Below are 144,179 nucleotides of genomic sequence, written 5' to 3'. Positions count from 1 at the left end.
TTTGCTTAATATAATGGATTGAATCATTTTTTGGCCCATGGTTGCTATTAAAATTCAACTCTAAAAATCAGAGCTTAGTAATAAATTCTAAAAGGAAATAAAACACATTCCCCTCCATGTCTCTGAATATTATATATTGATAAAAACAAAACAACCAAAACAATAATAGTATTTATTATTTTATGAACTGACACGGTGCCCCAAGAGCAGTGTTAGTTTTTTATCTATTTACTGCTATAATGCTAATCTTCACTAACATAAGGAAAGACTTCAAAAAGTAGCAAGATCTAAGCTGAGACACATGATTTAGTAGGAAAGAGTTTAAAAAGTGATTTGGGCTTTGGATAGGCAGGAATGAGTAACAGACACATAAGTAATAGCAATCAAAGGCCTAGTGGTCAGAGAGAATATAGCAAATAATGCAGATTATCCACATGGAATTAATGCATGTAGTTATCCAGGCCTGTAGGTGCAAGAATGTGTTGGATTGAGTATGGAAAAATGGCCAGAAGAGAAGTTTGAGCTTAATCAAGAGGTAAACCACTAAGAGGTCTGTAAGCCACAGATAACGATTTTGGATTTTTGTTTAGAACAAAAGGTAATTACTGCTCACTTTCTCTTCTTTTTTGCTCTACACCACTTTTTCCTTCTTTTCTCTGTTTTTTCCCCTCCTTTCTTTCCCCTTATGTCTTCCTTCCACCACTCTCTATATTTTATTTAAGCACAAGAAGTATCATTTATTCATTCAAGACACCTCTATTGAACATTTAGTACATATAAGACATCTGCTAGATCCTGAGACAATTTCTTCAGCAAGACAGACCTAAATCCATCTCTCATGAAACTTAAAGTCTGGTGAACAAGCTTGACATGTTCAGGGAACTGAAATAAACCCAGTGTCACAAAGTTAGAAGTAGGAAAATATCACGAGATAAGGTTAGGGAAGAAAGCAGGAACACATCACAGGGGGTGTTGTAAATTAGATAAGGAATTTTAGTCTTTATGTTAAGACCAATGGAAAGCCATCAAAGTGTTTTAAGCTTTAAGATGATAAGATCTGTATTTATGAAAGATTGTTGGCTTTGTATGGAGAATCAGCTGGTAGAGGAGAGGAATGAATAAGGAAATATCAGTAAATTGCTATTGCTATATTCTTTGTAAAAAAGATGGTAACTTGGAACAAGAAATTAGTGGTGGTGGTAGGAGAGGGTAGTATTGCTGGTGGTGGTAGAGATGGATCAGAAGAGGAGATGGAGACCTGGTATTATTTGAAAGAAATTTAAGCAATAAACACATCAGAAACTGTGGTCTACCTGTACCCATAAAATAAATAAATAAATAAATAAGCTTCTTCCTCCAGCTTTCAAAAGAGTAGCTGATATGTTTTTTTATTTTTAAATTTCCTCTCCTTTTATTCACCCTCTTTAGTGTGGTTTCCATTCCTCTACGCCTCTAAAATAATTCTTAATATGGACTCAACTTCAATAACATTCAAACTACTGTTCATTTTCCAATCTTGACTGCTGAGAACATCATTAAATTGCCTTTTTCCAATGCATTCTATTCTGCTGACTTCCATGATAATAGTATCTCCTTTTACCTCTGTGGCCACTTTTTTCCCTATCTCTCAGTTATCTCCTGGTCTTTGAATATTGAAGCTAGTCATTGTTCAGTCCTAGGCCCTCTTCTATTCTCACTCTATAGTCTATTCCCATGCCATCTTATTTAAGGCCATGCTTCTAAAGTTTATACCTCCATTCCATACAACTTTTCTGAACTCCAGATTCAAATCAAACATATATAGATCTCCATTTTAATTCTTCACTAATACCTCAACACGCGCATTCACAGACAGGGAAAAATGCAGAAGAACAAGGTTGGGGGCCACACAGATAGGTGTGATTGAAGGTGTCAGTGACTTAGATATATTGAAGGAGAAAGTCTTTGGAAATAAGGTCAAGAGATTGGGAAGCCAGGAAATTGGATATGTTTTCCATGAGAACACTGAAGATACCTAGAAGAATAGCAAAAATCCTTAACAAAATACTTGAAAACTAAATTCAACAGCTTAAAGGATTATGAACCATGACCATATGGGATTTATTACTGGAATGCAAGGAATGCTCAACATATGAAAATTGATCAATGTAATATTATACATCACATTACCAGGATGAAGGAAAAAAAACACATGATCATCTCATTTGATACAGAAAGAAGCATTTGACACAATTCAACAACTTTTCAAGATATAAAGACAATATAGAAATAGAAGAAAACTACCCCAACATAATAAAAGCTATTCATGAAAAATCCACAATGAACTCTGGATATTTCACTATCTTACTCAATAGTGAAATACTGAAAGCTATTCTTCTAAGATCAGGAACAAGGCAAGGATGCTTACTTTCACCAGTTCTATTTAACATAGTAATGGATGTCCTAAACAGCAATTGGGCAAGAAAAAAATAAATAAAAGGCATCCAAATTAAAAAAGAAAGAAGTAAAATAATCTCTGTTCACAGATCATATGATCTTATGTACAAGAAACCCTAAAGACTCAAAAAATTTTGTTTGAGCTAATGAAACAAATTTAGCAAAGTTACAGAATACAAAGTCAACACACAAAAATCAGCTGCATTTCTGTACACTATGAACAATCTGAAAGAGAAATAAAGAAAACATTTCTATTTGTAATAGTATCAAAAAAAAATAAAAATTTAGGAATTAGCCAAGGAGGTGAAAGACATACAATGAACACTATAAAGCATTAATGAAAGAAATGAAAGATAAATAAATGGAAAGACAACCCATGTTCATAGATTGGAAAAGTTAATACTGTTAATATGTCAATACTTATCAAAATGATCTACGGATTCAGTGCAATCCCAATCAAAATTTTAAGGATATTTTTTGCAGAAATAGAAAAATCCATTGAAAATTCATATGGAATTTCAAGGGACCCCAAACAGCCAAAACAGTTTTGGAAAAGAACAAAGTTGGAGGAGTCATACTTTCAGATTTCAAAACTTACTACAAAGCTAATCAAAATAGTGTGGTGCTGACCTAAGTATAAATGTATAGACCAATGGAATAGAACAGAGTGCCCAGAAATAAACCCTTACTTATATGATCAAGTTATTTTCAATGAGGCTTCTAAGATCATTGAAAAGTGGATATCCACAGGAAAAAGAATGAATTTGGACCCTTACCTAACACATATGCAAAAGTTGACCCAAAAATGGATCAAATACCTATATGAAAGATCCAAAACAATAAAACTCTTAGAAGACAACATAGGGCAAAAACTCCACAACGTTGGATTTCGCAGTGATTTTTTTGATATGACACGAAAGGCAAGGCAATAAAAGCAAAATTAAACAAATTGAATTTCATAAAATCTACAAACACTTGTACATCAAAGAATGCTATCAACAGAGTAAAAAGGTGACCTATTGAAATGGGAAAAATTATTTGCAAATCATTTATCTGATTAGAGATTAATATGCAATATATAGAGAACTCCTAAAATGCAACAACAAAAACAAACAACCTTATTCAAAAATGAGCAAAAGACTTGAGTTGATATTCGTCCAAAGAAGACATGCATTGTCAATAAACACACAAAAAAATGTTCAACACCACTAATCATAAATCACAATAACTAAGTATGTAATAATCACAAACTGAAAACAATCTTTATGTCCATTAACAATAGAATGGATATACAGGACAGTGAAAATAAAGTATCTAGGTATACATACTATGAATCTGAAATACATATTGCTGTCCCCACGTAGTCAGACACAAAAGAATAGACATTGTATTATTCTTCGTGTATATGATTCAATAAAAAAATACACAAAAAGCAAAAGTATACAGTATTTGAAGTTAAGAAAAGGGTGACCTTTGGGAGAAGGGAGGAAGAACAGTTTGAAGGGGGCACAGTAGGGAACATTTTGGGTGCTAGTGATAGCCTACGTTCTGATCTAAAAGTGCTAAAAATGGTTACTTAGATGTGTGCTTGGTATTGATTCACTGAAGTGTACAATTATATTTTCTTTCACTTTTCTATAGATGTGCTCTACTTCTTAATTAAAAAGACAAAAAAAATTCTAAATACAACAAAACACCAAATGCCTAGTGACAAAATTAGAAACAGATAAGTTGCCTATAAGAAATAAACTATAAAGTAAAAGCTGAATAAATTAGATGACCTAAGTTCCAGAATATATAAAGGCAACCTACAAATTGATATAGAACAACTAAAAAGGAAAGAGTCAATTGGTAAAATAGATGGACAGGCAACTCACAGGAGAGACAATTCAAACACTGAAAAACTTTATTTCAAAGATGTCACCCAGAGCGCAAAGGAAAACTCTGGAAAATGCAAGTTAAAACAATAATAAAATACTTGTAACATTCAGGGCTGATAATGTGAGAAAACTGAAACTTTCTTAGCCATATTGCTAGTGGGAGGGTGTTAACTGAAACTTTTCTTCAAAATAGTCTGGCAATATCTATTATAATTAAAATTTTATAAGCCCTTTGTTTGGCTCTACCAAAATGATAGTATCACATATAAAAATATAGGTACAATGTTTTTGTTTGTTTGTTTGCACCACTACTTATGATGGCAACATTGGGAACGAGTGTTTATCATGGATGGAAAAAAATATTTGCCTTCTTTGCTAAAGGGCTGCCATAATCCATTGCAAAATGAAAAAAAACAGTTGCAGAAAAATGTGGTTATAACTTGGTTGTGTAAAAACATTGCCACACAAACCCATTTTTTTTTTTTGCTGGGTTTTCTATTTATGCGACCATTTTAATATTTTCTGGGGTTGATTCCTAAAGGAATAAATGGACTAATTACTTTATGTATTGACAATTATTGCTGAATATGGATTAGAGCATACCCTGCATTTAGAAGATAAATAACATTTTGTTTTAAACAGTTTAATCTGAACAAAACTCTAACTTCTTATTTGAAGATTTGCTTGTTTGTAAAAGATATTGTTAATCTATTACCCCCAAAGTATGGAAGTGAGGAGCTGGAGGTCAGCTGGAGATATTTTTATCTTATTTTTATTCCTCTCTTATTGTTTCATTTGTTATAATGAGCATGTATTTGTATTTTTTTAAATCAGAATATAAAGAAAAACATTTTCTTCACTGATCAAACATGGCAGTTTTCTTTGTTTTCCATGTAACCTCATACTTTCAGCTTCACCAATTGAGAGCTCCCAATACCAGTTGTTTCTTGCCCATTTTCATTTATTTCCCTTGAAATTGGCTTAGCTATGCCAGCTTTTCTTTTATTATAATAGTTATTTACATTCTACAAGTATTTATAGCTTGTTAAGATGGCTCTGTGGCCTAGTTTAAAAGGGGATTCTGGTAAATCCCTTCCACTTACAACACTTTTATCTATTAATTTGCTGTAGTTCATTGCTCTACTTTTGTTTACTTAAAGATTCCATCTAGGTTCTTCACGCTTTGCCAGCACCCAAAGGCACACTTTTCTCTTCATGCATTCCAGTTTCCATAGTACTATTTGCTGGCTTGATTCTCTAAGAGACAATCCTTTTATTGAATTTCAAAGACTCTAGATCTAACCCAAGATAAATGTTGAATATTGCTTAGGGTCCTGGAAAGCATTAGACGCTCTGTGAAAGAGTGGCCCTACTTCTAAGTTAAAAGAAGTTCCAAATGCACATTCCGCATCAGTGTACACTGTCACCATAAGATTTCTGTACACTGGGCTCACCTTGACAACCCAAATCCTATTCTTACTGCATCAGTTTCTTTCCTCTGGGAATTCATGTAGAACACAGACTCCAAGATCACTCAGTTTTCCCACTCTGAAAGCATTATTCTTATTTTAAATTCCAGGCTTTCAAAGTCACAATGGCCCAAACATCCTCATGGTCAAGCACAAACTCTTTTTATGACTCTCCAGATGCTACCAAAAGAGCTTAAGCTATAAAATCCCACCTAAAAAGCCCAAATCAACCAGTTGTCTAAACAAATCTGCCTCATACCACTCCCTCCTCAACATTCAATGGTTCAAGAGTCTGATAGAAAATATCCAATCTAAACCCTGCTCTCCTCCCCCTTCTCAATGACCACTAGCTTGCTTTGATTTTGTTCATCTATCTCCTGATAATACAGTAGCCTACGCTCTGAGCTTCTTACCTCTAGTCTTCCTCATCATATTAATCCTTCCATCATATGTCTGTCAAAGTTATTTTTTCAAAAAGAAGAACCCAAGCTTCTCAATTCCCTCCCTAAAGAAATTTGATGTTTCCCTAATACCTAAAAGAAAAAGACCTTAAGATGTTAAGAAGGTCTCTCTGAGCTCATTTCTGCTTATCTTTCTGATCTTGACACCAATATTCTGCCAGCGTTGCTCTCCTGCAAAGATGACAGGCTTTATCATGCCTTCTTACATTAGCATATACTGTTTCCTTTATAGGAATGCCTTTCTGACTGTGTTCTGCTTGGTGGAGGCTAACTCATCCTTACAGACTCTACTCAAGTGTCACAAGCTCAGAAGCCTTCCAAACTCCTTTGGGCAAATAGCTGTTCTTCATTTCTGTCTCCATAGTACTGTTCAGAATTCTATTTTAGCATGTAGCAAATTGTACTGTAACCATCTGACTCCATACCTTACCTGACTCCCTCCTTAAATCATGAGTTCCTCAGGGGCAGGGATGATAACCTTATACCCACAATGTCATGTTCAGTTCCTAACATGGAGACAGAGTCCAGTGTGTGTCTATTTGAGGATTGCAGGAATGACAGAATAGATGGAGTTCTTTCACAGAAATCAGGAGTCTCCACATTCCACAGAGACTCTTGTTAAAGCTTAAGTAAAATCAGGAAATGAATCAGGGAGACATCTCTGTTATTTTGTTTAGAGAACATCCTCCTATAAACTTCTGTTAAGAGTCCGTGGAAAATGACATCAATTTCCCTCATTTCAATTGTGGGCTAAATAATATTACCAAAACATTCTACTCTTAAAAACTGAAAATTTGGTTTCCAGATTGCAAAATGTCTCAAACCCTTGTCTCCTTTCACTATTACTAAATCAAGTTTGCATTTTGTTTGCCACTCAAAATTTGATTTTACTCTAAGAGTTCTTAGAGAAAACTCTCATATTTATGAATTTCTGTTTAAAGTTCAAATTCTGCTGATCAATTTGTGATATTTTTCTCCTCCATTATAACTATGACTTATCTATTACAATCATGGTATATAATCTGCTACGGAGTAAATTTTTATAGGCACTGTGGTAGAATATATGTATATATGAAGAGAGGAAAAAAAGACTTAAATCTCATCTCATATGTATACATTTCAGGTAAAGGATCTGATACTTAGAGAGCCTGAGTCACTTATTAGCGTGAACAACCATCCTAGTTTGTCTGAGATAAAGAAGGTTCCTTGGACGCTGGGCTTTCGATTTTAAAATGAGGGAAGCCCCAAGCAAATCAGGAGTAGTTCACTCTGTTACTTAACCAAGGTCATACAGAAAGTTGCAGATACAAAGTTCAAGTTCAGTCCTTCATATGCTCCCAAATTTTATATTCATTTCACATGCTGCCTCTTTGATTTGGATTTCATCCATAATATTTATTTCCACATTGTAAATCATATGATGTCAATAATTAAGGTTTTCAAGAACAATAGAGAAATGAAAAAATTCTAGCGAGGTATTTTAACAGAATTTTAAATAATGTAACAGCAGCATACTTTGATTTCAGCTACAGATGTTCATCTTCTAATTACATGCCAAAATTATTAGCTAATGGATTTATTTTCCATACTGCTACATTATGAAATTTATCTAATTATTTATGGACTAGTTGTTAAAACTCTCAAATTAGACTATCACTCTACTTTCACTGTGAAAACAGTAGTTCTTAATTTTTTGCGAATGTTCATAAAGCTTTCTTTTTTTTTTAAATAAATTTATTTATTTATTGGCTGCATTGGGTCTTTGTCGCTACACACGGGCTTTCTCTAATTGCAACAAGTTGGGGCTACTCTTCATTGTGGTGTGGCGGGCTCCTCATTGCAGTGGCTTCTCTTGTTGTGGAGCATCGGCTCTAGAGCACAGGCTCGATAATTGTGGTGCACAGGCTTAGTTGATCTGTGGCATGTGGGATCTTCCTGGAGCAGGGATTGCACCTGTGTCCCCTGCATTGGCAGGCAGATTCTTAACCACTGTGCCACCTAGGAAGCCTTCATAAAGCTTTTAATGTCCCTCAATATGCCTCCATTTCTTCCCTTAAACCATGCTTCTCCAATATCAATTTTAGATATAAGAGAGATTTACAATATATGAGGAAGAGACAAAATAACATTTGCATTGTTTTGAAGAGAAAGGGAACAAGCTAGGTGTGGGGATGGGGAAGTGTGTCAAGACAAACTGGATTAGTGGAGCGTAAAGGTTTAAAGAGCATGACACATACCATGGAATAGTTCTAGCACTTTTCTCCAAAAGATACGTGAGCTTAATATATTTTTCCTTATGAAATTTCATCACCAACCTCTGTGCATTTCTAAGGAAATACTGAACCTTTTCTTGCATATAATTTCTAAAGCTTCAATTATTTTTCATTACTTTCTCTCAAGGTATACTAAAATAGAATGTTACAGATGTGACAGTATTTCCAAATGTGTCTTTAACGATAATCTAAAACTTGTATATTAATATTAAAAACATTGAGATAAATGGGAAAAAATAACATTTATAGCATTTTATATCCACTCAACAAACAACAGCATGTTAATGGTACAAATTTTAGACCAAGGGTTAAGGATTTGGAGTGTTTTCATTCTACTTGTGATTAGCTGGGTAACCTTGAGAAAACCAGGTAATTTCTCTTTGCAGTTTTCTATTAGTAATATGGGGAATAAAATAACAGTCTTACCCTGCCCATGGGCATGGAAAGAAGTTCATCTAGGTTACTATGATGCATGCTGGGAAGGAGGGTGTTTGGTAAATTTGAATAAGGAGAAAGAGTAATAGTAACTACAATAGCTATATGTAAACCCAAAGAGAAACTAGGAGGCTTTGAGGCAATATGATTTGGGTACATATCACAAGATACCTGAGCTCACTCAGTTAATTCTTATGCACTCTCAAATTTGTGAATATTGTAGCACACTGACATTTCTTAAATGTCAGTGTGAGTACATTTACCTAGAGAATCTTGTTAAAATGCAGAGTATACTTCAGAAGGTTAAGCTTGAGCATTTGCATTTCCAACAAGCTCCCAGGTGATGTTAATAGTACCTGGACTAGGTACCACATTTGAGCAGCAAGGTAGAAGGATATTTGTTTTCCCAAGTCCTTAGAGAGATGATGAAGATAAGTGGCACTGCGGTAGATAAGCAAGAGTCACGCTGATGTTCTAGACGTTACAACATGAACATGATTTGGAATTTGGATAAAAGGATATGAATTTGAAGTAGAAATATGACAGGAGAGGACCCCCCCCCCAAAAAAAGGGTAAAGGATACACAAGAACAGATTGAAAAAAGCTTCCAGAAATCTGTGGTTGAGAAAAGTTTGGGTATCTAGACTACAGAGGCAACTTGCTTAAAAGCAAAACAAACTCAAACAAAACAACAAGGCAGAGTATAGGATGTCAAAAGTTTGTGCAAAGAACAAATTTGAACAAACTTCTTAATAAATCAAAATAAATGGAGACAGATGCAGCTGGGTCAGCTTCACGGTTTCAGAATGAAAGAGGAATTTAAAAAACTGAGTGGTCACATCTGCACAATGTAGGGAAGACCTAAAAGCCACTAAGAGAAAGGGATAGAGGATGAAGAGGCTTTTGAAGAGAAAAGAAAAATTAAGATGCTTTTCAGGTGGTGGCGAGACAAAAAAGGCAAAGGAAAACAGCATCATGATGGATGTTGCAAGTCATCATCTTGAGGAATGTAGCCCTCATTGTGAAGAGTGGACATAAGAGGGAAGTCCACCCAAATCCACTGGGAAGGAAAGAAGAAATGAGAGAAGTTATCTAGAGAAGCAATTAGGGAGAGAGGGTATAGCAAATGGGATGATGCCTGCTGTGTTTCGAGCTAAGGTGACCAAAGAAGTCAGTGTAGGAGCTGAGAAGGAATCCTGAATCAAGGGAGAAATGCTGAATGAAAAGTCACAAGAGAAAGAAAAAAAAAATAAATACATTCAAATTGTGTTTTTCACAAATTAAAATCACAAAATGGATTATTTTTATGATTCACTATCAAGAAGGGAAAAGATAACATCAGTTCAAGGTTTGACAAATTCTAACTAACCAAATTAAAGACTGATGGAAATGGATTGTGTCACAAGAATTGAAATTATTTTTAAAAGCTGGAAAGAGTGCCATGATTAAAGCACATGGTGAAATAAAGTGGCAGGGCAAATAGTAAAGGACCAATGTCCAACTGGTTGGAAAGCATGATACAGAGAACAGAGTAATGGAAAAGAATCTGCAGATGTAAAAATAAGAATTCTATTCATCTGGAGGAAGTTGGGAAGTTTCTGCTCACCCATGACACAGACACACTGGAGTGTATTTGAGCCTTGGTGACCCCCAACAGAACTTCCTCTCTCTGGTTCTTCTCCCACCTTCTCAACCTTACTCGTTTATTAGCTATATATTATCCCACCTTCTTTCCAAAGATCTTTGAGACTGTTAAAGAAAACCAGAGCCAGATAGCAGTTAAAGTGGTAAAAACGGATTTTATTTAGGAACTATTGCAATAGAGGGAAAGAGACCTCAGTATAGAACTGGGATCAATTCCAAATACAGCAAAGACCAATGGAAATCTGCAGGCAAGAAGCAGGTTGTGGGGAGGTGGGGTGGATAGAAGCTACTTAGAGGAGACGTCAAGGCTAGGGGAATTCTTGCTGAATAGACCTAACAGGATTCTTGCTGAAGGCAGCCCAGGAAAACAGCTACCTCCTGGATGGGTAGGGGAATGAGGGTTTTGATCAGATATCAAGAATGATTAGATACTGAGGGTGAGGGTTGGGGATTCTCACTAAATTGACCAGCAGGATTCTTGCTAAACCTGGGTTATGCAGGTCTGAGGACAAAGCCCAAGGATGAGGCCTAGTGAGAAAAGGGTTTAGAGGAGGCTGACTAAAGTTTGGTCAAAAAGAGTCTTTGTTGGGAATTCCCTGGTGGTCCGGTTGTTAAGACGTGGGCTTTCACTGCCCTGTGCCAAGGTTCAATCCTTGATTGGGGAACTAGACCCCGCAAGCCGTGAGGTGTGGCCAAAAAAATGGGGGAGGGGGGAAGGGCTTCACCATTTCTTGAAGACTTTTGCTTTTTCATCACTGCTAACAAAATACCGAGGCTTTTCTCTTTTCCCTTTTTCCTTCAGGTCCTGGTAGATAACTGACTGGGCATTTTATACATGAATATGAGTTATGAAAGTAACGCTCAATAGTAGCTTCTATCCCATTGCTTCCAGATATGTTGGTAGGACTAAGTAAGTGATGTCAACACAGGGATTATAGGCCCAGAAAGCAGATAACTTCATTTTGAGGGTCATTTTAGCTGCATGTACTCCCTAGAAAGAAGATCGATCCTCTGTGATAGACAGAGCACTATAATTTTTAAACATCTAATTGGACTTGGTCCACCTCCAATCTGCCATTAATCAATGTTCTCAAGTGTATTTTAGAATTTATCAGAGGAAAGGGAGGGCAGATTATCCAAAAACAAATAACCACATGAATCATTACTGACTATGATGTGTCTCATTAAAGAAAACTTTGAGATGTGCAGAAAAGTAGGCCAAAGGTACAATCAATGGCTATCATGTTAAGGACAAAAGGGACAATGATCAAGCATTGAAAGTAATTTAAAAAAATAATAATTTTAGCATAATACACTCATAGAAATAGCTGGTGTCTTTCATAATAATCATCATAAGAGATATCATATGATGATGTTCCTATTGCTCAAGACATTTTTGAAACACTTCCTGGGAATTTTCAGCAGGACCATTTTATAAGTTATACAAGAAAATTATATACATTAAGTTATGGTCATTGCCTGTATATTCACCATAGCATCTGGATCTTTATTTTTAAAAGAAAACAAATAAAAATACTTATTGTTGAAAGTTATCTGAGCAAATGTAAGTGAAAGAATCACTGTGACATGTTGGAATAAAAATGTAAGAAACATTGAACAGAGTTTTCAATTTGAATTGCTTTGAGGACCAAATTTTCTTACTTTTTATTGGCAGTGCTTTCTATTGGCATTTGTTTTCCAAGGGAAGAAAGAAAATAAAGATTGATTCATAATTTCTTTCAAATAAACAGGATGACGTATTCCCTTTGTGATTTCTTTAGGCATGAAAAAGAAATAGTTCTGCAAAAGATTAACTTGGAACAATATATTGATATTAATATACTCTCCGTTGTCAAAGCAACAAGTTGTATAGTAAACTAAATTTTTGGCAATTTTAAAGAGTCATTTTCAAAATGGAAATTACAATGTGTTTCTCTCCCAGCATGAACAAGATGGAATCCCTATAAAGGCATATCACTGTGGTGTCCAGTTTAGTAGAATTTGGAGATCACATTGCATGTCTATGGTTGTGTTACATATTAACATAATATTTTTGTGTTTTTTCCTCCCAGTGTGAATCAAAACCATTTGATATGAAAATATTTCCTTTATAAGAGGAGGATTGATCATTACCACATGTGTAAATGTTTCCTTTTCTTTGGTATGGATTTTTTTTTATTAAAATTTCCCTGTTTAGAAATTATGTATAACAAGGTCAAATTCAGAGATGACAATAAAAAGTTTATTTCTTTAAAAACATTCACAATAAATGTCCTCCTTCATTGCATTTTACAGTTAAGTGCCGTTCCGTAATTGTATTGGGACAAGCCAAGGAGAAATAGAATAGTTACTAGGTATTGAACAAGACTGCTGTCTTTGCCTTCCATCTACAAACACAGAGTTTATAATAACATTAAGTCCTGGCATGTTTAAGGTAGTTTATATTCTTTGAAAGAGAAAAAATGTGTGTGTGTATATAATTGGTAGGAATAATAAAATGTATACACCATCTTTTCAAGAAGGTAGAAAAGTCACATGGTTAGAGCTGTGGGCTTTGGAATACAGAACTGGTATTAGATCAACCTTTTCTCACTAACCAGCACTGTGACTTTGAGTAAATTACTTAATGTCTCTGAGCTTTGCTTCTCACATATCAAATGCAGATGATAGCACCTTCTTAAGACTCTCATTATAAAAATTATTAAAATAATACACAAAAAGTGCCCACCAAAGTATTGTGTCTAATGCAGTGTAAGTAATTCAGAAAATATTGGCTGCTTATTACATATTACATTAGTCAAGTTCACTTAAAAACTTATTTCAAGGCCTCCTGAGGGAGGGGAGAATATAATGTTATTCTCTGCCTCCACTTCTACTTTAATAAAAAATGAATAGATTAATAGCCACCTGGAAGAGCTATTGTAAAGCCCTAATGTGTCTAGTATAGGATTCATTCATTCAACAGAGACCAGCTTAGGTAAGGTTTTTATCCTATGCAAAGGAAAGTTGGATTGCATTTTGCTTGGAAACCAATAAAGGCTTTTAAGCGGTAAAGTGCCATGATATGTTTAAAATAACTATTTGGCTGCCATATGTAGAAATCCTTGAAGGAGAGCAAGACTGGAAATAGCAAGATCAGTTAGGAAGTTATCACGACTGAGGCCAAACATCACGGTAGTGAACGGGGAGGGACTTGGATCTCTAACTGTGGAGCAGACAGAATGTGTTGATAATTAGATACAGGAGAAGGAAAGCATGAGCACTCTAGGATAATTCCTCAAATTTTAGCTTGATTAACTGCAATAGATAATAGTGCTATTTCATAAAATGGAGATGACAGGGAGAGAAGCAGGTTGAAGAAGAAATGAATCATTCTCAGTTGTCCGTGTTAAGTCTGAGATGCTTACTACGTACCCAAAGGGAGATGTCCAGGAGGCAGTTGAACATACAGGTATGACATTAAGGAGAGAGGACAAGTTAGAAATAAAAATATGAGTCATCTGTGGATCATTGGCTTAAGCCACTTAATTAGATGAGTTAAGGAAGAATAGAAGCATGAAACGTTCCCACATTTAAAGGCTGGATAGACAAGAACAAGCAAAGGAAAATGAGAGGAAAACCAGAGCAGCATGTGGTGTCAAAGAAACCTAGAAAGGAAAGTGCTTCTTAAAATAGAGAATGAATGACAGTGTCAAGTGCTTCTGAAAGGGAGATAAATGAGATAGCGCATGTGAAAGTATCTAGTGCACTTCCTGGCACAGAGTAGGTACTTGATAAACACTATTCCCTTCACGTCCTATTTCCTTTCCAAGAGGTAGTAGTGCTTAGTAGTTAAAAGCATAGGCTTAAGAACCAGTCTGCCTCAGTTCAAATCCTTCCTCTGCCATCCCACAGCTGTGTGACCTTACACAAGTCATTTCACCTTTCAAGAGGTTGGTTCTTATATTTTAAAATGGGGGCAATGCAAATGCCTACTTCATAGAGATGCAATTAACACATTGATTGCTATCAATTAGTAAGATTAATTACTATTTTCTTTCCTATTTACTTTTTTCCATGTTATGTATTTTTAAAACTTATCCAGTAATAAATATCAATTACATTCTGATTTCCATAATGAATACTTGGCTGAGTGACAATAATTAATTCTATTTTCATAGCCAGTGAGACCATGAACAAATCCCACCCTTCCTTCTCACACTGTGCACATATCTGCCCTTAAAGAATAAAGTTATTTTTATTAATTGGAGTTCTGACTATGTGTGGGCACAGTAAAGGGAGCAAACAAGGGCTGGCGGGGCACCCAGAGACCAGCAACAGTGGAAAGTCATTTCCACCCACGGTACCAAAGGGACAAGAGGAAGTAATGGTATTACCAGATTTCACAGAGAATTGGAATTGCAAAGGAATGGTTTCCCGGCGGGAAAGAGGAATCTGGTTGTCACCAGGGACAGGGTCCTGATGAAAGGAGGGAAAGGGGACGAAATGCATAACTTTTGTATCTCAGTCCACTGGGACCAATGGATGATTCTAAGCAGAAGCCAGCTGGCAAGGGAGCCCAGGTGAGGCAGTCTTCAGAAATTGCCTTCTAAGGCCCAGAAGAAGGAGGGGAGCATGGGGCTTAGACTAAGAAGACAAAGAGAGAACAACCAAGCACACGTTGCTATTCTCCAGTGTTATGTCCTTAGCCAAGTCCCAGTAAATGATGCCCAAATAAGGGTGATTCCTCCCCATCGCAATACCCTCCTCCCACACTGGCAGCCAAAACACCATCAGCTTCTAAGTTGCATTTAATGTCAACCAGGTTTTCACAGCTATCAAACAATATGGAATCTCCTTAGTTTTTTGCTTCTAATTTTAAGCACTACACACACACACACATCAGTTGAAAGAATGTAAGTTATAAAAATGAAAAGCTTATCTAAACTGTTCAGAAACACAAGCCAAATATTTTGTTTGTTTTGAAGATTTGGACAGAATTCCTTGACTTGATGACATCCCACAAGAATGCCTTCATTCCTGGTCTTTATTGGAAACTTCTAAACTGTTGACACCATAGATTTTAAAAAATAAACAGATATGGGCTTGTCTCCATGACTTCATTTTATGTTGAGAATATAAATATTCAGAGAGATAAAAGACAATGTCCCTATTTTTTAATGTTTGTAAATAAAAGAATTTGCTAATGTCATTTTATCCATCCATCCATTGCCTGCTTGTTGATGCTTGTCTACGGCTGTGGTGGGAAATTTTTCAATTATCATTCTAGGTAATTTAGAGTGTTTTTTTAAAAATACAAAAGAAAGAAAACTAAAAAAAAAAACAACAGACTCAGAGGTCAAGATACATAAAAATGTGAGATTAGTGAAATTTGTTATAATCCTGACAAGATGAATGAAAAATCCTTTTCAATGAAAATAACTTTTCTTTATAAAGAACCCCTTTTTTTCATTTTACAGCCAAAAAAAAAAGAAGAAGAAGAAGAAGGTATTTGGCATAGAGTAGTACTGGACTTTAGCCAGAGGAAAGTTTGTTCAGAACTTTGTCCCTCCTTTAATCTGGGCAAGTTCAAGCTACAGCAAAATTATAGTTTCCGGTATCCCTTGAATTTCCAATGAGTTCTGTTGAGACAGAACCTCAGAAGATAGTGACTCAACACTATTAAATTTGAGACAGGGCAGCATAAAAATCTTTGCTGTTTAAATAATATCAGAAAAGCAGTTTGCTACCTCTCTCGGTATCACATTTGCAATTAACAGACCTTAACCCATAGATGCAAAAATTCACCATCTTCCTAGTTAAAGACACTTTGTAAAATAAGGGAAACTATTTACTTTCACTTAATAAGCTGGTATACACTACCTTGTCATTTTCAAACAAGATCAATTGTTATATAGTCCTTTTGTTTGAGTGGATGCACTACTATCACATAATGGATGGTAACTGTAAGTAGCATTTTGCCAAACAGAATCAGAGAGAAGCAAATGTCCTTCATGACGAATCAATAAGTACACTTTCATGTACTCAACCAGCTGAGTACAAAGGCATGTAGGCAAAATTAATAAAAGCAAATAGTTTATAATATGTTCCTTTTCTCTATTTATTTCTCAGTATTTTCCTTTTTGTTCAAGACTTGTTTGTCCAAATTATTTTTTCTGCAACGTAATTTGATTAAATGTATACATTGGGGAGAAGTATCACGATGTCTGGTTGGACCTTTGCTCATGTCAAAGATGCGTAACAAATAGATCATGCATTTCAGGATCTAACATTTTCTCTGTCAAGAGTAGAGCCATATTAAAGAGAAAAGTAATGAGGGAAAAGACAGTATGATAACAGCCAACAGGTGCTTTAAGTATTCATAGAGTAATGGGAGCCCAAATCTTCAGCAAGTTTTGATCTAATATCACAGCAAGATTGAGTGTACAGCTCACATAAGTAACCTTTATTTGGAAGTAAAGCATACAAAATGTGGATCTGGCTGTTTTGGTTTCTAAAATATTTTATTTTATTTTGTTTTTATTTTTATTTTTAAAGAACTTTTATTGAGATATAATTGACATACAATAAACTGCATGTATTTAAAGTGTAAAATTTGATTATTTTTTCTTCTTAGTAATGTATATATGGCAATCCCATCTAAAATATTTTAAAAGTAACAACTCAGATTTAGAATTTGTCTGTTGTACACAAAATTTTTCTTTTAATTCAAGAGCCACATATCTCAATGTGATTAAGGTACATACTTTTTTAAAAATGCCAAGTTGGCTAATTAAAATGTGTTGTGGCTGTGAGAGAGGCAGGCATATTAGAGTCTTGACTAGGAGAAAGTCGGCTCTGTGCTCCTTACTTGCTGGAAAGTTTCCTAAGCCACAGAACAAATACAAATGATTCCAGCTGACACAGACACAAATGCCATTTTACGTATGCATCCAATTTCCAGGTGTGGGATTATTAAAGAATATTGTGGCATTTTCTAATGCTATGTAATATAAATTGGAATATATTTTAATGGTACAAATTCGCTCTCCAGCTAAACTTATACAGATTTCTTCCTATTTTTGTAGCTAGTATCAGAGTATATTTATTTTGCAAAATATCCAGCTCTAGTCTTCTAGCTGAGTCATACAAATCCTCAAGAAAATAACAAATTTTATTTGACCAACAGTTTTTGTTTTCCAAAATTACTTTCTCTAGTGATAACATATTCTAGAAAATAATTTTTTGAATTATACTATCACACAATGTATAGGAAAAAAATGTTCTAGCCACTATATTTTTTTACTAGAATCTTTTAAAAGAAAACAGAAAAATAGAATATGAGCAATAAGATTTCCTTTTTGTTATGTTTTCTTCAATTAATCTTTTCAGATGAGAACATTGGAGTCCAAAATGATAAAGTCATTTGCTCAAAGCCACATAGGTAGGGAGAGTCTGCTCTGAAAAAGTTATTGTGTTTCATTACGCTGGGCAGCATAAATACTATTCAATGCATGAATACACTTTTGTTATGCAAGAAGAGTGTCTTGAAAATGCATGAACGGTATTGCTGGTTATGAGAACCTTTAATTTCTAAGATACTAGAGGAAAACCCTAAAAGAGAGGGACAAATGAATTGTAGATAGGAGGGGGATGATTCTTTGAATTGATGGGTTGGGAAGAAAAGAGTATGAGCCACTAAAACGTATAAAAGTCATTCTGAAGAGTATTTTTGCTGGTTTGTTTGTTTTGGTAGGAGAGTATGACAAAGTGAGAAGGATGATGGAATCAGGGAAGTACTCTATGAAGGACTGGGGAAAAGTTTCAGTCAATTAAATCCTGTATAGCAAATTTGATGAATAGGATAAGAAAACATGCCAGGTTTACTGACGGTTTCTATTTGATGACGATAAAGACATCTCTAGCTAGGTTTCTTTTATATAAAGGTAGTACCATCTGACTATCATACAATTTGTGATTAAAATAATTGCAAGTAATACAGGGTATCCTGAGACCCATCAAAACATAAAAATTAACATTTGACCAATAACTTGAATGTGTGGGGGAAAGTCTTATTATACTAATCTTCATACTGAGTGGCATGTAGAGCACTTCCAAATACTGTGCTGCAGAAATGGTTAGTAATGGGTTTTCGCAGCCCATTACCAAGCCACTTCAATGATAGGATGCTGGTGTCACATTTCCAAGCAAGGACTGCTGGAAAGAGAAAATCTATATAAGACCCAGATTTTGGATAACATCTGGATTTAGGCCTAAATGAATCATTCTTTTAAGCAGAAAGGCATGGGAAGTGCCAAATCTCAAATGTTGTATGCTACTGATACTGCCCTAATTGCCTGCAAATGGTGTGCTTTTATTCATCTGCCAATTAATAAGTATTATATCTACTCTATTTTTCTTAATGGAAAGAACATTTGTTTAATTTACACTGAAGCTCTGTCAATCCATACAAGTTCTAAGTATTAATAGAACATCAAGCATAGGTCAGTTCAACACAAGGGTCTTTTACGAGCACTTAGCTGAGGGTTCCAAAGAGAAGCCCATATAAAAACACAAATATAATTCTGTCTTTATTCAAAGAAAATCTGAAAATTGGACTCAAAAAAAGAGAATGTTGATGGAAGGTACAATTTATTTGATGATTCATTGACAGATGTTAGAAAAAATTAGGAAGTTGGCATAAACCACTCTACTCTGAGTTGGTAATAGATTAGAAAAAACACTGGACTTGGCATAAAAAGACATGAATTCCAGCCTTAGGATACCTTTTATGCCACCTGTATTATTTTGGGCAAGTCACTAAACCCCTCATAATAAGCTTCCATCTTTTAATCTGCATAATTATTCTAATCACGCTTGCTTTTACTAATTGAAATAGTTAGAAGAGCTCATTCCATATCATGAATAAATTCTGGAAACATGTGTTTTCCTCCTGCCTGATTCATTATCACAGAGCATCTAATTTTTCCTTTTTAGTTATCTAGTGCAATGTTTGTCACACAGTAGGTAGTCAATAAACATTGTGAAATGTAATCGAATAATGCACAGAAGTGGGAATAAATGAGGTACTCACAAAGATTTATTGAACACTCAAAAGTGAAGAATACTAGAGAAGGCAAAAAATACAGTGAAAAAGGGAGGGACAGAAGGCCTAAAAAGACATAAACCTGCTAATTTTCCATAGTTGGTTGTAAATTTGCTTATAACCCACGTGACAAATGCCTTTAGCCATAATATTCTGGGTTACCCCATGACACTATGTGCCTGACTTTGTGCTGTACTCTTCCCATGCTCTACAGTTGATGGTCTGTACAGTGCTGTCCAAGAGAACTTTCAGCAAGGATGGAAATTCTATGTGTACCCTGCCCAGTATAGTAGCCACTTGCCACACTTGAAATATGGCTAGTGTAACTAAGGAGCTAAATTTAAAATTTTATTTAATTTTCATTAATTTAAAATTCAATTATTTACATATGACTATTGGCCACTGTATTGGACAACACAGATCTAATAACTTAAGTGGTTAATGAATGACCATATTCCTATTTGGAGCAAAAGAAGGCTTCTAAGACAGCATAGTGGCTCAAAATAATCTGTGCCTGAAGAAAAGGATCATGGTTAAACAGACTCTAATTTTCAAAACTGAGATTTTGTTTTCTATAGCTTGTGACTTATATCTCTTTGATAGATCATTGCATTCTTTCACCAGAAGTAGAAACAGAATTCAGCTGCATTCCATCGAAAACACTCTTTAGCTTTCTGGGACTCAGTTCCCTCCTCTGTAAAATGAAGTGGCTGGACTTCAATAGATCATTTTTAAAATTCTTTTCAGCTGTAGGGATTGGAAGCAAATTTACCTGAATTGCTAGAAAGAACCTACTAGTTTGATTTGTCTCATCTGTTAATTCCTGTCTCATTATTAGAATCTCTCCAACATGTTTTCCTTTCCCTCTATGCCTCTCACTCTTTCTTGTCTGTTCACAGTTCAAAAGATTTCTCCTGTCTGAATGATTTATCCTTCTGGATTTATGCTGTCAGAAAGGTTTGTTTAGATAGAGTCCAGACATACTCATGTGTTGCTTATACATTCTAATTAAGAAGGACAACTTCAAATGGATCAAGGTTATTTAAAAAAAAGAATTAGAACTTTAGTCAAAGATCAGAAGGGAAGAAGAACATTATAAAATAAACTTGGGATAAAGAACTCTAAAGTTTAAACCAAACTAAGATGGGAAGCATGTTTTTCTTTCTCAAAATCAGACTAATTCTTATTTGAAGGGTTCTTTAGAGCATAAAGTAGCTGCAGTTGCAGAAATGCAGATTTCTGACGTGGCTATTTGGAATTTGTTAAAGAAAAACAATTCTGAAAATTCACTCCGGTCCCTCTGGCTCCCCTGGTTCTCTGCACCCTAAGAAAGAAAAAGATACAAAAGTGCCACCTTTTGGAGAAAATAGCAATAGCAGCAGAGGCCAGATTTAAAGTGTATTAACTCTAACTCTCAAAGGGAAAATGAAGTGGTACATGTCATTTTAATCTTATTATAATATTATATCCCAGAGAAGTTTATAAATCATTTGACCTAAAAATATAAGTAAAAGCTGAATTAAAATCTGTATTTGGTTTTCTTCATCTTTTAGGTTATAATAATGAAGTATATTTGATTTTATTTTAAAACAATGTTTGAAATAACCACAAAAGAACAACATGCTACCCCCAATCCTGATTTCATGATTTTCTTTTAGCCTTGATCATGGGTAGAGATCTACTGGGGATATTAATTGTTTGCACCCAGTTACTCTGCCCTAGGTTAGATAATCCTTAACTTCACTCACATGGTATCTTGCTTTTAACATTTAGAATGGAAAACCAGAAAGGCAGATCCCTTTGTTTTGCTAGAGAAGGGGATTCTTATTTATTTAATCCCAAACAAGGAAAAAGTGGTGCCAGGAATCTGCTAAGTTTCTTGGATTTGGACAGTCAAGGCTTTTGAAATCCTACAAAGCTTGGTACAGGACGTAAGCATAATTATCGTTTAGTATATGAAAACACCTTTCACATGTCCTGGACATTCTGGGTGTGTCCTCCATTGGTACAATGACTGCTGAGCACAAGATTCTGCAACTAAACAGGTGGGGATGACCTTTAAAATACTTCAGAGATGGAAATTAGGGGATGTCTAAATTTCATTTTAAGCCATATTGAGATATTCAAAACTTTGGCTTAGAAATAGTTTTCATTGGACTCACATACTGAAATCATAAGTATAAAACACCCCTCTTCCTTGTATGTCCTCTTCTCTCTTTGAGGAAACTTTCAAACGTAAGCAATTAAAGGCATAGAGGCAAATCTGATACGTGGCTCACTGCTTTCATGTTTCTCTGAGTTCATTCTCCCAAACTATTTCCCTGGTGCAACCACCTACGCATGCAATTTCAAAGTGTTTTTTAATGTTTACTTTAAAGTGTACTCCAAATCAGATTCTACATTATTCCCTAAATCAAATGTGACAAAAGCTGCAGTGATTTTTAAAGAAACGAAAGCTGCCTATATAAACAGCCATAACATTTTGAAGAACAATCTTTACCGAATATACGTACTATATTGACATTTTATATCTCTTTCTTCCCCACACTAACCTGTAAATTTTAATAAAATTATCCGCCCTGAAAATAAATACTAAATAAATTACTAAAACAGCATTTTGTATTTTATGCTCTGCCAGCACGAGACTGTTAGGAGCTGGAGTTACAATTCTTCAGCACACCCTGCTGTGGTTGTCACTCATCTCTCTCCCTTTCCAAAAATCTCAAAATAGCTTATAATGCCACGTACCATATGTGGAGTAATAATTAGGCTTACCAGGATGCTTTCTGTTGGACAATCTCTTTGGCATAGACAAAGCCATAAAATCCAGCTTTTTACACAACGTTATCCAGCTTTTTTTTTCAAATGCTTTAAAGACCGTAACTGTAATATCACTTGACAGCTTTGGCATGCTCAGAGCTAACTAATGGGCACTTTTGGATCTGGGTTTTTTTATGCATTTTTTTTCTATTGGGACAACTACCAGAATTTGGGAATTGAATCAATAGTACACATCTACAATCCTTGAACTCTGAAAATTAAAGTGAAGGCAGACATTTGATAGTATCACTCAGAACTGACTTTTGAAAAAATTATTTGGAATTTCAAATGAAAAGTAAATATGAAGACCTTCCAAGGAAATGTAACATTTTGAATGCGCTTCTGGGAGTAATATATATATTATTTTCCTAATTAGAATCCCTATATCTGGTCTCTCACTGTGGGTGCATAAACCTCTGTAATTTGGCCACACACACTCTATTGGGGGTTTGCTCTCTTACATTTAATTTGCATCCCAAACAGTCACAGAGCACATGCATCTAAAACGTGTCCTCTGATTCTGCCACATCATCAGTAAAATCAAGCAATTACCAGAAATGACTGGAAAAAATAAAAGAAGACTTAAATATTTAGAGAGTAAGATCAGGATGGCTGAAACTTGGTTTTTTGAGATCAAGAAAAGGGAATAGGTCTTAAAAGTCTGTGCTCTGCCTCTTCAGACACACACACACACTCACACACACATCAAGGCATATTTGCTTATATAAGCAAGTCTAAGATAGGGTTCTATAGGACTGCAAGACTATGATGATGCCCTGAAAAAATAAGAAAAATCTACTTGTAACTATTTGATAAACCCGTTTTCTCTCTAAACTGTAGCTTCTATCAAACTCTTGTTTCTTCTGATATGTGTTTTACTAAAATTCACAGAGGACATGGCAATAAAACAGAAGCAAGGACTGCACATTCATCCAACAGATTCAGAATGTTCCTAATTGTTTTCACCTCAGCTTACAAACTGGTCCATTTTGTAGTTAGTTAATTTTCAAGTACTTTAACCTACATATATTTCAGTACTCAAGTAAGCAAATTCAAATATCATGATTAAGATTTCTTTTTAAAATTCTGTTTTCAAAAAAATAAAAAGGTAATATATATATACACACACATACAAATATATGTATACAGAGATTCATATATATATAGATATATATGCACATATATATGTATGCATGCATGTGTGTGTGGGGGGGTGTGTATGGAGTGTGTTTATGTATATGATTTTCTCATATTTTGCCACATTGTATGTAGGAAGTGTGGGATTTAGACACAGTTTAGGGACCATTACCAGGAAATGTATAGCCTTTTATGACCCCAGTAGAAAATGTTATAAAATTAATGCACATAATTAAAAATTATTTATTTTCTCAACAGGGAAATGATTAAAATAGAGAGGTTCTTTGTCTACTCATATTTTTACAGAATTCAAAAAATATTTTGTTACTTAAAATTATATAGTAGGAGAACATGGGTATTAAATCAGAAAGTTTGGGGCTTGAAACTTATTTGCAATATCTTGTGTAATATCCAAGATCTTGAGATCTTGGGCAGTTATGAAGCTCCTGAAGCCCCAGTTTTCCAGTAAGAAAAACCTGACTTTGTGGGTTATGGTGAGGATTTAGTGCAATTTCCTGTGCCTTTTCCACAAGGGACACAGTAAATATTAATTTTGCTTATTTTAAAAGCCTAAATACTTTTCAGTTAAACCACCCTGATGTACAAGGTGAATGAATACCATTGGTACACTTATGTTGGAATGGAAACGAAAAAAAAAAAAAAAAAGCCCTTTATAAAGGCTTTCTTGTTGCTTTTTGCAAACACAGGATCCTTCCTTCCAAAGCTTTGCAAAAAGGCTCTTCCTCCAGGAGATCCTTACAGATAAACTCCACTCAACTCAATTAATCACATTCATCCCAGCATAAAATTAATTAATTTAAAATCTTCAAAAGAATAAGTCACTTCTGAGGTTCTGCTCAATCATATTTGATGATAGCAATGGGTAGGCCATGAGTCTTTCCTTTCATTTATTCCTTCACCCATTTACTCATTTTTTCATCATTCAATCAATCATTTAATCAACAAATACTTAGGTCTGAGTGTGTTGGAGTGGTGGATTTCTCTAGAAAAGTTGAAGGAGAACAGGGGACACAAGTGTGCATAGTTGTTCCTACTGAGTATCTCACAACCTTGAGCAGCTTTCTCTGCTCACTTCACGCCCTCACATATGAAGTAGGCAATCAGAGATGAAGAGGATGTCACCCTCCATAACCGTATGGTGTTTCACTGTTTATGAAGGGCTGTTGGCTTATTTGATCTCGACAACCCCATGAGACCATTATTCTCAACAGAAAGGCCCAGAAACATGTCCAGGTTGACAGTAAGTGAGGCTGGCCTCAATGTGTAAGCCTCAGAAGTTGATTTACTCTGAAGACACTGTATCCAATTTTCTATTGCTAATTGTTTTATTTTATTCCATAAAGAGGACTCCCAATATGTGTGGGTTTCAAGCCACATAAACCTGAGTTGCCTCTGCTAGACATGGGCTGCTTCTTTTTGCTTTGTTTTCACTAATATTATGAAGCTATTACTTTCAGCAACTGTCTTTAAAATATCTAAACCAGTGGTTCTTAACTATATATTGCATAACAGTTATCCGGAGAAATTTGTTTAAACATGATTCCCAAATTCCTACCCTCCAGCGCTCCTATTTCAATAGCCTAGTCTGCAATTTTAGGAATTCAGATCCTCCTCAACTTATGATGGGATCCCAACTGGAAATATACTAAGTTGAAAATGTACTTAATACACCTAACCTACCAAACATCAAAGCTTAGCCTAGCCTACCTTAAACATGCTCAGAAAGCTTACTTTAGCCTACAGTTGGGCAAAATCAACTAACACAAAGTCTACTTTAGAGTGAAGTATTGAATATCTCATGAAATTTATTGCATACTGCACTGAAAATGAAAAACAGTGGTTGTCTGGGTACAGAATGGTTTTAAGTGTATTGGTTGTTCACCCTAGTGACCGTATGGCTGACTGGGAACTGTGGCTCACTGCGGCTCACTGCCCCTACCCAGCATCACAAGAGAGTATCTTACCATGTATCACAGCCCAGGAAAGGATGAAAATTCAAAATTCAAAGCTCTGGTTCTACTAAATGCATATCATAGCACAGTTACAAAGTTGAGAAATCATTAAGTTGAATGATCATAAGTTGAAGACCATCTGTATATATACTGCATATTACCTATATGATATATATGCAACATATTTGTGTGTATATGATCATATATTATATATCATACTATATATATTTGTGTGTGTGTGTGTGTAAAACCTATATATCTGCACCTCAGCTAAGTCTGCTAGTCTTTGGATCACATGTTGAGAATCAAATATAAGCCAAGAATTTTAAAATTGAAAGGAGCCTTAGACTTTGTCTGATAGTGACATTTTTCATTTTAAAATCAGCTGAAGTTTTTGCTGCTCTGTTGGGTACTTTCCTATTTGGAAAAGATGACAACTGTAAGGTGGTAGGGAGCGGATAGAAGGTTCAATTTTTAAGCACTCTCTTTCAAAGTAGCCCTTTGAGCACACATTTGGAGGTGTTGATTCTACTCATATCAGCTCTGTCAGAGACACAGCTGATCATTCAGAACACTTTGGTAATGACTTCACCACTAAACTCCAGTTCCAGTTTCACAGTGGCCACAATAAAAAGGTTGCAGTCATACAGACTGACCCTAAAATAAAATGTAAATGGTCCCCACATCTCCACTTTGTAGACTCTGCTATACAGCACTCTTAGTCCTAATTCACCTTATTTCTCTTTAATTCCTGTCTCTATTTTAACCCCTGTTCCTTCCACAGGACGCTTAATTCCTGCCAACCATCTGGTTCCGCCTTATTCCAACAGATCCCAGCCACTGCCTCTCCGCTCCTCCATTCCATCTGTCATGAATCAGGCACTGCAAAAGAGTCATTAAAATCTTTACAGATGCCATCTGCTACCTGATATTGCCTATGAATCATTCAAGGTTGTAAATATTACCTTTGCATTGTGTGACCTGGGACCTCTGAGATACTGGCTCAAATAATTCAACATTATAATTATTATCATGGCCTAGTGAACTACAACTTTCAAATGTTATTTCACCAGTAAGAGCAATAGCTTTTTAAGAAGTACAATACTCTCCTTTTTCCTGATCTCTTTCCCACCATGCAACCAAATCCAGTGCTGGATCAAAGACTAGAAAAATACCAACCCCTTTAAGCTTCAATAAAGACAAAGAATTGAAATGTAGCCAAGGCTCAAAATAAATTATTTGAAGATATTAAATATAGTGAAATGGGAATATAGATTGATGAGTAATATAAAATATACAGTACATTATAGGGTTGGTTGAAAGTGATTAAAAGTAATCATTACACTCAACTTGGAATTAATTGAAGGAGTGAGACAAAGCATTATTTTTCCATCCACTCTTTTACTAAGTGAAAAGAATTTCTTTAGTCTTTACAATTTAGCACCATTATTTTTATAATAATTAAAAATTTAGAGTATATTTGAAATAAATGTTTAATCCCCAATATTAAATCCTTTTTATTATCCAAAAAAGTTAAAATAATTTAAATAATTGTATGATGTACGAAAATATTTAAATGACTTAAATAATGTGTGTTTTATATATATACACATTTCCTTTCTTCTAAAAGATTTATGTATACGGAAGTTTTTCAAGTAATATAAGACCTCATCATGTATATTATTTTACAAAGTAAATCTTAACAGGATGATGTTCTGAAACTAAATTATATATTACATGTTATTTTCATCAACACAGCAATATCTATAATTAAGTACTTAAATTTAATAGAATAACCCAGTACCACCACCTGCTGTTTGAAACAGAAAATTCAATTTAGTGAGGTCAACTTGCAGTTACAGAAATGGGAGTACAAAGCTTGATCTAGTTATATATCATGATGAGGATAAAGTGTCATTATTATCATTATCTCTCAGATTTTAAGATTTTTAAATAATGTATTTTTGAGCACTGTGCAGATCTTTAAATATACTGATATTGTGGAGAAGGAAAGGGATAAGTGGAACAAAACAAGTAAAGCCAAGTCAAATAAATAAATGTTTTCATCTTGAGTACTCTGCTACACTTTAAAAATAAGAGAATTTGAACTTCCTGCCACACGATCTTATCGGCTTTTATTCTTACTGAATTCATAGAGTATACATATTTATTCCTCTGTATATTTATTGTTGATAACAGCTATATTATAAATGTAATGCAGAGAGAAAACATGGCCTTTTCAGTTAGGACAGACTTGGGTTTGTATTCCAGCCCCTCTACTTGTTAGCTTTGAACTCAGTTCAATTTCTGTAGACTTCAAAACGCATGCTGTACTCAATAAGAAAAAAACAAACAACCTAATCCAAAAATGGGCAGAGGACCTAAATAGACATTTCTCCAAAGAAGACATACAGATTGCCAACAAACACATGAAAAGATGCTCAACATCACTAATCATTAGAGAACTACAAATCAAAACCACAATGAGTTATCACCTCACAACAGTCAGAATGGCCATCATGAAAAAAATCTAGGAACAATACATGTCGGAAAAAGGTATGGAGAAAAGGGAACCCTCTGGCACTGCTGGTGGTAATGTAAATTGATACAACCACTATGGAAAACAGTATGGAAATTCCTTAAAAATCTAAAAATAAAACTACCACATGACCCAGCAATCCCACTACTGAGCATATACCCTGAAAAAACCATAATTCAAAAAGATGCATGTACCACAATGTTCATTGCAGCACTATTTACCATAGCCAAGACATGGAAACAACCTAAATGTCCATCAACATATCAACGGATAAAGAAGATGTGGTACATATATGCAATAGAATATTACTTGGCCATAAAAAAGGAATAAAATTGAGTTATTTGTAGTGAGGTGGATGGACCTAAAGACTGTCATACAGAGTGAAGTAAGTCAGAAAGAGAAAAACAAATACCATATGCTAATGCACATATATGTAATCTAGAAAAATGGTACTGATGAACATAGTGGCAGAACAGGAATAAAGACAGATGTAGAGAACTGACTAGAGGACATGAGGGGAAAGGGGAGGCTGGGATATAGTGAGAAAGTAGCATTGACATATATGCACTACCAAATGTAAAACAGATAGCTAGTGGGAAACTGCTGCATACACAGGGAGATAAGCTCAGTCTTTTGTGACAACCTAGAGAGGTGGGATAAGGAGGGTGGGAGGGAGACTCAAGAGGGAGGGGATATGGGGATATATGTTTACATATAGCTGATCACTTTGTTGTACAGCAGAAACTAGCACAACATTGTAAAACAATTATATTCCAATAAAGATGTACAAAAAAAGCCCCTGATGCAGATTTTAAAAATTGGGATATCAACATGAACTTTGTAGGGTTTTATTAGACTTTCAAATAGTATATGAAATTCACTGGGGATGCATATTAGACACTGTATAAATGACATCTCTGGCTGTATCTTCCCCACAATTTTTGTATTTAAAAATATAAAAAAATGTTCATCTCATATAATTTCAAAGAAAAGTTTATTAGCACTTCTACTTCTGAAATGTATTGCCATGTGCTTAGGTTAAATTGACTTAATTGATTTCATTTGTAATCGCTTGAGTTCCCATTCTGCACCCTGGCAACATGGTGGAGCACCGTCACTAAAATCCCAAATTTGGGAAGTTCACTGGACAGATGTCAGGGATGTCATGAGGGGATGTAAGAAGTCAATCTTTTAAGTAGGTATAAAGCATGGGACTTGAGTCAGACACTCAACTTGAGAGAAACAGCAAATTTACAGTAGTCGAGGCTTACAGTTTCAGCCTAAAATCCAGTCAGGGATTGTCTTTTGACAAGGACACTAAGAGAGGAGTACAGACCATCTAAATGCATGTTCACAAATATATTTGGATTCATCTGATGATATGAGGTCACTTTGGAACGTATGAATCTCTCCCTTATGGACAAGACTCCAATAGATTTTTTTTCCCCACATTTCAAAATTCAGAGAAATTTTTATCGCTTATATTATCAGTTAACTTAATTCAGTGATCCATGTTAATACAAGGGAAGGGCAGTGGCCCACTTTGGTTGCCCAGAACCACTTAAACACACTCTTCTATTGTTGATACACACGGAATTCCTTTAGGAGCATTAGCAGTTAGACAATACTCACTAAAGAAAGGCAGCTATTCATCTCCACATAGGGGTCAGCGCGTGACAGATGAGCAGTACAGTCTGTATTTCTCTCAGACAGAAAGCCTACTTGCATATTAAACGTCAAATTGTTTTAGCCAGTAGCCGTAGTTCTGAACTCCATGCCTTTACCACAGAGGTTCCACTCTGAGATGCCAGTTGAAATAAATTGATTAGGACAACAGAATTTGAAGATACTGTCAGAAATAGAAGGCAGAAAGGCAGTTCCTTCCTCTGGGTTTGGTGGTTTTTTGGTTTTTTTTTTTTGTTTTTGTTTTTTTTTTGATAAGTCATCAGATACACTTAGGAACAGCTTTATTGATTCTGAATGGATGTCAGTGTATTATGGCTGACTTGGTCCGACAAAAGAATGGCTGGGTCCACTTCAGTTAGGTATAGCCAGGAACCCAGAAATGTCTGCTTTTACTATTCATGTAGCTCTCTTCTTAAGGGTAGAATGACAGACACCAAATATTTTAATGGTGAAGTATTCTTACAAAAGAAATATCTGACTTTCCATTGATCTTATTATAAAATCCAAACTCTTCCCATGACTTAGGGGCCCTATAATGTCTAGTTGACCTCTACTCAACTCCAGAGCCTCATTTTCAGTTATCCCCCTGCCCCTCCATCCACTTACATCCAGAGAAGCCCTTAGAATCTTCAGAATTCTGACTCATATAATTAAAATCTCCTATATGACTTTTTTTAAACTTTTATTGAGGTACAGTTGACATACAATAAACTGCATGTATTTAGAGTGTAAAATTTGGTATTTTTTTCTTATTAGTAATGTATATATGGCAATCCCAACCTCCCAATTCATTCCCCCACAACTCTCCCCGCTTTCCCCACTTGGCGTCCATATGTTTGTTCTCTACATCTGTGTCTCTATTTCTGCCTTGCAAAACAGTTGATTTGTACCATTTTTCTATATTCCACATATATGTGTTACTCCAATAAACTTTTAAGAATGGACTTCTATTCTGTTTTCTGATATAATCCCATGAAAAAGTAGTAATTTTGAAAAATCTCATGAATACTTAGTTATCCTTAGGGAAATTGTATTTTGAGTAGGACTGTCACTGTGAGTTTTCTGTGAAAATTCAGTTAGGTGAGAAAAATGAAATAGGTCTATACCATGGAGCTCTTTGGTACTACACAGAGTGATATAATGGGTGGATAAAAAGTAAATAGAGAGATGGATGGATAGATATATGGATGTACAGATGGGGAGTACTCAGAAAAGAAGTTTAGCAGGGGAGAAAGGGTAGCTCTTCCTTACAGTAGAACCCCAACTAATAAAGGAGAAAGAAATGATAGAAATAGAAAAATCATTATTTGGAAACCACCATAGTACCCCCAGTAAGAATCATCAATGGATTTGTAGATAAAAATATAGTGAGAAGCAGGATGATTATATAATCTCAAAGTAGCTCTCAACAAGATAGTTATTAATTGTAAAAGGAAAAGCGGTAACTTTATATTGGAGAAAATTGGCAGGTACCAAATTTACCACATTGACAATGTTAAATTACTATCCCTGTAATGGTACATCATGATGCATTGAAAAAGACACATCATTCCTGTGGCATTCCTTCCAAAAATGCATAACTTAAATCTAATAATAAGGAAACATCAGACAAGCCCAAACAGAGGAATCTTTTACAAAATACTTGTCCTGTACTCCTCAAAAATATCTAAGTCATGAAAGACACACACACACACACACACACACACAGAGGACCTGTTCCAGATTAAAGGAAGAAAAAGAGACGTGATAACAATATGTATACAATACCACATGTGATCCTGGACTGCTTAAGAACATTAGTGGTACAAATAGCTGAATTTGAATATGGCTTATAGATTAGATACTAGTACTATTGTTAGTTCCTTTAAAAAATTTTTTTGCAGTTTTATTGGGAAATAATTGACATACATCACTGTATAAACTTAAGGTATATAGCATGATGGTTTTGATTTACACATATTGCAAAATAATTACCACCGCAGGTTTAGTTAACATCTGTCATCCCATATAATAGAATAAAAAAAGAAAAAAAAGTCTCCTTGTGATGAGAACTTTTGATATCTACTTTCATAAAAACTTTCCTATATATCACACAGCAATGTTAATGATAGTCACCATGTTGTATGTTACATCCCTAGTACTTATTTATCTTAAAACTGCAAGTTTGTACCTTCTAACTCCCTTTCTCCAATGCCTTCTCCCTCTCTCCTCTGATAACCACAAATCTGATCTCTTTTTCTATGTTTTAATTAGATTCCACATATAAGTGAGATCATACAGTATTTATCTTTCTGTCTGACTTATTTCACTTAGCATAATGCCTTCGAGGTTCATCCATGTTATTACAAATGGTAAGATTTCCTCGCTTTTTATGGCTAATGTTTATATATATATATATATATATACGTATATACATATGATGGCATTAGTTTCTTGATTATATTCATCAAGATGTGGTTGACTAGCAAAAAATGTATATTAATATATTTAGATGTACAGGATATCATGTATGCAATTTACTCTGAAATATTTCAGGAAAAATATTTAGATATAGTTATATTTTTACCTACATTTATATCTATATTCATAGCCATACCCATGAGGAGAGAGAAAGGAAGATTGCAAGCAATGGTGGTAAAAAACTGAGAAATCTGGGTTGGGGTATATGGGAATCCTTTGTACTAATTTTGAAGATTTGGGGGCATCTGAAATTATTTCAAAATTAAAAATTGAAAATAGTAAAAGAAGGGCGAATGAAGACAAAGAGAAAAAGAAGGGAGAAGAAATGGAGGAAAGGGGGAAGGGAGATGAGGAGAAAGGCTTACCTTCTTAGAAGATCTTATACCAAAATCTTCTCACTCCTAGCTGTTCCATAACCTCAGTAATATAAGTGTGAATTTACTGAATTAAGATAATTTGGATGGAAATCAGGAATAAAGAACCAGGAGCTGGAGTTTGGAATAAACTGCATATCTAATTGAATGCATTTCCTGTACTATAAAGCTATTTAAGGGGCAAAAAAACCAATTTTTGCTCACTATTGTTCATCCAGCTCCAATATGATGCCTGACACATAGGAAATGCTTGATGAATACGTATTAAAGGAATAATGTGCAATACCTACTTTGTGATTTGTTCAGCTCTTATTCTCCTCTTTTACAGTTGTCCTAATGCCTTCTTAAAAATCTATCCACTAAACACCTAGGGATAGTAAGTATATAATTATTCACCTGAGTAGCATTTTTTAAAAAGGAAAACCAAAATATGTGAGACAGAGAAAGATGAAATTGGAGTACTGATTAGCAATAAAACATGCGCATCGCTTTGCTGACCAATACCAAGAAGTTTTGTGGTTAATTTACACCCTTTCATCCCTAGTGAGTACTTGTAAACTTCCTTGAACATTAATTTGATATTAATAGCCTTAAACAGCTATTAAAGTGTTCTGGTAAAATAAGATGGCTAGTAGAGTATAGCATTACATTTCAAACCAAAGTCCAAAGTCTCAGCAACACCTCCTTTTTTGGAATGTGGATTATGAAATTTGGGATTACCAGAATAAATGGAAGTGCTAGCGAAATTTGACAAGGTCATTACCAAACTGGGCCTGCAAACCAGCCTGAGGGGCAATGAGCAGTAAGAAATATTTTAAACTTACCTCACTAATTTCACATCTATTCTTGGTGATAGCTGCATTTTCCTTTACATTAGATGGTGTGTCAAACAGATCAAGCCTCAGAATGCCTGCAACCCTTCAACCTAAGGCTATTCCTTAAACAGTTGTTTTCAGGATGACAACAGATGGACGCCACATCTCCACACTCTACCCATAGCTGGTAGATCCAACAGTGGGCCCTTGACCTAATGCTAAACAATCCATACAACCAGTGACACCTATGCAGTGGCCTGGAGCAAAAGACTGAGGTACATGCATGATGGTCTTTATATTGCTTTGTTTTTAAAAAGAATCATTGAGACATAACTGACATAAAATAATTGCACATATTTATTGTGTAAAATGTGATGCTTTAACACATATCTATGTCTATATCTGTATCTATATCTATATCTCCAGGAAGCCATTGTCACAATCGAGATATTGAATGAAACTGTCACTTCTAAAAGTTTCCTCCTGCTCCTCTGTAATCCTTCACTTTTGCCCCTCCACACCTTCCTTCCATAGAAGGCAGCCACTTATCAGCTTTCTAACATTATGTTAATTTTCATTTGCTAGAATAGATAGAACCCTACATTATGTCCTATTTTATATAGCTTCTTTTACTTAACATAATTATTTTGCTGACATTTACATCCATGTTGTAGGATAAATTCCTTTTTATTAGTGACTAACTAGTACTCTATAAATATACAGCAGATTGTTTATCCATTCATCTACTGATGAACTTTTGGATGGTTTCCAGTTTTTAATTATTACAAATAAGGCTAATACTAACATTTACATAAAAGTTTTTGTAAGAACATGTTTTATTTCTCTTGAGTAAATAACTAGGAGTAAAATAGCTGAGTTTATGTTTAACTGTTTAAGAAACAGCCAAACTATTTTCCAAAGTGTTTGTACCATTTCACATTCTTCCCAGGAATACATGCCAGTTCTAATTCCCTAGCAACCTTGCCAACACTGAGTACAGTAGGTCTGTTTTACTTCAGCCATTCTAATAGGTATATAGTGTTAGCTCATTGTGGTATCTCATTAATTTGTATCAATATTTCAAAAATAATGACTGGTGTTGAGTATCCTTTAACATGTTCATTTGTCATTACCATATGTTCTTCAGTGAATTATTTATTCAAATATTTTGTCCATTTTTAGTTGTTCTTTTCATTATTCTATTGTGAGTCCTTTATATATTCTGAATATGTATCCTTTATCAAATATCATAAATAATATATCACATACATATATATGCTTTACAAATGTTTTCTCCCAGACTGTGACTTGAGTTTTCATTCCCTCAACAGTGTCTTGTGAAGAGTAGGTGTTTGTAATTTTAATGAAATCCAATTTATCAGTTTATTCTTTTATAGATCATGCTTTCGTTTTATGTGATGGTGATGGGATACGTGTGAATTAGGAGGGCTTATGAAAGGTGCTGAAAAGTGAGGAAAGGTTTAGTTCATCTAAAATTTGTGAAAACTTTCCATCATAAGTTGCACTTAGGGCCCAAAATATATTCCCTTGATATGAATACACAGCAAAAGGTCAATAAAGCATCTAAGATTTATATCCTAGATTGGTCACTGTTAAGTCTTCATTATGCTATGTAGGTGACTCCAGGGAGACTATAACTACTGGGGGGTTCCCCATGAATGGCAGCTGGTGTCACCTACAACCAAATGTGTCAGGAAGATCAGAATACTAATATAAGGTTGATCTGTCAAAACCTGAATCAGGCAGAAAGGCTCCTGGACAGCATAGTTGCTTTGAGATGCTCATTGGCTATAATGCAAAGTAGGTCCCCAAACAGTATGCTCTGAAACAAAGTGGAAATTGTAGCAAGAATATCAGGACACATCACAAGCACCTAATGAAATACACAATTAAGATAGAAAAGTTCATCAGAATTCTCTAAATTGGAAAGTTTTTTGGATTACACAATAGAACGAACTATGTAATAAGCAGAAAGATACCATTGCCTTTTGGAAGAGAGAAATCTTAAAAAAAATTGGGGGGGATTTTTAAGAGCTGGATCAAATATCTTTCAAAACCATCCTATTCCATTTAATCTAAAGACATACTTAGCAGGTATCATAATATTTGAGGTACAGCGAAAAGATTTCACTGGATAATAGATATAATTGTTTAAATTATTTCTCTACTCAATATATATAAATTGAGCCCCTGTAGAGTTCCAGGCACTGTTGTATGCACTGGGGATACAGCAGAGAACAAATTATATAAGTGGTGATAAATGCTATTCAGAAAAGATAAGCAAAAAAGGAAGTTAGAGGTTGATAGGGATGTGCTGTTTAAATAAGAGGATACAAAATTTATCTCTAATAAGGTAACATTTGAACAGACATCTAAACAAACTGATGGAGTGGACCATGTGACTATCTGGGAGAAGAATTTTCCAAATATGGGGAAAATGCCAAAAATCCAAAGCAATAGCTTGTTTGGGCATATTCAAGAAATAGCAAGGTGGCCAGTGTGAGCTGGAGTAGAGCGTGCCAAAAATTCAACTTAGATTGTAGGGATCCCTCAACCTCCTACCTCCCATCAAATTTACCTTACCTTTCTTTAAATTCAATAACTTCCTTGCAGAAGAAATTATTTCAAAAGTTCTGATTCTTTCAAGTTCCTGTCATCAGTTGCTTTTCACACGTACTTTATGAATTTCAACATGTCTTTAATCTTTGGGTATATTTAATACCACAGGAAAAATTCCTTTGTATTTGCCACGGGCTTTTTTCTTTCTGTTTTTTGATGTCTATGTGGACACGTCCATTAAGGAAAGGCAATGGCAGGTGTAGCTGACAGAAATGAGCTCTGATCTGCTCAGATTCAATCCATAAAATTTCAAGAGGGCATATATTTCAACTTCCCATCACCCACCAAAAAAATATAAGAAGGATAAAAGGAAAGACCTGGATTTCAACATGAGAAAGATTGAGAAAAGCTGTGTATTTGGAAATTTTTTCTGGGAGTCAGTTTAGAATTGCTGGCAATACTTGTCATTGAAAGAATAAATAGAAAAATAAAATTTATACATAATCACTTCTGTTAACTTACTGTGAAACCTGAATGGTAAAAAATATAGTCAAGAATTTCCTTCTCATAAAGTTGTCCTCTGCAATACACTTTTAGCTTTTTTCTGTTTATAAAAGCTCTTGCAATATTTTGTTCTTGGTGTTTTTCAAGGAAAAGAGGAAACAAAATAAACATGTCATACAAACTATTCACATTGGCTAAGCAAGGGAGATGTTTGTGTATGCAAAACGACCAGCATCTACAAAGATAATACAACAATTTATAAATATTATTTTGGTAACATTAGGTTTTGACCAAATTGAAAATCTAAATTTCCTCAGCTTTGTTTTTGTGACACATCAAACAATTCATTGGTTGTGTGGGGGCCTTTACCTATGGTGATTTTATAGCTCCAGTTGTGAAGGAATGCTTGCAATTTAATTCAGATCAATTCCACGATAAGTAATACTACGTATCTTATATTTCTTTCTCCTTGGTTGTGAGTTTTGAGAGGAAAAAGATCAAGAAAAGTTTAGGGGCAAATGCTGGAGAAGGTGTGGAGAAAAGGGAACTCTCTTACACTGCTGGTGGTAATGTAAATTGGTGCAGCCACTATGGAAAAAAGTATGGAGGTTCCTCAAAAAACTAAAAATAGAGTTGCCATATGATCCAGCAATCCCACTCCTAAGCATATACTCAAACAAAACTATAACTTGAAAAGATTTATAAAAGGATCCCTATGTTCATAGCAGCACTATTTACAATAGCCAGGACATGGAAACAACCTAAATATCCAACAACAGATGAATGGATAAAGAAAAAAAAAAAAAAGGAATATTGCTCAACCATAAAAAAGAATGAAATAATGCCATTTGCAGCAACGTGGATGGACCTAGAGATTATCATACTAAGTGAAGTAAGTCAGAAAGAGAAAGACAAATACCATATGATATCACTTATATGTGGAATCTAAAATATGACACAAATGAACATATCTGCAAAACAGAAACAGACTCACAGATATAGAGAACAGACTTGTGGTTGCCAAGGGGCAGTAGGGGTGGGAAAGATTGGGAGTTTGGGATTAGCAGAAGCAAACTATTATACACAGGATGGATAAACAATAATGTCCTATTGTATAGCACAGGGAACTATATTTAATATCTTGTGAGAAACCATAATGGAAAAGAACATGAAAAAGAATATATATATGTCACCTTGCTATACAGCAGAAATTAACACAATACTCTAAATCGACTATACTTCAATATTTTTTTTTTTAAAAAGGAAACTCTTTAAATGAAAAAAAAAAAAATAGAGGAGGTTAAGAGAAGTAAGGCAAATCTCCATTCAGAGATAAAGCCAGCAAAATAAACGGGTGCACAGGATCAATTACGTGGATGGTTTTTCTTCATGAAGAAACTTTGCTCTAGGGCACTTTCCATTTAAGGCACTCATAATAAAAACCAGTGGATTCAAAGTACATCTGGGGATAAACTCATTAAAAAACACTGAGGATTCCTGACCCAGACAATAAAAGACCACTAATACATGGCCTTCATGTCAATGTGGTGCTTTCCAATCTACATTAAAAGGAGTGAATGTTTATATCAGCTTCACTTAGAAAGTATAGCTTAGGATATTGAATCATGTGGCTTAACTCACAAAATTAAAAATAAAGTCATTTCAACATGATCTTTAAATAAATGCAAATCAGTTATAATTCAGTTTTCTGAATATAACAACAAAAAAAGCATACCTAGAATTGTCTTCTCATCTACCAAGTTGCAAGGATATATATTTCCCTATGAAAAATAGTTATTTTGAATTCTACATGCCCAAGCATTTTCTTTGCTTTCTTATTGCAGATAATTCAGGTCTTTGGGGAAATTCATGGATCAAGAAAAATACTACATTCTTTCCATATTATAGAATATTTCTATCATTATGTATAACAATGACAGTTTCTGCAGCATTCATCTATAATACAAAAGGCCTAATAAACACTGGAGTTGGGAACATTTGTAGATTTTTGAGAGATTTCTGAGGTTTAGTTGGCAAAACTCACAAAGCTTTGAAATTGTGTCAAAGATACTGATATTTCACAGAAGTGGAATGAACTTTAACGTGACTTTCTGTCATGAGTATAAATTAAAAAATGTTTTTCTTCTTTTCTTCTTCCTGTTTTAACAGTGATTTAAACGTAGATCATTTCTTTATGTTGCAATCAAAGTTTTATCTTAACATTGGGGCCTATAACACTGCAATGAGTTTTCTATAATGCTTTTGTTGTTGTTACGGTTGTTTTCCCTTGTCCACAGTTTTGCTAAATATTTTCTTTTTCTTATAGCTCCACTAGCATTATTTTAAATCTATATGTCACCTCTTCCTTTCATATGTGCCTTTGTTACTTCATTTCTGGGCATTTCTCAGTGCACCACCTCCCCTGTCTTATTAGGTTTTCATCACATAACCCAGTTATATAGACAATCTTGAGGGCTATTTTGTATTCAATGCCTGAGCTATGCTTTACTATTTTAGTTTCTTTTTTTTTTTATGCTTTACTATTAACTGATAAATATTTTGTAAAAGTACTTCAACTTAGTAATTAATTATTTAATCAGCAAAGGCCTAGAAGAGATTGGGGAATGGTAATAAACCTAAAAGAAGTAAGTCATCACAGATCCTGATTGGTTTTTGGAGGGCTATGTGCTACTCCCATCCCCCCAAGTCCTATGGTATCCTTAACACTATGCATTCCCAGAAGTGGAAACATTCCCCCATGAGGTATAAATCGCAAGATAATCTTGGTAAATGATATAATGACTCTGACTTTCAGGGTTCCAGAAGAGAATCTGAGTGTGCATTAAAGGTGTTTCTTCTTTTCACTGTCTTAAAGAACACACACAGATTTTCAACAAAGAAGGTAGCTAAAAGGTTAGATGTGAATTGTTCTCCCCTTCTTTCCCATACCCACAAATATGTACAGGTAAAAAAAAAATATTAGACCAGCAGACGGCCTCGGACACCGGAAAGGGCTGCGGAGAACCTGACATAGCCGGTAGGGAGGCATCTACGAGGGCTCAAAGAGGGTGAAGCGGCGGAGCTGTGGCAGACGGGAGGGAGTGAGAAACATACGGAGGGTCCGCAGCGCAGCTCAGCGTTCCCGGACCGAGACATCGATCCGCGGCTGAACGGAGGGTCCAGGAGCGGGAGCGTGGGAACCGGAGAGCTGGTTCAGGGGGAGAAACATTGTTGCCGGTAGGGTGACCGACCGAGAGGACAGGAGGGAGGAGGTCCGCGGAGAGGAGTGCCGATCCCTGAGAGCTGCCCGGCCATGATGGCGGCTGGAGGCTGCAGGCTCCCGGGCGGCGGGGAGGAGCCGCGCGCATAGCCTCTCTCTCTCTTTCTGCGCCTCTGCAACAGGCAGCGGAGAGACGCCCTGCGGGGCCACCTAAGGCGCTCAGGGATAACAAGCACCCTCAGGCGCTCGGGCGGGGCTAGATTAAAACTCCTTGCAACGCCAGCAGCAGGGAGGCTGCCGAGAGGAAAAAAAAAAAAAAAAACCAGCATCAAAAAGAAAAAACCCCGAGAGAGGCCCAACTCTAAGACTTTCTGTGTACGCCTGAGCCACCAGCGCCCTCTGCAACAAGCACCTCCAAGCCTGACTGAAGCAACAGTGCGCCACTGCTCACTCCCTCCCAGGAGAAGGAGCCACTATTGCACCCTCTCCCTCCCCACACACCGAGGCTTACAGACGAACAATAAAGGAACCTCTGCTGGTCACAGAATAACGCAAAAAAAAAAAAAAACCCAAGGCAAGGAAAAGGACACTTACAGCTGAGACGCTAAGGAAACAGAAATAGTAGTATCAATACCTATTGAACTGGTCCATTCGGGGATCAGTTCTGGATTTTTTTTTTTTTTTTCCTTTCTCTTTTTTTTTTTTTTTTGATTTATTAAATACGATCTTAGCCCTAAGGGATCTACAAGTTTTACAACATAATTTTATAAGGCTATTTTTTACTCTTTTTTTTTTTTTTTTTTTGCCTTTTAAAATACTTCTATATCTAGCTAAGTTTTTGGTAGTACGGACAAAATATCTTTCATACTTTCCTTTCATCCCTTTCTTTTATACACTTCTATTCCTTTCTTTTTCTTTGCATATTTCCAACCACATTACGCTCTTCTGTTCCCCTTTCTTCCAGCCATTTTAAGTGTATTTTATCTTAACATACTTATAAGCAACACTATCGGTCTGCTCAGACTCCTTGCTCTATTCTCCAGATGATGCACTGCCTTGGTATTAATATTAGGCTTTTGTCTTTATCTTAGTTCTTAGTACAGTTGTCTAATTACATTCTGAGAATCTCCATTCTCTCTGGTGGTACTCCAGCTCATTTCTATATTTGATCCTAGCTTACAAAATCTCCCTGGATTGATGTTTGTATGTGTAGGGTGTTATTTGTTGTTTGTTTGCTTTTGCTTTTGTCTCTGATTTGTTCTGTTTCAGTTGTCAATTTCTGCTGGGTTTCTCTCTGAATATCTGATAGCACACTGGGGTTCTGTCAGGTCTTTCTAGAGCCTTATGTCCTAACGGATTCAATAATTGTGTGTCTTATACATGTATGTGTTTCCTGGACTGAATATTCATCTAATCCAATACTTGGACATTAGTCTGAGGCTTGGACAGTCTTCTATAAACACCTCTATCACCAGGACAAGCAAACCCAAAAGCTTGGACAACCATGAGGAAACAAAGAAACACCATGCAAGCAAAGGAGCAGGAAAAAAACCCACAAGATCAAATAAATGAGGAGGAAATAGGAAAAATGCCTGAAAAAGAATTTAGAGTAATGATAGTAAAAATGATACAAAATCTCGATAACAAATTAGAGAAAGTACAAGAAACAGTTCATAAGAACTCAGAAAAACAAACAGCAATGGATAACAAAATAACTGAAATTAAAAATACTCTAGATGCTCTAACCAGCAGAATGACTGAGGCAGAAGAACGAATAAGTGAGTTGGAAGATAGAATGGAAGAAATAAACGCCACAGAGCAGGAAAAAGATAAAAAAATAAAAAGACTAGAAGACAGCCTCAGAGACCTCAGTGATAACCTTAAACGTACCAACATTCGAATTATAGGCATCCCAGAAGAAGAAGAAAACAAGAAAGGGTCTGTGAAAATATTTGAAGAGGTTCTAGTGGAAAACTTCCCCAACATGGGAAAGGAAATAATTCACCAAGTCCAAGAAGCACAGAGAGTCCCATACAGAATAAACCCAAGGAGAAATACACCAAGACACATATTAATCAAACTAACGACAATTCAACACAAAGAAAAAATATTAAAAGCAGCAAGAGAAAAGCAACAAACAACATATAAGGGAAAACCCATCAGGATAACAGCTGACCTTTCTACAGAAACTCTGCAGGCCAGAAGGGAATGGCAGGATATACTGAAAGTCCTGAAAGAGAGAAACCTACAGCCAAGAATACTTTACCCAGCAAGAATCTCATTCAGATTTGAGGGAGAAATCAAAAGCTTTCCAGACAAGCAAAAGTTAAGAGAATTCAGCACCACAAAACCAGCCTTACAACAAGTGCTAAAGGAACTTCTCTAAGTAGGAAACACAAGAAAAGGAAAACACCTACAAATACAAACCCAAAACAATTAAGAAAATGGTAATTGGAACACACATGTCAATAATCACTTTAAATGCAAATGGATTAAATGCTCCAACCAAAAGACACAGACTGGCTGAATGGATACAAAAACAAGACCCTTCTATATGCTGCCTACAAGAAACCCACTTCAGACCAAGGGATACATATAGACTGAAAGTGAAGGGATGGAAAAAGATATTCCATGCAAATGGAAGTCAAAAGAAAGCTGGAGTAGCAATACTCATATCAGACAAATTAGACTTGAAAGTAAAGACTATTAAAAGAGACAAGGAAGGGCACTACATAATGATCAAGGGATCCATCCAAGAAGAACATATCACAATGGTAAATATCTATGCCCCCAATATAGGAGCACCTCAATACATAAGGCAAATGCTAACAGCTATAAAAGGGGACATCGACAGGAACACAATTATAGTGGGAGACTTGAACACCCCACTTACATCAATGGACAGATCATCCAAACAGAAAATAAATAAAGATACACAAGCTTTAAATGACACATTAGACTATCTCGACTTAATTGATATTTATAGGACATTCCATCCAAAAACGACAGACTACACTTTCTTCTCAAGTGCACACGGAACATTTTCCAGGATAGATCACATCTTGGGTCACAAATCAAACCTCAGCAAATTCAAGAAAATTGAAATCATATCAAGCATCTTCTCAGACCACAACGCCATGAGACTAGATATCAATTACAGGAAAAAAACTGCAAAAAATACAAACACATGGAGGCTAAACAATTCACTATTAAACAACCAAGGAATCACTACAGAAATCAAAGAGGAAATCAAAAAATATCTAGAAACAAATGACAACGAAAACACAACAACCCAAAACCTATGGGACGCAGCAAAAGCAGTTCTAAGAGGGAAGTTTATAGCAATACAGTCCTACCTTAAGAAACAAGAAAATGATCGAATAAACAACCTAACCTTACACCTCAAACAACTAGAGAAAGAAGAACAAAGAAACCCCAAAGTGAGCAGAAGGAAAGAAATCGTAAAGATCAGAGCAGAAATAAATGAAAAAGAAAGGAAAGAAACCATAAGAAAAATAAATAAAACTAAAAGCTGGTTCTTTGAGAAGATTAACAAAATTGATAAACCATTAGCCAGACTCATCAAGAAAAAAAGGGAGAAGATGCAAATCAACAGAATTAGAAATGAAAAAGGAGAAGTCACAACGGACACCTCAGAAATACAAAACATCATGAGAGACTACTACAAGCAACTATATGCCAATCAATTGGATAACCTGGAAGAAATGGATACATTCTTAGAAAAATACAATCTTCCAAGACTGAACCAGGAAGAAATAGAAACCATGAACAGACCAATCACAAGTACGGAAATTGAGGCAGTGATTAAAAATCTCCCAACACACAAAAGCCCAGGACCAGATGGATTCACAGGCGAATTCTATCAAACATTTCGAGAAGAGTTAACACCTATCCTTCTCAAACTCTTCCAAAATATTGCAGAAGGCGGAGCACTCCCAAACTCATTCTATGAGGCTGCCATCACCCTGATACCAAAACCAGGCAAAGATGTCACAAAAAAAGAAAACTACAGACCAATATCACTGATGAATATAGATGCAAAAATCCTCAACAAAATACTAGCTAACAGACTGCAACAGCACATTAAAAAAATCATACACCACGATCAAGTGGGGTTTATCCCTGGGATGCAAGGATTCTTCAATATACGCAAATCAATCAACGTGATACATCATATCAACAAATTGAAGGATAAAAACCATATGATAATCTCAATAGATGCAGAAAAAGCTTTTGACAAAGTTCAACATCCATTTATGATAAAAGCTCTCCAGAAAATGGGCATAGAAGGAAATTACCTCAACATGATAAAAGCCATATATGACAAACCAAAAGCCAACATTGTTCTCAATGGAGAAAAACTGGAAGAATTCCCTCTAAGAACAGGAACAAGACAAGGGTGTCCACTCTCACCACTGTTATTCAACATAGTTTTGGAAGTGTTAGCCACAGCAATCAGAGAAGAAAAAGAAATTAAAGGAATCCAAATTGGAAAAGAAGAAGTAAAATTATCACTCTTTGCAGATGACATGATACTATATATAGAAAACCCTAAAGACTCTACCAGAAAACTGCTAGCACTCATTGATGAGTTTAGTAAAGTAGCAGGATACAAAATTAATGCACAGAAATCTCTTGCATTCCTATACACTAACAACGGAAGAGCAGAAAGAGAAATTAAGGAAACTCTCCCATTCACCATTGCAACCAAAAGAATAAAATACCTAGGAATAAACCTGCCTAAGGAGGCAAAAGATCTGTATGCAGAAAACTTTAAGACATTGATGAAAGAAATCAAAGATGACATAAACAGATGGAGGGATATACCATGTTCCTGGATTGGAAGAATCAACATCGTGAAAATGTCTGTACTACCCAAAGCAATTTACAGATTTAATGCAATCCCGATCAGATTACCAATGGCATTTTTCACAGAACTAGAGCAAGAAATCTTACGATTAGTATGGAAACGCAAAAGACCCCGAATAGCCAAAGCAATCTTGAGAAGGAAAAATGGAGTTGGTGGAATCAGGCTTCCTGACTTCAAACTATACTACAAGGCCATAGTGATCAAGACAGTATGGTACTGGCACAAAAATAGAAAGGAAGATCAATGGAACAGAATAGAGAACTCAGAAGTAAGCCCAAACACATATGGGCACCTTATCTTTGACAAAGGAGGCACGAGCATACAATGGAAAAAAGACAGCCTCTTCAATAAGTGGTGCTGGGAAAATTGGACAGCAACATGTAAAAGAATGAAATTAGAACACTTCCTAACACCATACACAAAAATAAACTCCAAATGGATTAAAGACCTACATATAAGGCCAGACACTATCAAACTCCTAGAGGAAAACATAGGCAGAACACTCTTTGACATACATCAAAGCAACATCCTTTTTGACCCACCTCCTAGAATCATGGAAATAAAATCAAGAATAAACAAATGGGACCTCATGAAACTTAAAAGCTTTTGCACAGCAAAAGAAACCATAAACAAGACTAAAAGGCAACCCTCAGAATGGGAAAAAATAATTGCCTATGAAACAACGGACAAAGGATTAACCTCCAAAATATACAAGCAGCTCATGCAGCTTCATACCAAAAAAGCAAATAACCCAATCCACAAATGGGCAGAAGACCTAAATAGACATTTCTCCAAAGAAGACATACAGATGGCCAACAAACACATGAAAAGATGCTCAACATCACTCATCATCAGAGAAATGCAAGTCAAAGCCACAATGAGGTATCACCTCACACCAATCAGAATGGCCATCATCACAAAGTCTGGAAACCACAAATGTTGGAGAGGGTGTGGAGAAAAGGGAACTCTCCTGCACTGTTGGTGGGACTGTAAGTTGGTACAGCCACTATGGAAAACAATTTGGAGGTTCCTTAAAAAACTACAAATAGAACTACCATATGATCCAGTCATCCCACTCCTGGGCATATACCCAAAGAAAACCATAATCCCAAAAGAAACTTGTACCATCATGTTTATTGCAGCACTCTTTACAATAGCCAGGACATGGAAGCAACCTAAATGCCCATCAACAAATGAATGGATACAGAAGATGTGGTATATATATACAATGGAATATTACTCAGCTATAAAAAGGGATGAGATGGAGCTATATGTAATGAGGTGGATAGAACTACAATCTGTCATACAGAGTGAAGTAAGTCAGAAAGAGAAAGACAAATATTGTATGCTAACTCACATATACGGAATCTAAAAATGGTACTGATGAACTCAGTGACAAGAACAGGGAAGCAGATACAGGGAATGGACTGGAGAACTCGAGGTATGGGAGGGGGCGGGGGGTGAAGGGGAAACTGAGAAGAAGCGGGAGAGTAGTACAGACATATATATACTACCAACTGTAAAATAGTCAGTGGGAAGTTGTTGTATAACAAAGGGAGTCCAACTCGAGGATGGAAGATGCCTTAGAGGACTGGGGCAGGGAGGGTGGGGGGGAATCGAGGGGGGGGCGTCAAGGAAGGGAGGGAATATGGGGATATGTGTATAAAAACAGTTGATTGAACCTGGTGTACCCCCAAAAAAAATAAAATAAAATAATAATAATAAAAAAAAAAAAAAAAAAAAGAACACACACACATTTTCCAGGCACAGGAACAGTTTCACTTTTCTACAAAGAAAGTGTCTGCAACTATAAATCATGCTCAGTGCTGACCAAAACTCAGCTAAAAGACCAATGTGAGAATATGAAACAGAAACGTTAAAAAAAGAAAGAAAAAGAAGGTGACTCTAAATATTTTTCATCACCACGAATATATTCCTACCTACATGGTACACTCAGAAAAAAAGAAAATCATATTTAAGAAAGATCTAATATAAACTAAAAGATCTAACATAAATTGAAACTCCTATGTATAAAATTAAAAAATAAAAAGTATAGTCTACTTTCTAGTCAGAGGCAAACGGTGAATGTATTTTAAATATTTTAAAAGAAATAAGTATCAATTCAACTGTTTTTAAAGTATAAAGTCTGGAAAATATGGCATATAGATAGTTTACCCTTTATCTTGATTCCTAAGTTTGGGCCCATAATTTGCCAAGAATTGAAGTTGGCTAGGCAAAGAGCAGCCAAAAACTCAGTTTAATTTCTTAAATCAAAAGTAGTCCTCATAGTCCTGTTTCTGAAACTGTCAACTTTGCAGATTGGGGCAAATGGAAAGATGCAAATTTGTTGACAACCTACCATGTACATTTCACATAAAATTTACATGTAGTGCTCACACTAGCTTCTGAGCTGGGATTCACCACATCTATTCAAGAGTAAGGAGGCAACAGTTTAGAGAGATTAGATCCTTTGCCCCAAATCCTCCAGCAAGCGACAGAACCAAGATTCATCCTCAAATCTATGTGATTCTGAAGTCAGCAGTTTTCTCTTAAATTCTATTGCACTGCATTTGATAGACAGGTATACAGGACCTTGGAAGACTGATCTTGAAGATCAGGATGCCTGTAAGATAGGAAAGACAAAATAACATTCCAAAGGAAGAGAATAGGCAGGTTCCTGTAGTGCAGACTGTGGACAGTGGATATTGATATGGTCCCTGAAGTAACTGTGATGCTTCTAGGGTAGAGTAGAAAATTGGGGTAAGGAGAGTCTGCTCAGGGTGGAGAATGATTGAAGAGGTAGGGGAATTGAAGGGAAATAAATAAATAAATAAATAAATAAATAAATAAATAAATAATAACAACTACTAGAGTCTAGTTTATTTGAGTCAGGCCTGGTTATGTATCTGTTTGTCTCTGCCATTCTTTATATTTACTGGGTGGTTGCCTGAATGTCTTGTCTTCCCCCACGGATTACACTCAGTAAGGTCTCTTAGGCTGAAGTCAAGGCCAGAGTCTTCCTGTTTCCCTGAAGTCCCTCAGGGGGCACAGTGGTCAGATAAGGCCGGCCAGATGACTACAATTTCCAGGAGGCCAGATAACAAAGAAAGAAATAGTTTGTGAGTGCAAGTGTCAGTGGCACAACAAGAATTTCCTTTTATGGAAATCAGGCCTCCCACACATGCTGATGTGCACAACCTCTCCTCCCCGTCCCTCCGGGAAAAACGACATATGAAAGAGAGGAATCCTGGGGTCCTGGGGGGCTCTGTTTTGGTAGATTCCCCACTATTTGAGAGTTGCTGGGTCTGATTTTGTAGTACAGGGCACACCTCTGTGTGGGCAAATGGAGGGACCCTGGAGTCAGGGCCACGCAGTAGCATCCTTGACCATGTGTTTATTCTATGCATGTTTTTTGGTGATTCACCAGTAACCCAAATCTATTCCAAGCCATCGTTCTCTCTAGTGCTCAAACTCAGACCACCTTTAGTGGTCTAGCCTAGTTCACTAATTGCTGATATTTGTTATAAAGAGCTTTATAATTATCAAGCTCTAATACATATCTAATTTTATCGTTCAATACTGTCATTGAGAACTAAGATATTATTATTTCCCATTTTTCAAGATGTGAAAACTGAGGGCCAGAACTGTCACATCTTTTTTCATAACACCTCACCAATGAATTTGGGGCCAGAATCTTTGTATCTTCACTACTAGCCTGTCTTATACACATGACTTTATAAATATGACTTATGAGGGTATTACACAGATCCCCCTTTTTAACTGGAAATTCCCCCAATATTGGGAACTTCTGGATCCCCATTATGTTTCAGCACCTTCCAAAGAAAATGTAAAAGGAGATAAAATTTGACTGGTGGAAATGATCACAGAAACTTGAATTGATTTCTTTTCATGTTTAAAAATGCAACTAACCCAGAACACAGTCTTGGAAGGTATTCTAAATAGGGAGTTTAAAGACAAAGTTGATCTAATTAGGAAAGTGTGAAGAAAATATCCAAAAAACAAACCATATGTCATGTAATAGTCTGGAGGTAAATACAGAAAAGCTGCCTTGCTGTTTAGAAATGAGAAAAATCATAATTAGATAACAATTGGCACCAAAATATTCACCACTTTACCTCATAAAACAGATTTAGCCAGTTCTGGCTTGAGAAAGGGGTAGGTCAGGGAATATGGACAAGGACCTGGCACACAGTCTGAGCTTAATCAATGTTTATTGAATGTATGAATGAATGTATGGATGGAATTTTTGCCATAGACATGGTGAAAAAGGGAGAATAGGAGGTGCTTCCTCCAAATACAGATCTCGTTTTATGCCATCCTACAATATATTCCTCAACTTTTTTTTTCTTATTTCTACTTCTCTCCAGCTCATGGATCTATAGTCTCACCTAGCTCTATATAGACTGAAGAAATGTCCAGTTGCAGAAAAGTTAGCCATATGATGATGGTAGCAGAACAGAGCTAAGAGAAAGCATCTTCAGTATGAGACTTGCAGTGATATTAACTACCACTGTTTTCTTGTGTGCTAGCAGCTTTATCTCTGCTAACTCGTGTAATTCTTCCAATTCTTAGAGGTAGATATTCCTACCCCCAACTTATTTATCAAACACTAAAGACAGAAGTACCATCTGAATTCAATGCTCTTTGCTATTTTCACTAAACCACTCTCAGACCATAGGAAAAAACCAACATCTGCATTTTGCACATGAGTAACGACAGAGAATTTGACTGATGCCTGAAGACTGCAAAATAGTTATGGATCCAGGTACCTTAAATGCTTTTTTGACCCTTTTTACATTGTACCAAAGCTAGTCGTTGGTTTATTAGTTGAAGACAAATCTAAAAAGCTTATCAGATACACAGATTTAGCATTCTTAATAAAACCACTAGTTGTGTAAGTAAAAGACAAATGAGTTTCTCCTACAGAGCCCTTGCCTCCAGTGTCACATCATCAGGGTTAACTGCTGCTACTCTTCTAAAAATCTCTGTGGCACCCAGTCCTGGAACACTTGGCTAGAGTCTCTCAGCTCCTGGTATCCCTTGTCTTGGTAGCTGGGTACCTTAGGACTGGGCCACCAGTTTCAGAAGGTTGTAATGCATATACATATCTTGCATTTCCCTTTTATTTTAGGTGCATAAAATGTCAATAATGATTTGTAATTCTAATTAACCAAAATCACAAAATTAAACTGCATCAAATTTAATGTTCTTCTTCCCTGTTTCTAAAGCTATAGTATTATAGTAAAAGACCTCTAGAATTGTGTTTAAAACACTTTATCTGGTATCTAAATCCATCCAATATATAAAATTCAATAGTTTTAAAAATATTTCTTCAAATTTCTACATAATTCTAGCCTTTGTAAGTTTTCACATATTTCCTAGTATAAATCTGATCTCAAGAGGTTAGATATTTTGATTTATTCAGAGGAAAAAAATTCCGATTAGTTATTTAAATAATTTTGACAAAGCTGCTGTCAAAATAATTGTAAAAAAACAGAATGTGATTTTGGAATACTGATTTGGGGCCTTCCAATTTAAAACAAAAAGGAAAAATAGAAACTGGCATATGCCTAGAAATACTAATTGTAGGCTTGCATTGCTGAATATTCCCCTAAAAGCAATAGAACATTCTTTCCTTTGAAATAACAAAATAATGGCATTAACAGTCCATAGTTACAGTGAAAAACTGGAAGAAGAAGACAGTGGAAAGAAATCCCAAGACGAATGCCAAAATGCCAAGGTGAAATGCAAAGAATGACGATGGTTCCCTACTTTTCAAAGATGAGCTTTCCAGTTCTTCTGGGAATAAGTATGCAAGTGCATTAAACTGGTAGAATGCCATGTTTAGCCATATGTAAAGCCTGAGAAGAACAATTACAAAATCCTAAGTAGCAGTTATTCTTGAATGTTTGCTCTCAAATCTCATTACTCACCAACTGAGATTGAGGACACTGCTGTCAGTTGCTAAAATTAAAGTGTTTTCTGGTTCTGGACAATGGCTGTGAAGTCTCAGATCCTTGGAAGTCATATAGATGGTACTCATGGGAAATCAATCACAGATCTATCTTTGTCAGTAGGAAGAGGTGGCTGTCCCTGGCTGGCTTTGTGAAGATGGTGGAATTGTTGACTCTACACCTGCCTTCTTATATGCTGGGAAATTTTACCTTAAGATTTACTCTGTCTTAAAAGTATACAGATTCACCAACAGTAGAGGAGGGTTCCCTTTTCTCCACAGCTTCTCCAGCATTTACTGTTTGAACATTTTTTCAAAAAAAATTTATTGGAGTATAGTTGATTTACAATGTTGTGTTAGTTTCAGGTGTACAGCAAAGTGAAGCAGTTATACATGCACATATACCCACTCCTTTTTTTTTTTTAAGATTCTTTTACCATATAGGCTATTACAGAGTATCGAGTAGAGTCCCCTGTGCTATACATCAGGTTCTTATTAGTTATCTATTTTCACATATAGTAGTGTGTATACGTCAGTTCCAATCTTGCTGATGGCCATTCTGACAAGTGTGAGGTGATACCCCATTGTAGTTTTGATTTGCATTTCTCTGATAATTGGTGATGTTGAGCAGCTTTTTATGTGCCTCTTGGCTACCTCTATGTCTTCTTTGGAGATGTGTTTATTTAGATCTTCCATCCATTTTTTGATCGGGTTGTTTGTTTTTTTTATATTGAGTTGCATGACCTGTTTGTATGTTTTGGAGATTAACCCCTTGTTGGTCGCTTCACTTGCAAATATGTTTTCCCATTCTGTGGGTTGTCTTTTCATTTTGTTTATGGTTTCCTTTGCTGTGCAAAAGCTTTTAAGTTTAATTAAGTTCCATTTGTTTATTTTTGTTTTTATTTTCATTAATCTAGGAGGTGGATCAAAAAAACATTTTGTTTTGATTTATGTCAGAGAGGGTTCTACCTATGTTTTCCTCTGTGAGTTTTATAGTATTCAGTCTTACATTTAGGTCTTTAATCCATTTTGAGCTTATTTTTATGTATGGTGTTAGATAATGTTCTAATTTCATTCTTTTACATGTAACTGTCCAGTTTTCCCAGCACCACTTATTGAAGAGACTGTCTTTTCTCCACTGCATATTCTTATTTCCTTTGTCATAGATTAGGTGACCATAGGTGCGTGGGTTTATCTCTGGACTGTCTATCCTATTCCATTGATATATATTTCTGTTTTTGTGCCAGTAAGTTGGTATAGCCACTCAGTACGGAGGTAGCTCTAGTTTTAAAAAACTAAAACTAGAGCTACCATATGATCCAGCAATCCCATTCCTGGGCATATATCCACAGAAATCCATAATTCATAAAGATACATGTACCCCAATGTTTATTGTAGCACTATTTATGATAGCCAGGACATGGAAGCAACCTAAATGTCCATTGATGGAGAGATGGATTAAGAAGATGTAGTACATGCATACAATGGAATATTACTCAGCCATAAAAAAGGACATTTGCAGCAACATGGATAGACCTAGAGATTGTCATACTGAGTGAAGTAAGTCAGACAGAGAAAGACAAATATCATATGATATTGCTTATATGTGGAATCTAAAAAATGGTACAAATGAACCTATTTGCAAAACAGAAATAGAGTCACAGATATATAGAAAGCAAACTTATGATTACCAAGTGGAAAGGGGGGCAGATACATTGGGAGATTGGGATTGACATATACACACTACTATGTATAAAATAGATAATAAGAATACTGTACAGCACAGGGAACTCCACTCAAAACTCTATAATGGAGACAGCAGTATCAAGCAGTATTAGCAGTATTTCGTCTTGTGGAACTGAAAATCACAGCCACAGAAAGACAGAGAAAATGAAAAAGCAGAGGACTTTGTACCACATGAAGGGACAGGATAAAACTCCAGAAAAACAACTAAATGAAGAGGAGATAGGCACCCTTACAGAAAAAGAATTCAGAATAATGATGGTGAAGATGATCCAGGACTTTGAAAAAAGACTGGAGGCAAAGATCGAAAAGTTTACCAAAGACCTAGAAGAATTAAAGAACAAACAAACAGATATGCAACACAGTAACTGAAATGAAAAATACACTAGAAGGAACCAATAGCAGATTAACTGAGGCAGAAGGGCTAATAAGTGACCTGGAAGACAGAATGGTGATAATCACTGATGTGGAAAAGAATAAAGAAAAAACAATGAAAAGAACTGAAGACAGCCTAAGATACCTCTGGGACAATGTTAAACACACCAACATTCGCATTATAGGGGTCCCAGAAGGAGACAAGAGAGAGAAAGGACCCGAGAAAATATGGGAAGAGATTATAGTTGAAAACTTCCCTAACATGGGAGAGGAAAGAGCTCCCCAAGTCCAGGAAGCACAGAGAGTCCCAGGCAGGATAAACCCAAGGAGAAACATGCCAAGACATATATTAGTCAAGTTGACAAAAATTAAAGACAGAGAAATGTTATTAAAAGCAACAAGGGAAAAACGACAAATAGCATACAAGGGAACTCCCATAAGGGTAACAGCTGATTTCTCAGCAGAAACTCTGCAAGCAAGAAGGGAGTGGCACGATATATTTCAAGTGATGAAAGGGAAGAACCTACAACCAAGAATACTCTACCCAGCAAGGATCTCATTCGGATTTGACGGAGAAGTCAAAAGCTTTACAGACAAGCTACAGCTAAGAGAATTCAGCACCACCAAACCAGCCCTACAACAAATGCTAAAGGAACTTCTCTAAGCAGGAAACATAAGAGAAGAAAAGGACCTACAAAAACAAAAACAAAACAATTCAGAAAACGGTAATAGGAACATACATATCAATAATTACCTTGAATGTAAATGGACTAAATGCACCAACCAAAAGACACAGACTGGCTGAATGGATACAAACACAAGACCCATATATTTGCTGTCTCCAAGAGACCCACTTCAGACCTAGGGACACATACAGACGGAAAGTGAGGGGATGGAAAAAGATATTCCATGCAAATGAAAATCAAAAGAAAGCTGGAGTGGCAACAGTCATATCAGATAAAATAGACTTTAAAATAAAAAATGTTACAAGAGACAAGAAAGGACATTACATAAAGATCAAGGGATCCATCCAAGAAGAGGAGATAACAATTATAAATATATATGCACCCAGTATAGGAGCACCTCAATACATAAGGCAAATGCTAACAACTATGAAAGAGGAAATGCAAGGCAGAAATAGAGACACAGATGTAGAGAACAAACACATGGACACCAAGTGGGGAAAGCGGGGAGGGTTGGGGGGGATGAATTGGGAGATTGGGATACCAAATTGTACACTCTAAATATATGCTGTTTATTGTCTGTTAACTGTATCTCAATAAAAGTACTTAAAAAAAAAAAACTCTATAATGGCCTATATGGGAATAGAATCTAAAAAAAAAAAAAGAGTGGATATATGTATATATATAACTGATTCACTTTGCTCTACAGCAGTAACTAACACATCATTATAAATCAACTACACTCCACTAATAATTAATTTTAAAAAGTGTACCTATTCAGTATACATTCTCCTGGACCCATCACAAACCAAATAGGTTTAATCTTATATCCTATGCTGGCTCTGTAGTAAGTAGAGCTGCCTAGAGGATGGGTTGAGGATGGTTTTGAGAATAAATGGAGGCTTATGTGAAATAGCACTGTGATGAAAAAGCCGTGTCTGTTGACTGATGGCAAAGACAAGGGGGAGAGGGATTGGAGAAGCCGTGGCAGAGGGTAGGGAAGCAAAGGCACTTATGATGCTCATTTTCCAGCTCTATTTCAAATCATTATTAGTTGACAACTAACAGAATGTCACGAATGAGAAGTTAAGTCTAATTTTATCTATTAACATCCCCAGAGAAACATATCTTTATATTTATGATGCTAATGAAATGAAAAAAATATTCTTCTAACAGACAATGATGTAATATTTGCATATTCTATGGGAATTCATTTTAGTTTAACTGAAGTGAAGCTGAACACCCATTAGAAGAGCATACGTTAGAGATACTTCTTGTCGTGGGGGTCAGAGGCACTTCCTTCTGTATTTTAACTAAATGAACAATAAGTCTGAGTTCTAGTCCAACCAAGAGAATTTGGAGAAGTCACTTCTCTTTTTTCTTCAGCTGTTCCCTTGGAGTTAGCTACATGCTTTGGAGGCAAAAGTTCTGCCTCAAATATCACTTTTTATAATACTTTTACCAGATGTTTTGCCACAGTACATCTGCACCACGTCTCTGTGCTGGAATAGCTTTTTGCTTACCATTCACTGCTGGACTGCTAATCAATAGTCACATAATAATGATTAACATCCAGACACTAATTTCTGTAGTAGCTAGTTGTTGTAACAAAGTATTTTTAAATGCAGTAGATGTTATAAGACAATAGTCTACAAGTCGCTCTCATAACCAGAGACAAATTGTGGAGGGCTGGCGGCAGCTGCTATCAACACTTGTCTTCTAGTCCTTGCATCCAAGGAAAGAGGGTGACGTGGAAGCTGGGCATGTAACTTGCACTCATGTTCCATTGTGGGTTGAGGGATTAAGGAAGAAGAAATACTGAAAGATCATTGGCAATCTCTTCCACAGTGGGCTTCAAGTCAACAAGCAAAGCTAAAACTGTATATTTACAATCTTGGAGAATATCTGTCTCCCAGACACTGGCCCTGCACTCTGCCCAAACTCTGTCGCTCAGTCAAATGTTCTCTACTTTGAGGTCATTTGAAAGAATTAGCCTAGGAAATAGAAGCACAACTCTAATGAACAGTTTCTGCTACCCACATGTACATAAAAAATGCCGCTCTTTGATGGGGCAAAGGCTGTATCATTGGATTTATTCCTCCTATCTTTTCAGCTTGTGATAAAAAAAATTAGTTTTGAGTTCTTCAATGTTTCATGTTATGGGACTCTGTCAATATCAGATTACAAGCCACAGGCAAACAGACCTCTCTTTGTTTTCTTCCTTCTTTGTTCCCAGAAATGTTTCCTTTGATCTAAGAATATAGGGGAAAAAAAAAACATATCCATATATGTCCATATATATCCATATATATATCTATAGGTATATATATGTCGACAAAATAAAGCATGCATATTGAGGCCACACTTACAAGTAACCTACGCAACTTGGTAGAAGAAATATAAACTTTTAAAAACTACTATGTTTTAATAATGATCCAAATCAAACCTGAGATAAGGAATCTTATATCACCTTGAGAACTTGTCTCTTTGGCCTTTCTCTAGCCACTGCATAGGTTGGATAAGTCTTCCCAATGAAATAGTATTTCCTAGAGTACAGGCAAAGTAGCAAGCATTGCAACTGAGGTAATAAAATTTTCTGGATTTAAGACACCAAAGGAGCCAGCCTAAGACCACACAGCTACGAGGAAATTGGTAGACATCGGCTATCGCGAGACAAATCAGAAGTCCTATCTTTTCCCTATTTCGAACCAAAGGAAGTGAACTTCAAGGCAAAGAATAAGCAATGTGATCTGAAAGAACGTGTCTACTTACTCTCTGGAGTAATACCTGTTAGATTTGTTGGCATGCCACTCTTGTTCATAGGTATGCTCCTAGTCTTCCTATTATTGTAAAAACTGGGGTCAGTGACCTCGGTAGTGACCTTAGCAAATTTCCTTAATCTTTCTGAGCCTCCCTTTCATTCTTTGTAAAAGGGGGATAATAATCCTTAATATGTAGTGTTGTCATAAGGATTTAAGGAGTTAAGTATTAGAGGGCTGAGCAGAGTCCCTGGCAATCAATAAACAACAGTATCCGTTACTACCGCTGTTTCCCTGAGAACCGGCACAGCGCCTGGCACGTAGAAAGTATTCAGTCAGTGTTTATTAACTATATGATTCTGATCGTGAACTCTTACAGAAGAGTGACTACTTCCTCCCCACCCTCTTGCACATGGATTTACTCCTAGTCGATACTTAGTACATTTATTCACTCTGTACCTGTTTATTGGGAATTCAACACTGAACAAACCCAGTGTCTGCAGTAATGAAGTTTAGAGACTGATGAGGACCCACAGCCTTTAATGTTGCAGGTTTACAGTTGGTAAGGTTGCCCTGGCATGACTATCATACTTTGCTTTTAGTCATTTACATGAGCCCCTTTCCCGATCTGTGTTCCAGCCCTGGCCTCAAGTTGACTGTCCCTCTTCCTTATGCTTACAGATGGCTGGCAGCCCAAAACACTTTCTCCACAAGGGAGATCCAGGAAGTCACATTTGGAAAAGGATATGATGAATTCTTAACTGTAGTACAATATCTATCTTTTAAAAACGCCTGACTGTGGGAAACTGCCTTGGGTGCAGCTCTCCTCAGATGCTAGGAGCGCAGCCTCGGGCACAGAGTTGAGCTGCATCGCCATCTAGTGCTCAGATAATGTGGTGCCCAGATGCAGAGTTTTTAATAAGTATTCGAGTGAGTAGGTTTCATTAAGTAAGGTAGCGTTGAAGGGAACTCTTGCCTACGTCTCTTATTTGTATGTAAGAAAAATGAATCCAAAGAAAGAGAACCGACCTAAACTTTATGTTACAAAGAGTTGTCTGCAGAACTGCCATCCCGTTTAGTTGCTATTTCCCTCAGCAGTGTGGAATATGGGGTGTGGGGCTGTGACTGAATGTTTGCGTTTTCTTTCATGCAGCTATATAACCTCTTGTTAACATGAGTGTTCTTACTTTTAAAATGGGGATGATGTGGCTGTTCTAAGTATCAATCGAATGATAGAGTATATAAAAGGGCTTTATAAATAATGCATTATTTAAAAGAAATCTAAGTTAATATATTTTTTCAACTTTTGGTCTGGAAACAGATGCATCTCAATCAAAGCTGCACTTGCAGTTAGTTGAAAGCCACTCACTCTCGTATTCATAGCTTACTTCCGCGAGTATGTATTGGGTGGCCACTATGTCATCATTGTAGGAAGAGAGGACACAAAGATCAAGAAAATCCAGACTTTACCTTTGAGGAAATCACAGTCTAATAATGAAGACAGACTTCAATACATGCAATGTGTTGCGATAACATATTGGAGTAGAGACTGGTACTGACTTCAGTGCTTGCTCATAAAAGGAGAGTGTTCAGTTCCACCAAGTTGGGGTGGAGAGGGGTTGCAGAGACAGGAAACACTTTATATCAGAAAAAATAAACTTGAATCAAGTTTCAGAGAAATACCAGTGGTATACCAGAGAAATAGATGAGGATAGGTGAGAAGTGGAAATTCTAGATGTGGAATGTGAAAACACTGAAAAAAACAACTTAAAAAGAACAATATCATCCTATACTTACGAAAATATTCCATTCCTGGTACATATCTCTTCATAACCCATGGCTGGCATTCCAAACAAAATGACAAATTAATCTGGTTTGGAGCCAATATTTCATAACTTATAACAAAATTTGATATTTTATTTGCAGTTATGAAAAATAAGATTATTTTAAATTGCAGAATAGCATATAATCTAAAAAGCCAAGAGAAAATGATGAGAATTGAATGATTTCATGAAAATTCATCTAGACTAATCATTCCACTGATTTCTATATTATATATCTGCCCTTCCGTTCTATGTGTTCATGGCCATTAGCATTTTGTTCTCCCTCTTTCTCATTTTATTGAGTATTTGAAAAAAATCTTAATGGCCTAGGAGTCATACTTTCTCTTTTCAAATCCCTTCTAGTCTTCCTCACCATCCTCTGACATTCAGAGAATTGCTTTTTTGGACAGATTGATTGACGGTCATCTATCCACACATCATTCATTCCAAATGGCTTCCTTCTGGGCCATCTCAGGGTAAGAAGTGTTCATTAGTCCTTCAAAACATGTCAGTAAGGACAACTCTGTCAAAAAGACATTTCCATGCACAGTGAAAGTCTACAACTACATTCTTCCAAGGTGTGTTTTCCTATGCTTCTGCATGTCAAGGAGAACAGAAAAAACATGATTTTTATCAAACAAACAAGGTGACAAAATAATTAAAAGAGAGAGAGCAATTTCTTTTGATTAAGGGAACAGGACATTTCCAAATTGCACAAAAAAGCTGTGTTTTAAAAACTTGTTTTGAGCCTCTCTCCTTTATTTGCCCACCACATATAGTATCATTTTCAAAAAGGTGTTGCGTCCTGATTTCATGCTTGCTTAGGTCACTCCTTCTGCCTTAAAGTGCCATCCTCTCCCCTGATTTTATCTTCATTTTTCAATGACAGCTCTCATTCCAGACAAATCCTAGAGATCGCATCCTCTGGGAAATGTCTCCTGACTTCTTTTCCTGAAATATATGCAGGTGCTCTGCACTCCCTTGGCACCTTGTACTGACTCACTGTGGTAGACTGATTGCAGGCATGGCCCCAGTTGTTCATGCCTCCCTCTTTCATGTTATTTGTAGTGAAACTCTGGATCTCTTCCCATTGAGTCTATTTCCCCATCCCCTGAATCTGGTTTAGCTTTGTGACTTGCTCTTGCCAACAGAATGCATAAGAACCATTTGCCAGTTCCAAGCTAGATCTCAGAAAGACTGCATTGCTTGGAATCAAGGGCTTGTGAGATCCTAATCCAAGGACACAAATTCATTGCCTGTTTCTCCACCCAGTAGCTCTCAGGCATTTACCATCATGGTGGTTCATAAGAAAGATGACAAAATACACATATATTGAGAGCTTTCTACACTGAAGAATTTCACTGACGTTGACCAAAGTCCAAGGCCATTGGACTTATTTGGCCTTGGACAGCGTTTTTGAGACCAACTGATTATCAGACTGATCCTGAGAATTGGGTATTATCAAATATGTATGACCGATGAGGGCAAAACAAAAGCAAACAAGTTGTTTACATATACATCCTATAGGATTCTCTCAATCTTAAAAGGATGCTCATAATGATTTCTTTGACCACTGTCAGTGTTCATTAATTAACAGAAAAGATTATTGGGGAATATGAATTACCTTGTAGTGTTAGTCTATTTAGTGACATAATTAGTCTTGGCAGAACTCTGAAACGACACAAATAACACCTCAAGGTGCCAGCTGCCTTGACATCGAAGGCCTGAAATTGTCCTTTGGTGACTGACAATTGTGGCAAAGCTCTGTGAAAAACACTGGAGATATAGTCCCCCAACAAGGAGAAACCACTACGTCTGAAGACAACATCAGTGACCACCAATGTGCTTAGATCCATGAATCAAAGGAAACAAAATGCTTTTGGGGGGTGGTGGTTGTTGGTCCTATAGGAGGTTTCAGATTTCTCAGTTATCAGAGTCTAGCTAGGGTATTCAGTTCCCGGAAGGAAAAAAGGTAAAGTGCAGCTGCAGCTCATTCCTCCTTCTCTACAACCTTCCCTGAAGCCCCTGTATTAACCCTACTATTCTCTTTAGATGCTTTCAATCCAGAGGGGAAGCATGGGCCTGCCAATAGCGTTCAGCACCTGGGACTTTTCTTAATGTCAGACCTGCTATCCTCTTCTTGGGTTAACATTTCTGGCCTAAAATCTTTCCATCACAGAAAAGCATCTGGGGGCAGCTTTTGAATTGTGGCACAATTCATATGCATGCATACACACCAATGCTTAACTTTCCAAACGGCAGTGACAGATGATCATGGTAGCAGCCGATAATTCTAGTATTTAATACAGAAATTCAGGTGCACCTTCCGGCAGACACCACATTCAGGAGAGTGAAATTATTCCCAGGGAGGAGGTTGGGAAAACCTAGGATTCCAAACAGACAGTATATATTTCATAGAGTGAAAAGTGGCTCTATCTAATTGTGTAAGCAAAAGCTTGAGGTGCCTCCCCCCATACGCTGCATTAGATCATGGTCCACCCTCTCAGTGCATACGTTAAGAATTGTGCTGGTAGCTTGAAACAAAGGCTAGAAACAGTAGCTGTCTACACAGAAAGAAATTTAATTCTCCCTCATGTAAACTAAATCCAGAACAAAATTATCTCCATGGAGTCTTCTCCTATCTTTCCATTTTACCATCTTCTGCATGAGGCTTCTATCCTCAAGGTCACCTCCTAGTTCAAAATAGCTACTGAATGCCCAGGCATCACATCTACATTCCAACACGGAAAGAAGGGAAAACGGAAGAGAAAAGCAGATTTTTCTTAGTTGCGTGTCATTTTTTAATAAGAAGCTTCCCTGAAAATCCTTACCAAAAACTTCTTAATACTGTCAGCCAGAATGTAGCCACTTGTCTATCTGACTTACAGGGAGGCTGGGAAATGTAGTCTTTCAGCTGGGCACATTACTGACAAATTCGTTTGGGGCTCTCTTACTAAGAAATGAGTAGAGATTAGATATTCAGAGGACAACTAGCCAAATCTGTAAAAGAGGATGATGTCAAAATGAACTAACCATGAACTAATGGAGATGATAAAGGGAAAGGGCAGAAGGACTAGTTTAATCACCAGGATCCTAAAATTTTGGCTGAAGACTGGAGTAGTCCAGAAGTCACTAGTGGAATGCCATTGTAAGAAGCTCAGGGTTTAGGACAAGAAAAGTAGAAAAGAAAACTATGCTGTTTTGTAAATACCACTTCCTGGTTTGGGTACTCTGTCCAGGAAGAGAGCTTTAGGATAAATTTAGGTCAAGATTTTTGGCCCCAAATGGCAAAAGCTCTCAATCAACACCAAATGCAAGATTCACGCCTCCACATCCAGCTGAAGATCTTGTTCTCAGAGTCTTTCCCTGGTCTGGAATCTATTCCTTGCAACGAACCCCTGGATTTACACCTCTCTAGTTCTTGGAGCCAAAGAGTTAGAAACTTTCAGTGATGGAATAAATCAGCTATTAAAAGCAAATTCTACTAGACATGGAGACACTTTCCCCCTTGGCACCTGGCTCTCCAAGCCCATTTTCACAAGGACCCCAGGAATGATGCCACTGGATTTCCTTCTTGTATTTTACCATTCATGAAGATCCTGGTTTGTTTTTGATCTCTGCTTTGAGGTGGGTGACAGAAGAGTGATGTGTGAGCATCTTTTTCAGTGTTCAGTTTGCTTTAAGAATGTGTTACAGAAACTGAACTTTCTCAGCTCTAACACAGCTTAGTGCAATGCAGACCACAACAGGCAATGCTGATGTCAGGGTAAAGTATCAGGTTCTGCAAGGAGATGACAGAGTATTGCTCTACACTGAGGACTCCTGGATTAGAGAAAAAGAGCTGCTGGTGGGAATCCCACCTCCTTTTTAAATTCTAATGGAGAGTCAAAGTGCAGAAGAAAAACAGATCTGATCAAGTAAACGAAGTTCACTGGAGTGGAGGTGGATTTTCATGTATAGGAAGATTTTAGAAGGAAAACTATTCTCATTGACGGAGTTAAACTAGGGTATTAATAGCTTTCTGGAAAGAACACAGAAACCTTTGACTTTCATGCACCAAGGAATTCCTAAACCAAGTAAAGTGGGAGATGGGGGCATGACCTGTAAAGAGGTGCCATGTGCCAAAACCCACTGCAGAGCCACTGATCTGTAAGACAAGGCAGAGATAATTAACACCAAAGGAATGAGGAAAATCAACTTTGGGAGGGAGTTCTCTACTCCCAGGAATATGCCTGAGGAAATAAGCAGTTATCCTTGAAGGGGACAATTTACCTTCACTCACCTGACTCTTGGGGAACTTGGGGGAAACATGGCTCACGGTGTCTTAAGTTGCTTTGATAGAGAAAATTATTGCCCTGGAGAGACTGATTCAAGACACTTTCCTACCTTCTATGAAAGGTGAACATCTAGAGAATTCTGTATTATTTTGCAGGGGTGCAATTTTTCTAGGAGATATGAAGGGATGATATTTTGAGATACCTCGTAATATTTGTTTGTTTCTTTCTTAGTAATCCATTTTCATGCTCTTCTCCCCTCCATTCGAGTTGAGCCCAATGCATCTGAAGAGAAGTGTGAACAGGCAGAAACTAGAGGAAAAAAGAAGTGTCTTTTTAACATAAGAAAGACACCTAGCATTTCTTTCCAGCATTAGGGGGAGCACTTGGTTAGAAAACATTCTCCCAGATAGTAGAAGAAAAGGAAAGACAAAGAAGGTAGAGATAAGAGGAATGATGATGTTGGGGTTCTGTTTATGGGACTGGATGTGAAGGGGCCATGTGGACAAGAATGAAAAATGCCATGGAATAGGGCCACCCTTGAAAGACATTGCTTGTATTCCCAGAGATTGGAAGGAAATTGAATCAGCATATGGCCAACTACCCAGCCTCAGCCCCAGTAAGGACCATACACAGAGGTTGCCTTGGGTCTATACTAACTTCTTTCCCCCAGCATTGGAGGAGGATTTCCCTTTGCAATAGCCAGATGCAGATGGAGAGTTCCTGTGTAATGATGTTGGTGAAAATACATTCCATCATAAGCAAATCTTCAGAGCAGTCATCTTTCTTATCTATCTACTTCTCTGCTTCCCTAGTCACATTTGACACCACACTACTTCTTTTCTCTCTTCACTGACTGTGCATTTCTCTTTTCTACCACAGGGCATTTGCACATGCTGTCCCTGCTATCTGGAACACTCCTCTCACCTGCCCACTTGCCCCTGCCACTCCCTCCTCAAACACATATATGAGATATTTATTCATCAGATCTCAGCTAAAACAGTGTATCCTTGGGGAAACTCTTTTCGAAAATTTAAGAGCAGTTAGATTCTTATGTACATATATACATACTTGAACTGTCATTCCTAATAAAGTGTAGTCTAGATTATAATTGTGCATATATTACTATTAGTGTGATTATGTGATTAATGTCACTCTGCTCTGTTTGACCCTAAACACACTGAGGACAGGGATCACATCTTTTGCCAAACATTGTATTGTCAGCACTCAACATAATGCATGAAAAATAGTAGCTGCTCAATAAATAGTTTGTGAATGAATAGATGTACCTTTATCTAATACTGTCCCTGGCATGCATGTGTGTGATACACACACATACACATTTATATACAAATATATGCACATATACATCTTAAATAAATATATAAACCAAACAGGTTAATATATATTCAATAAATACATTTATGAGTGGTTTGTTTAAGATGCTGTGTGGTAAAGGGGAATAAACATGAACCTTTCAGCCAAGCAGGTTAGGACTGAACTGCAGCTCTTCAACTAACTGACTGAGTTTGGGCAAAATATCTTACCTTTCTAAGCCTCAGTTTTCTCACCTGAGGAAAGGAATAACAATTCTGAACTTAGTTGTCAATTTCATATGTAATAATGTATGAAAACTGCTAGCCCAGGGCTTAGTATATAGTAAGCGCTCAATAAATCATGGCTATTGACATGCCTGAATTCGTGTAAATCAGGATATAGAGCCTAGTTTAGTTGAGATCCCCACAAAACAGTGCTGGATACATAAAATGGATTCAATAAATGGTTGTAGGATAAACAAGTAAATAAATGCACCTTTTGAATGCCTTGAAATCTCTATTGTGTGAACAACTTATTTTTCAGCATACTAGAACAATGCAGGACCCTGCCACTAGGTGTCGATAAACATACACTGGAAAAACAAGGCCTAGGATTCCTAGATTCGGATGCTGATGTAAAATTTTCTTGTAAAAGTAATATTAAGGCACTGTTTATATTTATATAAAAGAAGTGATGTGCTCAGTCAGTTATTCAAAAGTTCCCAATTTTCTAGTAGTATCTATCAAGTAAATCACATATTCACTCTTTTCCTTTTCCTTCCTCCTTTCCTCCCACCCTAACCTTCCTTCTTCTCTCCCTCCTCCTTTTGCGCTCTCTCTCTCTCTTTCTCTCTCCTTCTTTCTTCATACCAGGAAACAAAGAACAAAGCCTTTAATTCTCACCGTCACTTTATAAAAGCATGCCCATGCATAAACAAGGAAGCTAAGGCTCTAGAGCTGGCCAAGGACTGGGCTGGGAATGTGAACTTTCCACTCTAGCTCAACTGCCTTCTGTTTGCACCAACTCCAATAATTGTGTAAAGGTCACTCCACCTCTTTCTCATCGTGGTTGAACTTCCTTGACTTTTTTCCCAGTTCATCCATGATTCAGATTTCTTCTATTTCCTTCTATTTACATCTGGGTAAAAACTTATTTCTTCTTTGGGTCTCTATCTAGAAGGCATCCTAAAAAAATGTCTGATTTTAGCCATCCCTTACTAGATATGGATCCTGTGTTACATACTGTATTAGTTTGCCAAGCAGCCATAACAAAGCATCACAGACTGGGTGGCTTAAACAACAGAGATTTATTTTCTCACAGCTCTGCAAACTACAAGTTCAAGAGCAAGATATCAGCAGGGTTGGTTTCTTCTGGACCTCTCTCCTTGGGCTTACAGATGGTCATCTTCTTCCGGTATCTTCACATCCTATTTTCTCTATACATGTCTGTCCAAATTTCTTCTTCTTATAAGAACACCAGTCATATTGGATTAGGGTCCACCCTCATGACCTCATTTTAACCTGTTTTCTTCATAAATACTTCATTTTCAAATACAGCCACATTTTGAGGTACAGGGGGTTAGGACCTCACCATAATGAATTTTGAAGTGACACAATTCAGCTCATAACATAAACCCTCATAGCACGCCAAAATTTCTCAATAGCACTTACCATAACTGTAATTATTCACATGCAGAAGTCATTTAAAATGTCTATTACATACTTGTAGGCTGAAAGTTTCCATAAGGGCAGGAATCAGGTATGTTTGGTAACCTCGGTATCTGCAAATGTACCCAGTGCCTAGTACACAGTAGGTTATCTTCTTTACATTGCTATTAATAACACCCTCTTTATTATTATTTCCTACATAACTCCAGTTTCCAGCACCAAGTGGCTGAGTAAATATTTAATTAAAGACATTTAATAACTAACAGTTGAAAAGAAGGCTCTGGACACTTTTTTTTTTTAACTACTTACTCTCTTTAGATGTGACCATCCCGCCCTGGCCACATATTTGCATTAGCAAACAGAGGAAGGACATTTCATACAGTCAGGTGTGCTTCATAATAGCAAATTAGTCACAGCTCAGGTTTAACACATTGTGCTTTTGATGTCTCACTAATTACACAAGCTGTGCTAGTTTGTGATCACAGGCGTCCTACAGCGCCAGATTCAGTACTGCCCTTGGGCCCAGGCACTGGAGCCTCCAGCCTGGCTTGCACGGCTGCTCTGCTAGCTGCACTTCTCTCTGTACAGGAGGAGTTTATGCAGCAAAGGTACACGAGACATCTGTTACCCACATTCCCCATCTTTATAGACCTTCCTCCAGTACTTAGAACCCTGAATATCCCTGCTAAAATTCCCTGAGATTGCTTCTGGGATTTGCATAGGCCTCTTTCCCAGAGCTATCCTATCGAGAGGACCCCAGGCCCAAAAAACGGCCAGAGATTCCTCAGAGGGTAGAATAGAGCAAGGTATGGAATGAAAGGGGTCAGGGCATGAGTCAGAGCGCCCCATTTGATCTCAGTTCTGTCTCCCAAAATATAGGTGCAGGCCTGGATGTCTTTGCATATTTTATACTCTAATGTCTCACCTAACAAATTATACTAAAATCCACAGAAAAGTTTCCCAAGACTCAGCCCCAGGGAATCGTATGCCTCTCTGGAGTCACAGTTACTGAGCATGTGTGTTGCCTGGAGCCATTCAGGCCTAAACTTGAATACCAAATCTACCACCACCATCTGTGTGACTTTAAACAAACTGCTTAAACTTTCTGAGCTTCAGTGGGGATTTGGAGGAAGTTAAATATGGTAATGTATTTATGGCAAAATTTTGTGATGTTTTCTATTGCTCTGGAGTTGATTGCTAGGACCCAAAGCTGAGGAAAAAGAGGTATTATGTATGCCATATTTAAAGTTAATTATGCACCAACTACTGGGGCCAGATACGTCCCACAGGGCATATAAAGAGACAGCCAGACCCTCTCTGCTCCCCACATCATCACCCCAACCCTCTTCCTCAGCATAATCCTGGCAAGAGTAATTAAAGAGGTATGAGGAATGCACGAAGAAGTAAAATATAGCAATTGAAAAATGCATACAAAGTAGAAAAGCAGTAGGAGAAACACTGGTAATGAAATATGGAAAATAACAGACCTGGTACTCTTAATGAGTCATAAAGTAACTTGCAGCAAGAGGCAATGTTTGCATTTCAAACAGAATTCTTTTTGGGCTATTGTACCCATGTCTTTCTTTTTAATCACGCTGGGCACACGCGCTAAGAGAAATGAGGTTCCATTTTTAGCCCTTGACATTGCGAACCCAGAGAAAAGGTGAGAGATCATCAACCAGTTGGGGAATAAAAGGACCAAAGAAAGAAAATTCAGTGAAGGAGGATACGAGGTATAGAAACAACTTACTTCTTCAAGTATCTGACAGTATGAATTTTTAGGGTCCTGTTGTACAGTCTTTAAAAAAGACAACAATGGAGGGATTGACTTTCTAGAGACTATTAGGATTTAAGCTGATGATACACAATTATTAACCAGAAGTATGTTTTGAACGTCTGAAAGAACCTTTACCATTATACTCCTCTGACACTTTCTGTAAGGCCATAAGCTAAGGTACATGACAAACTATCTTGTTACCAAGATGAATTTGCCCAGAAAATATTCTCATTATAGGCAATTTATCTAAAGTAAGAAGGTAGTTTACTAATTGGAATACTGAAAAAAAGCACGATGCCTGATTCTAGTGGGAATATTTCAGCTTTGTGTTCAAATCTTGGCTCTTCCTGCTAGCGGAGTGATTTCAGGTGAGGCCCTCAAAATTTCTGAGCCTCAATTTCCCTTTTAGAAGAGGGGGATCTCAATCTCTGCTTAGCGGATATGTTGAGAGTGTTAAAAGTGATTTCCAATGCAAAGGACCAAGAGCATGTCTTGCACCGTACAAACGCTCCCTCTGTGCCAGTCATTCCTGCCCCAGTAGTTTTGATTTCCATCCTACGAATAAAGTGGAGACTATCTCAGTACCATTTACAGAACCAGGAATTTCTGAAATGTTAATATCTCTTCATGTTTAAGGAGATCAAATTGCTAATTCTGTCTTTTTTTTTTTTGAGGTCTCCAAAATTCCAGCTATAAAACAAATAAGTCATGGGCATATAATGCACAGCATGAATGAAACGTACAGTCAAGAATACTGCATATTAACTTTGTAAGGTCACAGATTTGTAAGGTCACAGATTAGACTTACTGTGGTGACCATTTTGCAATGTATACAAATGCTGAATCGCCATGTTGTACACCTGAAACAAACTGCAAATTCTTATACTTTTGAAAATTGACATAATTTTACTTATATATTGGAAGAATGAAGCCTAGGAAAGTCAAGTTTTTGATTTTTTTGGCACTAAAGAACTAGGACTCCAATCTAGCTTCATCATGTCAGGCAAAGATGAGCTCTTCTTTTACTTTGGTTAATAAATAAAGAGAAAAAATAGCTTTCTCATAAATACTTTATTAAACTGATAAAATGGTTACTTTTTATTTAGCCCAGAACAAGTAAGAGTTCTATTTATCTAAGTAGATGGTAGTAGTGGTGCCACATCCCGATCCACTTTGCCAGCGATGGCACTGGCCCCCCAGTTCCTGAGATGATAGCTGCTCACAGCTATCGCCGTCTCTGGAGAATTTCTCCCTTTAATCCAGTACCACCTAGCCTGAGAGGTTATGCCCACTGCACGTTCTACCCTTCTATAATCTGTAGCTAATGCGAGGCTAACTGGGGATAAAAATGGTAGAGCACATGCCTCAATGTGGGACCCAATCTGTGCTACGATTTACGCTTCAAAGTCGCAGGATCAGGCTGGAGCATCTCCAGCTGAGTCTTCATCCTAGCTTAGCTCCTCCTCCTGCCTGTCCTGTTTCCCTCACTCCCTTCTCATGAAGGCTCTTTGTTGATTAAATAGCTCCATCTGAATTCATGTCTCCAGTTCTGCTCCTAGGAAACCCAATCTAAGACGCTGGGAAAAGGAGATTGTTAATGATTAATTTTATTTTTGAAAGAAAAAAGTTCAAAGAATGAAAATTAGGATTCAGTTGCAATGCCAGAGGGAAAGCATTTGAAACTTGGAGTTCTAAAACAACTTTAAAATCTTCTCGTCATTTTAAAATAGACACATTGTAAAAGACTCTGAATGTGATCCTAAAATGTTTAAAGCATTCCCATTGCATTATCCCAGATTAATAATGGCATAGAATGGGAATTTGCAATATAAAATAGCCCATCAAATTTCTCAGTGTTTTTATGGTTTAGGGAAAATACTTTCTATATCTCCTCCCTCTCAAGCCCTAAGCTTGAAGCCTCAACTTTCCCAAGTTTGGAGAAAGCATTAGTGACTTCAAGTGGCCAAAAAGGCAACTTTTGGTCAAAACTCCCAAATAAAAGTGACAGAGATATCTGCCATCCTAATGTACACAGGTTGTCCATTTTTGGAGCATCTGTGGTTTGCACACTGTGTCTGCCTCTGCTGATATACTGTATGAGATTTCAGAGCTCAAATATCCTCTTTTTCTTATGAGACTAAGATTAAGAATTGCTTAGAATGCCATTCAAAGTCTTTAAGAATATCTGGGATCATTCCAAAGAGGTATGGGATTTCAAAACGGTAAAAAAATGAGAGAAGTAAGAGAAATTAAGGTCTTAGTTTACTAAATTACATTATTTTCAGCTTCTACTGTTTTGTCATTAGGTAAAAATATGTTTTTTAAAAAATGCTACCCTATAACCAAATATTCAGAATAGCTCATTGCTAAATACTGACCTAAAGTACTGTATTTGTCTACATTCTTTCAGCCAAAACATTCTGCAACTGTAGCTAGTGTTCTTACAAGATGTGTCACCACAGTTCTTCCACAAATTTAGACAGACATCTGTATAAATAAGTTTTGAAGTTACTACTGAACCTGAAAATCACATATAAGAAGAAGCTTCAACCCACAACTCAGAAGACAGTGTGGCAGTGAATAACAACTTTAGCCCCAACTGGTCACACTGATGAAGGACACCTCAGGTCTTAAGGCACTTGCCAAAGGCAGAGTGACCATACCTCCCTATTTGCCCTGGAAAATCCCTGGAATGTCTCTTCAACCTTCTCAACAATGCTCAGATAGCCTAAACTGCTGAAGAGAAAAGCAGCAGAGGATAAGATAAATTGGCTAGCCCCAAGTCAGATTTTGCTGTGGGAGAATCTTCTTCCTTCTCTGGTTTTAGATAGTTGAGGAAGCCAGCGAATATCTGCTGTAAGATATCAGGGTCAAAGAAGTTCATCCAAACTGAAATGAATGGGTTACTTCTCTTTTGCAAGTCTATTCTTACTTCACCAGTGAAGAGAGACTGTATTATTGTTGAATAGGGTTGTGGGAGAAGAAACTCTTTTATACACTACGGGATTTTGTATGATTTTCTGGTAGAAAATATCTGATCAGTTGATAGTCTTTGGACTCCGGATTTCCACTGGCCAAATATTATTTATCTTCTTGGCAGACTCTGGCATGTTTTTTCTCTCCTTAGGAAATGAGTCAGAAAACAACAGTGAGACTTCAAAGCAAGGCTCAGGGTTATCTTCTGATTTATGAAATGACTAATTCCATCACTTATCAGAACACTGAGTCCTTCCTGTGGAACTGCAATCCTAGTATGTAAATAGAATGGGGGAACTGTAGGTTACCATAGTCATAAGAAACAACTCTACTGAAAGGTCCATACCACAATGACAGAAGTCCGAAAAGCTACATGAGGTACAGCTGAACGTTTGGTGAATGTAAAATTTTGGAGTTTGGGAAACAACCTTGTTTCCCTTAATTTATGCTCACAGTTACACTTTTCCAAATTAGGGCATTAACTCTCTAAAGTTTCTGTTTATTTCCCCCATTTCTCAGTTCCCGTTCTCTCAATAACTGAGAGTCAAGAGTAGTGGATCTCATTCTGATTGTGCCTCTGTCTTGTTATCTGAGCTTGAGAAAGTTACAGAACCTCAATAGTCCTTAATTTTACCACCCCTTAAATGAAAATCATAGGCCAGGAAAGCTGAGAAGTAATAAAAATAAATAAAAATAAATAGAAGTCCAGATGCTGCCTCCAGAGATTCTGATGTAGAAGATCTTGATGAACTTAAAAAAAATAGAAATAAATATATATAGAGAGAAATAAATATATAGAGCTATCTAGATGACCTTTGATCATGAGCCAGTTTCAGGCACCACTGGACAGTATTAGATAACCTCTGAGGACTTTTACAAACTTGTGAATATGAAATCTATTCTATGATAACAGAAAATTTTGATGTGAAATAATTTCCTCACTTCAAGGTTGCCAATTCTTCAAATGGCAACTTCGGAATCATTCTGCATTTCTTGAGAATGTTAAATAACCACTCGTCTCAATGAGAATGAAGAGATGAGAGAACAAAGGAAAAAGTCAAATCAACTAAACCTGGCTTTCGGGGATTGCACCAGCAACTCTGGGCAAAATGAACTTTTGATTTTTTCTTAGTTATGTTGTTACGTAAATGTATCAATCAGGATATCATCAGAATAAAGTTGTGGTGCTTAAGTGGGATAACTGAGGGAAGTTTTACAAAGGCACTATCTACTCAAATGTGGACAGTGGGAAGGGAATCCCCAAATCGATGGCTCTGTAAAGAATGGGGAGAGAACCATTACCACCATCTAGAGACCTGAGGTTGCCCAGTAAGAACTGTGGCCTTTAGTAGAGGGATAAAGCCAACCTGCAGTAACCATATGGCAGGGAGAAGGTCAGGGCACTGACACCCTGGCTTCAATTTCCTCCCTTCTTCCAACATGCTGTTGGTGTCTACTGACTGATCCCAAAAAGGAGAGGAAAGGCAAGGATGATGCAATACCTACTTCATGCCAGTCTCCTGGGGATATAAAGCAAGATATAGAGGGATGCTGAGGGACAAAATGTGACTAACCTGCATGAAGACCTAGCTCTTCCCCAGTGGTTTCAGACTTACATAATTTGATCTGAATCTTCTTCTTTAAATGTTTCTTACTTTATTCATACAAATACTTCCTATTTAGCTCCATAACCCAGCTCAGATGTCCTCTATTCTGTAAAGTTGTCCTTGCCTCTTGCCCACAAGCAGAAGTAAGCCTCTCTAAGAACCAACTTTTACAATTGCTCTTTTAGGCCTATACTTCATTGTTTTTGAATCTCTCCTATTTTGAATAATCTACGTCAAAGTGTCCTTGAGGTTTTCAGTTGAATCAAACTGAGGGGTCTGAGAGATTAGACTGTAATTTGGTCTTCGTTGACATATAGCAACATTCATGGCAGGTTTGTTCTTTCTCCCTTTGTTGAAATGCCCACCTGAGAAATCACATACCGTGGGAATATTGCTTTGCGACTACAGAAAAATAGATGGACCTTGTAGAACAGCCTTCCTGGCTGGTGCTCCCAGCCCTGATATCCTGATATACTCACCTCCATTATACAGGTGGGTTAGCCAGAGAAAGTCAAATAACCATATCTGATGATTACAACCTCTTCTTCACCTCTGGCCCACCATCATTTTTCTAATCTCCACTGAAACATAATTTCCATGTCACTGAATTATTTGAAGTAAGACAATTCTATGTAAAGGAAATATTGCTTCCTTTACATATAGTCATGGTTCCTGTGGAATTCTGATCACTTGTGTTGAACTTGGAAAGCACCCTACTAACAAATATTGGTAAACTATTTCTTAGAAAGGATTATTTTGGATAAATATATTTCTTTTTGTGAATTCTTTTGAACTTAGATACTTTTGAATGATTTTTATTTATAGATTATAGTTAAATGAGATCATGTATATAAAGGCATTAGTATAAATATATGATTTATAGAAAACTCTCAATAAAAAAGTAACCATTATTATGTTTGGAGTTGCTAACAGTAACTTACATTTGTTAAACTGCTGCATATTTTTGGTGCTTTAATACATATTATCTCATTTACTCCTATGAAGTAGGATTAGTAGGGCTCCTTCATTGGTGAGAAAATTAAGATTGAGTGGTTACCTGAGTTTCTCAAACAAGATCACACAAGAGAAAAGCAGTAAATCCCACATTCAAATTCAGCTTTTCTGATTTCCAAATCTGGTGATATTTTACTATACAATTTCCTTCTGTGGCAACCAGTTTGTATCTTTCTGCACACTTATTATGTCATATTATCACATTTTCATATCCCACACTTGTGAGTTCATGATGCCCCAAATATGGACTCAATCTCTTTTCAGCCTAGGGAACTTTGAGGAGCCCCATGTAGGGACTTGATGTGTTGTGGCGACAAACCAGGGTATTTTCTTACATGGACCCACTGCTCCAGGTATAAGGCCCCTGAATTCTCTTGGCAAACACTGCCTTCCTGGGACCATGTCTTAATTAACTACTAAGGATTCCATTGCTTCTTGTTTGTTACTACCCTCTGTTATGGACTGAACTGTGTCCTTCCAAAATGCATATTTGAAGCCCTAACCCCTAGTATGTTAGAGTGTGACTATATTTAGATATTGGTCTTTAAAGAGGTAATTAAGTTAAAATGAGGCCATTAGGGTAAACCCTAATCCAGTATGACTTGTGTCCTTATAAGAAGAGGAAATTAGGATTCATAAAGGGACACTAGGATGTAGGCGCACAGAGGAAAGATCCTGTGAGGACACAGCAAGAAGGTGGCCATCTGCAAGCCAAGGAGAGAGGCCTCAAAGAAACCAATCCTGCCAACACTACAATCTTGGACTTCTAGTCTCCAAGACTGTGGGAAAATAAATTCCTGTTGGTTAAGCCACCCTGTTTGTGGTATTTTGTTATGGCAACCATAGCAAATGAAGATGCCATCCTTTTGAGGAGGAGTCCGAATCTGAGCTCACATATATTTTCTGGATCATCCTTTCTACTGACCTTCCGCCTATCTGCTTACAGGGATCCCACAGGCTCCCTTACTCCATGCTCGCAACAGTGCCTCTTTCCCCACTGGCTGTATTCTAACTCACTTTCTGGATGTGAAAAACCTACCTGTCACCTCTGACGGCAGCTGTGGTTTTTACTATCCTGTTGTCTACAGACACGATGGTAGGTTTTGCCTACCCTTGGATAAGAGATGTAAACAGTCCCCACCCATTACTATTCGAAGTGCCAGCCTCTCTGAATTCCTCCTGAATGTCAAACAAGCTCTGCTATTTTTCACCTGTAGCCTGTTTCAGGATATGATCTCCTTGGACTTGATTTCTGCCCACTGCCACCTTCCCCTTTGCCTGTCCAATTCCTACCAATCCTTCACGTCTCCATTTAGAAATAACTTCTTGGAGAAGCTTTCCTTGATCCCACACAACTGAGTCAGCCCCTCTGCACATGTTCTCCCATACCATCCAACACTTACGTCTTATTATATTATAGTTTGGTGGTTCTCAAACGGGTGAGCCTTACAGTCAAGCACGGACTTGCTAAAGCAAAGACTGCTGGGCCCCAACCCAGAGTTTCTGTTTCAACAGATTTGAGGCAGGCTCCATAATGTGCATTTTTTAACAAGTTTCCTGGTGATACGGATGCTGCTGGGACTGAGACCACCCTTTGAGAATGACTGCTACAGATGAACAGCCTGTATTTATAGCTCCTTCCATTAGCCTCCCCCATTTTACCTAAAATAAATTGTACACTCTCTAAGAGGAAGGATTTTGTCTTTCAAATAGCCATGAGCCCAGGATTTTGCACAGGGCCAAGGGCATGATAGATATTCAACAAATAACTGTTTAATGTGTGAATGAATGGAAATGGGAATTCTTTACATGGAGAGAATACTTTTTTAGAGTAACAGCATGCTCAAAAAGTTTTGTTGTACCAAGGCTAATTTAAAATACACAAGCAAAAATCAGTACTCATTTGGAAAGGGCTAAGGATCTAAGAGTATAATGTTATTTATACTAGTCTGGTATGTACACAAAACTGTTTTATAAGAACTTTGACTAGGGTTATTTTGCGTCAGGGAAATATAAAATGTATAGCTCAAAACAAGAAATGTAAAATACGATGTGAAAATGAGTTATCAGGAAAGCTAGTTATTATCTAAGGAACACGGAAGGGAGCCCGAAAGCAAATACAAAACGGAGGAGGCTCGAAGCCTCAGGATTCCTCCACTGGTAAAACTTCAAATCGCAAGTCGGAGTCTAGAAGAAGGAAGAAATAAAGCCGAAAGTTTGACTTTGAAAACATTTAATGCAGAAGCAGAAAGAGCTGCATTCCCTTCAGGCCCAGTCGCTTTTACAAGAGTGACTTTCTTGCAGTTTTAATGTGCCCTGCAGCCCCTGGCCTCCCTCTCAGCCTCTTTTTGTGGTTGCATCAACCCATGAAGGCAGAGAGCATCCTGCAGGGTCCAGTGAGCTGAACATCACTGACTCACCTGAGCTACGTAAATGTTAGTACTCTTGTAACAAAGAGAAAGAAAGAGTAGTAGTGATTGGTCAGCTCCTCCGCCCTTTTCCCAATATTTTTCTTTGAGTAAAATGTCAAGACATGCAGGTAGAGAGCCTCATTTTGCTAACCAGCTAACTTACCAGCAATTTATGTTTCCATGAACTCAGAAGAGCAAAGCAACATCACTCCTTGAACATCTGAGAGGAGTGAAAGGGTCACCCCATGGGTTTGCTGACCTAACTGAGTTTCTCTTTAGCCATCCAGGAAAAGGTAGGCACTCAGGTTCACGTCACTAGCAAAAAGTTCCTTCTAAATGCTAGTTCTCAATGTCTGGAGATTTAATCCAGGCTTCACGCTGGAATCAGCATGTTATCAGTCTAACAATTACATCTTATATCACCATTTTCCTCTTCAGAATCCTGTAGCGGTATCCTTCTCCTATAGCTAGTGTAATCGTAGGTCTCAGTTCAGCAAAGGCATTCCTGGCTTATACTCTCATCAGGGGAATTATTCATAGCAGCCCTCTGTGTGTCTCAAAGGTGCTCCAGTTTAGACTAGAAGTTACCTGGTCACCCTAACTATACATCACATACAAGGCTTTTTAGGATGCAGAGCCCACTTAAAGTCTGGTTTCATTTAATGCCATTTCCACCCCCTGTCACCAGCTATTCCTAATCAATTATTTTCTCTGAGTATTTTTTATCAATATTTTGCACAAGCAGTTCCTTTTGCCTGGATGTCCTTACTGTCTCCACTCAACCAAACCATCCCCTTGTGAAATACCTACTTGTCCTCCAGATCTTAGTTTAAAGGATTTACAATATCTTCTCTCACATAAGTATTCCTGTTCTATGCCCATTTTGTGTAGCAAACATATTTAGTGTTCATTAAAACACTTATTTAATAAGTGGATACCTTATTTTGTAAATGTCTCCACAATAATCCATAGCCTAGTCATAGGTAATTCTCAAGGATAGCAATTATACCTTTTCATCTTTACATGATATCTCAATGTTGAGTGAATGAATGAATAAACAGAGTGTACCTGAAGTAACCAAAGGGAGGTCAGAAATAGTTTGGAAGGAAAATTTACTTCTGAGTGTTCTCCCCCCTTTTTAGTGCAAATGCCAAAACCAACCTGAGCAGCACATACAAGTATGTTCAACCACAGGGCTCTGTTTAGAAGCATTTTTATAGGTCAATCTGTTGTAGGAAGTGGGATATCTTTCCTAATCAGGGAAAGCTCTGTGATCACTTCCTTGTATGGTCTTTGTGATTCACCATCTTTCTTACTGCTCAAGCTAGCTAACTTAACCTTATCAGGAGCTGTGCCAGTAGTCTGATGGACCTGGCCTTTTCTCCTTCCTAGAAAAAAAAAACCAAAAGAATAATTCCTTCTAAATGTTAGGGATGACTCTGAGCAGCCTTCCTCTCTTGTTCTCCAAGTTGGATGGACTGCGTTAGCCTTGGGCTATGACTATACTGTTTGGTGAGAGTATATTTCATGAAACTCAAATTGTGAACTTTCTGTACGACACCTGAGAGACCTGAGAGATGATATTAAATCAAGAAAGATAATCTGGCTAGAGGGAGCTCTAAAATAGATTGGATTAGAGGTTTTTGATTTCTCTTCCAGCTTCCTTAGTTCTAAGTGTGTTCAACAAATTCTAGCATAGTGTGAAAGGTTGGAGATTAACACAGATGTCTTACATTTCTCAGCCTCTAGCACGTGGAGTGCCCAGAACTTACACATTTTCTGCCAGGAAATGCTTCAGTGTCCAGTTTCTCATGTCGTCTCATTGCCTTTTGATACCAATATCTACATTTAAAGCAACATTTGCACAAAGTCTGTGATGATTTTAATGAAGGAGATTTAATCCCAAAGGTTAATGGGGTGGTCCATTGTGTAAAGAGTAACGCCTTTCAATGGTGACAAAGTAATGCTCAACAGCTTTCAAGCCTCCTCATCCATCATCAATTTGAATTGTGTTTTGCTACTGATGCAAAGTTTAATATAGAGTCCATCACAAAGCATCATGACTCCTTTTCCCAAGCTGATCCCAGGGGCATATGTCAGCCAACATCTGGGCACTACAGCTGTGAGGTGTTCGAGAAGCCTGTGCATATGCCTCTTTTCAGGAGTCATTTGCTTGAGTAGCTCATGTGCTCATTTGAAGCACTCTGGCACCACACGCACCAGTCCTAGTGTGACGGGTCCCATAAAATATTCAATCACGCATTTTATTATTTTAATCAAAGGAAGCACAGCATTGACATTTCAGTAAGTAAACAAAGGAACAAAGCAGGACCTTGCCATGGACGTTAGTACGCACACCCAAATGGAAAACAGATTAACAAAGGGTCTTTTCCAAACAAACCCAAGTCATTATGTGTCAAGACAAACTACAGTTGCCAGTCTACTTTTAGTGACTCCATGGAAGGACAGAAGTGTTCCAGTCAAAACAAAAACCAAAAACCAAAGCCCAAAACCAAAAACAAAACAAAAACAAAAGAAAAAAGAAAAAAAAAAAGTTGAGTGATTTTCACAGCACTTCCCCAATAGTCTGTGTTTGACATGGGCTTTTAAAAGCATTCTTTGTTAGTTCTGTCAGTAATAATCAACAAATGTCCTGACTTAGAAATTACAAAGGCTTTCAAAATGCAGGAAAGAGGAAAGAACTACCATTGGAAGGGTCAGCTGTAAATAAGACCCTTAGGCATACAGCTGTGATGAAGGCTATTAATGGTGCCACTCCAAGCTGCTGCTTTCTGCTCACTTATTCTGGACAAATTCTAAAGGGGCAGGGGGACCTCCCCGAGGAGCTAGCTATGTAATCTTTGAGCTTCATCAAATTCATAGTTATGGGTGACCAACATCCAGCCACACCCCTGCTGAACTGAAACCATCTAACTGTATGATGAATCTTCATACGATTAATGATCATGGATGCCAATGAAAAAGAATGTTTAACTTTTGTTTACAGATTCTTTCAAATTGTTAAAATAGTTTTCTTTACTTATACATCATTTCAAAAATGTTTACATGTTTTTGCCCCACCTAAATTTTTCCTCACCTTCTTTATGTACATTCTTCCAATATTTTTCCTTAGTGTAAAAGCCATAAAGATAAGCTCTGTTTTATTAAAAACACAAGGAATATTGGGATTTTGCTCCATTACTCTGAGGTCTATTTTCACACTCTCCAAAATCTACTCTCGAAACATAATATACAATATAAGGTAACTACAATTATTTTCTCATTTGGAAAATATATTTTATAGTAAATACTAGCAATATACACTATATCTTTTGATAAACACCAGAAGATTAAGGCAGGATAAATTCCAATTACATGTCCTATTTTTATTTTAAACTTCACATTTTGTTTCCATGATTAGTGATTTTTTTCTTTTTCTTCCTTTCAGAGTTGTAAAACTTTTAATGACAGCTACCTGCTCCTAAATCACTTGTCACAGTAAAATCTTCACCTTCCCCCCAACATTTACCTCATCCTAGTTAAAAGGTTGACAGTTTGTTTTAAAATTGTTTTAAAATTGTTGTTGTTTCAATTTGTAGGCTTTGTTGCATTGTAAATGTCTAAAATTTACAAATGTCAGTCATCCTTGCACAGAGTTGCACTTCAACTTAAATCTTTTCCCCCAAACTTCCCCTGGTCCCAGCGTGGGATACCCTCATGTCATTAAAGATCCTGATTTCCTACAATGTCCTCAAAATTTTGTAGAAAGTTACCTCACTCGTAACTGATCTACTAAATTACACATATGATTCTAATTTTCTTCTCGTTTTATGGTTTTCATATTAATACTGCACAAATTATCTGCTCAACAGTGAACCATTCACAAGATTTTTTTAAAGGCTGAGAGACAAGTGACAGGCAACTATTTAGCCTGTTAAGGTGAAACTGTTAAGCCTGGAAGAATATTTATACAGACTGACTTCCTGCACAATGGGCTCAATGAAGCAAACGTAATTCACACAAATTTTTCTATGAGACCACAAATTGATCAGAATGAAAGGATGACAACCCACAATGAATGTGTTCTGCGGCACATACACACTTGTGTTCCATAAATTTGTGTTCAATAGAGCCCCCCCCCCCCCACGAGATAGTGAATAATTGTAGAAGCGCTACCATGTTTTCAACTGAATCTAAACAGAGAGAAAAAAGGCTTTTCTATTCACTCCTACCTGCAAATGTGGAAGATGGGGGAGGAGTGTCTGGGGGCATGGGGTAGTCTTAGCCTGTGGTAAGGCTACACAGAAGGGAGAATTAAAACAAGACTTGAAAGCACTGCATTCTCGAGGTGAGAAAAAAGCAGGAGATGCCAGAAGTACCCGTGAGGAACTTGGCTTACTTCACAGTTTTGCCAAAACACAGGAAACCCTGTTACTCTAAGAAAATATCTCCTTCATTGTAGCAGAACTAGAATTTGACCTGTTATAATTGTGTCTGGCTTCTTGGCTCTATATGTTTATCGATATGAGTGGTAAAATCCAGTTATTTCAACATTTCACAATTAATGTTAGAGCAATGATCTATCAATTAGTAATCATGCACTTTTTACAACTACTATCACAGGTAAGAGGATCATATGTAGGTACAGAAAAATGAAATTAGCAATGTTAAATTTTGGTGTCTCCAGTCAATCCTTATCTCCATTATCCTTTAGGTACCTAGCAAGACCCTGTCCCTTTCCTGCTCATCACTTCCGAAGAGAAGCAGTTAAGTGCACGTTTGCATGTTTCTCCTCCCACAAGTGCCTCAATTCCCACAGAAAACAAAATGCATACCACCCAGGTTTAAGACTAACCAATGCTAGGTAGAGAGGTTAAGGTACAAAAGGAGTAGCAAATTCTTTTTATTTTATTTTATTTATTTTTGCCTTTAAGGAGTTTAAATACAAATACATAGGGAAAACTAGAAATAAACTTGATTCTAAAACTATTATTATTATTAGTATTAGTATCAGGCATTTATTTTTTAAGCAGACAAGTCTAAAACTAAGGAATTTCTCAGATGACCAAGTCTGGAGCCAAAACACCTGGCACAAGAAAGTGAGAAAATAAAATGTAGGTCTTGAATAGAAAAATGGCAATGGGTTAATTTCTGCTAGGGTTCAACATGCTATGCCATGGCAAACAAATAAGAATTTTTCTGGGTCTCAATTTATCAGATTCCTTTAATTTACTAAGACTGCATATTAAACTAAATTGTGAGAAGCTGGCTGTCTACATAAAACAGCTAAACTCTTGGGAGCTATTCTATAGTTGCCTTCTTAAAACCTGTCCCAGTGTGCACCAAATTGATGTTGGGAAAAAAAAAAGATAACTCTCCCCAAAGTGCCTTATTTCAACTATTCAAATTCATCTTCAGAAACCCCAGGGATGTTTCCCTTCAACACTGTATTCTGTACTGCTTAATGTAAGGAAAGTTTCCTCCCAAAGCTTCTTTGCGCTCCATTCACTCTGGTAGAAATTTTCATGAATTTCTTGGCCTATACCTGCCATACACTTGGCCATCCTCGTTCACAGAAGACCACTGAAAACCACTTCTGCAATCCCAGGCTTGGATCTCGAATCTTTTCTCCTTAACGTCTTCCAGTTTTCTGGATATACTCATGTTACAGGTTCCCTGTTATTATACATTGAAATGGCATTCTGATCTCTTGAAACCAGAAGTAAAAAGGGATTTTTCTTAAAACAAGCAAGCAAGCAATAGCAAATGAGGTCACAGTTCAAGCCTGAGTAATAAATATTGGGAAATCTACAACCTAAACTATTTTAAAGAATTAGACACAGATTTGCTCTTTTTCCCCCCTCAGGAAGAGGTCTCCCTTCCTGGTAATAAAATTGCTTTATGTTATGAAATTTTGGTTCAGTTTGGCTCTGCCTCCTACGTGCCCTGTTACATAGATGGCTGATGGAAAAACAAAGTTTTGAGCCTGACTTTTCCCATTTGGCAACTTTCATTTCCTGATAATATTAGATAATTAACAAATTGTGTGTTCTAATGCTTTGTCACTTCAAGTGAATTTGGGAAAAATACTTCTTGTGCCTACTGAGTAATGGCTCAAATGAAAGAACACGATCAAAAGAACGCTTTATCACCACGCATAAAACACACTGAATATTTATGATTTTAATTGTTGCACACCATGTGCATACTCGCTTGGACAATTATATACATCTTTAAAGGTCAAGGGAAAAGGATGACTTTATGACTATATAATTCATGATGAGTAAATCCTTTAAAATTTCTATTAACTCGAAATGAAAATTTATGGAAATTCTTCCGGAAAAAAAAAAAGTCTTAGTACTCTCTATATGATAATTGGCATTTTTTGTGTGTTTGTGAAATAACTAGATGCTTTTGGATAAAAAAGGAATATTGACTACTTCTCGGACTTCCTGCCTCTTTACTAAAAGGATAATTTGGAACTGGGAAATGCAGTCCTATTCCTAAATTTATTGTTTACAAAAACACATGCTAATGTTATAGTGTATGAGTAATTAAAGGAAAAATGCCAAACACGCTGTGACAGGCAAAATGTATTTAGATGTTTGCCTTAACTCTGCTACTTCCATTCTGCAGTCTACCCTCTGCAAGACCAAGTATTTTTGAGAGCGAGGCTAAAAATAGCCAGCCAAGCCTAACAACTAGCTTCTGATTGGCTCGGTGCAAAGGCCACTCAGCCAATGAGAGCTTCTGGGAACAAAAGCAATTCTTTTGTGTGTGAGATGCTCAACCCACGTCAAAACAGCTTCAGGCTGTAGAAATGATTTTGGTTGAGATTTAACAAGGTAATAATGCATTTCAGCCCTCTAAAAGGTTTGAAGCAGAACAAAGAGGGTAGTGAAATCTACAAAACAAATGGAGCGCTCAGGCTTTTCCGGGGATGAATCATCCCAGCGCTTGAGCTGCACACATTTGCAAACCCAGAAAAAGCAAAAGCGCTAGGATCCTTTATTTCTTTCTTCCTGATATTTGAAATTATTTTCCAAGCGTTTTCTCTGCCCAAGGTAAAAGCAAATCAAAGGCTTTGTGTTCCGACTATGCACAAATGTGTTATAACGCTGATGTGCTGATGAATAGAAAACAACGCATCCCTTAAATCGCACCAAGAGAAGACAAAGATTTACGTGCGGTTGAGAGTAGGTAGTAAAGCTCCCAAAACTTTAAACTTGGGTTTCTGGGAATCAAAAATATCTCTCGTTCTCAAAGTAAAGGCAGTTGCGGATTAATGCTGCGATAGCTCTCTTGATAAACACAGTAAAGCGGCACTTGATTTGAGGCAGAAGCATTGAGTTTTGGGAGGTGTTGGCCACCGTCAAGGCATTTCGCCTCTAGGGGTCGCTGTTGCAAGCTGACGAACGTCTTCTGAGTCTCCTTCCCCTTTTAATTTTAAATGAAAGGAGAAAATGGGCTTGGTAGGTGCCTTTCAGGTAGGACAAAAGGGAGTGGGGAGTCAGCGTTTGAAATCCTTAAGCATGGTTTACGGTCATCACCATGGGACAAAGCATCCCATAATAATACAGATTACTCCACATGGAACTGAAATGTTGTACAGGACAAAATGTGGCTACAGTAATCATTGGAAATGTTACATAAGCCATTTCATGGTTTTAAACTGGCTTTATTGAGCAGGTGATAATTCGAAGATGGCGTGACGCTTCATAGGCTCCAAGCTGTAGGAAATACACAAGGACTCACACTTTAACCGCTTGTACAGAAAATCTGTACAGGTTACCAAGTCCAGAACACTGTTGACAAGGAAATACAGATTGCAAATGCATTATTTACATGTTCTCTTCCCAGAAAATTACAGGTTCAACGCATTTTTATCTTCAATATAGCTTTTCTGATAAATGATTATTGGATGCAGCCTTAATTAACCTTTATTCTTGGTGTGGCATAAAAGACCTAAGTAAATCAAACACCTCAGTAAAGTGGAATTATACTTTTATTATGTGATCAGGTGTAACCAAAGAGCTATATTTCTTTAAAAGTTACCTGTTTATGGAAATGCATAGTCATAAAATATTGCATTTGCTAATTATTGGTCCCAACTGCACTTATGAGCCTTAATAGATCTTTTTGACATAAAACATGGACGGGAGAAAGGGGGTTTGCTGAAAGAAGTATCCTATTCTCCTAACAAATAATACAAAAACTAGACAGGTGATATAACTTTTTTTGCATTTACCTTAGAATAGTCTTGTGGGGAAAAATCAACCTAGGAATTATACTCCTAAATAACTAAATCCCCAGAGGATTGTGTATATGTAGTTTTTAACATTCCATGATTAGAAAGAATTTGGGTACTGTTCCCTTGCAGTACTTTTGTGAGTTTTATAATCTTGGTTTTATCATGTTGGCCCAGAGCCAATTAAAGGAATTCATCACCAACTGTATAGTTACACTACCCACAAGGGAGTGTCCAGTGCTTAGTTTAGGATGGGTGGTTGCAGTGGAAAGGCTGAGAGAGCTATCTGTCCCTTATCTCCCTGTGCCTGTCAGCTGCTGAGTTGCTCAAGCCCCAGCCCTGACAGCTGTCCCTGTGCCATCACCAGGGTGCTCTGTAAGAGGAGAAGAGAGAAGAAGAAAAGCAAAAATCCTCCTCTATCGGCCAGTGCAACTCTGAAACTGGAATTGAAAGCACAGAGTAAGCTCCTTTCCTCCTCTTCTTAGAGGCCAAAAGTATCCCTCACAGGAAATAAAGGTGCTTTCTTTCCCCAACTGGTCGACAATGTGAAGCCTTCTATGAATGTCTGCATAAAATGTATATTTTAAAAATATTATTTTCCCCATTTCCCCCTTATTTCCCTTCTGCTTTTTACCCATGCTTTCCATTCTAAGGGGTAACAGATTCTGTGGCTCAGGTTCATCCCTTCAGAGAGGAATGTGGTAAGGCAAGAAGCAGGAGACTGAAAGCCCACCTCTCCCAAAGAATCCCACCCAAGAATGTCAGACAAGCATGTGAGAGCTACCAGACCTCAAGGGGATCTCTTAGATAGTGAAAAATCAGAACTGACCAAGTTAGCTGGGACATGACAGTGTCTTGCCTGTGTTCAGGAAGATGTAAACCTCCCAATCACTGATACTATTTTGGGAAGGCTACAGGAATTCTTGACACTATGGAAGAATTGGGTCTTGAAGGTTTAAAAGTAGGTTAGATGTTTATCAGTTAGAATTAACAAAGCAAGCAATTTTCATTTTTGCGTTATTCTTCAAAACACTCACTAGGATTTGTCATTATTATAATCTCCACCTAATAAACATTTAAAAAGGTTTAATAAACACTAAGTCAAGGGATTTGGCAAAGATCATTCAGGCTGTGTCTTCTGTGCCAAAACAAAATTGATAATTGTACTCTCCTGGGTAATTTTTATTTTCAAGTTCTCTTCTTTTCAAAATTACCTGTATCACTCATGTTTTATTGTTCATTTTGGAAACAGAACCACAGTCTCTGGAAAAAGCCTGACTTGGAAGTTAGAGTCTGAGATTAACTGTTACATAAGTACTTAGAATTTAGTTAGTTACAGGTGCCAGGGAGAAATTGGTCATAGCTGGGAAGCTAGGAGATGAAGGCCAAAGGATTAAAAAGACAAGAAACCATAGCTATGCAGTACATGAAGAGGTCTGGTCACCAAGACCAAAAGCCTAGTAATTCTACAATTAGTAGTTACTTCTCTACAATTAGTAGAATTGTGACTACAAAATTGTGGAAGTTACTCTACAAAAAAGTCCACGATTATGACTTTATAGATAGACAAAGAATCTAGATCCTGAGAAGCACACCTAGAATGAGAAGCAGTAGGTAAAAAATCTGAAGTCTAGAGAATCACAGGTAGGTCTACAAGGTTAGTAGGACATCTCAGTTACCAGTGGATCAGAGCATCCTTTTCTGTGAAGCCCAGAAGCAGCCTGAGAAGCCTTCTCAATAGTGCTCCCAATCCGTTGAAAATTACAATGGGTTTAGGTCTATATAAAGCAAATAAGTCAATATATCCTACTGAAAAATAAGAATCATGTGTTCTATAGGGTAGGGTAACTACATATCCCAGATTTCCCAGAATGGTCCTGTTTTACATCTCCTGTTGCAGTGTAATTATTAATATCACCCCATTCATTCTCAAAAGTGTTCCAGTATGAACCACAAGTTATATGGTCCCTTTTTTGGGCAAATATTGAAGCATCTAAGCCCTACTTCTGACTGGCCATGTGATCTTCAGGTTGTGTAAAATCTGTTAGTCAAGTCAGTGAAGAAAGCAGCCTCCCTGAGTATTTGATACTATGGAAATAGCACTTGTCTTATGAGGACCTATCATGTCTGTATGGACTGAGCCTCAGATTCCCTTCTAAGGGAAATTAATACTACATCCAAAACTAAAGTGGAGTAAGTAGTGATATAAGATGTACTCAGTGTGTTTTGTATCCTTTAGATCAGAGGCTGGTAGAGTTAGTAAAGGATATTTTATCTAAAATTGCTGGATAAATTCCAGGTGCTCTTACTATTTGTTTTACTTATGAATTCATTCTCTGAACAGTTACAGAATGCCTAGGTAAAGAAGCAAATGTGAGGCACATGTACTGCCACTTCCAGTTTCCAACTCCCATGGCAGACATTGCCAATTGATCATGGAATTCTTTTCCTCTTAGAACAGGCTCAGCATCAGAATCATCCTCCACAGGTGCTCCTGACACTCACACCAGTAAAACAGAATTGATACCAGAGCTGAAATTAACTTTCTGTCCATCTCTGGCCTCCTGTATGTCAGGCACTGTATTAGGAAGCATAAGAATTTGTCATTGCTTTGAGGTTCCTCATCTATTGGTGGAAGGAAACAAATAAACCATTCACTGCAGTGATAGAAGGACTCAGCGATGCTTGTACAACGGATACCAATCACATCACTGTCTACTGATGATGGACCTATATACAAAATCTAGAAGGATTATAGAGGAAACTCTGGGACAGTCCAAGGAAAGCTTTGCAGTTAGAAGTTACTTAAATTGAAACTTGAAGTTTACCTAGGAATAATCAGACTAAGAAGAGGGAAGGGAGCTCAAAGCAGAAGAAACAGCATGTGCAGAGTCATTGTAAAACAGGATGAGAGGGAATAGAATGAGGTGGGACATGGAGGTGGTGAGAAAGAGGTTGGCATGCTGATACAGAAGGGTTTGGTTTTAAGGAGTTAGTGCAAAATACAAATTAGAGCTATGTCCATATTGAAAACAACTCACAAGAAATTTAAAAATTTCACCAATCGATAGTTCTGCCTACACATGAAACTATTTTGATAGACTCTTTTTTAAATGAATTAAACAATAAAGACTTTATTAAATCAACTGCTCCCTCCCACCATTACCACCACTTCGACTTAATGTAGCCACAGATGCAGATTCCATCATTTGTTCAGTCTTTTGCTTCTTTCTCCTCAAACTCTCATCTTAAATACAGACAGCACTGTCTTCCCTAATATATTATTCAGGTCTTAATGTTTGTTTGTAGTTTATGGTTTTCAACCTAAGTTCAGGACAACTTTAGCTATGATATCTATATTTAAATCTAAAACATGTATTTGCTGAAGACAAAATAAAAAATCATGGTGGTATTTTATTTTAGTATACGAAAGGTTCAGATAATGATATCTAACCCTCAAATATTATTGGAGATGTAAATCATAAATTTTCTTACCCTTAAGCCCATAGGCCCTCCAGACCAGTCCTCAAAGTACTTAATCAAGCTCCATTCTTTTGATTCTCTATCTACTTGTGCCTGCCTTACCCGGTAAAATGTATTTAGCTTTGTAGACTGGACCTCCACTAATTCTAAGCCATATTTGTCATTATGTGTGTCTATCTATCTTATAAAGCTAGCTTTGGGTTCTAAGCTACCCATTGCCCTAGTCTACCGCTAGAATTATTCAGAATTATCTTTGAGAGCACCTGGAAAACCTCTATTTCTAATATCCTCAGTTCCATCCCAAATACCCTGGGGTTTCCTCTTTGTTACCTAAAAATTGTGTCCTCTTGAGGAATTTTTAAAATTTTGCAGATTATAAATATCCTGAAATAATAAGTGAATCCCTTTAAGGGGACTATTTATTATTCTGCCCAAGTTTCACTTAATCTTTCTATACATAAAAATAGTTTGTAAAATTAGAGGTAATTTTTTTCAAGATAAATATTAAAAGTAAATTACAGTTGGATTTTTTGGTAGGTTTTTTTGTCTTTTTTATAGTTCCCCGATACGAAAACCTCAAAATATTTTGGGTTTGGTTCAGATGAGCATCTGTGACTTTGAATGTTATTCCAAATTCTGGAGTCCATAAATTAAAAATGCATGAGCAAATGGCGTATGCCAGATTTTTACTCTCAGATACAATCAGCTTCAGCAACAAAGCATGAGAATGACAAGTGCAATATAAATTGTACCTGACCTACAGGCAATCTCATGCTTATGAGCAGGTTCTTTCCCAAGAGTTTACGGGTAGGTTGCTTGGAACCAGAATCAGTTCCTCACTGAAACAGTGCTACACAGTGGTGAGGTACCTAGGCCCTCCCATCAGAGCCTGGCATGGAGTGCTAAAGCTTCTAACTACCTTTTGTCTTGATCTCTGAGTTGGAGAAGAGTAATATCAATAATATAGTGAATTATTCAGCTCAACATGTATTAACTCCTTTAGCAGCAACTTAAACATAGGCATGACATTCATCCAGAGGACAAAGAGATCAAGTCACCTGCACACAGCATTCAACTGATAGAGGCAGAATTTGGACCCAGGCATTCTGGCTTCAGGGCTAATGTTCTCAACCACCTCTACCAGAAAGGGCTGGAAGAGGCGCGGGGTTGGATGGAGAGGGGTGGGCAGAAGAATTTCCTAGATCAAATGTGTAAGTGAGAGAAGAAAATAATGGGAATGAGGGGTTGAGAACAGTTAGCTGTCTAGGAAAGGGTGGAAGTTTTAACAGGGTGGAAGTCTTTAACAGGGTGGCAGTTTTCCTTCATTCCTTCCTCCTATTCCTAATTCCTTTTTAAATCTTCTCTATTATTTTCACTCTCATATTCTCACTTATTCTTTCCTTCTTTTCCTTCTTACACCACTGCAGATTCTACTATTAAAGGTAAATTGGGTAACAGGAAAAACAGGATTGGAGCTGGACTGGATAAGGGTGACCCACGCTTTTGAGGTGCCCATGCCACAGAGGTTCTGAAGATACCGGATTTTTGGACTGTTTGCTCTAAAACTAGGAAAGTCCCTGGCAAACGAGGACTAGGTTGGTGACTTAGTGTGTGTAGGACAGGAAGAAGACTCTACGGAGAGACAAAGAGAAGGAAAATAAGGACCAAAAAGCATTCCTCAGGAGCACTGACCATGGGAAATCTCTATGAGCTGAACTTCAAGCAGCTAGGTGGACTTTAAGCTTTACATTCAAAGTACATTGGGAACATTAAGCAAAAGTTTTTGCTTGATAGTTTCTCCCCAGTTCTTAAACAGTATTTAGACATGTTAAATTTGGCCTCAACCTAGGTCACAAGGTTTTGAAAGAGTATAGGGCAGAGTGGGAAGCAGCTTTAATCTGATGAAAGCAACTGGAAAAACAACTCTGTTAAAAGTTTCCTTGTCCCTACAGGAAAGAAATATTAAGATTACTCAATGGTATTTTATGTTGTTTTTCTTATTTAGTGATTGAAGGAATAAGTAACATTGCTATTCACTTAAATTTCATACATAATGAATAGTTTCTGTGATTATTATTAAATTATATCTTATTAAGAAATAGGTTGAAATTATAATATTCTTGCTATCTACTATGTTCTGGTTTACTCTGAAGTACAGATTTATTACCTATCACTTGAATTACTGTCCTTATCTTCTTAAAATTATAATTGGTTGAGCTAATTTTTTTAGTATTTTAAAATATTATTAAATGGATAAAAAATTGTTTACCATTATTGACTTTAAATGAGTGTTTTCATTCATGGAAGTGAATTTTGAAGAGGTTTACAATGAAAAAAAATTTCCAAGTCTGCAAAAATAATAACAGTTTAAATGTTTTATTGATTGTTCAAAGGCCCTTATTATATACTTTAAATTTATTTTTCGAGATAGCATGTTTTAAATAAACTTCCTAGAATACTCTTTAAGAAATACTTTTCAAGTAGGAAATATCATGGAATAGTAATGCAGTCTTTCTAGGTAAAACTATAAAAAGCAGTTAAGTAGAAATTTAAAATGCCCATTATTCATGATTTTTATAATGAAAATTCTACATCATTATGAATAGCAAAGGTGAACATTCTATTATTTTCTTCCTTCCGGCAGTAAAAAGAAAAAAAAAACAGACTAAGATAAAAAATCTATACAATACCCTCAACTCAAACCTTGGTTAATATATCAGTCAATTCTGGGTGAAATAACAAACAACTCTAAATTTCAGTGGCTTATGACATAAACATTTAGTTTTTGTTTATATTACATGAGGACTAGGGCTCAACTGGACATTGCTCCTCATGTCTTATCATTCTAGACCTAGACTAAAGAAGCAGCCACTCTCTGGGATTTGCTATTTTCATTGCAGAGAAAAGGAACTCAAATGTGAACTGCGTTTGATGCAAACACCTGGTGTTACATTATATCACCTGAAACCATGTAAAGAAAACCTGCACAATTCCTGTGTTTCTCCTTTATTCTCACATTATTACCATACTCACAACACTTCTGACAACAGATGGGTGGGGGGTTTTCACCCACCAAGAAATTCTGGGACACTGGTTGGGTATTCTACAATTTAACTCAGTTCTGACAGTATCTACCCATAGATAGGGTCAGATCCCACAGGTTAAGGGCTCAGTTACACAAGACTGCCACCACCCCTTCAGATGCCAATTGCAAGTCCAGGTTGTCACCTGTGTTTCTGACTGATAGGCACTAAATCAGAGGTTCCTACCACTCCCTTCTCAGGAGTGATTTGCTAGAGCTGCTCACAGAACTCAGGAAAACAGTTTCCTTACTGTTTGCCAGTTTATTATATAAGGACCTGGCAAAGCAGGCAGATGAACACCCAGATGGAAGAGATGCATAACGCAAGGTATGGGGGAAGGGGCAGTGAGCTCTCACAGCACCTCCCTGAAGCTCTCCAAACCCTGTACAGTAACTTTTGGGATTTTTACGGAGGCTTCATCACAGAGGCATGATTGATCATTAACTCCATTTCTAACCCCTCTCCCTTCTTTGGAGAATGAGGAATGGGGCTGAAAATTTCAAGCTTCTAATCATGGTTTGGCTTTTCTGGTGACCAGCCCCCATTCAGGAGCCCCCTAATAGTCCTCTCATTACAACAAAGGACACTCCTACCTCCCAGGAAGATCCAAGGGATTCAGGAGCTCTATAATAGGAACCAGAGTCAAAGGCCAAATATTAAAAGATGCTCCTGTGTAGGTTCTCATTACTTAGGAAATTAAAAGAATTTTAGGAGTTCTGTGCCAGGAACTGGGGGCAGAGTCCAATATATATATTTTCTATTATCTCAAAGACCACTTTTGACTTTGGCAGTTTTGAGGATGCTGCCAGCATCATAACTCAAGCACTAGACATGCTACCCTCAGACTTTCTGCCTCTGGGCTTTCTCAGTGAACTTTCTGCCTCTGAACTTAGTTCAGCCTGCACACAGTCTTTGCACAACATTGCCTCCAAGCCGGTGCTTCAGCTTCAGCCTTCAGCAGGTTATTTCAATGCTCTATCATTCAGGCTGGCAGCATCTAGATAGCATGGTGTGCAAGACAACCAGGGACCCCATTTTCATGGGGTGAAGTGGACTTTCACTGCAGAGTTCTGTGCATAATTCCAACTCAGTAGATTAGATACTCCTTAAGCCTCCTGATAGTGGTGCTAGCCGATGACCTGCAGCCAGGAGAGGCAAATCCACCCAGAATGGGTTATCTCTTCCTAGAGTAACAAACCACAGCCTCTTCCAGGAAGGAAGGGTCCCAACCTAGCCAACTTTCAGTCAAGTGGCCAGTTGATCTTCTCAAGGAATAATGCCATGCAAGGGCTCATTGTTGGTCTCTATTGCTGACATAATGGATATTTAGAGGTGGCAGTAGTTAGAATGGCTTTATTAAATAGGAATTCATATTCCTATTTATGGGAATATGTGGGGCCCAGGCTTGGCATCCATGTTGGCCAATGTAGCCACTCTGTTGATATGCCCATTGTGCCTGTCTTGGAGTGACAAGTGATGGAGACTGGCTAATATCAACTGACTTCGCCATTTTTTTAACTTGATTGTTCAGTGCCTCTTCTGTGTTGAATGCTTTCTAATAGAAATTAATATAGGATGGGACTTCCTTGGTGGCACTGTGGTTAAGAATCTGCCTGCCAATGCAGGGGACATGGGTTGGAGCCCTGGTCCGGGAAGATCCCACATGCCTTGGAGCAACTAAACCTGTGTGCCACAACTACTGAAGCCTATTTGCCTAGAGCCCGTGCTCCGCAACAAGAGAAGCCAGCGCAATGAGAAGCTGTGCACCACAACGAAGAGAAGCCCCTGCTTGCCGCAACTAGAAAAAGCTGGCACAGCAACGAAGACCCAGTGCAGCCAAAAAAATAAAAATAAAATTAATAACAAAAAGAAATTAATACAGGATAAATCTTACACTTTTTGCCTGCTGCCATATATCCATCAACATCTTTCGACTTTACCTTTCCACATCTGATATCATTTAACCTAATCTCTTGATCCTTTTCTATCTAGATCCCTGGCCAGTTGGCCAGGCTACTGGCCCCTTTCCATGAATCCATGTATCTTCTTACCCCAGGCTACTTCTCATCCCTCACAAAGTATATGACCAAATGCACCATTTGAAGTTGACCTTAGCTGCACAGTAAGGGAAGGACACGGGTTCAACCAGAGTGGGTCACTTGGGAGCCTGGATTTCCTGTACATGAAGTTTATTCACACTTTCTGGCCCTAGTTGGCTAGATTCAAGATGTGTCATTTCCACTTTATGATGGACTGCTACTGGGCTTACTTGAATTGGGAAGCTAAGGGTTATTAGTCACTCATTTGATTTGATGGTCAAACATTCCATCTCTACAAGTACCCAAGAGCACTCCAGGAGATGTTTCTTAAAGGATTTACAATTCTCCATTATACATAGTATGACCTTGATCCAGAATCCCAGATGCTGTGATTCTCTCACTGGCTCTTGGTATACAGTTCAAACTGCACCCTTTTCCATAATTGACACTTCCAATTGTACAGGGTCTATTGAATTGTATGATCCAAGCGGCAGGGCTGTTTGCACTGCAGCCTGGACCTGCTACAGAGCTTTTTCCTACTCCAAACCCCACTCAAACCTGGCAGCCTCTTGTGTTACACAGAATATGGGTCAGACACGAGTCTTAGGTGTGGAATGGATTGTCCACAGAGCTCAAAGAGGACTATCAAATTTTGTGTCTCTTTCTTTGTAGTGGGGATACAAAATAAAAATACATCAATTTGTCTTTTACTTTGACAGGGATAACCCAGTACATTATGGACACAGGGCACCTAAAATCTTAATACAAGGGGCAAGTCCCTAACACTTTGTAGGTTCTATCCCACTTTGGAGCCCATAAGCCTTGTCTTATCAAGGCTTTGAGCTTATAAGCCACTTCTTTCTTAGTCTGCCTTGATCAACTTGAGTATAATGGCACAATGTGATGTTCTGTGAAATTTCTTGATGTTTCTGATATCTTTGGACTATATTACGACAGAGAGCAGGAGAGAGAACATAGTCAAAATTTTAAAAAATGTACACATATATTGCTGAGGGTGCCTTATGAATGCAGACTGTTTCTAATCTTCTTTTGTGATGGCATAGAAAACTCTCTGCAGATGAAGGTTTCTCATTGCCCCTCCGACCTCACTAGTTGTTATGGTCATTGCAGCCTCCTGATTTTCAGCAGTTAAGCACGGCCACCTGGACTCAGATTCTTCAGGCCTCCAATCATCTCCATCATTATTAACATACTAACCTATGTGACAGTTTCCCCCACTGTCAGCCCCAATTCTCAGAAAATAGCCATGATGGAGCAAATCAGTGATTCTGGTGCCTGTCTCAGCAGCACGTTCCCCATGGCTCTGGTGAATTATGTGTCCTCTGGATTCTTCCATGGAAAATCCTACTCCAACAGGTCTCCTGCCATGACATGACATACCCATTCCAACATACCCCCTTCCTAGAGTCTTTTACCCCTTTTACGCCTCCACTGTCTTCCGTAGCAATGCAGGGATTTCAATATTATCAAGACCATCTCCAGATTTCTCAGACCCATTCTTCCAGCAAATTTCCCCCATGCCCTGGGATCTTTACCAGAACATTAAATCCCATGTTTCAAGAGATTGCCCCCACTTCAATAAATTATTACTTTTCTAGTCGTAACTTCCAGGCCTATTGACCATGTACTCTGCAAATCCAATCCCAAGGATACTTTCCTGACTCCTGATGGTAAATACTGACTAATTCTTGAGGATTCATGGGGTGATTATCTCTCTTCTTGTTTATCAATCCCAGTGTGTTTTCATCCCGCAGCTGGGTTATGTTGGAATTTAACCATCCTTTTCAGCCTAGAAGCCAGGAGACAAGGTGGAGGCAGCTCCTGAGGGAGGCACCTTTTACATTGCATGGGAGCAGCCTCTGAACTACCTTCCTGCAAGGGAAAATGTCTAGCTCTTCAGAGAAGTGCTTGGGCCAACTCTGCAGGCACTCAGGTTGTAGCTCTTTGGGGGAATTCTTCCAGATATATTCATCCCATGTTTCCATGCCCCAACTTTTCCTAAGCAGAGCTCTGACCATAGCATAAGAACACGCCTCAACTGAATATTCAATGATCTTTGCAGTTCAGCGGCCCTAAATATCAGATTCTGAATTTTCTCTCCAGCTATGTACACTCTCCTTTTGCAAAAGATAAGAAACTGTTTACAAGCTACCCAAGAAGGCTTCCTGCATTCCCACTTATATTTGAGCTATTTCTTAACCATGTTCAGTTTCTCATTAACTCTTTCTTTTTTAAAGAACTTTTATTGAGATATAATTGACATACAATAAACTGCATATATTTAAAGTGTACAATTTGATTTTTTTTCTTATTAGTAATGTATCTCATTAACTCTCTTTAGGTCTATAGTATAACTTACTAATAATCAACCAATTCCATTGTCTTTCTATTAGTTCTTTGCTCCATATTTTTCAAATGTCTGAAATTGTCCTAGCTAGGGAATGTACATTCAACAACACATTCTCCAAAGTCACTACTGATGAAATGTTTATCAACTGGACTGCTGTTTTGTGCCAGAAACTATCCATGATCCACACACCACTTGGGAAGATACCCTCATTTTCTGGTAGGTGGCAAATGATCCAGTTGCCAAACTCCATCTTATTCACTTCTAGTGTCAATCACGTCAGTTGGTTCTTTTACGAAGCAGAAGCCATTGAGTTAACAGTTAACAAAAAAAGCAAAACAAAACAAAAAACAAAAAATGTATTAGAAAAAAAAATCTGTGAAACATAAAAAGGCAAAGGGGGCAAGAACATCAAGGAAAGCCTTCCAACTGTGGTAAAGTTCTGGCTCCTGTAAAAGAGAGAAGAAAGGCCAGAGGATTGGATAGGGGGAGTCCCACACAGCAGTGCAGCTCAGAAAATCTCAGCTGATCTTGTGGGAAGCTTCACTGGAAAGACTGCTTTTTGATGAGTCCTGTTCTGCCTCAACACTGAGGCTCTCTTGCCACTGCAATACTCACTGGCTGAGCACTCTGCAGGAAACAGGAGGCCTTGGCTCCTGTTCACGGTTGGCATAGCTTGAAGGCACCTGGACCTGGAGGCTGTGGCTTAATTGTACTTCTTTTGACAGGTTTTCTTTTGAAAGGAAGTCTGTGCATCATACCTCCATGGCTGCCCTAAACACTTCTGACTAACATAAAGTCATTTCAACAATTTATTCAAACAGCTAAAACTTTCATAACACAAAATAACTCCAAAAAGGTATCAGATTAAAGAGAACCACCAACACCTGTTTTGCAATAAACTCCTTTGCACAATTTACTACTTTTTTCACTCTTCCCCTGCTCATTATCTCTTAATATCCTCGTGACAAAAACATGCCTTCCATCTTTATATTTCCTTGAAATAAAACTTGTCATTATATTTTCTTTCTTCTCATAGCTGTGACACTATTTTTATGTAAAGTCTATGCTTTTTGTTCATCTTCCTAGGGAGCAAAACCTAACAGCCAATATGAAAGAGGGCTTAACACACACACACACACACACACACGACACACACACACACACACACACACACACACATATGCCTCTAACTTCTGCAAGACACTGAATTACAGGAAATAAAAGAAATTTATTATTTGTTGTCTTACTTCAAGAAGCTCACAGTTAGCTAATCAAAGGGCAGAATTAGGTTGTCTTTTCTCACCCTTGCTCCCTTCCATCTCTCATATCACAAAAATAACACTGCTCTTAATGAAAGATAAAGACAGCATCCTCTTACCAGTTCCTGCTAAGAGAGATTAATTTGCCAGGAGGTGAGGATGTTGATCTTCATGAAAGCTAGTCTCTTGCCTAATTAGGAAAAGTTTTCTTATCCATATTACTAGCTGGGTTCCTGCTTCTCTTTAATGATAAAGAATTTTTTTTTCTGGGTGAAATAAATTGCTCATTCAGTTGTTACTAGGACAAGCATTCCAGTCAGAAAATATAGAACATGGTAAAGGATTCCTCTTTTCCAAAGCCTGAACTGTATATCCCACCTCAAAGTACAAAACTCAAATCACTGTATCATCACATTTTAAAACACATTTAACCACAATTTATTAAACGTTTTCAAGAAAGCGATTCCAAGTGTGTGTGTTTTTTTAAATTTTTAAATGAACACTCGAAAAATACATCTCAGTGAATGATGCTATTTTAGGGGTCCCAACTTGCTTCCTAACTAAATGATACTCTATTCAAATGTGCAATGGCTCCAAATCATGAAACAAATTTATTTTTGTAATTATATATTTGTTTATTTATTTATGCCAAACATTGGGCTAAATACTCTGAAATTTATACATCAAAAATATAAACTGGATCTACGTCCCCAAAATATACTCAATGCCACTCATTCATCCTTCCTAAGAGGAAAACAACAATACAACTAAACTAAAAACTGCTGATGTTCTAGAATAAAAATGAACAATTAATTTTGTACTAAGCAGATGGCTATTATATATAGCTGGTCATGAAAAATTAAAAAACCAGAGGACATATTCCTCAGATGAAAACACATTCATTCACTTTGTCTTTTTTAATAAGTGCCACTTTGCACCTTTGCTTTATGTATATCACATAGAATAAATCAGTGGTTCAACCACTTGTTTTTCTCACCTACCCCAAACCTGGCTCTTCTTCTAAAATAGAACATGACTAATGTGCTTTAGTTGGGAACATGTGCAATTACATTGGTCCCCCTAGTTTGATTGCTGTCTAGAACACTGCTTAATAAAAGGCTATTTACAGTGAACTTGTCTTCCCGTTGAAATATGAAATAAACTTCTTCCGTTAAAGTCCTGAAATGGTCAAGGAAGTCAGTAGAAATTTCATCAGAATCTCTTCCCTTTATGTGTGTTACTCTTTGGGCGATTTTGTGTGTAACCAAAGCTAGAGATGACCCCAAACTTAGGTCAAACCATGAGTGGAAATAGCAAGAAAAAGTAATAACATTAACATCTGTTTGGAATGTTAGCTTCTTGAGAACAAAGGAATTTTAAATGTGATACAGGTGATACAGAGCAGAGGTTAAGATGAAGGACTTTTGGGGTCATATTGACAGTGGGGCTTTGTATAGTTTACTTAACTCTTCTGAACTTCAACTTCCTAATCTGTTTAAAGTATCAATAATACCTTCGTTATGGAGTTGTTTTAAAGATCAAATTAAGTTATGTCAGCACTGACACACTGCTTTGCACACAGTAAGTGCTCAGTAAATTGTTATTAATTATTATCAGTATAACGTACAGTTCCAGAACATTAGAGTTGTTAACACAAAAATATCTGGCAAAAAGTGAACGCTTGCTTTTAATATCCTACCAAAATATATCAAATTCTAGAAATGTTATTAAAAATAGATCACTTATTACAAATACACTCAAATCTATTATTGTGGGAAAAGCCAACTGGAAACCTCTGAAACTGACTCCACTAGCCCAGATAGCAAATCAACAACCATATCACAGTGTAGAGTAGGGATAAGGTAGCAAAGATTAGTGCCATCAATAAAAAAGTAGAATGATGATCACTACTTTATTTCCTTTTCATTCACCAGTCTGGCCCCAGCAGAAACAGGAGGGATCCTAGTGATACCACAAGCTCAACCAATGACTAGTACCAGTCACGGCTGGTGTGTGGAATGTGGAATCATTGCTAGAACAAATTAATAACACCTCAGGTCTATGGCACAGAGCCACTGATTTGGCAAATGCATTCTTTTGTATTCCCACTGGAAAAGAAGATCGCAAGCAGTTTGTATTCACATGCAACAGTATTCATTTACAGTTCCGCATCAGGGCTATATTAACCACATTCCCTCCCATGACATAATATAGTGTGAAGAGCTTTGGACCACCGGGACATCCCACAGAGCATCACACGGATCCACTGTGCTGACATCATGCTGATTGGACAGGAAGAGTGATATGTGGCTAGCATACTGGAAATCTTGGCAAGACAATGTGTGCTTCAGAGAATAGGAGATAAACCTTACAAAGAATCTCGGACCTGCCCCCTCAGTACAGTTTTAGGGGCTTAGAGGTCTCGGCTGTACTGGGATATTACCTCAAAATTGAAAGATGAATTGCTGTATTTTGAGTCTCCTACAACAAAGAACATAGCACAGTGTCCTATAGGCTTGCTAGTGTTATAGTGGCAACAGTATATTTAAAGAGAGAGAGAGAGATTTGTGCAGTGACAATTACCTAGCCATCGGGTCAAGGGCCTGGAAGGAAAGAGTTAGAAGGAAGGTCAGGTGTTAGAAGACTGAAGTCAAGGAAGTCTGGCACAGAAGCAGGTGGCTGGATATACTGTAGTGGAAATAAAATGTGAAGAGTTTTGTATCATATGGTAATGGCTACTAGAAAATATCCTACATGGAAAAGGCACTGAATAACCATGTAAACAATATGACTCAGCCAGCTGACATTAAATGGCCTTCATCATTGGCTTCCCTGAAACTGGCACAATGGGCAAATGAATGGGATGGACATGGTGGGAGAGATGAAGACTAAATATGGTCCCAAGGGCATGGACTTCAACTTACCAAGGCCATTCTACCTAACGCTGCCTTTGTGTGGCCAGCAGAGACAAACACTGAGCACATGATCTGGCACTGTTCCTTGAAGAAACCAACCAGGGACTTAGTTGCAAGTTGACTACATCACACCTTTTCTATGGTTCATCCTGATAGGGATAGATACCTATTACAGGTATTGGTTTTTGAGCTTCAGTCAGCTCAACTGGGGTTTATGCAATGCCTGATCCACAAACATTAAATACCAAACAATAAAAAAATCCAACCAATGGGCTCACTTCACAGCAAAGAAGGTACAGTAATGGACTGCATCATATACCACAAGATCCAAAAGTACCTGGACTCAGAGAACTGGGACATGCTTCTAAAGACCCAGCTGAAGCATGAGCTCAGCATAAACAATCTGGAAGAATGGCATGCCATTCTTCATAATGTGATATAGACATTAAATCAAAGGTCTCTATACTGCTTTGTGTCCCCAATAGGAAGAATGTATGGGACCTGAAATCCAATGGATGGAAACAAGGGTGGCCCCACTTAACGTCACAATTGGGTAACTGGGTAGAAGCCAGTGATGCTGCTAAATATCCTACACGGTGCAGTACAACCCTCCTACCACAAAGTTTTATCCAGCCCCAAATGTCAATAGTGCTAAAGTTGAGAAACCCTGCCTTAAAGGATGCACATTTACCAGGGGAAGAGCAGGGCAGTATTGAACTACACACCCCTGCTGTTACCAGGGCACTTAGGATTCCCTGAGTGCAAGAGAAAGAGTTGCTGTCATACAAGAGGAATTGACCCTCAACAGTAGAAGGAGTAGTATGTGTGGAACCTGGGCACTTCCTCATACTCCCTTGTCCCACTCTAATTATGAATTGACAGGAGCAACAACTCCTGCTAAGAATGGTTGCCAAGGGCTCAGATCCATCAAAAATGAAGGTTTAGTTCAAACATCAGGTAAGATACCTAGAACTGCTAGAATTTGAAATGGATGGTGGAGGAGAGACTGGATGTGCATCAGTTGCTGCCCCAAGACCAACTGTGGCGATGGGGGCTGTAGCTTACCCCACTAACCTCCTTCTAGCGCTTCTCTCAGGAAGAGAGGCCCATGGAGACCACTGAGGAGCTGCTCCGCAACATACGGGGAGAAGTGGCACAAGGTGAGGCTGTGATAGCTATGAAAGCGCTCCTGTCAGACTTGCCTTCGAGAAAGAACTTGCCACAAGGGTGCAGTTAACTGACTGCCACTGGCTGCCATATTGGTAGGTTGCTGGCTTTGCTTTCTCTCTACTTAATATATAGTGCTATGAATACATGTAAAGTTGGAAAAACAGGTTGATTTATTATTAACATGAATTATAATACATAATTGGTAGTGGCTTTGTCAGAGGTCTATAGTTCCTGTTAGCATGAAGCTTCCTTGTTAACATTTATCTTCCCACTCCAAGAAATTCATTTGCATTTCATTTTATAGTACTTTTTGTATACTCCATAATGGGTAGGAAATGCATATTTAATTGTAACTTTCACCTGTAGAACTTCATTGGGTAACCAAGGGAGATGAAATTAATAAAAATAATAACTTAGATATATTTCTGCATTTTGCTTACAATCCTCATAGACCTGACATACTCTGTCCCTTTGTATACTGGTTTTGTTATGTTATACTTCTATTTAATGTTGATCATTGACCATTTCCTAGTTGTTTCCTATTTTCCAATTACTGTGGCATCTTAGCAAACCTGATTTGTGATATACAGTTTATGCACTTGGATATCTATCTTTAAAATTTGGAATATCCCCTTTCCAAATGATTTCTTGCTTTAAAAGCATTTTTGGTTGGTCATGTTTTAACACATCTGTTTAAAGAATGATTTTCTTTTTTAATAGTTTTAAAAATTTTACTTAGCTCCTTCCCTCCCTTCCTCCTTCCCTAATGATATTTATTTAGCTTCTGCCTAGAATGCTTACATTCTTTTTCCCTTGATGTGTAGCTCAGTGGAGCTTTACGGCTATTCTTCTCAGGGCTTTACCTGCTTGCTCAGGTACAATTATGTAATTAAGTATTTTTCTTTTCTTTATTTAGTAAGTAAAAATGAAACCCTAAGAAGTAGATCAGCAGCAGCATAAAAAAACAGGATTATACCCCACTAATTTACCACGAAAAGTTAGAAAATTAAAAAAAAAAATTAGTAAGGCAAAGATATATCCAAACTGAAAAAGACTACAGGACGTTTAGCTTTGCAAAGTGATTTAGCCCAGTTGATGCAACATTATAAGATAGTAAAATTTTAGTGTATAGGTGAATAAATAAAGACTTGCACTTTATAAGACAGAGGTACTAACAAAGCTGCCACAAATTAAAAATCCTATATGAAGATTGCAAATAAAGTTAATCAATGATAAGTTCATTTGTTGGCCTGAGTAACATTGTTTAATAAATTTTTGAATTTTTCAATCTGTAGACAACTCACCTGATTAGAGGATTAACATACCAAAGGGTTTTTTCTAAAAAAAGCAAGTCTTGGGAATGAGAATAAGCACAAGTATAATCCATCACTATCTGAGTTGAGAATTGAACCCACCTACATCCATGTAACTTAAGTATTAGGAAAGAGAACTGAGCCCACCTGTGTCAACATGACTTAAGTGTTTGTTCCAGAAAAGTTCGCACCCAGGAAGATAAGAATATAACCAAGAAATAATTTCACTCTTGACTTTAGGAAATTTGCGCAAACCAATTTGGATAAACAGTTTGCTCAACTAGGCAAACAGCTCTCCTATCAGAACAATAGATTGCTCACCTGGCCAACAGCTCACTTACCAAACAATATTTTACCTACTAGAGCTGCTTCAAAACTCTTGCCTCACTGCGTCCACCAGTTTTATGCCACCAACTGTGTCCAATCTCAATCAGTTTTCAGTTTTGAAAAAAGCCACTTTAAACCAATCATGACCAGATCTCAAACCTGATAGATATCCCTCTTTGACTTTCCCCTCAAAGACCTAACTAAAACTGTCCAGGTGATGCTCCCTCTTACTGCAATAGGTCTGATGAACAGCTTTGCCTACCTGACATATATTTTTTTGTTTTGAGGGGGAGTTGATGAGGATAACCATAGCACCACCCCCTCGCCTACTGCTAACAGCACCATTCACACACCACCATCCACTCCATCAAACTTAACTGATTCAGCTGAACTAATACAAACAAAACAAAACAAAATCAAATACCCACACAATAAGAAAAGAAAAATTCTCCTGTAAGAGAATGAGGCTTATTTGAGCAAGGAGATGTTTAGAGTACAGACCCTGTTAATTCTAGACTTAGGTAAATGCATTTGGATATGAACAAAATGTGGGCAATAATGATAACTGGACTGTGTGACCTTGGAAAAATTATCTAACCTGTCTCATCTGTAAAATAATGATAATTTAAAAAAATAATGAAAATTGCTAATATATATTTAGCCCTTACTACAACTGATGTGAAGCTGAAATCAATACACTTTCCCATTGATGTGCTAGACGATTCCGGGACTAGGCAAAAAAATTAACAGTTACATGGGGCAGGAAATAATTGTTCCTGGAAGACCTACCGACTAAAACAACTCATTTAGCAAGACTAACTGCTTCTGCATCAATATTCACACCAAACCCCTTGCCTCACTGTGCCTACCAATCCATAACTCTCACATCAAAAATGGCCTAATCCCGGACTTCTCTGGTGGGGCGGTGGTTAAGAATCCCCCTGCCAATGCAGGGGAAACGGGTTTGATCCCTGTGCAGGGAAGATCCTGCATGCTGAGGAGCAACTAAGCCCATGAGCCACAACTACTGAGCCTGTGCTCTAGAGCCCTGTGAGCCACAACTACTGAAGCCCATGTGCCCTAGAGCCCACATACAGCAACAGCTGAACCCGCATGCCTAGAGCTTGTGCTCCACAGCAAGAAGAAAGCCACCACAATGAGAAGCCTGCACACTGAAACAAAGAGTAGTTCCCGCTCACCACAACTAGAGAAAGCCTGCATGCAACAAAGACCCAATGCAGCAAAAAAAAAAAAAAAAAGGCCTAATCCCTATCAGTCAACTGCTCTGCAAGAGTCCTCCCCAAATCATCAATCTAAATTCTAATACCATACACAACACACATATAAACACATAATATATATATGCATAAAAATACATATATATGGTATTCTACATACATATTTTTATATATTATATACATATATATTTTTTTCCTCTTGACTTCCCTCTTCTGAGACTCTCCTAAGACTGTGGATTGGAACCCCCCCTCACCAAGTAGGTTTAATCAATTGAGTTCTGCTGGCTAAACTGGCTTTTGGGGGCTCCATATAGGGGTTGACAGATAGCTTAGGCCTTCTCCTAAATACCATACATGTATTAAATTCTTTAATCTTCCAAATAGCCCTATGAGGTAGGTAATATTATTATCCACATTTTACAAAAGAAGAAACAGATCTCTAGAGTTTAAACTTAGGAAAGTGCTTTTGTGAGGATTAAATATAATAATGCAGGAAAGAAGCACAGCATAGGTGCTAGCATAAAGTAAGGCTTATGAAATTATTATTTTTCTCTTTTGCTAATAACAGAAGGAGAAAAAATAATCAAGTCACCAAAGAGATCTCTACCACAAAGAATACTTTAGTGCTGGGAGAACTGTATACATTTTTCAAATCCCCAAAATGTTTGGTCATAGAAAAGCTAAAAGTTGGGAAATTTTAAGCAAATGTTCATTTCTGACTGTCATATGAAAAATAATGTATATTCATAATGTGTTTGTTTTCTAATATCTTCTTTTTTAAAAAAATATCCTCCTAATCCTTGATCTACAAAGAGACCATGGCACTCAGAGAATTTTTGTATTATGGCCAGAGCTGAGAAGCTAAGTGTTATTAGCTACATATCATCTAGATCAGGAGTCAGCAATATTTTTCTGTAAAAATCCAGGTACTGAGTATTTTAGGCTTTACCCTCCATATGGTCTCTGTCACAATTACTCAACATTGCCGTTGTAGCACAAAAGCAACCATAGATCATATATAGAGAAATGGGTGTGTTCTAATAAAATGTGTTTACTAAAAACGGTGGGCTCTTTTTAGTCTATGGGCTATATCTTGTTGACAGCTCTTCTGGGTGCGACTTTGAAAGCAATGTATGGAGTCCTGTGTTTTTTGATTTCCTTGATTTCCTACTCAGGTCTGTCAGTCCTGAAAAGCACTTATTCACAGATGTAGCATTGCTTATCTATTCACATACCCCATCACTAACTTTTCTGGGTTGTCATGACATTTAATATTGTACTTTGGTGGCTTCTGTGACAAAATAAAGATATCATAAGTAAACCCTGGCTGGGAAACAACTCAGTTGGCTGCCGTTTTGTGTGAGATCTGAAAGTCTGAATAGTACAATGCTGGCGTCACCCCGGCTGTGCTTTAGAGAAGGCAGTCTCTGTATGAGCTTAGACAACAACTTCACTAGGGATAAATGAACTATTTTGTTAAATTCAGCACCCAATCTGGTTTCATTATTTTAGAATATAAAAGTGTTTGGTGATTAGCTTTGTTTACACTTGGCAAAGTATTGCTTCCTTTTTGGGGGTGGGGGGAGACAAAAAAGCTCATAAAAATTTCAAAAAGCTTTTCACTTCAAATACTTCTTGCAAAACTGCATTTGGATGAGTTAAGTGTAAAGGAATCAAAACCATATGGATTGTACTTCTTTTAAAATAAACACTGATTTAAAAATTGAGGGAAAATTCTTGGAAAAGTAGGTTTTAGTCTTCAGAGACTCCAAACAGTCAGAAACAACGCTGAGAAATTTGATAAATCCAAAGCACAGCTGGGTTTACCCATTCTTAATTACAGTGTTTTCATTGTATATCATGTAAAAATAAACAGCCTCAGGAGTGGCCTACATTCAGTTATTTTAGAAGAGTATGGGGATTTTCATATATCTCTAGAGTAACCTTTGCCCAAATCCTGGATTTTAGGTAAATCACATTATAGTATTTGAAATGTTAAAATGTTAAGAACTTGTGACTCATCATATTTTATTTTCAAATGTCTAGTCTTTGCTCTAAATCAGAATTAACAAAATGTTGAGAAAGACCTATACACAATTCTCATAAGGTGACTTACTCTGATTAAATCTATACACTTAGATAGTTATCAAAAAATGAGAACCTAGTCCTCTTAATTAAATGATATTTCTAGATGGGAATTAATGCTCATCACAAATAATCCAAACCAAGTTTTCTCAATCACATTCTTAATTCAAATGAAATCAATTCAACTAACCATTAATTCATTCCCTACCATGTTGCAGGACCTTTGCTATGCACTAAAGGTTCAAAAACCAGAAGACATGGTATCTTAGAAGTGACATGTAGTTAGGCAAATTATTACAATACAATATAATGTCCTCTGTAACACATGTAAATATAAATCATTATGACTCCGGAGGAGAGCTGACCAGTTTACTAGAGGGAAAGGTAAAGACTTCTTACATAAAGGGACATTTAAATATGCCCACAACAGGTTAACAGGAGTTTGCCTGATGAAAAAAGGAAGTAAAACATTCCGTGTGAAGGAATGGCACATACAAAATATAGGATACTTTGGGGTGACCTGGAGTATCTCTGTGTGGCTGGAGTACAGACATACCTCGGCGATATTGTGGATTTGGTTCTGGACCACCACAATAAAGTGAGTGACACAAATTGTTTTGGTGCATATAAAAGTTATGTTAACACTATACTGTAGTCTAGCAACTGTGTGATAGCATTATGTGTAAAAAAACAATGTATATACCTTAATTAAAAATACTGCTAGAAATGCTAAGCATCATCTGAGCCTTCAGCAAATTGTAATCTTTTGCAACAGTAACATCAAAGATCACTAATCACAGATCACCATAATATATACAATAATGATGAAAAAGTTTGAAATATTGCAAGAATTAACAAAATGTGACACAGAGACACAAAGTGAGTAAATACTGTTGAGAAAATGGGGGAAATAGACTTGGTTAATTCAGGGTTGGAACAAAACTCCAATTTTAAAAAAACACAATATCTGTGAAGTACAATTAAGCAAAGTGCTATAAAACAAGGTATACCTGTATAAGGTGGGTTGGGGATAAAGAGAGTGAAAGCTAGAATGTCAGGCTAAGTCACGTAGAAAAACAGTATGTATGTCATGCTATGGAGTTTGGAGTTAATGGACAGCTATCGTTGGGTTTTAGGTGAGATACGGTGAGAAAGACAATTCTAATAGCTGGAGGATAATTTTTAGGGGTGTGTGTATGTGTAAGTGTAAGGAGGGATGGGGAACCCTATTCAAAAATAGGGAAGCTTGTTAGGACTCTTCAAACATGCATACTGGCTACTGCAACATAGCTAGTTTTGACAAGTGCAACTGCTACTCTGTCACTTAATTAAAAGTAGGTTCTCTGAAGGTAGGGCCTACTTACTGCAATATTCCCAGCCGCTAGCAAGTACCTGCCACATTGTAAGTTAGCAGTAAGAACTTGTCCAATGAATAAGTGACAAATGGAAAGGCAGAGTGGTTACTCACACCACCCCACTCACCTAGCAAGGAGAGGAAATTCACAGTTCAGAAGCATAGACTCACTAAAAGACTGCGACTTAATCATAGGACTGTAGAATTTTCCCCCATCCCCACACATCACTACCACATTACTAAAGACTTATTTACAGCAGTTCTGTTTACCCAGCACATTATGTCCCCCAACAAGAAAAAAGTTACAAGTTACACCAAAAGTAAAAACAACAAACAGACAAACAAACCCCACAAAAAACAGTTTGAAGAGACAGAGCAAGCATAGAATCAGACATAGCAGAGATGTTGGACTTATCAGACTAGGAATTTAAAACAATTATGGTGAATGTGCTAAGGGCTCTAAGGGATAAACAACATGCAAGAATGGATGGGGAATGTAAGCAGAGATGGAAATCCTAAGAAGGAAGCAAAAAGAAATGCTAGAGATAAAAGAAACACTGTAAGAGAAGTGAAGGATTCCTTTGATGGGCTTATTAGCAGGTTGAACACACCTGAGGAAAAAATCTCTGAGGACATATCAATAGAATCCTCAAAAGCTGAAAAACAAAGAGAACACACAGAATGAAAAAAAAACCAGAACAGAATATTCAAGAACTGGGACAACTACAAAAGGTGTAACATGCATAATGCTAGTACCAGAAGGAGAAGAAAGATAGAAAGGAACAGAAGAAATATTTGGAAAAAAAAAAAGAAATCACTGAGAATTTCTTCAAATTTCTTCAAATTTCTTCAAATAACAGATCCAGAGAGCTCAGAGAATACCAAACAGGATAAATATTTTTAAAAAGAAGAAAAGTAACCATACCTAGGCATTCATTTTCAAATTATAAAAATCAAAGATGAAGAAAAAATTATGAAAGAAGCCAGTGGGAGGGGAGCGGGGGGCAAACAGACACCTTATCTATAGAGGAACAAAGATAAGAATTACATCTGACTTATCCTCAGAAATCATCCAAGCAAGAAGAGAGTGAAGTGAAATATTTAATGTGTTCAGTGCTAAAAAACACCAACCTAGAATTCTGTACCTTGCAAAATTATCTTTCAGAGTGAAGGAGAGATAAAAAAACTTTTTCAAGCAAATAAAAATTGAGAGAAATTTTGTCAGTAGATCTGCACTGCAAGAAATGTTGAAAGAAATTTTTTGGCAAGACAGAAAATGACATAGGTCAGAACTCAGATCTACAAAAGTAAGAAAGAGCACCAAAGAAAGAATAAGTGAACGTAAAGTTAAACTTTTTCTTAATAGATCTAACAGATACCAGTTTGTTAAAAATAATACCAACAATGTATTTGATTATGAATGTTTATGTATATATCTTATATATGAATACATGCTTATATATGTTTATATAAAGTGAAATGAATAACAGCAATGATAAATGGGACACAAGGAAGAAATGAGAATAATTTTGTAATTATTAGGTACTCACACTATCCATAAAGTGGTATGGTGTTATTTTAAAGTGAACTTAGATTAGCTGTAAATGTCTAGTGCAGACTCTAGAGCAACCTCTAAAAACAATAATAAGAAGTATAAGTAATACATTAAGAAAGGACAAAATGGAATCTCATAAAATGCTCAATTAAAACCACAAAAGCGGTTAGCATGGTCAAGGGACAGAGGGGGCTTTCTTTTACTTCCCACCACATCTTTTTATGGTTTTGTGCTGAAAAGGCAAGAACTCACACCCAAACTTATTTAAAGACAGAGCGAGAGAAATGCCACCCTACAAACAAGCATCTAAAAGCAATTGCTGAGACAGCTATAACCAGCAACAATTCCCTGGCCCCCTTCCCCATCCACTTATCCCTGCCATTAAAAAAAATGAAAAAATAAAGATAAAAAAATGAAAAAATAAAGATTAAAAAAATAAAAACACAAAAGCAGAGTAAGTAGAAATAAGAACAAAAAATGAGGACAACAAATAGAAAACAGTAACAAATATGGTGGATAGTAATCTATGTCAACAATCACTTTGAATGTCAATGGTCTAAATGTACCAATTAAATGACAGAAATTGTTAGAGTGGATCAAAAGAAAACACCCAACTATATGTTGTCTACAAGAAACTCACTTCAAATAGAAATACAAGTATAGATTAAAAGTAAATGGATGGGGCTTCCTAGGTGGCGCAGTGGTTAAGAATCTGCCTGCCAATGCAGGGGACACAGGTTCGATCCCTGCTCCAGGAAGATCCCACATGCCACGGAGCAACTAAGCCCGTGTGCCAAAAAAAAAAAAAAAAAAAAAAATGGATGGAAGAAAATATACCAGGCTAACACTTATCAAAAGAAAGCACGAGGACTTCCCTGGTGGTCTAGTGGTTAAGACTCCATGCTTCTACTGCAGGGGGCACGGGTTTGATCCCTGGTCAGGGAACTAAGATCTCACATTTTGAGTGGCCAATAAAACAAACAACTCCCCCTCCCCCCAAAAAAAACAAAACAAAAGAAAACAAGAGTTACCATATTAATTTCGGACAGAACATCTGTAAATAGGTGTTCACTATAAAATAATTTTGACTTTGTGAATGAAAATTTTTATAATAAAATGTTGGAGAAAAAAATCCAATAAATAATGTATTTAATAATATGAGAATATCAAAGAAATGTGAATGCAGACTGGATATTTGATGATATTAAGGAACTATAATATTTATTTTTGTGGGTGATAATGGTATTGTGGTTATATTATTTAAATAGATCTTATCTTTTAGAGATACATTCAAAAATATGAAAACCAGATTTTTGAGACCCTTGCCAAGTTTTTCTTTGTTTGTTCCTCAAATTTATATTTTGTTAATTCATGCAATTGACCTTATGGGATTCCCAGTTCTATTTTTTTTCTTGTGACATAATGACCCTGAAAACAACATCTTTATTAAATCATGGAGCAAAAATAGAGCAAAGGAGTGATTATTTTACAAGTTAAAGCCTATGAGCTCAAGAAACACTGGGACCTAAGAGAATCAATTAATATAATTTATCACATCAAAGGGCTAAAAAAAGAAAAATCACATGGTCATATTAATAGATGCAGAAAAAGCATTTGACAAACCCAATGCCTTTTATCATGAATATAAAAACTCTCAGTAAACTAGGAAGAAAGAGAAACTTCCTCAATTTAATAAAGAATATCTACATAAAACCTGCAGATAACATCATACTTAGTGGTGAGAAAGTTGAAGCTTTCCTACTAAGATCAGGTACAAGGCAAGGATGTCCTCTCAACACTCCTTTTCAACATTATATGGAAATTCGAGTTTAAAATAAATAAGACAAGAAAAGGAAATATAATGTACACACATTGGGAAAAAAGAAAAAAACAACTGTGTTTGCAGATGACAATCATCTTTGTAAAAGATATAAAATAATTCTCAAAACTCAACAATAAGAGAACAAACAATCTGATTTTAAAAATAGGCTAGACATCTCACCAAAGTAGATACACAGATGGCAAAAAAACTTATGAAAGCAAGTTCCACATCATGTGTCAACAGGGAACTACAAGTTAAAGCAACAACAACATAGCACTACAGCCTTGTTAGAATGACCAAAATCCAGAACAATGTAACTAAAGACTGTGACTCACAGACCTCCAGCTATAGGCGGCACCACTGACCAAGGGTCCTGAAGCTGTGCCACACCTCCCACAGGCCACACCCAGTCAATTACTGAGCATCCTGGGGAGAACAAAGGCAGGCCCTTCCTGGAGACAAGGAACTCCTGAGATAGTTTACTTCACTCAAGAACTCTTGATGGCCTTGCTGAAGAGTCTTGATATCGTTGGATAGTTAAGGATGCTTCTGCTGAATCTCCCTGCTGTCTCTCCTTCACTAGGGATCCAGTCAGCATCATCTTCAGATAGATCTTCTAGTCTCTTCTAGCTCCCTCTCCATTTTCTTTCACACTGTTGTGTTCCCTAATAAAATCCTTGCAAATTAAATTATATCTTGGTATTTGTTTCTTAGGGGACTGGAATAGTACCCTGAAAGGGCCCAGGGAGAGAGTTCTTCTACTCCATAGTTATTAATGTCTCCACCATCAAAAATCAAACTTGTTTAACAATCTTTACATCACAGTTTACATTTTCAAAATGAAACAAACACACAAAGCATGACCTAGCATGCTTGCTACAACTACATACGGGATTAAGTCCAGACTTGAAGTTCATTTCATACGTGGTCTCCTATCTATTTCCAACACCCACTTACTTCCCACTCTAAAGTGACTTGAATTGTAACCATTCCTCATTCAACCTGCAACTGCTTTGTGTTTTTGCCAATTTTGCCTTTTGTGTTTAAACTGATCTTCACAATTCCAACCCCACCACTCAAGGCCCATCTGAATGGCTTCCTTAGCTCTGAGACCTCTTCCCAATCTCTCAAGTAGGAGTACCACCACCACAATTGCTTAATCTGCAGGTGTGCATATGGCTAAGTAATAGAGCTAATTGTATATCTAATCAAACTGTGTGTAATTCCTTCTTGTGTTCTCCATAGTGCTTAACTGACAGCCTAATACACTGTAGATGCTAAGATTAATAAAAAGCCAAATCAGTCAATGTTATGTAAAGGAAATAAAATAGATTTAGAAATAGAACAATTTGGGTTTATATCTCAGATCCCTCACTTACCAGTTGTGTGACTTGAGGTAAATCACTTTCTCTGAGGTTCATAAAATGGGCATAAGAGACCTCACATTACAGAGCCTTTATGGGGATTAAATGAGATAATTCATTTATTTTCATTCATCCAACAAAATGAGTACCTACTATAAGCCAGGCACCGTGTTGAGTCTAAAGGATACATTATGGGAAGAAAGAGGGTGCCTAATTTCCAAAAATTTTATTTTAGTGTAAAAAGGCAGTAAAAATTTAAACAATTAAAAAATTTGCAGATTGTTATAAATTTTATGAGGAAAATAGGCATGATGCTGTGCTAGATAATGATGGGAAAGGGAGGGTGTGAAATTTAGGATGACCAGGAAACATATCTTTGGGGAACAGCCGGACAGTGCATAGTATGTGCTCTGTATTAAGCCGGGTTCCACCAGAGGAACAGCCAGTTCCTGAACCAGTTCCGGACACACATACTCACAAACACACATGTGCACACACACACAAACACATACAATTATATTGTGCAATTAGTCCTCAACAAAAAAGAAATATATATAACTTACAATTAGACATGAATTCCTCTAACTGAAAACACATTTACCTAGTGTGTGTGTGTTCATATATAATCTATATGATTTATTGCAAGAATCTGGCTTATGGGATTGGCTAGCTTGGCAGTCCAAAACCCATATGGCAGACTGGAAACTAGAGCTGAGGCTGAAGCTACAGTCACAGGTGGAATTTCTTCTTTTTCAGTGAAATCTCAGAGCTTTTTGGGGGGACAGATTTTCAAATGATTGGATCAGGCCCACCCAAATTATCAAAGATAATCCCCTTTACCTAAAGTCAACTGGTTGTAGAGTTAATCACATTTACCATTTACCAAATACCTTCACAGCAACACCAAAATTAATATTTAATTGAATAGCTGGGTACTACAGGCTATCTAAGTTGACATGAGATTGACTATCACATAATCTAAAATGTTAATTTTTTTGCCACAAATTGCTTAACTTAAAGTACACTTTGGAGGACCTGGATGTACAATCACCTTTCCAATGAAAATCATTCTTCCAAGGCTTTTAGAAAATCTCTCATATCAAAACCACAGTAAATAAGGATTTTAAGAAAAAAAGATGTTTCATTTTCTGAAGTGAAACAACACATTAGTCAATCTTTCCTGTTGTAAGATTCTATACCATGACAGCTGAATAGGCCAAATTCTAATCTGTTCATTATTCTTAAATATGAAAAAAAATAGTTGAAAAGATTTCATTGCTCCAAAAGACCCAGAAGGCAGCACAACTATCAAATATCTTTAAAAGATTAATGGCAAAAAACTATACTTCCTTCCTTGTGGTACTTCATATTTTTGATTCTAGATAAATATGTTTTCAATATTAATTTAATACTGATCAAATACGCATGACTTCCATATTAAAACAAAATTGAAAACACATTTATTTTGCAAGTTAATATTATATGACATGTGAGTTGGAAAATCCAAGTTAAAAATCAGTATAGAAAGTTTGTTAAAATAAATCACATGCAAAATGAACTCAAAAATATATATACTTATCCCTCTTCATTTATCAAGCATTAATGCTTTTGTGTTTTTTTTTCTTTACATGAAAAAAATAATTTTAAATTAACAGATGCTTGTTTACCTTTTTTTCCCTCCTTGTTTCTTAAATTCCAAATAATATAATCTAAGCTCTTGGTTTCATAAACATGGACAGACCTTGGTACTTCTTGCCAACTTTTCCCCTGGGAGACAGGGAACATCACTTTTTGCAGAGCTACAGACTATATTGACCAAAGAAGGTAAAATAGCCCCTAAACTCATTGCAATTTATTACTGATTAGGCCATTGTCATATCGACTGGAAACTTATGCTTTCACTGCAGTTTGAAGTCATTCTTCTTTTGGGTATGAGGGTGTCCAACTGTTGCAACAGTTTTAAGTGCATATCTTCCTTCTAGTCTGACCACAGTGTTCTGTATTCTGATGCAGGGTACTTCTAGTCATCTTGAACATACTAGCTATAACCCATAATTGGTACTTTGAGATCCAGTTTTTCCCTCGGACCACAGAATGGAAGATTGGAATATTTCTATAATTCAGAGCTATGCTCTCTTCCAAGATGATTTTGTTTTTTTAACACCATTTCCACCCCTGTCCTGTTCTCTCCCTCAAAATTATTTTTAAAATACATGTTAAACTAAAAGTAATTCCACTCGCTGCTAGGAGAAAGCGATCTCTCAAGTTAAGGAATATTGTACTGAAATTTTAGGATCATTATAACTGTTATAATGATGAATAGTTAAATAAACATAAAAAGTCATGAATTGATATTTTTTTGAGTAATAAAATCTATGCTAAATTTCAAAGGATGAGATTGGAAAATTGTACACGAATAAAACAGATGAGGAAACTAAGTAATGGGAAGATACCTGAATTACTCGTGTCTCTGTGTTAGGCATAGCAATTTTTAATGCCCTATTACTTGCTCAGGGTTTATATCATGAGGCTTGCAGCTTTGGTAAATGCCATATGTTGTAACATCTTCCATGTGATACATGATGCACGTCAGCATATTAAAGGCTTCAAAGTGAAAAACTCTGAGTTCTTGTTGCCTAAACTTATGGTTGTCCCTTGGTATCCGTGGGGGACTGGTTCCACCCTGCTGATACCAAAATCTGTAGATGCTCAAGTCCCTTGTATAAAATGACCTAGTATTTGCATATAACCTATGCATATCCTCCCATATACTTTAAATAACTTCTAGATTACTTACAATACCAAATACAAGGTAAATCCTATGTAAATAGTTGCCTGCAAGTGGCAAGTTCAAGTTTTGCTTTTTGGAACTTTCTGGAATTTTTAAAAAATATTTTCTACCTGTGGTTGTCTGAATCCACAGATGTGGAACTCGTGTATATGGAGGGCTAACCATATTTAATTACATTTCTTTTTTTGCCAATTAATATCATGAGGAGCTGGTGCTTTCTGGAATATGTTCTAGAAAATATTACGCTAGATCTAATAGCTGGTGTAAAGTATAGTCAAAGATTTGGGGATCAGAACCAGAAATACATAGTCCCTAGGATTCAATGAGGAAAGGGAGGTGTACAGAGGGGAAAGGCAGTGGTGACATACACCAAAAGATCAAGAAGAAAAGTACTAAGGAAAGGAATGTTAGTTTTCGATCAGGATGAAACACTAGTGACTAGCGGTGTAAAGTTGTAGGTCAAACTAGATCTCAGAAATGTTAGTGATGAAAATGTATTAACATTAACATTAACAGCAATCTGACTCCATTGATCTTGTTTTGAAAGAAAATAAATACAGAACTAATTAGAAAAGATAACTGTGTTAAGTGAATTGAGTATTATTCATTATAGCAACAGCTGAAACTTTCTATGTTAGAAGTTAGAAGGGGAAGACTGATTGTGAAAAAAAAAAAAAGATCATAAACAAAGCTTCCAGTAAAGACATTAGATAAAAGCACACGAGTTTATCTTCTTTCCCATCCAAAATCCAATACTATTAAGATTGGGATTGGAAGATTCATTATTGTTAAGATATCAGTTCTTTTCATATTGATCTATAGATTCAATGTAATCCCCATCAAAATCCTAGCAGGTATTTTTATAAAAATTGGCAAGCTGATTTTAAAATTCATATGGAAATGCAGAGGACTTAGAACAGTCAAGAAAACTTAAAAAAGGACAAAGTTGGAGGAATAACATTATTGGATTTCTGAATTTACTAGAAAAGTACAGTAATCAAGACAGTGCCATGTTAGTGTTATAACAGGCAAATAAGTCAATAAGTCAATATTCTAGAGATAGTAAAGAATTTGAATCTTTATACTGAGAAATCTCCCTGAATATCCAGCACAATCCACATTTATGTAAAAATTGCAAAATTTTAGAATATTTCAACCACAAATCCTAATAGCTGAGTACGACATCCAGACCCTAATTCTTATTTGTCAATAATATCTGGGGTTTATAAAATTTCTGATATTTTTTCTATAAATCCTATCAGGAAGTAGGATTATTTAAAATAAGAACACGAGTCCAAAAAGTATAAAAACTCTTTTTCTTTCAGGGCTGCATAAAAAAATATAGGATTCATGATGTGTAGAGAAATAGGGATATGCCTAGTGCCCCCTCTTTCCCCGCAAAACAAGGGGAAGATTTAATAGAGGATTTCATGCTTGGTGATATCCATTTCAGCAGAAGAGGTTCCTCATTTCAAGTAAGAATGTTAAAATGGAAATTCAGAGAAAAGAGGTCTCCTGCTACAGCCATCATGGGAAGAGAGAAAAATCAATTACTCCAAATACAAATAATCTTGGATTAGCCATAATGTGTTTCATTTGTGACACCCTTTTTTGCTCAGCTGTTGTAGTACCTAAGTTAGATGAGTACTGCTTATCACCCTGAGAGGAAATGCAACAAAATAAATGGTTTGTTTTCAGGTCCTGGATCCCTTGGGCTTTGCTTGTTGATATTGGCAGAGAGCAGTGAAACTGGGCAGGGAGGGATGGCAGTTCAGGGAAGTCCTGCATTCTGCTCTCTTGAGAGCAGAAAATAGCCTAGAGAAAGGTCCAGGCTCCAGGAGGAATGTGCTATAGAGAAATCAGGTTCAGCACTGATATGAAAACAGGGCCTGGGTGGCTTCTTTGTCACTGGTTTTTAAGACATCATATGTTCTAAAAATTGTGCACAATATTGAAGAAAGACAACTTAGCACGTGTGTTTGGTACTCTCATAATCCTTAATCGTTGACATTTACTACAACTTGGATCACTCTTCATCACCACTCTTTATCACATTATCAGGATTTTTAGGAACTTGATTGTTGAGAGAGGTCTGCAAATCTTCTCATGAACACAGAAAATGTTATTTTCACAGATGTTGCATTATGTCCTACCTCATCATAGCATAAGCTGAGTTCAAAATGAAAAATTTTATTTTTTTCAGTTAAAAAATCCATAGAGTTCTGTATTATTCGAGTGGAGTTTTCTTATTATGTCATGAACTGACCCCTCCTCAAAAGAAATTTGTTAATGAATCTGTGAAACATTCATCCATTTTTATTTAACAACGTACATTTACAGAGCACCAAAAATATGCTTGGCAATATGAGATATTCTGGAAAAGACACAGAGAGATTAAGAAGAGATAGAAATATCACTGAATACTTAAAATGGCACTGACAAAGAAGTGCTATAATAGAAAGATGTAAAAAGTATTATAAGAGCACAAAGGGAGATCATTAGGAAGTTTCCCTCAGATGACATTTAAACTGCTTCCTGGGGGGTAAATACGAGTTTTCTTGAGAAAGAGTGGAGTGTTTCACAAACAAAAAGACAAGAATGTACAATGGTACAATACAAAATCAAGGTTTTGGTGTTTTTAGAACAGCATGCAGTTTACTGAAGTTGAAGCACAGGTATACCTGGGGCAGGTGGGGAAGGAAGACACATGAAGCCAAAGAAGTAAATTCAGAATAATAACAAAAACAGACAAAATAACTTTTCTTATACTAAAAGTAAAAGGGAACAAAAGGCAGTTTCTATGAAAAGGACCAACATGATTAAACAGATGAGTAGCTTAGACACAGTGCTGTGGTAGCGCAAGAGTTGGCCTGGAAGGAGTGGTAAACAGTAGGAGGCAAAAAAAAAATGTAAATCTCTGAATTAACATTTTCTCTTCTAAATATTTATAATTTGTAAACTATAGGGACTTTGATGTTAGGAGGAAATTCATGAAGCATTCTCTAGATCCAGAGCTGATGATAAAAAATGCATTTCTGGAATATTCACTGTCTAAAGGAATATGCCTGGCAGCTATGGGGTTTGGAGAGTGCTGGTAGTCCAGAACCAAGGAGAGATGCCCCTCTCCAGAGCCAGTCAAAGAGCAGGGCAAGATAACTGTTTTCACAAGTAAATGGTGAATATTCTAGATGCCTAATCTATTTTGTGTTAGACATAGAAAGACTTGCTCTCTGAGAAGCGTTCCAAGAATTACTTTCTCTTGGTGGAATTGCGTTATATATTATGATGATTTTGGTATATGTTAGATCTGATACTGTTTGGACAAAAGCCAAATAGAAAGGATTGCTGTTGTTTAATGATGATATAAGATAGGAAAAATGCCATACGTAGTATTCTTTAGGAAAAATAGTAATAATTAGATTTCAGCTGATGAGGTTTATATTTACAGTGAAACTTTGCAAAGCTCTGTGCTGAAAGAATCCTGTAACCTGAACTGTCAATAAGCTCCTAGCATGCTCACTGTAAAGGTATGAGAGACACTTCTAACACATTTTCTGTTTGGCCCTTTAAACTCCTAAATTGGATTAACTCTGTGGTTGACCTATAACTGATTGCACAGAGCTTGGTCATTTAAATACCTGGGGGTATTTAATGCCTCAGGAAATGCAGATCTTATTTAGTTCAGCCTTACTCAAACCAAAACCAAATTGCAGCATCTGAGAAAACATATTTTTGCTTTTCAACGTATTTCCAAGTGACTGCTCACTGAACATTCCCCAGAGGTTGGTATTTTGGTTCTTCCTCTTGATGGTGATATTTTGCTTAAATAATTCAATTAAAAATTAATACTCACCATGAGTTAAGAAACCACGCTGGACACTAATTCAAGGATGATAAAGACCTGCCAAAAACTCATTTATTAATGCTGGTGGAGGTGTGAACTGGTGTGCCATCTTGGAGAGCTATTAGGCAATAGAAGTGCATACTCCCTTAACTACAATCTGAAATGCAGAAAACACCGAAAACAGACTTGTCGGCAAGACTTGACCTGAAATGATGGAAATGAGATTATTTATGACCTTTATTCTATTTAATGAGAATATTCATACATTTTGCTGTGTAGATATTAATGTTTAATTACTGGACATTACCCCAGGCAGATAGCCCTACTGATGTTACATGATATATGTCATATGTCTTGTTATTACCTCCTTAAAATATGAAAAATTCTCAATTCTGAAACACATCTGACTTTGAAAATTATATATAAGGGATTATGGATCTATATTTCCCTCTTCCAATGTTATTAAACATTTTGACATGTGAAATCAGCTGTGTAAATAAAACTGTTAGCATTTACCCCAAATCTTTTTGTTTTATAGACTACATTTAAGCAGTCAACTCCTCAGACCTCCTACACAGTTTACTTGATAATGTTAAAAAAAAAAAAAAGACACAGAAAAAAGAAAAGCCTCATTATGATGTTGTAAAATGTTTAAAATGTTTCTTAGGGTATATATGTATAAATATAGCTGATTCACTTTGTTGTACAGCAGAAACTGGCACAACAGTGTAAAGCAATTATACCCCAATAAAGATTTGAAAAAAAATAAAGAATAAAATGTTTCTTTATTTTTTAATGTTACTTTTTCTATAGTGTAAGTCCTGCTTTTCACCTGTCTTTTTCCCTTTGTTACCTGTATTTGGTACTGTCATGCAGACTGCTGTGGAGGACTCTCATGGAACTCCAGCGAGCCAGGGGACCCACATTGAAAACCACCATTTGAAAGGACTATTTTAGATGGTACATTAAATAGTACAAAAGCAACATAAAATGCTGCCCCTCACTTTTGTATATGGCTCAGAACCAAGACCTTCCTTCATTCTTAACTGGGACCCAAGTTAAATTAGTTCCTTATGTGTCTGGTGTTTTTCAGTTTTTCAATTCATCTTGTGCAGTCATAGAAATGAATAATAAAAGCTGAACTAAGTCTAACAAGAAAAACACACAACAGGATTCAAAAGAAGATAATTAAATTCCTCAATTGCTGTAAGGCCAACATTAAAAATATGAAGAAATTGGTCTCCTTTTTGTATTTTAGCACACCTCTTCTATCATCTGCACAAATGTAGCTTCTTAGCCAGAACTTATTTAATCTAATGGCAAAACAACTTAGAGGCTTGGGTCAAGGGCTTAGTCATAGTTTTGATTTCAAGCCACATGAGGAATAAAACAAACAAACAAAGAAACAAACTTACAGGAAAATCTGCTTGCCACTGAATCTAAGTTTATGATTTTTAAGACTGGACCCCCCCTTAAAATAACTAATTTGTATATAGATGAGTGTTGAAGATAATATCCCTAATTGAGCATTCTCATTCACTAAGAAAATATATTCATAAAAAATTAAAAGATTGATATCCTTGGGTACCATAACCAAGGATTAAAATAAACACCGATATTAACCTCACCACATGTTTTATGTGTTGTTTACTTTTAACTTTAACCATATTCTTTGTTTCATACAAATTGTCTGTTCCAAATAATATTCTTACCCTTGGTTGGCCCATTATGAGTCATTGGCTTAGGGATTTCTGTATTTCTCTACAACCCCAGGATCAAAATATATTTGATATGTGTTGAATAGATATCTTTAGGGTATGTACTGGCTGCAGATTGTTTAGAGAAGTGTGTATGTGTGTGTGTGTGTGTGTGTGGTGTGTGCATATGCACACGTACATGAGTAAGTGTGAGAGTGTGTTTTTGTACATTTATCTTCCCTGATGCTTGCCAACTATCTGTTGTGAACATCTACAGCTTAGGCAGAGTTTCGAAAGGATTACGGTTCTTAAATAAAGGGGGTTAGTTGTGGACGTGCTGTTTTGAGAGGTGATTTTCCCACTGTTTTCTTTGGAAGCTTAGTTCTTAAAAGTGTCTTGAAAGGTTTTTGACATTTGATTTCAATTTAATATTTTAACTGTAATAAATTGTTAAGACACACATTCAAAGGTGTTATACACTAAATTTTAACACATTGTGGACCACCAGCATACTGACTTCTGCTGCCAGGTGAATTCATTTTTGCACATGCCCTAACTTAAAATCTTTCTTACCATCTCTGGGACTATATTTGAACTAGCAGACACGTGTCCTTGATTAAGATGATTATAGTGTACTGGGTTGTTTGTAACTCATATCTGTGCATGTCTGTGCACGTGTGCGCACACACACACATATACATACACAAATATAAGGTTATACCCTCTTGCTAGTCTGTAAGATTCAAGATGCCCTACTTCCTAAACAACGCAGTAAATTACAAAAATAAATTGAATGCCAAGGCTGATGGGACTTCAGCAGTCATCTAAATTACTGTCTGAAAGTTTTGTGTTTGTCAAACAGAATTTTCATTTCTTTTCATGTTGTGCATTTCCATGCTGTTTGAATGTTCACAATGTATGTGCATTATTATTGTCAAAAAGAAAAATTGATAAAGAAATATTACATGATAAAATGCAGTCAATCTCTTTTGCATTAGATTTATTTTAAAAAAGAATATTTCACTGCTAAAATATTTGAAAACACCACTTTAGATGAATTGATTTGAAAACTGTACTTACAGTCATGCTAATTTGTAACTGATAAATACTCAGGCAATTGATTTATATTGTTGTTCTATCTCTTTTATTAGCTTTAGTACCTGGGTAAGAAACAGGATTATTTCTGAGCTATTTCCTCAATAGTAAAATATAGTTAATAATAGTTACCTTTGTGGTTGTTGTAGGATTAAATTAGAACAGTTAACACTGTTCCTAGCTCATAGTAAGTCTTCAACAAATGGTGTCTTTATTATAAAATATTTTAAGATAATTAAATGTGTTAAAAACTAAGCAATTTAAAATGCATAAAGCCTGGTCACTTGATGTTGTAATCTGAAAAAAAACGAACAAGGAAACAAAAAACTGTATTACTTAGGTTTTCCACAGCATTTATTCAAACAGATATAAAATGGTTAAGAGCTGGGTTCTACTGGAAATAGGCTGAGATCAATTATATTTCACATTTTCTCAACTTCTCTAAATTGAACTTCCCAGTTTGCAGATGGCATTAAGCTTTCTCTGAGTAGTGAAATGCCAGGCTGGGGGTGGGGGTGGGGGGATGCACAATGTTACTGTGAGTGGGTGGAAAAGTGCTTGGAGGAGTTCCAGGGAAAAAGGTAACCAGTTGAAAGGGAAAAAAATGCACCATAGGACGGCCATGAAATGATTCTTCTAAGCAACCCCTCACAAAACAAGAGCAGAGAGGTTGCCATTATGGGAGTTTCCCCCACGAAATAAGCTCTCAATGCCACTGACAATTAAATCATAGGCCTCAACCAGTTTCCCAGAAACAAACCAAAGAATTTACTTTCATCCGTATTCAAAACCATGGTGTATCTACATCTAGGGCAGCATTTGCGAAACTGATCACTTCAATAAGGAAGAAAATAAGCAAACAAACAAATACAAGGAATTGAGGACTAGAGTAATCATGTGCTTAAGAGGATATTTATTTGACTATAAAATTGAAATTCTCTCCCATTTAAAATGGTGTGTATATATACTTACAATCATCACAAGAGCTGTCTAGAGGCAAATCATGATATAAACAGAATTCGTTTCAGGTTGACTTCCAGAGAACACCTAGCAGTGACCTACCATGAAGCAAAACAAGTGACATATGCCTAGCTCGTGACTATTCACTAAGCAATTATTTGTTACCTCATTTAGTTGTCAAAAGATTTCCTAGGAGCTCTGGGTGGGGTGAGAAACTGGCTGGCAGGGAGACTTCTGTGTGTTCTCAGCCATTTATAGGATGGAGTATCATCAATAATGACAGCGTTCTGTGAAGAAACAGAGGCCCATAAGACAAGAAAATATTTCTTATAGGTAGATCTTTGAGTTCTTTTAGTTATTTTTATGGGGTTTTTTAAAAAAATATTTTTCTCCTAAGTCCATATCATTGGGGGCTTCCTGTAGGTATTTTAATTACTTTTAGTTTGTTAAATACAAACATAAATTCTTATTGCACATGACTACTTATTTTCTCAGCTATTTCTTGGGAGGGGATTGAAATTTGTATTTGGGAACCAAACACTGTTATCTCCCTCTCCCATTTCAGTTTTAAGCTAAACAAATAAAATGCCATATATCTAAGGTTTTCCATTTCTTTATATTGTCAAAGATCATTCAGAATATCCAGTAATAACATTTTCCATTATATCCATTCATTTTGATATTTTGCTTTTGGTGATTCTGAGGGATGGGATCCAAACTGAGATTAAAATCAATTAACCTGAGGTCACTGCAATGCAAAACAGAACTTTCCAAGACTGGGCAGGTGGCCTGAACTTCTTGTTTATTTAGGTTTAAATGATCTCTGAACATTCTTTTTTATATCAGATTGGTATAGCATAGGTGGAACTAAGCGGTCTGATGAAAAACCTTTGATTTTTATTCAAAACTGTCATACTGTGAGAACAAAAAATGGATATTGCTTGGCATAAAATAACTACAGGAATGTTTTTATCAGGATACAGGAATGCCTGGAGTATTAACCTATGTAAAGACAGGACTTCAATATACCCTGCTCTCTGGGGACTGCCTTTCAAAGTGCTTCTCTCAATTGTTAGAATTTTACCAGAACTGAACCAGAAATTCTCTTTGTTCTCCACTAACTGATGCAGCAATTGCAACAAAACAATGCTTAACGGTGGTTTAAAAGTGCCAGTAAGTACACAAACACAAACATACCAAGAACAGCAGCAGCAAAATCCAATTTAAGGTGGTCAGATGCAGTGTTTTTAATCAAAGAAATTTATCTCCTTCTTCTGTGTGTTTTGCGTCTATTTTCCCTTAACTCATTTTTACGTGTGAATATCATGCCTATTTTCAAAAATTGTGACCCAATTTTTCTCATTAGAAGCTCAAAACATTTTATTCACTATTCAAAGTCTTTCAGATCACCAGCAAGCCATGAGAAACAGATTTCAAACAGAAGAATAAAAAATTTATTATAAAGGTCAGAAAAAAGGAGACTCTGAGAACAGGCAACTGAAATGATATATTCTATACTGGGGATTTTGGAAGCATTGAATTTGATATTTTGAGGATGAAGTGGCCTGTGGAATTAGGTAGCTCCCTAATGTTTTCAGCTCATGTTAAGCATATAAGGATGGAACCTGGTAAAGAAAACCATAACTAGTTCTGCGGGACTGAGAGTTTTTAATTCTTTTCATTCTTGAAATCAGGCTCAGCAATAAATAACGTACACACACTTTTGAACAAAGCACAATTTCATTAGGAAAAAAATGAATTTTGTGTCATTCTCTAAATGAGGAATATTCTGTATAATGTACATAATATACATTATTAATTGCTCATTTTGGAAAAAAATTACTTCCATTTGGAAAGTTTTTTTTCCCTCAAGTCAGCAGAAAGTATAATCACGCACATTTTAAATAAAGGTATATATTTTTTATTCATGCCCAGAGTATGTTAGAAATAATGAAATGTTCACATAAAAGTAAGATGGATAACAGCATGAGAGTATGAAAAAAGTACTGAAAATGCCCTGCTTGAATAAGCAACCATTTATGAAAAGTGTGAATATAGAGACAGGAAATACCACGGAGGAGGAGGGTAGAGCTGAACCTGATCACAGGTGTAAAAACCTGGCTGAAATGAGTAAAAGGACTGTTTCAGGTTTGGAGATAGAACTAGAGATGAAGTATGGGACGAGTTGTGAATGAGAACTTTTACAGAACTAACTTGCCTATTTCCCATTTTCTGAGCATGCCTTGTGTATTCTGCCTCTGCACCTTTGCTGGACACAAGCCAGTGGGCCTTGGATGCTTACCTATTATCTTCTAGAGATTCCCCATGTGGAAATTCTACGTAGATGTTAAAATCAAGCTTAAATGCAACATTCCCCACAAAGATTTTCTAATCCCTCAAGCTATGATCTCTACCATCTCTAAACTCTTATAACACTTTATAAAACACCCCACATTAATTAGTCATTACCCTACACTAGGCAAGACCTTTACACATGTATATTAGCTCACTGAATTTTTGCCCAAAGCCTTATACATCTATTATTCTCTTTTTAAAGATAGGGGAATATGCCTAGCAAATTTAATAACTTGCTGCAAGCCTCATAGTTAGGAAGTGGAAGATTTGGATTCACACTAAGTTCAATTTAAAAAAAAAACTGAATCCTCTTTTATATAACAATTTGTTGTGAATTCTGCATTTTTTTTTTACCAAGTAAAACATTTTGAGTTGCAAGTAACAGAAATCCTTTCCAAATTAAATTAAACTTAAGGTTTTTATGATAGTACCATATAGGGGGTTATATCACAGAATTTAAGGGCAGGGAAGGCAATGGAACTTTATGAAGGAGTGACATGAAAGTTGACCAATCACGAGATGGATTGGGACTTTAAGATCTGGAGTTGGCTCCTTGTATTTCTTCTGGCCCTGCCACAGTATGGTTTGGGTGGGATCAACCTCAATCCCTGATTCATGGTGCAGCATGTTAGTCTAAGTTACCTAGGGTTCATTGCAACCCTAGGTCTCAAATCAATGTTTGGCCTTTCCTGGCCATAGTGATGATTTCTGGGTTGAGCATGTGACTCAAGTGGGCCAATGAAAATGAAACTCAAATCATTTTTATGATGGTTGGAAAAGAGGGTTGGGTTCTCTTCTTTTGATGGATGATTTCTGCGTATGAGCTTGAGGATGATTATCCGTTTACTACCACGAAGAAAAATGATCTGAGATCAAACCAGTAAATGAAGGAGGGTAGTGACTCAGGGAAATAGAACTGAGCCCTGATCAAACACCATCTGATCTGTATTCTAAGTGGTAGATTATATAATTGTTTCAGAATATTCATTGCCTATCCCTCTAAGATTTATATTTACCCACCCCACTGACATCAGCCTTTGCCATGCAACCTGCTTTGTGAGTTGGAAAAAGCATGTGATTTTTGAGAAGAAGCTTTAGAAGCCAATATGTAGTTCCACCATTTCTTTGTATTATTCCATGAGATGTGATAGGTAGGGACTGCCCTTCAGCCTGCTTACAAGGACAAAGTAGACCCTTGTAGATCAGCAGCCTGCTTCAAAGCAACATTTAATATAAGCTACTGTAATTTTGGAATTCTTTCTATATCATAACCTAGTGAAAAGTGATTACTACTGTCACCTCTGATCTTTGCCATTGAAAAAGCCAATGCATGTCCTGCATTGTTGCAGCCAGTATGAGTTTTCTGTTATTTTGTATTGAAAATATCTTAACTGACAAACCCATTTTAGTCAACTGAATAATGTTGTTAACCCTCACTGGTAGTAGGAAAGCCTTTTAACCTGAAAACTTTCCAAACGTACATCATTATATAATCTTGCATCCATAATGCCCAATACTGTACTTAGTTTAGGGTAGTTGTGGCTACCAGGAGGGAGGACACCACCTCTGTGGACATCCACATGAAACGGAAAAGGACTTTCTAGTTTCTTTAATGATCTTAATGAAATCATGTAGAATGAACTTAATATAATGCACAAAATTTTACCATTTGTATTATCAAGATTCTTTTCTCCCATGCAAAATATGTTCTCCCTCACTAACAAATAAAATCAAAGCTGAAGCACATATGTGAATCTCTTTGATGCTTATTTCAAAGCATTTCAGAAGAATTAATTACAGCAACACACTGAGAAATATTTAAGTGTTATTATTTCTCTTCCATACATGGAAAGGTGGAAACCCTGAAAGTTTAAATATCTTTCCTGGAGACCACACAGGAAGTCACTGGCAGAACTCAATGTTCCTAACCTCATTGACCTCTACAATCTCAGTGTGGTCTGTAACCTTTTTACATCAGAATGTTCACGGAAGAGGAGACTTTTTACCAAAACACTCTACCAACAGTAAACCACAGAACTTATTTTAGTGCTTATTGCCATTTATAGCCTTTTATGAGTCCACCCTTAGGATCAGCAAGATATTTGAATTAAGTTACTACAAATTCTGTAAACCAGCCAATGCCTCTTCTAAATGCCTTTTAGGCACCAACATAAACAGGAAAATGCATTGTTTAATTATCTTTTGGATACATTCTCTCCCCTTCCTCTAATTCAATTAAATTGTCAGAGTAGAGTTTGGAGAATAAGAAAGAAACTAAAAGACCTCCTGAGATGAAAAAAATATTTTTTTCCCCAAAAGGGTACATTACCTCTACCAAAATAATAATAATATTAACAATAAATTATTGCCATACCTGGTCAACATTACCTGAATTTTAGCAATTTTAATGACTATATCAGATATATTACTTAATTGTTCAAATAGACTATGTAAATAGTAGACGTTTAGTTAAAAAAAATGGATTCAATAGAACATGATGATTTCCACAGCCATTTACAAAGATGCATTCTAAGCATCAGGGCTGTAACTAAAACTTGCAAACTTTCACAGAGAGCTTTGAGCTCACCTTGCAAACTATATCATTTCTTTTAGATCAGCAAAGTACAATATAAATCTAAAATACATACTATTTTGCTTTGGCAACTTTTCCCAAGACTACAGATACTCTACATAAGCATAATATATTTAATGCTTAGTTGTCATAGTTGCACATATATTTAAGCCAAAAGACTATCAGCTACAATATTTTAAAATTTTAGATTTTTAATCTTAAAACACAGAACTTTTTTTATTGTTTTAGTTTAATCAACTATCTAAAACATTCCAAAATTGTACTACTGAGTCTACTTTTAGCATAACCCTCCCTCCAAAAAAAAAGGTATAATTTTACTTAATTAATCAAGGAAACTAGAACACTTCTTACATCTTTAGATCTACCCGACAGAAACTAGCACTCTTTCTCAACTCTCATTAATTCCATGGCATATTTCACGCAACTTCTCTGTGTCTTACTTTATTTTTCCCACTGTGCTAATTTTACAATAGTCTAAGTAAACTTTGTCAGCATCATTATAGGAGCCACAGAGGCCTGCTAGAGATGCAAGATCAGAGAATCTACATGTATGTGTACAAAAACAGAAGCCCAAACTTTCAAAAAACAGTGTAAATATCAATCTAAAGATAAACAGCTTAAATATCATTAATCTTTTTGATGCCAACATTGGGTAAGCAAAACAGGAATAGTGGACACAAATAATTACATTCTGCTGTGTTACTAAATGTCAATTTTTATAATCTATATCTTAAAAAGCAATCCATTCATGTGTACAATTATTTTATACCATGAAAAATTTTGTCTGAATATAAGCTCTTGCCTTTGAAATGTCACTTTTGGAAGAGCTAGATATTACATAATACCTTATTCACTTCAACTAACTCATCCATTATTTATATTCTTTTAAATAAAATTCCAAGCAAAGAACTCTAGCCTTGTAGAGGTGAGGACTAAGTAACAATGGTGAATTTTAGAAGAGACAGGAGGCCTGATTGTTGTCCCACAGCTTTGTCAATAGACGCTTGTCTTTGATTTTTGAGAATTTACAGTCTTATGAACGTAGACTTGTTTACACATTCTGTGAACTGTATGAAATCGAGTAAATTATGAAACGGGTTTATGGTAAGAAGACAATGCTCTGACAGCAGAAACCAGGAGAAAACAGTGGCCTTTAAGCTGGAAAAAAAATAATCGTGTAATATTTGTAAAAGACACTGCCAAAATTCCATGTGTATTTCGTCAAAATATAATAGTGGCTATGGCAATTGTGGATGCAGCTGGGGATAGCGTTCTTTCAGTTCTTTTGAAATATTTACCACTGTGAAGAATGAAGATTTCTAACATTTACCTTTCACCACAGCCCTGAAATGCTACTATTTATATTTGAAAACAAAGATCATAACATATTCTCTTGGAAAAAAATTCATGATGTGAAATGCAATTTCAAAATAACATCCTGTGAACACTGAGGAATTTAAAGAAAGGGGGAGGGGGGAGAAAGATTTTACACGCGTGCCTGCCCGCGTACACACACACACACACACACACACACACACACACATACACACACACACACAATTTTACTGAAGTTAGTGATTCTTCCAAAGCCTAAAGTGGATATTATTTAACATTTTAAAGACCTTTTCCATGATGTTCTAGGAAATATGAAGGTGGATAGGGATGACAATGATATATTTTGTTCATTCATGCATTCATTCATTCATCAAACCTTAATTCAGCTCATGCTATGTGCTACGTTCTGAGGATACAAAATCAAGCTCACATTGTCCTTGTCTTTTGGGAATTCATAATCCATTTGAAAGAGAGAGAGATAATTCATTATAAAGATTACAGCATGAAAAGTGCTAACTCAGGGCTTTCTAAAGATTACTCGAAGAGACTAGAACAGGGACACTTTTAATCAAATCTGAGTATTTGGGAAATATTCAAAGAAAGGTAATTTTTATGCTGGTTTTTCAAGGAGTTACCCATACACATTAAAGAGGCCCAGGAGGATTAGCAGGACGGCATTTCCAGAGGGAACAGCATGCAGGAGGCGTGGAATAGCATAATATGGTTGGGGAGGTACAATGTAATATTGGCTGGAGTGGCTAGAGATTAGACTGAAAGACAGGCTGAAACCAAATTAAGGAAGCCATTGTATGCACAGCTAAGGGGACTGAGCTCTATGGAGAGCACTGACAGATTGTCAGCTCTGTGTTTCAGGTAAGATTTGCATTTTAGAATGGTTATCCTGGGAGAAGCATAGGAGATACACCATGAGAGGATCAGTCAGCAGGCACTTCTGTTATTCTGATTCTTCTCCTATCACATTAAGCAGCATGCTCAGTTAATGACCTAATCTGCAACAGAGATTTTCTTTTTATTTACTCAGATTCTGCCTTCTGTGACATAAAAAACTACCTGTGTACACAGAATAGTCAAGTGTCTCCTTCCTGAAATCCCCTTCACTAATACCAATGGAGAAGGTTAATTTTAAGAAACTGAGTTAAGCTATCATGATATCTAGAAGAGCTATAAATGAATTATGAGCACATTTCTGGACTTGCCATATCTCAGAGATCTGAATGTATAAGGAAGAAAATTTGTAGTTCAGTTTTTAGCCCATTGGAATTGCAAAATGATGAAGAGGGAGAGGTAGAAAAGAACAGTAGGGAAAAAAGAGAGCTTAGTATCATGAAGTCTCCCAAGTGATGGAGAAAGATAGAGGGCAGAGCAGAGAAACTCCAATGTGTGGGCCCTAAATGAAGAGTTGGGGCAGGCTCCAAAGGAATACTCAAGTGATATGTTGGGAAAAGCTGGGAAATTGGAATTTGCATTCCCACTTTAGAGTTAATTTTCTTTTCTGTGGGCAAAGCACTTAATTCTCCTGAACTATTTGTTTCTAAAGAAAAATAACATAAGAATAGGGAATCTCTGAAATCCCATCAAGTTCCAATATTCTAATATTCAACTACAGACAATCCCTGACTTACGATGGTTTGACTTAGATTTTTTGATTTTATGGTGGTTTGAAAGCAATGCACCTTCAGTAGAAATTGTACTTTTTGAATTTTGACCTTTTCCCGGGCTAGCCATATGTGGTACAATATTCCTTCATGTTGCTGGGCAGTGGCAGCAAGCTGCAGCTCCCAGTCATGATATCACAAAGGTAAACAACCTATACACTTACAACCATTTTGTTTTTCACTTTCAGTACAGTATTCCATAAATTACATGAGATATTGAATACTTTAATTATAAAACAGACTTTGTGTTAGATGACTTTGCCCAACCGTAGGCTAATGTAATTGTTCTGAGTATATTCAAGGTAGACTAGGCTAAGCTCTGATATTTAGTAGGTGAAGTATATTAAATGCATTTACGACAACAATATTTTCAATTCACAATGGGTTTATCAGGTCATAATCCCATCATAAGTGGAGGAAGATCTGTATTTCACAATTTCACCAAAGGCTACTCAACACATATATTCTATTCTTGGTTCTTTTTTTCTCCCAAACTTCTTTTATGCTCCTCTTCCTGAAAAGTACAATAATAGATTAAAAGCACCAAACTCACTTAGTAAATATTTCAGTGATGTATAAAATTGAGTTTAATTGAAAGGGAGGGCTGCTATATACTAATGAATTTGCCTGGTCTTTGTCCCAGATTCCTGGGAGAAATCTTCTAATCTTATGGAATTTCCTGAGTGATGGGAGCATCTTTGTTTTTCATAGTGGGCCCCTGGGGCCACATTTTTGCAAATAAGATGACTCATGGTAGGTACCTAGGCAGTTTCAAGATGGGAGCTTGCCACATCAGAAAGACCAATCATGTGATTAGAAGGTTTGAGCCGAATGATATTAGCCTGATTTCTTATCTCCAGGGAGTGGGTAGGAGCTTAAGATTGAGTTCAATGATTCAACAATCAATCATGCCTATGTAATGAAACCCCAGTAAAATTTCTGGACTCTGGTGCTCAGGTGAGCATCCCTGGTTGGTAATCATCCATCCACTGGCCAGGAGAGTAATGTGTCCTGAGAACAAAGAAGCTTCCCATTTGGGACCCTCCCAGGCTTCACAATCTGTGTCCTTCTCTTTGGCTGGTTCAGATTTGTATCCATTTGCTGTAATAAAAGTGTAATCATGTACAAAAATATTTTTCATTTTCCTAAATTCTGTGAATTATTTCAGTGAATTATTAAATCTGAGGGGAGAGTGAAAACCCCCAAATTGGTAGCCAGTTGATCAGAAGTATAAGTGGCCTGGGCACCCCTAACCTTGTAGCTGATGTCTGAAATAAGGGGAGTTCTATTGGAGACTGTTCCTTTAACCTGAGAATTCTGTGCTAGGTTTGGGTAGTTAGCATCAAAATTGCATTGTAAGGGCTTGTTGAATATTTTAGCAGATTTTTAAAACTAAATTTTTAAGAAAAATTTACTGACATTTATACAATTAAACTCTCTGGAGTGTCACTGCTTCATTACAATATCCATGAAAGGGTTAAATGTGGATGCAACAGAAGTAAATAGCCTCTTGTAAAGAAAGAATTAACACTATTGAATTGCTGCTAGAGGAAAAGATTAAGTGAAGAGAGGATCTCCTGCAAGTATCAAACAGGAAAAAAGGACAGAGAATGGGGGAGGTTTAAGGATTGTTTTTAAGGTGGGGGGCATGAATCAAACTTCTTACAATTTTTTTTAAAACAGAGACTCAGTGGTGACAATAAAAAATCAATAAATTAGAAAAGTCAATACCAGGATTCATCAGGATATTATATAAGTATGAGAGAAGTTTAGAGTACAGCTCACTGGAAAAACACAGTTATATTTGAAAAATCTGGTAAAAGGTAAGCTTGGTAAGGTTTTGTGAGAAATTTCACTGGTTTAGTATAAAGAATGTTGGGATTCATTTATAGTGAGACGTAATTGTGATCCACTTTCAAAATGTGATATGGCTTTTTCCCACACGAGAGAATAAAAATTTCAAGGAAAAAAATGATGCTAGGACAACTCAATTGCTTTTTCAGATAGTTAATTTTTTCAACAGTGCAAATAAGCTGACATCACGCATACTTATTTTCATGAGAAAGTCTGACATCAGTTTAACTTAAGAAACTTGATTTGTGGGACTTCACTGGTTGCGCAGTGGTTAAGAATCTGCCTGCCAATGCAGGGGACAGGGGTTTGATCCCTGACCCAAGAAGATCCCATATGCCGTGGGGCAACTAAGCCTGTGTGCCACAACTACTGAGCCCACATGCTGCAACTCCTGAAGCCCATGCGCCTGGAGCCCATGCTCTGCTACAAGAGAAGCTACCACAATGAGAAGCCCGTGCACCACAATGAAGAACAGCCTGCTCAGCACAACTAGAGAAAGCTGATGCGCAGCAACGAAGACCCAACGTAGCCATAAATAATTAATAAAAAAAAAAGAAAATTGATTTGAATCATCATGTCCTTTTTCATAAGTATATTATCAAATGTGAGTTTTTTTCCTGGATGGCAATGTTTTACAGGGCAGCATTTAATTCACAGGAGAGGGCAATTCATGTTACACAATCACAATCATTGGAAAACAGAGGAAGAACACAGACAAATCCTTAAAAGCACCATCAAATTCTGTTAACGTTTCTTTCAGAGACTCTCTATGAAGAAAAGGAAAGGAAAGTAAACGAAACGAAAGAAAAGGAAAGGAAAAAGAAAAGAGAACCTAGAGCTCTTTTAATCAAAACACAGTATTCAGGTGGTTCAGATGTCCGTGCTAAAGCACCTGTCACTTCTAGAAGTCTGATGATCATCCTGGTGTAAGGTGGGAGTGCAGCTAACTGATTCGACTAAAAGAGAACATCCATCAGTGACTTGGCTGATCACTGCTGCTTTCTGTAGAGCTACCACTAGCTGTTTCAGGATGAGAGCATTTCAAGTTGTGAAACTAGAGAACAATCCTTCATTGGTTCATTAATCTTTCTGACAAACTGTTATTCATCATTTAAGGCCCAGAAGCCACATTGGCAGAATTAATTACTCCATTAGCTAGGGTTCCTATAGCTTTTTATATTTATATTCTAATATATACATGTACCTACTTATATATTCCCTCTTCATTAATGTTTTTCCTGACCAGAATGTTGCACACTGATCATGTGTGTGAGCATGTGTATAAAATATTAATGTGCATTGACATATATATATTCTGTATCTGTTAAGATTCTAACAGATAGGATCTGAGAGGCTAAGTTTCTGTAGCAAAGAGATTCAAAACACAGTTGCTTAAATAAAGTAGAAGTCTTTATCATTTACACCTAAGAGTCTCCAGGTGGGTGGTTGGAGGCTGATGACACTGTACCATCCCACAAATTCAGGGAAACTGTAACTAAGTTATTCCATCCTCTTGTTTTCCTGTCCTCTAGAGCGTGGCCTTTCTTGCATTGCTGAAGCTAGGTCACCTCTGTCCATGATCCAGCTCACAGAAAAATGGAAAGGAAAAGTATAAAAGAATTTGTTATTTATTTTAATGCTAATGCTTAGAAGTACTACTAATCACTCCAGTAACTTAGTTACTAAGCTTAGTCACAAATCCACATCAGTCTGCAATGGAAGCTGGGATATATAGTCTCTAATGGACTGGCCATGTGCACCCATTACCATTGAGGAAGGAGAGAACAGTTTTCAGGGGAAGCCCATCAATTTGCCACTTTTACTGCATATACAACATAAAATAACAAAGGCTGATATAGCTAAAATCCAGAGTAACTGTGACAAAAAAAAAAAAAAAAATCTGAATGTTCTATGGCAGCATTTTCTCAACTAGGGACATTTTGATCCCCCAGGGAACATCTGACAATGTCTAGGGATATTATCAGTTGTTACAACTGGGAATGGGTTGCTACCGGCATTTAGTGCATGAGACGCCAAGGATGCTACTAACCATCTCACAGTACATAAGAGAATAGCCTATGTCATAAAAAATTATCTGGCTCAAAATATCAATGTCAAGTTGAGAAACTCCACTTCATATAATAATCCTTATATCTCCAAAATATTGCATGCCATTTGGAATAAATTGTGAACATAAAAGTTATATGAAGATAATATGTTAGCGATATTCATGTTTCTTCTGCTGGTTTACTTGTCTCAGCCCTGCTTGACTTTAAGCAATTTGACATTAGAAATCTTGTTTTGTTCTTGTTTTTATTACAGGCACCAGGGCAATCAGTTCATGTTTTTGGATAAATAATGATGAACATGGAGCATCTTTTCTATGCAATGCTGCCTACCAGACTCTGGTGATTGCTACAAAATGCATGGACCCTGTTCTCAAGGTCCTTGCCATTGACAGCCATTGTTTTTGTTATTTCTCCTTTCTTATTCTCTCCCAATATCAGTGGTATCTCTACTCATTTTTATCACATTTGCAGAGATATCTGTGTTTGAAGTTTGCTTCCAACAGCATGGCCATCTCGCTTGGAAAGTCCAAGTTAGTGACCCAAAGCCATGCCTATCACTTAAGAAGTCACTTACCTCAAATGTTTTCTGTCAAAGAGCAACCCAGGCAAAGCAGGAAATAGCTCTAAATTATTAACTTGTTAACAACTCAGCTCAGATGGAAACAGAATTAAGATTTATAGGACAATAAAGGAGGTGGTTGTTATTTAACTATTCAAAATGGGAAATAGAAAGAAAACCTCAGGCTTTATAAGATGCTGTGGCATAACCAGCACACTCAAAAAGCTAAGGGGAATGAATTAGGGAAATGAGCAGTGCATTTGATGAATTTCATATGAACTTTTGACCTTTTCAAGGATTGCAGAATTGCTTTTCTACCCCATGATCCAATCTCCCAAGCAACTTCTATTGTTTCTTTTTTTTCTCTTTCTGTCTCTTTTCTCTCTCTCTTTTGCTCCCTCTCTTCCTCTTCCTATTTTCTCCCTCCCTCACTTTTCAAACTGTCCCAGTCTTCATTTCTAAGGCCATCAATTCAGACTTGCCTCTACCTAACCTAGTGCCTTTTGCAAATTGTCTTAATCCAGGTCAGAGATCATAAGATATGAAGGCTCATCTTTCTCAATCTTCATGTATCCTCTAACTTGCAGAGACCAAGTCTGATTTTGCAGCATTACCTCAGTGTTCTCCATTAGGGAAAAAAAATGTATAACGATCATGATCAACCACACCATAAAGGACCATATAAAAGCCAACACAGTGCATGGAGCTTATTGAATTGCAAAGAGCTTTCTCTAAAATCAAGCTGCCCCTTGATGCAAATCAGATGCTTAAATAATGCTACTTCCTTGGAGGGAGTGATGGGATTAAGATGCCCCTTTGTGGTGTGGCAAAGCTTTTCTGTCTTCTTGCTTAAAGCAGAACATTTTGACATATTAACCGGGTAGGCAGAAAATGTATGTAAAGCTATTGAATGCACCTATTTTTCTTGATATAATTTATACCAAACCTCTTTCCAAGGGATTTGAAGCAGCTGGAAACTACTATGATGTTTCTGCCCCTTCTCCCCTCCTCCCTCTTGTCTCTCTCTCCATATCCCTCTCCACCCTTTCCATAATCCTTAGATATGCATATCTGAAAAAAACCCAAAAAACTGGTTACAGAATGAATGAGAAAAAATCCATCTTGTTCTCACTAGATTTTATAATTTAACATCATTTCATAATATTGATTGTGCACACATGTGCTACAGTGTTTTGTTTTGTTTTTAAACGGATGGCATACTGAATTAGGACCAGTGATCCAGCAGTCATTTTGCATAAAACCAGATTCCAGCTTGACAGGCGCTATGCATCACCACACATCCTTAAGAAAAACACTGTGCTGTGTTTACATGTGTCTTCCCAGCAGCTGATTTCTGAATTTGGGCACTGATGCATGGCATGTATTAGAGACTGGAATATACCTCCTATTGTGCAATCCAAATGAAGCCAACTGCATTTCCTACAAGATTACCCTGCCTTCCTTTCTCTTCTCATTTTATCATCTCTCCACTTTCTCTTCTCTATTTTCTTCTTTCCTTCCTTTCCCCTTATCATTCTTTCCCTTAATATTTTCCTCTTTTGATTTTTCCCTTTTCTACTAATCTAGAAACTCCTTGAAAATAGTATTATATACGTTTATACCTTCAGGTTCTGGCCATAAAAGGGTGTCAATAAATATTTATGAAATAAACTGTTGATGCTATATATCTAAGAGTTGAAAGCATATTTAAGATGATGGCATAATGCTGACACACAGAAATTTTATCTTTGTCATTGTTGTCACCATCACCACTTGTCATCGTCTTTGACATCATCATCACCACCATACTGAGTGCCTACTCCCCACAGAGAGTACAGAGTACTATAGGTACTATCTCCTTTTATTCCACTGTCGTGTCGTTAGTGTCTCATCTTTAAAATGAAGTAATAATAGCACCTTCTCCATTGACTTCTTGTAAAGACTAAATGGAATGATATGGGTAGAGTTCCTAACACGTTACTTGAAGAAAAAGTATTCTATAAATGTTAGCTATAGCTATAATGATTATTTTAATCCCCACATTATAGCTGAAGAAATAGGGACAGAAAGGTTAGATGATTTACCAAAGTTCACTCAGCTGGTAAGTGACATAAACTGGAAACAAACCCACAATTCTGGCTCCATAGACAAGGTCATACCAATACTGCCTTTCATTCTCCAAAGTTCTTGACAACAGTGGCAATAAACAGTCAAAAGAATGACTGTAAGAAGTTAGAGAAAAATATTTTTCTTAAAAAAATGGTGGAGATTGAACAAAATTCTAAATGAAAATAAATAATATCAAAAGGTTTTACCCTGACCATCAAAGTCTTTATCACAGTTTGGCAGCACAGTACAATTATACTTATGTCAGAAATTTATCTATGGAGTTCCTCTTTCTGCTAAAGCCATAATAATCCATTTTTATAATTTTATACCTTGATATAAGACAAAGTTTTGAATAGTTGATAAATATCATTTCTATGGCAATGTCAAAATAACGAAATCTGCTCTAAAGAAGAAATGCCAGCCTGCCTTTACCCTGTCTTTCTTTCCACTTTCTTGCTTTGCTGATCTCTGATTTGGTTAATGTTTGTTTGAGTTAATGATGACATTTTATTTTGTTACATAGGCAAAATACCTAGATGATTATAGGTTAAATATATTTAAAGATTTAAGTAAATATTTACATGGGGGATGAGGGAATTAACACATTTTAAAATTGTAATAAAAAATTTGTTTAGAAGAAAGAGAATTCACAAAAGCTAAATAGAAATGAATTTAAAAACTAATTGTTAAAAATTATTACATATAAACAGAACATTTATCAACAATCATGTTTTAGTAAACCTCATACTATTGCTTATACATTGCATCTTATTTTCTGTACAGCAAGAAAGAAAAAAATTCAGCAAATCAAGTGACATAAATGCTTTCTTATCACTTAGACTTTTTAACTTCAAATACTAAAAGAGCTCTTTTAGACATTTTAAACATTAATTTTGATCATTTTTATCTTGCATCCACATAAAATAAATCAGGAAATGATACTCATTAAGGTATTCCTAAAATGTCTTTCTATTCAGAATCTGAGTCTTCTGAATCATGTTTTGAGTCAGAGCCATTATTGTCCATGTTTTCCCACATGATATCATCCTCTATACCAAAAGAATATTGGTGATTCAGCATTTCTTAACAGAGTCTATATAGAAAATTAAAGCTATTGGTGCTTGGTTTCTAAACCATGTTGCAATTATGTCGGATTGCTCTGCTTCTGATTTCAATTTCAGAATGCTGCAACACACTTCTGCTTTATCCCTCCCACTGCTCCCACCACATTATGCAATAAGTGTTTAAAAAGTGTTCCACTAGTGTATTGTACCCAGGTTGGGGGTTTAGTTTTTTGTTTGTTTCTTTGTTTGTTTTTCCAAAATCACTGACATTGATTCTGAAAGTTTTCCTAACAGTACTTTTAATGCTTGACCATGCTCAGGCAATGATAATTACATCCTTACTCAGGCAATAATAAAAAGATTGCCTGACCAACCATGATTGCAAAAGGAGACTAGTTATAAAACACAACTTAATTTTAGTGTTAACAAAAGAAAGCAAATGTGTTCTAGAGTCAATGAAATGGACGTTAATAAAGATATAGAAAAGATTCAACCTTTCTGGGAGGAAAAAAAATGGACAAATAATAGTTGAACCAATGTTTTGCTTTCACTTAAGATGAAAAAAGGTGTCCACTGCCCCTTGAAAATTAATCAACACTTTTCTAAATAACACACAGGACAAAGAGGTCTCAAGAGAAATTTAAAAATCAAATGAAAACAAAAATATAAAATTATCAAAATTTGTGGGATATAGCAAAAGCTGTGTGCAAGGGAAATTTAGAGCATAGAATTCACAGATTAGAAATGAAGAAAAACCTCAATGCAATAACCAAAGCCTCCACTCTTGTAAACTGGAAGCAAAAAGTAAATTAAACTTAAGACAAGCAGAAGAAAGGTAATAATAAAGACAAAGACTTTTTCAAACAAACAAAAGCTTATAGAACTCATTGCCAACATATCCATACTATGAAAAATGTTAAAGCATGTACTTCAGACAGAAGAAAATTAGAATACCATATGAAAATTTGAACTTACATAAATAATTAATCCCAGAAATCATATAAATTAAGTTTAAGATTTTTTCTTATTTTATTAGATTAAAAGTATCTGTTTAAGTAAAACAAAAAATGTAACAAAATATTATGTGTTGTTTAACATATATAGAAGCAAAATGCAGGATAAAAATAGTAAAATGGATGGAAGTGAGGAAATGGAAGTATGATGAAGTATACAGTTGTAAAATGAAGTGGAATAATATAATTTGCAGTGAGAGAATATAATTTGAAGGTAGATTATAAACCATAGAAAAATAACAAAAGGGGTAAAAGTAATAGAACAGATGATACGAACAGAAAATAATAGCCAGTTAGTAAATTTAAATTTATTCATTTTAATAGTTACATTTACTATTTATGGCCTAAACCCCTCAAGCCAAAGGTAGAGAGTGTCAGACTGGATAAAAAATTCAGATCAAATGCCTCCCACAAAGAGCCTGCTTTAAATACAAAGATATTGGTAGGTTAAAAATAAAAAATGGAAAAATATATGCCAAGAAAATACTGATCAAAAGGAAGGGTGAGTGGCTATATAAATATACAAAATATAATATAGAAAGAGAAGGACCTCCAAGTATAAGAAGGGATATAGTTGGGAAACAATTCTTCATGTGTCTCTAACATAACCTCACATCTTGTGATTTCATTTATTATGGATAATCCTTTTAAGAATGTGTAGTGAACAACCTAGAAAGATAGATATTGTGTCTTCCTTCATCTCCAGGGCATAGGGCATATTTATTTGCTGTCTAGGACAATAAAGATAATGTCCTCCAGGGAAAATGTTGGGCAGGCTTGCTAGCAGCCTTCTTTATAGGATTCAGGTTTCCTAAGTTCAGGGTTTCTCAAGTGGACACAAACCCACTGTGTGCACAGCATTTACCCAGGCTTACACTTTATCCTGCACTCACAAGAGTGAGGGGAAAGGAAGAGTTGATATAAGCATGAAGTTCATGCTATTTTCTATGCTGTGAGTAATAAAAGGCTTTATCTTCGACCCAAGGGTCTTGTGTCTTCTGCCAGAATCTATGAAACTACAGCATTGTGCCACTAATCAGTTTGTCAAGAAGATATAACAATCCTAACCATATGTTCACTTTACAGATTATCAAAATATATGAAACAGAAACTGAGAGACCTAAAAGGAGAAGACAAACCAACTATTATAGTTGAAAACTATAAAATTTCTTTATCAATAATAAAAGAAGACAGAAAATAAAGATATAGAGGATATAATAGAATAACACTACCAAACAATTTTATCTAATTGTCATTTATAGAACACTCCACCCCAAAACAATGGAATGTACATTCTTTTAATGTACACAGAGAATAGTCACCAAGATAGACCATATTACAGTTCATAAAACAAACATCTACATATTAAAAGAATTAAATCAAAGTAATTTATCTAGCTACAGTGGAATCAAAATAGATATTGATAGTAGAAAATACTTGGAAACTCCCCAAATATTTAGATTTAAACAATATAATTCTAAATAATCCATGATTCAAATGGGGGAATAATAAAATATTTTGCAATGGATAAAAATGAAAATACAATATATTCAATTTGGGGGACATAGCTGAAACAGTACCTGGTGACACATAATAAATGATTACAGTAAAAATCTCTCATATCAATAAATTAAGCCATCACCTTAAAAACTACAAAAAGAAGAGAAAATTATAACCAATGAAATCAAAACAAAGAAAATAATAAAAAAATAAATTCAATGCTATTCCTATCAAAATACCAATGGCATTTTTCACAGAACTAGAACAAAAAATTTTGAAATTTGTATAGAAACACTTAAGACCCTGAATAGTCAAAACAATCTTGAGAAAGAAGAGGAGAGCTGGAGCAATCATGCTCCCTGACTTCAGACTATACTACAAAGCTACAGTAATCAAAACATTATGGAACTGGCACAAAAAACAGAATGGAACAGGATAGAAAGTGAGAAATAAACTCACACACTTATGGTCAATTAATATATGACAAAGGAGACAAGAATATACAATGGAGAAAAGACAGTCTCTTCAATAAGTGGTGCTGGGAAAATTGGACAACTACATGTAAAAGAATGAAATTAGAACATTCTCCAACATTATATACATAAGTAAACTCAAAATGAATTAAAGAGCTAAATGTAAACTGGATACTATAAAACTCCTAGAGAAAAACATAGGCAGAACACTCTGACATAAATTGCAGCAATATATTTTGCATCCATCTCCCAAAGGAAAGGAAATAAAAACAAAAATAAACAAATGAGACCTAATTAAACTTAAGTGCTTTTGCACAGCAAAGAAAACCATTGACAAAATGAAAAGGCAACCTACTGAATGGGAGAAAATATTTGCAAATGATATGGCCAATAAGGGATTAATATTCAATATATATAAACAGCTCATACAACTTAACATCAAAAAAAAGAAAAAAAAAAAGGAAAAAAAATCCAACAACCTGAATAGACATTCTTTGAAAGAGGAAATGCAGATGGCCAACAGGCACATGAAAAGATGCTCAACATCACTAATCATCAGTGAAATGCAAATCAAAAACCACAATGAGATATCACCTCACACCTGTCAAAATGGCTGTCATCAAAAAGAACACAAATAAAAAATGTTGGTGAGGATGTGGAGAAAAGGGAACCCCTGTACACTGTTGGTGGGACTATAAATTGGTACAGCCACTCTGGAAAACAGTATGGAGGTTTCTCGAAAAACTAAAACTACCCTTTTACCCAGCAATTCCACCCTGGGTATATATCCAAAAACAAAAACAAAACAAAAACGCTAAGTCGAAAAGATATACGCATCCCAATGTTCACAGCAGCATTATCTACAATTTCCAAGATATGAAAATGACCTAGGCGTCCATCAACAGATGAATGCATAAAGAAGGTGTAGTACATACATATATAATGGAATACTACTTAGACATAAAAAAACAAAATAAAATTTGCCATTTGCAGCAATATGGATGGACTTGGACGTCATTATGCTGAGTGAAAGGAGTCAGACAAAGACAAATACTGTATGATATCACTTATATGTGGACTCTAAAAGATAAAACAAACTAGTGAATATAACAAAAAGGAAACAGACACAGATATGGAGAACAAACTGGTGGTTATGGTGGGGAGAGGGAGATATAAACTACTATGTATAAAAGAGCTACAAGGAAGTGTTGTACAACATGGGGAATATAGCCAATATTTTATAATAACTATAAGTGAAGTATAACCTATAAAAGTTGTGAATCACTGTGTTGTCCACCTGTAACTTGTATAGTATTTTGCAGCAACTATACTTCAATTTACAAAAAGAAATAAAAAATAAAATCAATGAATCTAAAAAGTAGTTCTTTCAGAAGTTCAATCAAATTGATAAAGTTTTACTCAGAGTGCTGAAGAAAAAAATAATGTAGGTAAAATTACAAATATCAAGGATAAAAAAGAGAACATAACTACAGATTTTAAAAGGATAATAATAGAATATTATGAACAGCATTATGCCAATTCATTTTAAAACTTAGGTAAAACAGATAAATTTCTGAAAATACACAAACTACTGACGATCACTCATGAAAAAAGAGACTACCAAAACAGCCTGGTAGTCTATTAAGTAATATCAATTTGGATGTTAAAATCTTCTCCCAAAGTAAACTCCAGGCCCAGGTGGCAGCATGTGTAACTTTTATGAAACTTTTAAAGAATTATGCCAATTACACACAAACTCCTTTTAGAAAAGAGAGGATAAGAGAATACGTCCCAGCTCATTTTACAAGGCCTGCTGGTACCAAAACCAGAGAAAAACAAAAATAGATCAATACAAAAACAGTATTAAAAAAAAAAACCTTAGCATTTTCCAATATTTTTCACCTTAGCATTTTCCAATATTTTTCAAAATAGATGCAAAACTCTTTAAGAAATTGCTAGCAAAACAAATTTAGAAACAATAACAAAAGAATGATACAATAAGAATCAGTGACATCTATTTAAAATGTAAAAAGTCAACATCTATTTAAAATTAAAAAAATCTCTCTCAGCAATCTAACAATAGAAAGGAACTTCCTTAATTTGATAAAGGACATCTACAAAACCCATAACTGACAGCATATTTAACTGTAAAATAATAGTATTTTCTCCATAATATAGTGAAATAATAGGATGTCCAGTCTCCCCACTTCTATGCAACATTGTATAGGAGGGTGAGGGTAACATCCAGTGTGATGACAAAATAAGTAAATTAAAAGGCATACAGACTTGCAAGGAAAAAACATGACTATCATTACCTTCAGAGAATCATAATCATCTATGAATACAATCCCAAAGAATCTACAAAATACCTCATAAAAACTACAAATGAGTACAGAAATGTCACTGGATACATGGTCAACTTATAAAAATCAATTATATTTTCATATGCTAAAATTGAAAATTTGGATATTGATATAAATTTCTAAATCTTCATTAGTTATAATAGCATAAAAAAGGAAACATGAAACGTTTAGAGCCAACTAATCTAATATGTGCAATAATTTTATGCTGAGAATAAAAAAACACTGATGAGAGAAAATGATATAATAAATTGAGAAATATATTATGTTCATAGATTGGAAAACTCAATACTGTTAAGTTGTCAATTCCTCCTAAATTGATATACAAAGTCAAAAAAAATGCTAATCACAATCCAAGGAAGCTTATTTTTAGAAACTGAGAAGATAATTCTATAATTTATATGGAGAGTCAATGGCCTAGATACCCCAACAAATTTTGAAGTAGAAGAACAAATTTGGAAGACACACAAAGCCTGATTTCAAGGCTTACTATAAATTTTCAGTCATCAAGAGAATGTGGTTTTAGTAATATTGACTGATGGAATAAAACAGAGTCCAAAAATAAATCCACATGTCTACAGTCAACTTATTTTTGACAAATGTAGTGTTCCAAGGGAATTCTAGAAAGTATACTCTTTTCAACAAATTGTGTGCTAGGGGAAAAAAAAGACTTCATCTCTTCTTTTCACTCATGTCATATACAAAGAAAAGATTAACATAAAATTGATCATAGATCCACATGTTAAACTTAGAAATATAAAACTCCTAGAAGAAAATGGAGAAAATCTTTGTGATCTTGAAGCAAGCAAATACTCTTCTCTAGCACACAAAAATAAAAACCACAAAACAAAAATGGATAATTTATACTTCAAAATTAAAACTTTCTGCTCTCAAAGGAGCTCTTAAACCACAATATCATAAGACACACAATTCAATATAAGAGGACGAAAGTTTTAAAGAGAAACGTCATACACACACAAAGAAACTATGTTAAACATATAAAAAGATGTTTGGTATTGTTAATCATCAGGAAAATTCAAAATTAAATCACAATGAGATATCACTACATACCTACTAGATTGGCTAAAATTCCACCCCTGCCCTCCAAAACAAAACAAAACAAACAAACAAAGAAAACCCAAAACTGGTGAGGATGCAAAGGGAATGGAAAATGGTATAGCCTATTCAGTAAACAATTTGGCAGTGAAGTACAAAGTTAAATACATACTTACCATATGAACCAACTATCCCACTCCAAGGTATTTTTACAAGCGTTGAAAATATCTCCACACAAATATTGTACCTGAATGTTCATAATCACCAAAAACTACAAACAATTCAAATTACATCAACTGGTGCACACATTGTAGTTCATCCTCTCATAGAATAGAAGACTACTAAGCAAAAAAGGAACAAACTAATGACACATTAACAATGTGATGTTCTTAGGATTAAACAAAGTAAAGGAAGCCAGTCAAAATAGGTCAAGTACCCTATATTTCTATTTATATGATATACTGGAAAAGGCAAAACTATAGAAACAAAAATCAAATTAGTGGTTTGCAGGGGCTGAAGATAGGAGGAACCTACCTCGCTACATAGATTCACAAGATAACTTCTTAGGTGACAGAAATATCTACTATATAAATTGACTGCTGTTGTGGTTACACACGGTACACAATTGTCAAAGTCAACAAACTGTACAACTAGAAAAGGTAATTTTTGCTGTATATTAACTACATTTCAATTAACAATAAACAACAACAACAACAACAAAAGAGTAAAATCAACATGATAATGCTATAGGGTTTACAGATTTCACCTGTGATTACTAGAAACTTTTTGGGAAATAATTTGGCAATATGTGTCAAGAGTCTTAAATATGTGCCTACACTTCACACATACAACTCCATTCTAGCATCCACAGAAAATAATCTAACATGTTAAAAAAAATTATACCCATAAAGATATTTACTACAAAATTATTTATAATAGTGAAAGTATAGAAGATCTAACAACCTGTGAATGATTAAGATTTAGTCAACACCTTGATTCAGACTTTAAATAAATATGAAACTTACCAAATACAATTAAAAAGGTTATGATACAATGTAAATTAAAGCA

Source organism: Hippopotamus amphibius, chromosome 7 (genome assembly GCF_030028045.1).
Source record: "Hippopotamus amphibius kiboko isolate mHipAmp2 chromosome 7, mHipAmp2.hap2, whole genome shotgun sequence".
In the NCBI taxonomy this organism is placed as follows: Eukaryota; Metazoa; Chordata; class Mammalia; order Artiodactyla; family Hippopotamidae; genus Hippopotamus; species Hippopotamus amphibius.
This window is presented reverse-complemented; position numbering follows the sequence as displayed.